Source organism: Ascaphus truei (genome assembly GCF_040206685.1).
Source record: "Ascaphus truei isolate aAscTru1 chromosome 2 unlocalized genomic scaffold, aAscTru1.hap1 SUPER_2_unloc_5, whole genome shotgun sequence".
In the NCBI taxonomy this organism is placed as follows: domain Eukaryota; kingdom Metazoa; phylum Chordata; class Amphibia; order Anura; family Ascaphidae; genus Ascaphus; species Ascaphus truei.
In genome coordinates, this window is record NW_027453819.1 from 15745 (window position 1) to 159923 (window position 144179).

A 144179-nucleotide genomic window follows, 5' to 3' on the forward strand; every position below is an offset into this window, starting at 1 on the left:
TGTGAAACCTGTCTGTGTGAACGTGAGAAAGCAGAGTGGTTGTTGGGCTCTCAGTAGATTCTTTATATCCTTTGCCAGCTGCAAATGATGAGGTGATGAGGAAGGAGTATGTGGGAGTGTGGGGCGGTAGAGAAAAGTCCAGACAATAATGAGAAACCTTGGTAGAATTAGCTAGAGTCTGAGATAAGCAGTTTCTCACATTGTAACTCTGAAACAAAGTATCAATAATAATGTGGAGGAAAGGTTACTGAAGCTGATGTAATCCTTTTTGCTGATTTACATATATTCATTTTGTTTCTTTATTATACATGTAGCCATGTCTAAGATTGGTGTACATATCTCTTTCTCATGCTAGCAGTAAACCTGGTAAGTGTGCAGGATTGCCAGCAACAATCATGAGGTTTGCCCTCACACCCTGGTGAGGTGTCATATGTCCCCAAAGGAAGTGACAGCATGCAGTGTGTTCCCACTTAGTGGTACAGAGCATGTTTGTTCTCCGGGGGTGATATAAGACACAGCACTGCCTAAAGTTAGGAGTTCAGTTTCCTGTTGTTGTGCTGCCTCTGTTCAGTGAGAGGCACGTGCAGGTCTGCAACAGTGTTGCAGTGTCTCATGCTAGCTGTGAGTCAGTGAGCATAGGCAGCAGAGATAGGCCCAGGCCATAGAGCACTCAGGCGTGCTGAGCCGCGCTGAACAGATGCAGAACGCCCCTGCATCTGCTATCAGCGCGGCTATAGTTTCTCCCTGCTCATGCGCGCTGAGGAGGAGAAACTCTTCCCCGAGCGCCAAACTGATATTTGGTGCTCGGGAAGGCGGAGGAGCGGTCACGTGACCGCTCCCATCCAATGGGGCTGCAGCCGGTTCCCTACAGATCAGCCATTACCACAGAAGGCATTGAGGCATTGTGTGTGTTTGTGTATATGTGTGTGTGTGGTGATGCCCCGATCGCTGTCTCCCTTCTGCTCCGGTCGCTGCCCCCCTTCTGCTCCGGTCCCTGCCCCCCTTCTGCTCCGGTCCCTGCCCCCCTTCTGCTCCGGTCCCTGCCCCCCTTCTGCTCCGGTTCCTGCCCCCCTTCTGCTCCAGTTCCTGACCCCCTTCTGCTCCGGTCCCTGCCTCCTGTGTGTGTGTTGTGTGTGTCTGTGTGTGCATTGTGTGCCTTGTGTGTGTGTGTTTGCATTGTGTGTGTGTATGTGTATGCATGTGTGCATGTGTGTGTGTCTGTGTGTGCATATGTGTGTGTGTGCATTGTGTGCATTGTGTGCCTTGTGTGTGTGTGTGTGTGTGTGTGTGTGTTTGCATTGTGTGCATTGTGTGTGTGTGTGTGTGTGTATGTGTGCATCTGTGTGTGCATTGTGTATGTGTATGCATGTGTGTATGTGTGTGTGTGTGTGTATGTGTGTGTGTGTGTGTGTGTATATATATATAATGTGTGTATGCATGTGTGTGTTTGCGTGCGTGCGTGAATATATTTATCAAAGTTGCACAATGTTAATAAATAATTTATTCTCACGTCTTTTTTTTTTTTACATTTTTAAAATATTATATAATACACACACACACACACACACACACACACACACACACACACACACGTTCCCCAGTGACACACAAACACACACACACACACGTTCCCCAGTGACACACAAACACACAGAACACCTCAAAGTGACACACAAACACACACACACACACACACACACACACACACACTGACAGCTACCAAGTGACATATACACACACACAGATCAGATTTAAGGGGCCTAGAAAACATTAAAGCACAGACACAGAACAGACTCTAAACCATCTACGTCTACTGCTTTAATGTTTTCTAGGCCCCTTAAATCTGATCCTAAAACTGTATCAAATAATGGTTCAAAAAACTCAAAACCACACGAAGATCAAAGAGAAAACGGGGAAATAAGAGGCAGAACGAAAAGGAAGAAATACACTTAAATGAGTCCATAGATAATGTGATTAACCTCTCAGGTATTGAATTAACCATTGATCAGCTATCCTTACTTAATCGTGGGTTAGGTTTTGCCCCTACTGGTAACTTTCAGGTCTTTGAAACAGTGATAGATTTACAAAAGTTCACACGGAAATTATCCCTCAAAAAATTCTTTGCATCACAAGCTAAATGTCTATCACCTAATGTTAATATGAGTGTTCAGGAAAATGAATCCCTTTCCAATGATAATGCTGTTAGATTGGATTTTAGAGATCAGTGTCTTATATCTGATATGGAAGAGATGTTAGTGCAACAAGGTGAAGAACCTAATTTGCACACTCAATCATTTTTTGGCAACCATGACTCTGGTTTAAGGAAAAAGTCCATTTTTTGTCCCAGTTCTCAAAGAGGCCCGTATATCACGGCCTTTGAGAAACTGGTTGAACGAGACATTCGTTGCTTAATAAAGGTTTTTCTTTTTCTAATGTGATGAATAATAATCTTACTATTTCAGAAATTAAACAACTGCAAATTCTAAAACAAGATGACAGATTAATTTTTAAGAAAGCCGATAAGGGAGGTGCCCTTGTAGTTTTATCATCAGACTACTATAAGAGAGAGGCTTATAGACAACTCAGTGATTTATCTCTTTATCAACCGTTAAGATTGAATCCTATTGAGGATTATCAGAAAGAATATATGGAACTTTTGGAAATGGGTAGGATTCTAGAAGTCATTAATCATAAAGAAATGGGGTTCTTGGCCTGTCCACATCCCGTGACACCCATATTCCATCATCTCCCAAAGATCCATAAGTCGCTGGTCGACCCTCCTGGACGACCCATTGTGGCGAGTATTGGATCTTTGGGAGATGGGTTGTCACGGTATGTGGACGGTTTCTTCCAACCTCTAGTGTATCAATTACCTTCATTCATTAAGGACACGTCGGATTTGATTGGGTCCATCAAGGGACTTCAGTGGCAACGTGGGTACAGGTGGGTCACCTTAGACGTGACCTCCCTGTATTCCATTATCACACACAAACATGGCCTTCAGGCTCTTCAGCACTTTTTGAATTTATCTGATTTATCACTCACTTTAAGCACTTTTTTATTGGAATCAGTCACTTTTTTACTTACACACAATTATTTTATGTTTGATTCACGTTATTTTCTTCAAAAATTAGGCACTGCTATGGGTTCTTCTTTTGCGCCATCTTATGCGAATCTTTTTATGGGTTTTTGGGAGGCACAACACATTTTTCACGAATCTAATTTATTTCGACATCACATTATATTTTATCGGCGCTTTATAGATGATCTTATTTTGGTGTGGGATGGGGATTTAGACTCACTTTGCACTTTTATTAACACACTTAATAATAATGATTACAATTTACACTTTACATATACACAGAATATTCACCATATAGACTATTTGGATATGACACTTTCAATAGACATTGATAAGAACATTCAGACGGACATTTTCCGTAAACCCCATTCCAAAAATGCACTTTTATGTGCGACAAGTTGTCATCCACCAGCACTCATTAAAAGTATACCAAAGGCACAGTTTATTCGTTTAAAAAGGATATGTTCTACGAATGACATGTTTTTGAGCTGGTCACGTGAAATGACAGATAACTTTAAAGAAAGAGGTTATAAAGAGGAGGACATTATTAAAGCATTTAAATATGCAGATTCCTTAGATAGGGAAGAGCTTATAAGATCCAAAAAAGGTTATAATAAAAAACGAAATATTTATGAGGATAATTCAGTTTGCCCATCCTTTATTTCTGTATACAATAAACAATCAAAAGCAATTAAAAAGATTTTTCAACAACATTGGAAAGTACTTACAGTACCTTAGACCATGATATTGCCTCTCTTGTACAGGGAGGGCCCAGATTCATTTACAAAAAAACAAAAACTTTAGGCAATCATTTGTCTCCAAGTTTATTTAATGCACAGTCTAATAGACAATCACTAGGTAATATTCCCAAAGGTTTTTTTCCCTGTGGGCGGTGTTCCACCTGTAAATATGCCAGATCCATTAAAAACATCACTACATGTGAGGGAAAACATTATATTAATAGCTTTATGAATTGCCATACAAGTCATGTGATTTATTACCTACAATGTGGGTGTAAGATGTCTTACATTGGACGAACAATTAGGCCTGTAAGAATAAGGATACAGGAACATATTAGACATATTCTGAAAAAAGATATGCTGCACCCTGTGTCAAGGCATTTTTCCATGTGTAGTCTTGGCGATATCTCTAACTTCTCTTTTTCTGCCTTAGAACATGTTAAAATCCACCCTAGAGGTGGAGATAGATTAAATAAGCTCAATACCAGGGAAATGTATTGGATTCATGTTATGAACACTTTACATCCCACTGGGATTAATATCGAGTGGGATCTTAAACACTTTTTAGTTTGATTTTGTATTGAAGATGGTTATATTTTCATTCAGTATTATTTATATTTATATTATATTATTTATTCACTGTTAATATTTATTTATGTAGTATTGCTTAGTACTATATTATATTATATATATATATACAATGTCATCATTGATTATATTTAAGTATTAAAAGTTTATATAATTTTTGATCACAGGTGTACATGAATCCAATTACATTTTCATAATGGGTCCTCTCATCACTACAATTCATTACTATTGATTTAGATTTTGATTAAGATGTGTTAATATATACCATGTATTCTATATTCTATTAATTTTTTATAGAATTTTTAGTGAGCCTTTAAATAGTTTTCTTTGTATAGATATGTTGCTGTTTATGTTGCTACACAGTTACTGGTACTTGTTTTACATATTACATGTTTGTTTTATTAGACCAGTATTGCTTTTAATGTGTTTTGTGTCTCTTAGTGTCTAGATAATACATCCTTTGTCTTTGATGATGCTCTGTATGTGTAATCCATTAACTAGTAAGGGGCTTGTGTTCCCTGGCCATTGATTAAGTGGTTATGCAATCACCTGTGTGTGCCATTGCCTACTTATTAAGTTCAACCAATAGTATGTGTGGACTCACTATATATGCATCATCATGTGCTGTACCAGATACTCTTTGACAAAGTCCCAGGCTGGGACGAAACGCGTCAGAGTTCGCTCTGTAGCACATCTTTTCTAGTGTATATGCACAAATAAACTACAACCTTTTTATTGTATTCTATTGCGTGTGGATCTTCTATCTTCCAATACCTGACAACAGCAGTGCACCGCCTCTTTGTTCTATTTTTTATTTTACAGCAGACAGAGAAGCTGGGGAATCTCTCTGAGAGGATAGGTGGAAAGCAGCTCTATTAGGGTAAGGGACCTTCCTAATGGAGTGCTGCAAAGAGATGAGCGGCTGAGCTGTTATCTGTGAGGGGCAGCTGGCCCATACCAACCATCAATAAAAATGTCCTGTTTGAATATACCTCCACTGTGTGAGTGTGAAGTTACTCAGCAGTGGATGGAACCACCAAGAAGGAGTTCCTCACCAGGACCATCTCCCTGCGGAAGCACAGATCCTGATGAGGTGGAGGCGCTGCACTGGATATAGGTACGACTCGCACACACTACCTCAGCTGCCTGTCTGGATGACATCCCCTAATACCATCAAGCGGGAGACTCAGGAGCCCTGTTGTCTACAGGTGCACCACCAGAGATGAACACGTAATGGGGACTGGTTAGACCACACGGGCCAATGTGAGATTGGGTGGCTCAGACAGGAGGGAATACCCGTTACAATTGGAGGCGCTGCTGAGATACCTGTCAACAGGACAGGCTTTTGCTAGGCACACTAGGAAACAGGAAGAGTGTATGCTGCCACTTTGTGCTATGTTGGGATGGGACCGCAGGGACAACCTGGGAACCTGAGAGGAGTTAGTGGGTCTGGAGAGGGGCTATAGCTGTCCTAGTCACCTTGAGGTAGCGCTAGGGGTAGGATGCCTGAAGGGATAGCCTGTTAACGTGGTCAGGAATTCTGGAGAGGATCTGCACTAGGCTAGCCAACAGTAGGTAGACGCCCAAGTACTGCATGGAAGAGTACTCTAGTCCATTCCAGATCACTTACCGAAGGGAGCACAGACTGGGAGGAAGGAGATACAGCAGACACGGCAAGAGTGAGCCTAGCCTGAGGTAGTGCAAACACGAGTCAGATCTACATTAGGTAAACAAGGTGGTGCACAAGGCATGTTTGTTGTATCGGTATGGCAGCTGCCCCGCAGAGAGGAGCTCCATATACAAATCAGAACAAACACCGCAACCAAAATGGCGACGGCGTTGGAGTCAGTAGTAATGCTCAATCAGTCCGTTGCGTGTGAAGAAGACAAGGATGAGTTGATGGTCAATTTCAAAGCCCTTCAGAAAAAGAAAGGGGAGGATTCGTCCGAGTTCGCTGTCAGGGTTCAACTGTCGTTAGAACAACTCCTGGTCAAAAAGATTTTGGCAGTGGCGGGAGTGGATCGACATCGGTATAAGCAACTACTGAAAGGTTCCTGCTTCCCTGGGAGACCGCGTGGGCCAGTTGCAGAAAATGCTGCAAATGCTAAGATTGCAGAAAGTTGGCCGGGATTGGCGCCAAAAGAAAAACTCCACCCTGTGGGGAGGTATGGCGCGAAAGCTGTGGCCGCGCTCTCAGGGACTGTGACGGACTCAGAGCCCCTCCCCGGTGATGTGAGTGACTCAGCGCAGAGCCAGAACCACTCCCTTGTAGAGCGTGCCCCTCCTTTAAATTCCACCAGGGGGAGTAAGTACAGTGAACAGCAATCAGCAACCGCTGTTCACACTAAAGACGGTGTGGGGAAGGATTCAGGGAGATTGGCCTCCTTTATGCCCAAAAAGGAGCGCTCCATTCACCATGTAGTGGACCGTGGGAAAGGTCCTGGCCTCCTGGCCTGCCGCTTCCATGCCGTGGATGGCCGGGTAAAGGCTGGATTAAGAGACATTGTACTCTTCCGTCCACCAGGGGGAGGAATGAGTACGGAACCAGTAGATCCTGGAGAAGGGCGATCGCTCCTAATGATTGCAATGGAGCCTCAAGAGAAAGGGGTCGGCAACCGCGGTGAGAACCCGGAACCTCACTGTCGATCCCCTGCAGGAGTGCCACTCCCCGAGTTGGAGTTCGGCCCCTCGGCCGAGGAGCAAGCGACCCCAACGACGGTGGTGATGCGCCTACCGGCGGACCACTACAGCGGTGCTGCAAAAGAACCGGCACTTACCTGTGTAGTGGCAGAGCGGAGTCTCGTGTCGCCGGTGCACGAAACAACCTGAGAGGTGGAGTCCCACGGCCGTGGTGACTGACGGAACAGACGGTGGAGAGGAACCCACCCCGTGCCGACGGAGCGGTGAGATACATCCGTACCCTCCACAGGCGCCGGTGGTGGCAACGGCGGAGACGGGCCTAGTCCAGGCCCGAACGGAGCGGAGAGCAGAACCATCACTTCCGGTGGCGGATGTCGTTCTGGAGGAAGAGGTTCCGGTTGGGAACCCAACACAAGATGGCGGCGAGTCCAGCGAGATGGTCGTGTCCTCTCGGCCAAGCAGCTGTACCAGGTTGCCTGGGTCCGAGAAGAGCCAGCAGGCCCTGCGGAAGCCTGGGAACAATGACACGGATGAACCGGAGTGCCAGTCCGATGGTACTGGGCAAGGTAGCGAGAAGTTGCGGGACGTAGCCCCGCGTATGCCGGTAGCGTTTCCCTATGCCCAACCCCCGGCCATAGTTAAAACCCCTGCCCCTGTCACTTTCTCATCTGGGTCCCAGTCTTGCCAAGGGTTCTCTGGGGAGTCCCGAGCCACTTCTGAAGAATGGACTGGGGGAAATCTGGACTGGGGTGACTGTTTTACCTCTGATGAGGGATCGGGGAGGAAAATGGCTATGCAAAGAATGTTATACTGCACTGATGATGACAATCGTACTGTTATGGTGGGGTGTGAATCTAAGAGCATTGGGTCAAATTTTGGGTCTCCAGGAACATTGGGAGTTTCATCTGGGGATTTGGGTAATGTTGCTCATATTATGCCTATTGCCCGGGGAGCCCCCTATGTGCCCCCACTGTCAGAAAGAGTTATTAGGGATCGCCAAAATTGGGTACGTAATTTTCACCATCCCTGGGAGGGCGAACTTACGTCCGAAATGGGTTCCTTTGATGTTTAAAATTGGGAACCTGGCGGGTTAGACGAGAAGTGGTGTAGTCAAGAGGGGATAGTCTACATCTCCAGGCGATGCCTTAGGGAAGTGTATGGGCATGATCCTCTCAGTCCATTAGCATCCCTGCCAGAATTATGGGCTGATTGTGGGTGTCCAGTATGTCACCCAGTGTTACCGCATTGATGCTCTAAGCCCAGTGGACCATGCTGTGCGCAAGTCACCTTAAGAGGGTATGGGGGTACCAGTAATGGATACTACAGCAGGGGGTAATTCTGGTTGTTACACATCTAAAGTTAGGATGTATCTGTTATTGTGTTATGAAAAGATATGTACTGTAATAATGTGTTGTTATGTTTTGCAGTGCTACCTGAAGGAAGGTTCCGCAAATTTAGCTCCCAGCCGGGTCGTTGGGATTCAACCAGGGGGAGAATGTAGCCTGTCTAAGATTGGTGTACATATCTCTTTCTCATGCTGGCAGTAAACCTGGTAAGTGTGCAGGATTGCCAGCAACAATCATGAGGTTTGCCCTCACACCCTGGTGAGGTGTCATATGTCCCCAAAGGAAGTGACAGCATGCAGTGTGTTCCCACTTAGTGGTACAGAGCATGTTTGTTCTCCGGGGGTGATATAAGACACAGCACTGCCTAAAGTTGTGAGTTCAGTTTCCTGTTGTTGTGCTGCCTCTGTTCAGTGAGGCACGTGAAGGTCTGCAACAGTGTTGCAGTGTCTCATGCTAGCTGTGAGTCAGTGAGCATAGGCAGCAGAGTTAGGGGAGCTGACAGAGACAGAGCAGCTCAAGAGAGAGATGCAGAAGTAGTTAGAGGAGCTTACAGCAGACAGAGAAGCTGGGGAATCTCTCTGAGAGGATAGGTGGAAAGCAGCTCTATTAGGGTAAGGTACGTTCCTAATGGAGTGCTGCAAAGAGATGAGCGGCTGAGCTGTTATCTGTGAGGGGCAGCTGGCCCATACCAACCATCAATAAAGATGCCCTGTTTGAATATACCTCCACTGTGTGAGTGTGAAGTTACTCAGCAGTGGATGGCACCACCAAGAAGGAGTTCCTCACCAGGACCATCTCCCTGCGGAAGCACAGATCCTGATGAGGTGGAGGCGCTGCACTGGATATAGGTAGGACTCTCACACACTACCTCAGCTGCCTGTCTGGATGACATCCCCTAATACCATCAAGCGGGAGACTCAGGAGCCCTGTTGCCTACAGGTGCACCACCAGACACGAACACGTAATGGGGACTGGTTAGACCACACGGGCCAATGTGAGATTGGGTGGGTCAGACAGGAGGGAATACCCGTTACATACAATTACGTTAATTTTATGACGTACAAGCGACCTCATAATGGGGCGTATGTTTTAGTTTTTAGGGTATAAATATATGTCACACCATATTAACTGTTAGAGAGCTTTTCTATAGACGCTTTCTCCTGTGTACACTGAATAAACTCATTTCATAACTACATTATTTGTTGTAACATTTTTACAGCTTTAACACGAGTCTCCAGTAGGTTGTTCCAGTTTTGGGGTGCACGGTAAGAACGTTTATAATTACCCCCTCGACCCCCCTTCTCCTGTACACATTAATAGGGCATGTGGAGGCGAGGGTTAATGGGGAAGGAGGGGGTCAAGAGGCACGGGTGAGAGCCGAGAGAAATACGGGGAGAGAAAGGGGTTGAGTCATGGTGGAAGGGAAGGGGTAAGAGGCATGGCAGAGGGGAAGTGGTTAATATGGAAGGGTGAGATTACCAGCAGGAGGATTCCTTATAGCTGCAGCATGTGAAAGTCAAGGAGCTCCCAGACTCGCTCCCACTCCACTGTCTCTACCAGATCCACTCAGTCCTCTCTCTGACACAGTCCCCACCCCCACGCCTCTCTGCCAGACCCACCCCCACGCCTCCCTGCCAGACCCACCCCCACGCCTCCCTGCCAGACCCACCCCCACGCCTCCCTGCCAGACCCACCCCCACGCCTCCCTGCCAGACCCACCCCCACGCCTCTCTGCCAGACCCACCCCCACGCCTCTCTGCCAGACCCACCCCCACGCCTCCCTGCCAGACCCACACCCCTCTCTGCAGCTGCTGATAGGAATGCCATGGTAAGAAGTAATGGCAAGTATTGCGTTACCGTCCATTTTTATTACTGTAGTATTATATTACTATGCTACTGGTATATTGCCCAACCCTACTTTGAACAATCACATATTTTATCTCATGCATGAATCCTCATGTGTGTAATGAGGCTGATCCTCTGTGAAAAGCTTTCCCCCCACTATGTACATGGAAATGGTTTCTCCCGTGTACGAATCCTGTGGTGGGTGAGGAGGTGGCTCATTTGAGAAAAGCTTTGCCCACACTATGTACATGTGAATGTTTTCTCCCCTGTATGTATCCTCTGGTGTAAGAGGAGGTTGTTTTTAACCCTGTGCGGTCCAATTAATTTTCACTAAGTGCACCAGGAAGTCTAATTTATTTTCCAGAAAAAAACCACATACAGCTTTTTTTTTCCCTGCGCGCGCACTCACTTTGCTCGCACTTACTGCGCGCGCGCTCTCACTGAGCACTCTTACTGCTCTAAAGCTCTTATATTTGCGCACGCATCCGCAATCTTTGCGGGCACAATCTTTCTGCATCCCTCCGATATCAGCTGCTTTGTCTGCTGGGGTTGGGTGCAGGGCTGGGGGGTGGAGGAGGGATCAGTGCAGCTGCTGGGAGAAGGGGAATGCAGGGGACTCACAGCACACACACAGCCCCCCCTACACCCTACGTCAGCTGCTTTGTCTGCCTGTGCGGTTCGGTGCAGGGTTGGGGGGGGGGGGGGGGAGAGGAATCTGTGCGGCTGCTGGGAGAAGGGGACTCCCAGCACACACACAGCCAGCCTCCTCCCCCCACCTCTGATGTCAGCTGCTTTGTCTGCCTGTGGGGATCGGTGCAGGGCTGGGGGGGGTGATTGGTGCAGGGCTGGGGGCGGGGGAGAAGGGATCAGTGCGGCTGCTGAGAGAAGGGGAATGCAGGGGACTTGTGCTGCAGCCGGCACCTCGCTCCACATCTTCCTCCCTCCTCCTCCCGATCCGACATTGGACTGCAAGTGGCAAAATATTTTGTCGGATATATTCCGACATTGAACCGGAAAGGGTTAATACAGAATGGTTTCCCCACACTGTGTAGATGTGAATCATTTCTCTCCTGTATGAATCCTCTCGTGTCTGAGGAGTTTTCTCTTAGTACTGAATTGTTTCCCACACTCTGTACATGTAAATGGTTTCTCCCCTGTATGAATCCGCTCATGGATGAGGAGCCCCGCCTTTTTAGAAAAGCTTTTACTACACTCTGTACATGAGAATGGTTTCTCTCCTGTATGAGTCATCTGGTGTCTGAGGAGGCTCCTCTTAATACTAAATTGTTTCCCACACTCTGTACATGTGAATGGTTTCTCCCCTGTATGAGTCATCTGGTGTCTGAGGAGACTGCTCTTAATACTGAATTGTTTCCCACACTCTGTACATGTGAATGGTTTCTCCCCTGTATGAATCCGCTCATGGTTGCAGAGATCTGTCTTCTGAGAAAAGCTTTTACTACACTCTGCACATGTGAATGGTTTCTCTCCTGTATGAATCCTCTGGTGTCTGAGGAGATGGCTCTTAATTGTGAATTGTTTCCCACACTCTGTACATGTAAATAGTTTCTCCCCTGTATGAATCCGCTCATGGATGATGAGCCCCGCCTTTGTAGAAAAGCTTTTACTACACTCTGTACATGTGAATGATTTCTCCCCTGTATGGGTCATCTGGTGTCTGAGGAGGGTTTTCTTAATACTGAATTGTTTCCCACACTCTGTACATGTGAATGGTCTCTCCCCTGTATGAGTCATCTGGTGACTGAGGAGGTTTTTCTTAATACTGAATTGTTTCCCACACTCTGCACATGTGAATGGTTTCTCTCCTGTATGAATCCTCTGGTGTCTGAGGAGATGGCTCTTAATTGTGAATTGTTTCCCACACTCTGTACATGTAAATAGTTTCTCCCCTGTATGAATCCGCTCATGGATGAGGAGCCCCGCCTTTGTAGAAAAGCTTTTACTACACTCTGTACATGTGAATGATTTCTCCCCTGTATGGGTCATCTGGTGTCTGAGGAGGGTTTTCTTAATACTGAATTGTTTCCCACACTCTGTACATGTGAATGGTCTCTCCCCTGTATGAGTCATCTGGTGACTGAGGAGGTTTTTCTTAATACTGAATTGTTTCCCACACTCTGTACATGTGAATGGTTTTTCTCCTTTATGAGTCATCTGGTGTCTGAGGAGATGGCTCTTAAATATGAATTGTTTCCCACACTCTGTACATGTAAATGGTTTCTCCCCTGTATGAATCCACTCATGGATGAGGAGCCCCCACTTTGTAGAAAAGCTTTTACTACACTCTGCACATGTGAATGGTTTCTCTCCAGTATGAGTCATCTGGTGTCTGAGGAGGCTGCTGTTAATACTAAATTGTTTCCCACACTCTGTACATGAGAATGGTTTCTCTCCAGTATGATTCATCTGGTGTCTGAGGAGGCTGCTGTTAATACTAAATTGTTTCCCACACTCTGTACATGAGAATGGTTTCTCTCCAGTATGAGTCATCTGGTGTCTGAGGAGGCTGCTGTTAATACTAAATTGTTTCCCACACTCTGTACATGAGAATGGTTTCTCCCCTGTATGGGTCATCTGGTGACTGAGGAGGTTTGTCTTAATACTGAATTGTTTCCCACACTCTGTACATGTGAATGGTTTCTCCCCTGTATGAATCCGCTCATGGTTGAGGAGATCTGCCTTCTGAGAAAAGCTTTTACTACACTCTGCACATGTGAATGGTTTCTCTCCTGTATGAACCCTCTGATGATTGAGGAGGGTCCACTTAGTACTTAACTGTTTCCCACACACTGTACAAGAAAAAGGAGTCACTGATGTCTGAATCATCTGGTGTGAAAGAAGTTTCCCCTTCAGTGAGAAACTGCTCCCCCCATCTGTACATGTAAAGGTTTGCTCCATAGCGGGGACACAAAGGTGTGTGAGCAGGTCCCTGTCCAGTGAGAAGCTTTTGCCACACTGACAACAGAGAAAAGGCTGAGCACCGCGGCTTCTTCTTGCATCTCTCGCATACCTTTTGCTGGACCCATATTTAGAGTCCGTCTCCGCTGTGTGCTGTACAAGGTCTGTAAATTCACCATCATGTGGCACTGGTTCCTTGCACGTGCCTAAAATGTGGCAGGAATCATTGTTTTTTGGCACTTCTGGGCGGCGAGGAGTCAGCCAGCTTCTGGATGTATCAGAGCTCAAGTTCTGTTCCTCATTCAGGCCGTTCTCTAACAGAAGTAAACAAAAAAAGACAGAACAAATGTTTTAATCTGTAAATCAAATTACTGAACGCAAATTACAAATCCAAAACACTGAAGAATTTATTTCACCAATACTTAATTAACAAAATATTCTCTTCACCCAGGGCTTTAAAATTGTGGCACATTTTGGCACATGGACATACAGTGACCCCTAATGACTGTGGTGGTTCCTGGAGGCCTGAAATGTATTTGTAGCAGCTCTCACAGTGAAATCATTGATACATAAATTCAAGTTATATATTACTGTATGCATTATTTAAGGGAAAGCAGAAGAAGCAGGCACACGGTCTTACTCAAAAGGAGGTTTAATATACCATAAAGTCCAACGTTTCGGCAGTCAAATACTGCCTTTCTGAAAGGCAGTATTTGACTGCCGAAACGTTGGACTTTATGGCATATTAAACCTCCTTTTGAGTAAGACCATGTGCCTGCTTCTTCTGCTTTGTACTGGAATATTTGGGACTACAGGAGCTCCCCAGGACCAGCGCACCGGCAGCTAAGTACCCCACCTCTATTACCATTGATATTGAGTGCGTGTCTCATCCTCTGTCTATGCATTATTTAAGGGTACATATACATCCTCCAAATAATTAACATTAAAATGCCCATGAGAAGTAAAGTTAAGGAACTCCTGGTCTATCATATTAGTGCGTTAATAATATCAACTAAACCAGACAGCAACCTATAGTGTAAAGATACTGTAGATGCCCATGGATGTATGTCTTTATTTATATAAGGCCCGCAGTGTACTCAGCGCTTTACAGCAGAAACAATACAGTACAGGGAATTATAATACAATAAGTGCAACAAACACAATCAGACAATAGGAACGGAAATCCCTGCCCTGGAGAGCTTACAATCTAAGTGATGCAGCGACTACACTGCCCATGTAATCTTCTGCTAAAAAAGACCCACAAACTAAACTGCTCCATTTTGGGTCATATTTTGTAGGTCACAAATACTATTCATATAATTTCCCAAGCACGCGGCCTTGGTGTAATATTTGACTACTCTCTTTCCTTCTTCTCCCACATTCAAAACAAAGAAAAAAAGGAGCACTGCAGAAAAGAAGAACTGGAGGCAAAAGTAGAAAAAATAAAAGAGTTATTGAGGCACACAGCCTAAGTTACAAGAGAAACCTCCAACGCGTTTCTCGCCATGGGCGCTTTATCAAAGAGTGGTTTCCTGAGTCTAGAGAGTGTCACGTTATAGGCACTCCCCGCCGGAAACACTGCCTACCTGTATCCCAGGTAAAAACATCCCATGTGAATAAAACAGTCTGGGGAAAATGTAACCACGGAAAGAAGGCAGTATAACTGTGGGGGAGAAATCCAGCAAAAGGACACAATAAAGAATACAATAACAATAAACTTAAATAGATTCATAAGGACAATAAAAATTAAATGAAAAAGCATCAAATTTAAAAATGGATAGGATGTGGAGAGAATAAAATTATTTAATTTAACTGCAACACCAAATAATATAATCATGTAATAATATACATATAATAAATGTAAATTCAACTACCAAGGCAAAGAACAATTTGAATCTTGATAAAGGGAATATACAGTTAGGTCCGGAAATAATTGGACACTGATACAAGTTTTATTATTTCGGCTGTGTACGAAAATAAATTCAAGTTACAGTTAAATAATGAATAAGGGCTTAAAGTGCAGTATATGAGCTTTAATTTGAAGGTATTCACATCCAAATTGGAGGAAGGCTTTAGTGTAGAGGGAGAAAGGGGGTGGCCCGGTATTAAAGGGATTGCACTCCATTTGGCCATCCCCTGACCTCACCAGGGAGACAAGGGAGACAAGGGGTTAACTGGACTGAGGTCCAGAAATGTAATTTAACCCTTGTTATAACATGCAAATGTATAATCCCCGGTTCCCATGCTTTATTGTTATATCAGTGTCTGCATCACACACACACTAGGATCCATCCAGGAGTGCAAGGGTTAATAGTTCTTTAGTGATTATAGCCCTTTGTGTAAATTTCCCGCCTTTTCAGGCACCATTTTGCAGGGTCTCATAGGCCGTCATTGAAGCTCAATACATTTCAATGGCGAATCTTGCTGTTTTCGTCTTGCTTCCTGTGAAGACCAGCAGGTGGCGTCCGAGAGGAGGAGTGGCGGTTTCCCATTGTAAGTCAATGGGCCCATTGACTTCAATGGAGGTTCCTCAACGGCGCTTTCCAGGAACGAGTTGGCTGCCGTCAAAACCGCAAAGCGGGTACATTATCTAAAAGAGAGCTTTGATCACTGTTAGTCAAGTTCAACGTTAAGTGACGTGGGAATCTACAGTTCTAGAGCACCTAGAAATAAAATTATTTTTGCCCTTAGTTCCTAGGCCTCCCCCCACTCGACCACAACCGGGTCACCGAATCCTAGACACCCGAGAAGGGTCGTGCCGAGAGAGCGGGTCGCGCCATAGGTTCCAATGGCGGCGGCAGAAACAGCTCAGAAAATCGATTAAGTGAAAAAAGCTAAAAACCATGAATCCATATCTCCGGTTCCGGAGGGTCCAGAGGGCCAGGGTTTGGGGAACCTGTAGTCACTGCTCCGACATGACTGCAGAACCATCCTTGACCCTCTTGGACCAACCCGACGGAGTATGGACCCCCTTGAAAGTTCGGGACTTCTCCCATAGACTCCAATGGCGGCCAATTTCCATTGACCGGCTATGGCGGAAAAACCCCATAGACTTCAACGGCGGCGCTGCCCCATTGAAAGTCTGCGGCGGATTCCCATAGCCGCCAACGGCGACGGTTTGCCATTGAAAGTCTATGGCGGCGGAGCCCGTTGTTTTCAATGGGGATTTAGTGAAAAACCGTGATTTAATTTACAGCAGAGATTTTTGTATTAAAATGAGAAACGGTTTAAAGTGTATTTGTGTAACTCCGGTTCCGAAGGTCGTAGCGGGTCGCAAATTGGACCATATGGTGTCCCAGTTCCGGCATTGAGAACTGGGAAGTTTGGACTCGCTAAGCCCAACAGAACCGGACCTTCTAGCATGTTTGTGTTTTATCTTTAATACTGTGTCCCAAGGCAGGGACAGAAACCAGAGTAAATTCCTTTGGGCAAAAGGAAGCATATGGTCAGAGAGGCAACCCAATGTCTAGGACTTAAGTGTTGTTCAAAGGATTTTGTCACCCTCACTGTTTACCTGAGGGCAGAGACGACTCAAACCAGAGCAGTCTGTAAGTGTCACATTTAACACCCTACAACAAAGAGTATCCTGCCAGAAATTCCATTTAGTAGACTGGCTGGCATTCCTGATGCAAATGTGGGGCTACAGAAATGAGACCCCAGAGGCTAAATGCGCATGAGCCAACTAGCTGGGGGCTTGTATCAAAATCTGTTCCCACGTTAAAGATTGGCTACAGGTAATTGTGATCCAATCACCTGTACTTAATGTTAAGGATAGGGTTACAAAAGATATATAAACTGTTGTCCACCCTATATCCTTTGTCTTCTATACCATCTTGATTGTACCTGATTGCTGGAGAATTGCTATTCAACATACTTCTCATCCCCCATCCCCCAAGTAAGTGTTACCTCTTGCCTGTTACTGTACTATATTGTGTGTTCACCTATCTAAAGGAATAAATATACTTTATTATTTCTAAGCCTCGTTCAGTTCAACCCAGTTATTTGGTGTATTATTATAGCCTGTCATAAGTGACCGTGACATTTAGGAATTACATCTCTTTAATATGTAAGCCCCTCTTTTTCAAGGGAACAAAAGTAATTGGACAATTGACTCAAGCTGTTTCATGGACAGGTGTGGGCTATTCCTTCGTTATTTCATCATCAATTAAGCAGGTAAAAGGTCTGGAGTTGATTCCAGGTGTGGCATTCGCATTTGGAAGCTGTTGCTGTGAACCCACAACATGCGGTCAAAAGAGCTCTCAATGCAAGTGAAAAAGGGCATCCTTAGGCTGCAAAAAAAAATCCATCAGAGAGATAGCAGGAATATTAAGAGTGGCCAAATCAACAGTTTGATACATTCTGAGAAAAAAAGAACACACTGGTGTTCATGGAAGACAACAGTGGTGGATGATCGTAGGATCCTTTCCATGGTAAAGAAAAACCCCTTCACAACATCCAGCCATGTGAAGAACACTCTCCAGGAGCTAGGCATATCATTATCCAAGTCTACCATAAAGAGAAGACTTCACAAGATCAAATACAGGGGGTTCACCACAAGGTGCAAACCATTCATAAGCCTCAAGAATAGAAAGGCCAGATTAGACTTTGCCAAAAAATATCTCAAAAAGCCAGCCCAGTTCTGGAACAGCATTCTTTGGACAGATTAAACTAAGATCAACCTGTACCAGAATGATGGGAAGAAAAAAGTATGGAGAAGGCTTGGAATGGCTCATGATCCGAAGCATACCACATCATCTGTAAAACACGGTGGGGGCAGTGTGATGGCATGGGCATGCATGGCTTACAATGGCACTGGGTCACTAGTGTTTATTGATGATGTGACAGAAGAAAAGCAGCCAGATGAATTCTGAAGTGTATAGGGATATATTGTCTGCTCAGATTCAGCCAAATTCAGCGAAGTTGATTGGACAGATGGACAATGACCCAAAACATACTGCGAAAGCAACCCAGGAGTTTTTTTTAAGGCAAAGAAGTGGAATATTCTGCAATGGCCGAGTCAATCACCTGATCTCAACCCGATCGAGCATGCATTTCACTTGCTGAAGACAAAACGTAAGGCAGAAGGACCCACGAACAAACAACAACTGAAGACAGCTGCAGTAAAGGCCTGGCAAAGCATCACAAAGGAGGAAACCCAGCACTTGGTGATATCCATGCGTTCCAGACTTCAAGCAGTCAATGCCTGCAAAGGATTCTCGACAAGGTATTAAAAATGAACATTTTATTTATGATTGTGTTAATTTGTCCAATTACATTTGAGCCCCTGAAATAAGGGGACCGTGTATGAAAATGGTTGCAAATCCTAAACGTTTCATACAATATTTTTGTTCAACCCCTTGAATTAAAGCTGAAAGTCTGCACTTCTATTGCATCTCAGTTGTTTCATTTTAAAATCCATTGTGGTGGCGTACAGAGCCAAAATTATGAAAATTGTGTCAGTGTCCAATTATTTCCGGACCTAACTGTACATAATGAATAAGATGTAAATAAATAAACCACACTGAGAAAATTGCCACAGTAAGGATACAATACTACTCATCAAATGTGACTAGAGAGAGACACATATGTATCTCAATGATAGAAACAAATGTATATGAAAAACACACAGTATTATATAACCTGAGAATGGGCAAAGGAATTTTAGGTCCCATTCTGTATTAATCCCAAAAGGGGATAGAGTATTAAGTGAGTGGGTCCAAAACACCTCACGCTGATTAAGCTGTTTAATTCTATCACCCCCTCGTGCAGTGAAAGGTATAGATTCAATCCCCTCGTGTAGGGACAGGTATAAATTCAATCCCCTTGTGTAGTGACAGGTATAGATTCAACCCCCTCCTGTAGGAACAGGTATAGATTCAATCCCCTCGTGTAGGGACAGGTATAAATTCAATCCCCTCGTGTAGGAACAGGTATAAATTCAATCCCCTCGTGTAGGGACAGGTATAGATTCAATCGCTGAAAAATGAAAGGTGGACAAGTTTCCAAATGTACAATGTGTAAAATGTTTGGAAACTGGGAGAATCTGATCTAGTTTTTTAATAGAACGAATGTGCTCCATAATTCTGACCTTCACTGGTCTGATTGTCCGCCCAACGAATCCTCGACCACAACCGCAGGTTAAGTAATAAATCACAAAATTACAATTACAATAAATAAAAACTGGCAGTGTGTGTGTTTTCTTACTGTGTACAATATCAATAGATTTGATAGGATTGGCATAGCAACAAATACCCATTTATCATATTTGAAAAAAAAAAAAAAAACGTGTATTAAATTTGATTCATGAACACGGTCTGACCTGGAGGTAAATAAACTAGGCGAAAGATAGTTTGCCAAGGATTTAGCCTTTCTAAATGCAATTTTTGGTCCTGGTTCAATTGGCTCTAAGGTCTTCCTCCATGGTGAGCACTTCCAATGTTTCTGGATGATTGAGCGGATTGGAACTATGCCGTGTAACAGCGGATTGGACCCTTCGGGAGTGCCCTGGTCTCTCCTTCATTTAAACCCCCTGCCTAGAACCAGTCAAACCATAAGACAGTAACTCAGCATGAGTACAGAGTTTGGCATTCATGTAAGCCTCCTCTGTATCCCTGTTCTGCAGCCCCTGACAGAAAATCTGTTTGCCAATTCGGTGGCCTGTTGATCAAAAGAATCCTCGTTAGAGCAAAGCCGCCTTAGGCGGAGGAATTGCCCCTTGGGTATACACCGGATGAGTGACCTGGGGTGATTGCTATCCGCTTTAAGAAAGGTATTCCTGGAATTTTGTTTCCTATAAATGTCAGTCTGTATTTCTCCTGTAATGCCAATAAATAAAGTGATATCTAAATAATGTGATGAATATGGTGCTCATAAGTAAAGTTAAGATTCAACATATTGGAATTAAGTGGATTAATGAAAGTGTCCAGTGAATGTGAATCCCCTTCCCAAATCCTAATCAGGTTATCAATAGAACGCTTGTAAAATAATAATATGATGCCGAAAAGGATTAGAATCACCAAAAATAAATGTGGATTCCCAGAGACCCATAAAAAGATTAGCACACGACGGGGCAAAGGAGGTACCCATAGCCGTACCCCGTGTCTGCAAGTAAAACTGGGACTCAAATAAAAAATAATTGTGAGTCAATGAAAATGTGATGGAATCTAAAAGAAAAGTGCGAAGTGAAATAGATAATGAGGAGCCGAAGAGTAAGGGGTTAAATACTCCCCTAGCAATGCTCACAGGGAATGTCCACGAGTTAAACATACACTTTGTATCCTTTAGAATCTTGTTTTCCTTCCCAAAGAAGCCTAGACCTCCATTATCCACATCAGCCAAAATCAATAATGTCACATATCATGTCCTTTCATAACCCCTCTTGATAGACTTCCACTAGCCTTAATAGGTAAATCTTATGTGGTTGTCAGTGGTTTAGGGTACTGTAGATATATAGTATACATCATCACTTTCACTGTCCGGAAGAATTGCCTGGACTCTTGGGACACTGTCCCCCATCTATTAGTTAAGCTATGTCTAAAGACTGGATATTATTGTGTATCTAGTGACCCTTAATGAGAGGGTATTGTTTAAGCTGGGGAACCAGGTTAGTTAGGGATGGGTCCCTTGAATTTGTTTTCCCAAATGCGTTTTATCGTATCTATTGATGGTCAAATGCCCATAACTCTGCATTTCCAACCTTTATACGTGTTTGAGAGCCATATTGCACTTCTAACTCTGCTGCATGTGGCTTGTCCCAGAACACCCAGCAGGCCTGGGGACTTCCTATGAGAGGCAATTAACCATGAATATTCACTAAATGTGACCATGCTCCTTGTAACAAGATAACATCCCTTTGTGCAGACAAAGGGGAAAAGGTACTCACCAGAGACAGGAAATGGAACAGTTTCACTCTTTATTGGGGTCATATGTTCCTCAGTGTCGGGCTCTTCTTTCTTCGATTTAATCTCTAAACTCTCCGGTACAATCACTGGGAAACCTGGCAATAAGAAAAGGGAAACCCATCATGTAAAGCTGGGAGTGGGGGCGCTTCTTGTGATATCAGTATACAGAAATACTCTATACTGATTCCTATGGGGGAGGGGTGAAGGGATTGATTTTACTTTATTAACCCTTTGAGAGCTGAAGAAGTTTTTACCCCCCGAGTGCTGAAAACATTTTGGAGCTACCAATGTTCAAACCTCAATAACAATAATATCCTCAATATAACCTTAGATAAATCATTTTTTTCATTAGGACAGGTATCTTATAATTGTATGCACGCTTTAATATTATTTCCCAAAATATTGTACACATTTCAGTCCATTTTTAAACATACTGAATACAGATAAGTGAGGATGTAAGGGTACTTACCAGAGACAGGAAATGCATCTATTTCTTCCTTTATTGGGGTCAGATGTTCCTCTGTGTCTGTCTCTTCTTTCTCTGACTTAATCTCCAAACTCTCCGGTACAACCACTGGGAAACCTGGCAATAAGAAAAGGGAAATCCATCATGTAAAGCTGGGAGTGGGGGCGCTTCTTGTGATATCAGTATACAGAAATACTCCATACTGATTCCTATGGGGGAGGGGTGAAGTGATTGATGTTACTTTGTTAGTAACCCTTTGAGTGCTGAAGAAGTTTTTACCCCCAAGTGCTGAAATCATTTTGGAGCTACCAATGTTCAAACCTCAATAACAATAATATTCCCAATATAACCTTAGATAAATCATTTTTTTCATTAGGACAGGTATCTTATAATTGTATGCACGCTTTAATATTATTTCCCAAAATATTGTACACATTTCAGTCCATTTTTAAACATACTGAATAAAGACAAGTGAGGGTGTAAGGGTACTTACCACAAACAGGAAATACATCTATTTCTTCCTTTATTGGGGTCAGATGTTCCTCTGTGTTCGGTTCTTCTTTCTCTGACTTAATCTCTAACCTCTCCGGTACAACCACTGGGAAACCTGGCAATAAGTAAAGTAAAGGAAAACCCATCATGTAAAGCTGGGAGTGGGGGAGCTTCTGATATTGGTATAATATAATACCTCTTGTAAAAAAATGTATTACTAGCCCTTCTGGCAGAACATAACAGAGGTGAAGATATATTATCTTCTTACCTGCTGATGGTTCTATAAGAAAATAAGATTAGTTTGGGTGTTTGACTCGCATAACTGCCAAATAATCAGAGATTCCCCCCTTGCAGATTCCAAAGGCACTAAATGATCTCCTCTACTCACGTGGATCCATGCTGGTAGTGGGCAGTACTGCTCTGGAGGTGCTGGCAGTGGGCAGTGCTGCTCTGGAGGTGCTGGCAGTGGGCAGTACTGCTCTGGAGGTGCTGGCAGTGGGCAGTGCTGCTCTGGAGGTGCTGGCAGTGGGCAGTACTGCTCTGGAGGTGCTGGCAGTGGGCAGTACTGCTCTGGGAGATGCTGGCAGTGGACAGTGCTGCTCTGGGAGGTGCTGGCAGTGGGCAGTGCTGCTCTGGAGGTGCTGACCGGAGGTTACTTAATCTATATGTGTTGGGTTTTAGAATGTGCCTGTATATAAAACAGAATTGTAATGATCAGTTTTTTTTGGACAAATATACAGCATTTAGTATCAGCTCTTTCACACCTAAATCATTAACCCCAAAGGAGTCGGAGAAGACAGGGGCACCAAAAAACACATATGGTCCATTCGCAAACAGGAACTTCATTTCAAACACTGCAAAACTTTTATGACTCAGGATTGTGTCACAACATAACCATCTAGAAAATTATAAAGAGAGTCGGAGATTAGCAGCCAAAAGACCAGTAAAGTTCTCATAGTGTAACATAGTAACATACTGTACAGTTCCACAGTATGAAGATGTAGCCAGGTCCCCCTCTGCTTGTCGCCCCCCCCCTCACCTTGCTGGCGATCGCGGGTGCCGCCGAGCCCCATGGCGGACCCGTCGGCGGGCCGCAGGTGTGGGTGGTTGCTGGGGGAGCTGTGCGGCGGTTGCTGTGTGCGGTGATCGTGAGTCAGGTACTCCCGGCGGCTCCCGGAGCAGGGTGCCGCCATCTTAGATTGCGCATGCATGCACAGTAAAGATTTCAGTGCGGTGGCCAGCCGGGAAGTACGCGCATGCGATTTGTAGAGGCCCTAGACATAATGAAGGCAGAGTTCCTAAACGTAATGAGGTATGCGTTCATGCAAATAGAGCCAGCGCCAGGAAGAGATGGAGGCTCCAAGAGCAGAATTGCGAGATGTACGCAAGGAACAGGATTCTCTCACAAGTGGACTAAACGTATTGAAAATACTGTACAGTTCCATAGTATGAATAAAAAGCAGATACAGTACATGAGTGAGACTTTGATAAATGCTCCCGATACTCTCTCAGGTCCATCAGTTCTGCTCCATACTGACACAGTCTCACTTTCCTATTTCATACGGTGAGAAGTGGGTAATGCAGAGGAACCAGTGCAGTAACTTCCCTCACCTTACCCTACCACAATAAATAGGGGGGTTTGATCCCTCACTGCCTCATTAATTTGTTCCTCGATCACCTCCAGTTTCTCACATTCAGCTCATTTGTACCTGGCAGGACATTCTTATATAAAGGAGTGCCTGGGGAAACACTCAGTAACTTCCCCTCACCTGTTCCCACTTCTCACTATATTAAATAGGGGGGTTTGATCCCTCACACTCATTAATTTGTTCCTCAATCAACTACAGTTTCTCACCTGCTCAGACCCTTATAAGCCCGTCCTATTATGATGGGATCACTGCTTCCCGACCCAGATAATTTCCAGCGGAATAGTTATATTCTGATACTGAATCAAAAGCACTATTCTCTGTGTTATATCTGTGGAACGTATCTATCTAGATAGATATATATATATATATCTATATATATATATATATATAAACAAATCACATTCAGTTGGCACACTGTAAACAATATATATATGGAAAAAATGCTGATACTTGTCCCATATGCACATGTAAATAAATAGGTTTTACCAGATTGGAGTCCGGAAAAAACGAGACAGCACACAGTCCAGTAAGTCCAATAGAACTATATTCAGTGTAACATGGCACCACATCCAACGTTTCGATCAACCAAGCGTGACCTTCCTCAGGGACGCACGAAAATTCCGTTTCCTAGTCTTCCAATTGAAAAATCTTCCCTTTGGGACAATTACCAGGCCTTCTGGCCCTGCAGACTGGTCCTTCGCTACCTCTTTATCTTGTGCCGGCCTGAGTCTAGGGTTGAAGCTCCGCCTTTGTTGTGTCCCTTTTTTCAAATGTTCCCGAGCATCCTGCTGTCTATCAGCTATCTCTGCCTTCTTCCTCTTGTGCTCAGTCTCCATTACCCTGTAGAAGAGCCTTGACCTCAGTTGGCTCATGGCATTCACTCGCCAGTGCCTGTTTGGCCTTTTCTCGCGAAGACAGCAACTCCGCTTCAGCGGTGATGGCTTTTGGACCTTTTCCCATCAGCATACCTTTAGTGTTGGGTTTCACATCATTTATCTTCAGAACTTCAATTTGGGTGGGGGTCTTAATGATGCCTCTCTATTACAGTCGGCAGACTCGTAGGCTTGGGCCTGTCTTTCTTGTCCCCATAACTTACTCCGTTGGGAGTGTTGCTGGAAAAACTGTGAGGTCTTTCTCATCTTACGAACATGGACACACTTTAGTCCCATTCTCGACTGTCTCTTCACAGCGGCTGCCTTCCTTGCAATGAATCCACTATGGGTTCCATAGTACAACTGGCTTCTTACTGTGCTACTACATCGCACCTTGGTCTTCCCATTCCGTTCCTTGTGGAAAGTAGACTGTAGCAGTGCAACGGTATTGCAGTCACGCTTCCTGGTGCGCCTCACTTGCTTTATCTCTACCGCCTTCTTTTCCATGGACTGCTTCTGTAACCCAAGTGTCTGTCTTATGGTGGTAACCGCTTATTCCAACTTCAGCTGATGAACCTCCTGCTGGGCAGCCTTAGAGTCCAACGTAGCGTCCTGCTCAATCTTCAGAGCCTCGAGCTCCTCCCTCAGGTCACGCTTTTGCTTCTCTGTCATCTTGCGGCCAGCACACTCAGACTCCAGGTCCTCCCTTAAGTTTTGAAGCAGTCCTTCCGTATGTCTTTTCCCACTCAGTGCGGCTGCTAGTTCAGCTTCTTTGAAGTTTAGTCGTGATTCCAGATCTGTCAGCTGATTCAGAGCCAGGTTTAACTCTGTTACCTTTTCTCTATTCTTGACCTGTAGCTGCTGGTGCTCCTCCCGGACCTTATCCAGCTCCAGCTGCAGCCGGGCCCCCTCATTGGCCGTGTGGTCCAGCCGCTTGTATATATCGGCCATCTCCGTTTCATAGCGTAATGTCAGGCACCTCATCTGACGGACGGACACCTTCCACCTCTCGACGAGCTGTATCTTGCACTCAGCAACCTGCGTTTGCAGCTCTTCAATTTGATCCTGCAAGTCTCATCTCAGGGCCTTCACTTCTTCCCGGTGCTTGCTCTGAGTTTGTGTCAGTGCAGCCTTCATCTTTTGGAGCTCTGCAGTGTTTGTCGCCAGGATCGCCGCTGCTTCTGTTTTCCAGGCTTCTTTCTCCTTGGCATACTGACTCATGGAGATGGAGTTGCCTCTCTGCTTCTCCAGCTCTTGCTCCAGTCTCTGGACCTTCTCGCGCTACCTCTCATACATAGTCACCTGGCTTCTAAGCTCCACCCCCAGCGATGCTCGAGGCACACAGCGTGGCCCTCAGCTCCTCATGCTGCTCTATGGGGACACACTGGGTACTCAGCCGTTTCTTTAGCACTTGTTGCTTCTCCTTGGCCGCTTGTAGACTTGCACATAGCTCTTGCAGCTGGCTCTGCCATGGGTGCGCTGCTTGTGTGTGCTGCTCCAGGGAGACAAGTTGCATCCTCTCTGCATTCTAACTTTTCCTGGATCAATTGCTTCTCCACCTTTCCTGCTTGGTGAAGCTTCTCATCACCTTTACTGATTTGATCTGTCAAGACTGAATTTTTCTGTGTCAGACTTACATTCTCTTTCTTTATGAGAAGGAGTGGCTCAGTGAGTAAAGACACTGACTGACACTGAGATTGCTGCAGGGGAGCCTAGTTCAATTCCCAGTGTCGGCTCCTTGTGACCTTGGGCAAGTCACTATATCTCCCTGTGCCTCAGGCACCAAACACATAGATTGTAAGCTCTACGGGGCAGGGACCTGTGTCTGCAAAATGTCTCTGTAAAGCACTGCGTACAATTAGCAGCGCTATACAAGAACATGCTATTATTATTATTATTTACAGTCTCTAAATCCCTCAGGGCATTCTCATGGGTTTCCTTCAACAAACCCAGCTCTGTGTTTAGACTGTGGCCCTCTTTGTGTGAGTGTTCCTCCTCTGTGCTGAGAGCGTGAACCTCTTGTAGAGCCTTCCCGTATTTCTGTTTGAGGTTAGCCATCACTTTGTTCAATTTGTTCTGCTTTTCCTCCATGGTAGCAATTGAGGCGTTGGCATTTTCCAGACCAGTCGTCACCTCCTCCAACTCACTCCGTAAGAGACACTCTGTTTCCTTCAAAGCCGCATACCCTTGTAAAGCTGAGAGTATACACCTCTGTAACTCATCGTTCGCTTCTCGCTCCTTCATCAATCCCGGCCACAGGACTTCATAATCATGGCGGGCAGCTTGGAGTGCAGAAATTAAAGCCTCTTTATCCTGGATCAAGGATTCAGCATCCCTTTGCTCCTCCTTTTCCTTTGCCACCGTTCCCATGACAATTCTGCCCATCACTCCGGTCTGCAGCACATCTCGGCGCCTTTCTGACGCATGTCCTGACAGCGCCGGTTCAAGTGGCTCGGTCACTGCTTCTGTGACTTGAGGAACAATTTTCTTTTTTTTCTTCTTTCTTTTTGATTTATTAGCTCCAGAGACATCAGTATTACTGGGCACACACTAACGGATATCAGCTTCCAGATCTTGCTTGTACTCACAGGGCCTTGTTTGCTTTTGCAGCTGTTTGTGTTTGAAAATTTGGGGACACACATCTTCCATGTGACCTACCCCACGACAGGCCCAGCATACTAAATTTATCTGGTATGAGTCATCGTCGTCATCATCATCGTAGGGCCTGAAGGGACACTGTGTTGTATGATTACGTACATTGCAAAACAAACATTTCACGTCGGCCATTTTAAAACCCCAGCAGGGAAATTCAGACATTCAGCACTTTGCTTATGTGCGTTATCTTTATACACCGCACTTGCTAGCTGCAACTTCACTCACTTCAGCAAAAGGCATTAGCTTTACACAATAATCCTTTCATACCCCACGGGGTAAACTTTACACTCAGCACTTGCTAGCTGTAATTTCCACTTTCTTCAGAAAAATTTTGTTTTCTGCTTGAGTTCAGTACCTTTCAATCTTCTGACCTCTGGGTGCTATTGCATCCACACTACATACATTCTCTGTGCATGCTGGAGCATAACTGGTCATACATTTTGGGACAAACTTTGCTTGCTTTTCACTTCAGTTGGGTGGCCATTTTAAATCCCCGCATTTCGCTTCAACCCCACAGTTCCCGCTGCATGGTGCCTTAGGGACTGCCCGCATTAAACGCCACCATATGTGACAACCACATCACGTTGAGGTCCCTTTGATCCCAAATAAGGCCGGAAACAGAGTACTTCGATTTACTTTGGGTTTATTTATAGGGGTTTAAGTAACGTATTCCCAGGTCCACCGTCCCTTTAAGAAAACCAAATTAAAATAAAACATAAATAAACGCCTATACCCGTCAGGGAGCTTACTGACTTCTTCAGTCCCTTACTATCAGGGCCGCCAGCTAAGCTGGTTGTCAGACCAAAACATGCCCTGGCATGGGCAATACAGTAACAGCAAAGTCTTTGTAAATAATAGAAAGGGTTTTGCTTATCTTAGACCATCTGCAATTTCCCTGCTTCAGAATGGCTCTTTCAGCAGCTTCTCTCACACTGCTTCAGCATGGCTCTCTCAGCAGCTTCTCTTACACTGCTTCAGCACGGCTCTCTCAGCAGCTTCTCTCACACTGCTTCAGCACGGTTCTCTCAGTAGCTCCTTTCACAATCTGCCAACTTCTATAACCAGCCTTTGGTAGCTGCGGAGCCCCTTCTGCCTCCCTCCTTCTCTGAGGGAAAACCGGTCAGTCTCTCTCACTGCCTCTCTGGCTTCCTGGGTCTGGCTCTGTGTCTCACAGCTTCCTGTATCTTTTAACCTGCAGTCTTTCAGGAATCCTGCCTTAATTAGGCTGCAGGTGCTGGAAGGTTAACTGGCTGAGTGCTGGAAGGTACACATATCCTCCATTCCAGCCTACTGAGACAGTGACTATGTATGTATGTATGTATGTATATATATCAGTGTTCGACAAATCACCCGCCCCCAACAAAAAGTCCCACCCCCAACCCTAGTCCCGCCCCCAACCCACTTTAAAATAAAATATAGAAATAAAATACATTTAATAAATTCCTAGTTAGAACAACATTCTGTTTTTGACATAAATGTATTTATTGTATTACATTATACTACAATTAGTCCTTGTTACGTGTGTGTGTGTATGTAAATGTCGGATCTAGAAATAAAAGCCAGGTGTGAATGACTAGTTTCCTGAAACCCTTAACCAGTGTCTGGACGTCCCTGCTTCACAATATCTAAAGCAGTAATCCCGCCTGGGATCTTACCTGATCCGCAGTCCCTCAATGTCCAGGTACCCTCATTCCTGCAATGTTATACATTGGAGGGGAGGTGTTCCCTACCTCTCTTCTGGGTTAGGGGGGGTTCCGATGTCTTCCGTGTGAAGCTTGAGTCAGATCTGGAAGAAAGTAGTATAGGTTATTTCGGTGTAGTATAGGGCAAGTAAGATATATAGGGTAAATAAGAGATCTAGAGTGTGGGGGGGGGAGAGAGAGAGCGGGGAGAGAGAGCGAGAGAGAGAGTGTGGGGGGGAGAGAGAGCGGGAGAGAGAGCGAGAGAGAGAGTGTGGGGGGGAAGAGAGAGCGAGAGAGAGTGTGGGGGGGAGAGAGAGCAAGAGAGAGAGTGTGGGGGGAGAGAAAGTGAGAGAGAGTGTGGGGGGGGAGAGAGCGCGAGAGAGAGTGTGGGGGGGAGAGAGAGTGAGAGAGAGTGTGGGGGGGGAGAGAGAGTGTGGTGGAGAGTGTGGGGGGGGAGAGAGAGAGTGTGGGGGGAGAGAGAGAGTGTGGGGGGAGAGAGTGTGGGGGAGAGAGAGAGAGAGTGTGGGGAGAGAGAGAGTGTGGGGGAGAGAGAGTGTGGGGGGGAGAGAGGAGCAAGAGAGAGAGTGTGGCGGGGAGAGAGAGAGAGAGAGTGTGGGAGGAAGAGAGAGCGAGAGAGGAGAGTGTGGGGGAGGAGAGAGAGTGTGTGGGCGAGAGAGAGAGAGTGTGTGGGGGAGGGAGAGAGTGTGTGTGGGGGGGAGAGAGAGAGTGTGGGGGGGAGAGAGAGCGAGAGAGTGTGGGGGGAGAGAGAGCAAGAGAGAGAGTGTGGGGGGGAGAGAGAGCGAGAGAGAGAGTGTGGGGGGGGGGGGAGAGAGAGCGAGAGAGAGTGTGTGGGGGAGAGAGAGAGTGAGAGAGAGAGTGTGGGGGGGAGAGAGGAGTGTGGGGGGGAGGAGAGAGCGAGAGAGAGAGTGTGGGGGGGGAGAGAGAGCGAGAGAGAGAGTGTGGGGGGGGAGAGAGAGCGAGAGAGAGATTGTGGGGGGGAGAGCGAGAGAGAGAGTGTGGGGGGGAGAGAGAGCGAGAGAGTGTGGGGGGGAGAGAGAGCGAGAGAGAGTGTGTGGGGGAGAGAGAGATAGAGTGTGTGGGGGAGAGAGAGTGTGTGGGGGAGAGTGTGTGGGGGAGAGAGAGAGAGAGTGTGTGTGGGGGGAGACAGAGAGTGTGTGGGGGAGAGAGAGTGTGTGTGGGAGAGAGAGAGAGAGTGTGTGTGGGAGAGAGAGAGAGAGTGTGTGTGGGAGAGAGAGAGAGTGTGGGAGAGAGAGAGAGTGTGGGAGAGAGAGAGAGTGTGGGAGAGAGAGAGAGAGAGAGGAGAGAGAGAGAGAGAGAGAGAGAGAGAGAGAGAGAGAGAGAGACCTGAACGCCAGAACAGGCAGAGAACAGGATTACATATCTTCAGATGGAAATAACTACATCTTTGGAAATGACACTTGTCATAGCTCTGTGACACGTCAAAGAACCAGCTACGACAGTGCAACAAACAAAAATGGTAAAGAGCTCCTAAACCTGTGTCGCGGTCTGGGACTGTACATTATCAATGGACGGACAAGAGGAGACTCTTTGGGTAGATACACATATAGCTCTGTGCTGGGGCAGCAGCGTAGTGGACTACGCAATAACTGACATAGACCCCACAAGCCATCAGTGCTTTCATAGTTACACCAGCATCACCCCTATCAGACCACAATCAAACCCTGCTCTTTATTAAGAGACCAGACCAACCAAGCACAACACAAAAACCCCCTCTCCAACCTTCATAGCCTGAAAGCCACCTACAAATGGGACAAAACAGAGCCTCGCGACATACACAGAAACAATCAACAGCTCAGAAGTTGGAAACCTACTCCAAAGCTTCCAGGACACAAACTACGAGCAGAACAAACACGGTGTAAACCTGGCAGTAAGAAACCTCAAATAATATTCCATCTAATAGCAAAGAAATCAAACCTGAAAAAAACTAGCCCTAAATGACCATCAACAAATGACAAAATCAAAGAAAAATGGTTTGATAAGGAATGCAACACCCTTAGAAAAAGCCTGCGAACAATATCAAAACAAAAACACAGAGACCCAAACAATACAGAACTACGAATGAGGTACCACCAACACCTAAAGCACTACAGGCACACCCTAAGGAAGAAAAAACAAAACCACATTGCCAAAAAACTAGAAAGACTTGAAGAAGCATTAGATGAAAATACTTTCTGGCAAACCTGGAAACATCTGGATACAAAGCAGAATAACAGACACCTGGCCATTCAAATGGCAACATCTGGGAAAAACTACTTCGAGGACCTTTACCAAGAAATCCCAGAAGAAAACCTGACGCAAGAACAAAAACAAATCCTCACCAAACAAACATCACTGGAGAACACTATAAAAGATAACCAAAACCCCTGGACATACCAATCACAATCCAGGAAATAAAAGAAAAAAGAAAAATAATAAAAACCAAGAAAGCCAGCGGACCAGATGGCATTCTACAAGAGATGCTGAAGTATAGCAATCTATTATATATTTCTGAAAGCACTGTATGTCTGCATGGCCTGTGTCCCTCAGGCCAATGAGATTGCTCCCTTGGCCCACCCGCCCCTGCAAACCTCTCATTGGCCGGTCCCACCGCCCCTGAACACCTCTCATTGGCCGGTGTGGTCTAACAGTATATACACACACATATGTCTCACCCCTCCGGATTGCTGCCCCCCCCCCCCCCATGGCTCTCATTGGCCGGTGCGCTCTAACCCCTGGCCACACTACTACTACTACTACTACTACTACTACTACTACTGCTACTACTGCTACTACTACTACTACTACTACTGCTTCTACTTACTACTGCTACCTGAGGTGAGGAATTGGTACTGCTGGATGGGGGGGGTTTGACCCTCCGTTTTTTGACCCTCCACAGCTCCGTTTTTGACCCCTCCCCCAGCTCCGTTTTTGACCCCCTCCCCCAGCTCTGTTTTTGACCCCCTGCCCCCCAGCTCCGTTTTTGACTCCTCCCCCAGCTCCGTTTTTGACCCCCCCCCAGCTCCGTTTTTGACCCCTCCCCCAGCTCCGTTTTTGACCCCTCCCCCAGCTCCGTTTTTGACCCCTCCCCCAGCTCCGTTTTTGATCACCCCCCTGACCCACCCACCAACCCCCCGTCATACCGAGTGACAGACACACTGACACACACAGGGGACAGACACAGTGACTCACACAGGGACAGACACAGTGACACACACAGTGACACACACAGTGACTCACACAGGGACACACACAGGGACAGACACACTGACACACACATGGACAGACACAGGGACAGACACAGTGACACACACAGGGACAGACACAGTGACACACACATGGACAGACACCAGTGACACACACAGGGAAGACACACTGACACACACAGGGACAGACACACTGACACACAGGGACAGACACAGTGACACACACAGTGACACACACAGTGACACACACAGGGACAGACACAGTGACACACACAGGGACAGACACAGGGACAGACACAGTGACACACACAGGGACAGACACAGTGACACACACAGGACAGACACAGGGACAGACACACTGACACACACAGGGACAGACACAGTGACACACACAGGGACAGACACAGTGACACACACAGGGACAGACACAGTGACACACACAGGGACAGACACAGTGACACACACAGGGACAGACACAGTGACACACACAGGGACAGACACACTGACACACACAGGGACAGGCACACTGACACACACAGGGACAGGCACACTGACACACACAGGGACAGGCACACTGACACACACAGGGACAGGCACACTGACACACACAGGGACAGGCACACTGACACACACAGGGACAGACACACTGACACACACAGGGACAGACACACTGACACACACAGGGACAGACACACTGACACACACAGGGACAGACACTGACACAGTGACACACACAGGGACAGACACAGTGACACACACAGGGACAGACACACTGACACACACAGGGACAGACACAGTGACACACACAGGGACAGACACAGTGACACACACAGGGACAGACACTGACACACACAGGGACAGACACACTGACACACACAGGGACAGACACACTGACACACACAGGGACAGGCACACTGACACACACACACAGGGATAGGCACACTGACACACACAGGGACAGACACACTGATACACACAGGGACAGACACACTGACACACACAGGGACAGACACACTGACACACACAGGGACAGACACACTGACACACACAGGGACAGACACACAGTGACACTCCCGCCCCTGCCTTCCCCCTTCTCTCCTGCCACCCCTCCCCCTCTCCTGCCACCCCCCGCCGCACTCCTGCCTCTGCCTTTCACCCACTCGCCGCCCACACGCCCGCCGCCCTCACGCCTTTCACCCACCCGCTGCCCACACTACCGCCGCCTCCCGCCTCTGCCTTTCAGCCACCCGCCGCCTCACACCCCTGCACCCCACAGCCGCCCGCCCTCACTCAACAGACACCTGCCGCCTCTCACCCACCTGCCACACTCGACACACACCCGCCGCCTCCCGCCCCTACGCACCGACATCACTGACTAGCCGCCGCACCCACTCACCACCCACCCGGCACCTCCCGCCTCACACCCACCCGCCACACTCACACCCCTACGCACCCACATCACTGACCAACCGCGGCACGCTCTCACCAGACACCCGCCGCCTCACACCCGCTTACACCCTAGCGGGACTCCCGCCCACAGCCAGCACTCCACTACCCACCCGCCACCCGTACTGAACACCCACCCGATGCCTCACACCCACTCACACCCTAGCGGAACACACACCTCACATTTTTACATCACTTATGTCACCAAAATATACATTGTACTGTGGTGTGTTTACAATAAACCATTTTTAAACACCAATATCGTATTACATTTTCTTCCATGTTTCTTTTCAACTATTTATAAATAATAATACCTATTACGGATTTACATCCCGGGCAACGCCGGGTATATCAGCTAGTCCATCTATACAAGAAGCAATACTGAAAATGTTCAACCTGGTCCTCACTACTGGCTACTTCCCTGATCTGTGGAAGGAAGGACTGATAACCCCTATCCACAAGAAAGGAGACAGGATGGACCCATCCAATTACAGAGGAATCTGTGTCAGCAGCACCTTGGGGAAACTGTTCAACAGCATCTTGAACAGCAGAGTCCTCACCTTCCTGACAGAGCAGAGTGTACTGAGTAAGATCCAGACAGGCTTCCTGCCAAACCCCTGCACCACGGATCACATCTATACCCTACACAGCCTGATTAATAAGCACGTCCACAACACCAACAAGGGCAACATCTTAGCTTGCTTTGAGGACTTCAAAAAAGCCTTCGACTCCATCTGGCATCCAGGCCTACTGCTGAAAATACTAGAGAGCGGAATAGGGGGGAGAACATATGACACGATCAAAAGTATGTACTCTGAAAACAAAGGCTGCGTGAAAGTTAATAACTAAAGGACAGACTTCTTCCATCAAGGCCGTGGAGTTAGACAGGGCTGCAGCCTGAGTCCCACACTGTTTAACATCTACATCAATGAGCTCGCAGCAGCCCTAGAATCCTCCTCAGCACCTGGGCTCAACCTGGCTGGAACTGAGATTAAGTCTCTACTATACGCAGACGACCTGCTCCTGCTGTCTCCAACAGAACAAGGCCTCCAACAGGACAGGGCCTCCAACAGGACAGGGCCTCCAACAGGACAGGGCCTCCAACAGAAACTGGCAATACTAGAAAAATTCAGCCAGACCTGGGCACTCTCTGTGAACCTAGAAAAAAACAGAATAATGGTATTCCAGAAAAAATCTATAACACATCCAACCATATCGCAATTCACACTGGATGACAATGCACTGGAACAGACAACGAGCTACACATACCTTGGTCTAACAATCAGCTCATCAGGGAAATTCAACCTGGCCATAAATACACTGAAGGAGAAGGCCCGCAGAGCATTTTATGCAATAAGGAAACAGATGTACCACCTCAAACCACCAATAAGAATCTGGGAGAAAATATTCAACAGCATCATCACATCCATCTTTCTGTATGGCAGCGAGGTGTGGGGCCCTGTAACATACCCAGACTCCACACACCCATCCTTCTGTATGGCAGCGAGGTGTGGGGCCCTGTAACATACCCAGACTCCACACACCCATCCTTCTGTATGGCAGCGAGGTGTGGGGCCCTGTAACATACCCAGACTCCACACACCCATCCTTCTGTATGGCAGCGAGGTGTGGGGTCCTGTGACATACCCAGACTCCACAAAATGGGATACCAGCCCAACAGAAATACTGCATCTGGAATTCTGCAAACACACTCTCCAAGTACACAGGAGTACATCAAACAATGGATGCCGGGCTGAGCTGGGCCGCTTTCCTCTACTGCTCACGGTACAGAAGAGAGCACTGACATTCTGGGCTCACCTAAACACCAGCCACCCACAGTCTTACTGCTACAGAGCAATGCAAAGTCAGGACCTCCTCACTAAACCCTGTGCCATCAAACAGCTTGTCCTCTCACTCCAAAGACAAAACCCCACACAGATTAACAACCTGCCGAAAAAAGAAATCAACTCAATCGACAACGAAATGAAGAAGCAGTATGTGACAAGATGGGAAAATGATATCCAACGCTCAAAGAAGCTGGAGACCTACCACAGCCTACAGAGAGAATACACTCTGGCACCCTACCTACTGAAGGTAAAAGACCCAAAACAGAGACAGACCCTGAGCCAGTACAGAATAAGTGCCCACAGCCTAGAAATAGAAACAGGCAGACACAGACAGAACTGGAAGCCCCGGGAGATGAGACTGTGCCAAAGATGTGAGCTAGGAGAGGTAGAAGATGAAACTCACTTCCTGTTGCGTTGCACACAATACTCTGAAGTGAGGAGTGCCCACCTAGAGAAACTCACTGCTGTTATCCAGAACTTTAATAATACAGAAGAGAACCAAAAAATAGCGATCCTCCTGGGAGAAGATGAAACCCCCGCAGAACTGGCTGCACACTATATCAGCACCTGCCACAAGCTGAGAGACGTCCACTAACCCAGGGGGGCGCAAACTTTTTTCCCTGCGCCCCCCTGCCGGCTGTCCCCTCATTCCCGCCCCCCCCCAACCCCAACTTACCCGCGCTCCGGCGTAATGACGTCACGGTGCCATAGCAACGTGACGTCACATGACCTCGTTGCCATGGCGACGCAGGGAGGAAGCCGCCGAAGCCACGGTAATTTAAGTGCCTTCGGGAAGCGCGCGGGGCCTCTGTAAACCCTGCGCCCCCCGTCGGCAGTGTCGCGGCCCCCTGGGGGTCGCGCCCCACAGTTTGCGCACCGCTGCACTAACCCCCACACCCCTGTGTGAAACTGTTACCCATATACCCTGCAATCATTATACCCTATCCCTAGTATTCGTGTAATTATTGTCCCCCACCCCCTATTATTCACGCTTTGGCAATACTGAAATGTTCTTTCGTCATGCCAATAAAGCTGATTTGATTTGAGAGAGTGTGTGGGAGAGAGAGAGAGAGAGAGAGTGTGGGAGAGAGAGAGAGGGAGATAGTGTGTGGGAGAGAGAGAGAGAGTGTGTGGGGGAGAGAGAGAGAGTGTGTGTGGGAGAGAGAGAGAGTGTGTGTGGGAGAGAGAGAGAGTGTGTGGGAGAGAGAGAAAGAGAGAGTGTGTGTGGGAGAGAGAGAGAGTGTGGGAGAGAGAGAGAGAGAGTGTGTGGTTGAGAGAGAGAGTGTGTGGGAGAGAGAGAGAGTGTGTGGGAGAGAGAGAGAGTGTGTGGAAGAGAGAGAGAGTGTGGGAGAGAGAGAGTGTGTGTGGGAGAAAGAGAGAGAGAGGGAGAGAGAGAGTGGGAGAGAGTGTTTGGGAGAGAGAGAGAGTGTGTGGGAGAGAGAGAGAGAGAGTGTGTGGGAGAGAGAGAGAGAGAGAGTGTGTGGGAGAGAGAGAGAGTGTGTGTGTGTGGGAGAGAGAGAGTGTGTGTGTGGGAGAGAGAGAGAGAGTGTGTGTGGGAGAGAGAGAGAGAGAGAGTGTGTGTGTGGGAGAGAGAGAGAGTGTGTGGGAGAGAGAGAGAGAGAGTGGGAGAGAATGTGTGGGAGAGAGAGAGTGTGTGGGAGAGAGAGTGTGTGTGGGAGAGAGAGAGAGAGAGAGTGTGGGAGAGAGAGAGTGAGAGTGGGAGAGAGAGTGTGTGGGAGAGAGAGAGAGTGTGTGGGAGAGAGAGAGAGTGTGTGGGAAAGAGCGAGAGTGTGTGGGAGAGAGAGAGAGTGTGTGGGAGAGAGAGAGAGTGTGTGGGAGAGAGAGAGAGTGTGTGGGAGAGAGAGAGAGTGTGTGGGAGAGAGAGAGATTGTGTGGGAGAGAGAGATTGTGTGGGAGAGAGTGTGTGTGGGAGAGAGAGAGTGTGTGGGAGAGAGTGTGTGGGAGAGAGAGTGTGTGGGAGAGAGAGTGTGTGGGAGAGAGAGTGTGTGGGAGAGAGAGAGAGTGTGTGGGAGAGAGAGAGAGTGTGTGGGGGAGAGAGAGTGTGTGGGGCAGAGAGAGTGTGTGGGAGAGAGAGAGGGGGGTGACTGACTGGGGGGGGGGTGACTGACTGGTGTGACTGACTGAGGGGGGGGTGACTGACTGGGGGGGGTGACTGACTGGGAGGGGGTGACTGACTGGGGGGGTGGTGACTGACTGGGGGGGTGGTGACTGACTGGGGGGTGGTGACTGAAGCTTGTGGGGGGGGGGGGGAGAGGGGCAGGCCGACATCCCCCCCGCCCCACCTCATGCGGTGGCTGCGCCATCATGAAGCTAGCTGGCGCATGGGAGGCACGTGGTGAGGGCCGAGGCCCCCCCCCGATCGGTGGATCGAGGGGAAGGGGACAGGAGCAGGGGACAGGAGGAGGGGAAGGGGACAGGAGGAGGGGAAGGGGACAGGAGGAGGGGAAGGGGACAGGAGGAGGGGAAGGGGACAGGAGCAGGGGACAGGAGGAAGGGAAGGGGACAGGAGCAGGGGACAGGAGGAGGGGACAGGAGGAAGGGAAGGGGACAGGAGGAGGGGAAGGGGACAGGAGGAGGGGAAGGGGACAGGAGGAGGGGACGGGAGGAAGGGAAGGGGACAGGAGGAGGGGACAGGAGGAAGGGAAGGGGACAGGAGGAGGGGAAGGGGACAGGAGGAGGGGAAGGGGACAGGAGGAGGGGACAGGAGGAAGGGAAGGGGACAGGAGGAGGGGAAGGGGACAGGAGCAGGGGACAGGATGAGGGGAAGGGGACAGGAGCAGGGGACAGGAGGAGGAGAAGGGGACAGGAGGAGGGGACGGGAGCAGGGGACAGGAGCAGGGGACAGGAGGAAGGGAAGGGGACAGGAGAGCTAACGCAAAGGCGGAGGCGCAGAGGGCCGCAGGGAGCCATGTGGGGACCAGGGGGATCGCAGGGAAGGAGCAGCGGGGCCGCAGCATGGAGAGATTGGAGTGTACTTACTCTCCAACAGATGTCCGGGCAGAACGAATGGCCGCTCATTGGGGGCGGGCTCATATAGAGCCTGGCCGCGCGCCCACAAAGCCTGGGAGCGCGCGCCAATCAGCTGTCAGGTAGGGGGAGTTTTTTTTTTTTTCAGCGCGAGCAGGGAAATTTTGAAAAAAACACGCGTGCTGCTTGGGCCAATATTTACTCGCCCGGAGGTTAAATCCACTCGCCCCGGGCGTGTAAATGTATAGAATTGTCGAACACTAATACATATATACACACACACACATATATATATATATATATATATATGTTATGGTGGGTAAAAAAAGTGACAAAAACCCTCCACAGTAAAGCATAAAGCAACTGTAAATATTACTGTATGTTCATTTGCATGTCTTAGACAGGTGTACATATATATATATATACACATATATACATATATATATACACACACACACACACGTTTCAACCGTGTGGGTCCCATCAGTGTGAGGTTGGTTGTTGGTTATATATTAGTTTCTCAGTTAGAAACAGTCTGTCTGTGAGTGGGTTTGTTGGCTTTGCATCTCATCCCAGGCTATGTTTAAAAGCTGTGTTTAAAGCAGCAAGCATTGGCTTAAGGGTTTTCCATGTAATCATGGACTTGAGACAAAAGGTGGCACTATTCTGGAACCACTGAGTCACATGTAGGATATGAATGAGGCCAGATAGCTCAACTCGTCCCCATTTGAAAGCACACCATGTTCTGTAATATTTCTTAACTTTATTGAGAAAGCATCAGACATATAAAAGGCACTTGTAGATGGTGCTGTGTGGTAAGAGAGTGCTTCTCTAGGTGAAGGTGCTTTGGCATGGGGGGGGGGGAAGGTAAAAACGAATAGCCTTGCCAGGGAGTAGATGGCAGAAGTACTCACTCAGCCTGCTAGGATGGAAAAGGAAGTGAGGGATTCCTGGGAAACAGGAATAGTCTGAGGACCAAACTAACTTGTCAGCAGAGACAGGGGAGGTGGGAAGACCCATTCTCAGCTAGGAGAATTGGGAGGTTGCTAGGGCAGCCAGCACTGCTGAGTGGAGAGGGGAATGTGTAACAATAATGTATCAGTTACACAGGCACTGTGTGTTTTCAGAGCAGAGAAGCATGCAACTGAAATAAGGAGCTGGCAGTCAGAAAAGTGTGTGTGTGTGTGGTGTGGTGTGGTGTGTGTGTCCTTAGTTAAGTTATGGTGGGTAAAAAAAAGTGACAAAATCCCTCCACAGCAAAGCATATAGCAAATGGAAATATTCCTGTATGCTCATCTGCATGTCTTAGACAGGTCTGCAACCCCGCCTTTCACCATTATCACCCAGCACACAGCACACAGCACACAGCACTTCCACTGCAGCAAGGGATTCTGGGAAATGACATGCAAATGTGCACACAGTGTCACCTTTTGCTTCAAAACCATTTTTAACATGGTTCCCTATAAGCTTAAGTTTGCTGCATGGTCACAGCTTTAAACACAGCTAGGGTTAAGATGGATAGCCAGAAAACCCACCCACAGACAGCCGTTTCCACCTCAATTGGTCTCATCAGTGTGGGGTTGGTTAACTGGCTATGCAATATATATATATATATATATATATATATATATATATATATATATATATATATCAAAAACCAGCAGCCAGCACTCCAAGCAACAAATGTAAAGTCAAGGTGCATGCTCCATAGAAATCAATATAGAAACCCTGTCTTCCCATAAGAGAAGGCACAAAAGCAGCAACACTCAGATATAGCAAAAAGACATGTATTAGCAGTGACAAAACAGCACACTATAAACCCATGGGTTTAACATTCCAAGAGACACTGTTTTTAAGTATACCTTTTGCTTGCTTCATTCATTGTAACATCGCCGGAAGAAGAGATCAGTGTATCTCGAAAGCTCGCACAAATAAAAGCATTTCGTTAGCCACAGAACGGTATCATCTATTTATTTTTTGATTATTGAAGCTCGGCTAACACGGTACTGATACCTCTACATGTATATATATATATATATATATATATATATATATATATATATAAAACTAGCTGAGAGACCCGGCGTTGCCCGGGATGTAATTTTGGGGAGTGGGTGAAAGTGGGTGACTGGGTGAAAGTGACTGGGTGGGTGTGTGGGTGACTGGGTGGGTGTGTGGGTGAGTGTGTGGGTGACAGTGCGTGGGTGGGAGACGGTGGGTGACTTACCTTGACCCCGTGGCATCTGGCTGGGGCAGAAGGTGAGTTCGGGAAGCCTATAAGAGTGGCAGGAGACCCGCGCCGCGCTTCCCCTCCGTCCGGGAGCCGGCGCACGTGATGGGGAGGCCCGCGCCGCGCTTCCCCTCCGTCCGGGAGCCGGCGCACGTGATGGGGAGGCCCGCGCCGCGCTTCCCCTCCGTCCGGGAGCCGGCGCACGTGATGGGGAGGCCCGCGCCGCGCTTCCCCTCCGTCCGGGAGCCGGCGCACGTGATGGGGAGGCCCGCGCCGCGCTTCCCCTCTGTCCGGGAGCCGGCGCACGTGATGGGGAGGCCCGCGCCGCGCTTCCCCTCCGTCCGGGAGCCGGCGCACGTGAGGGGGAGTCCCGCGCCGCGCTTCCCCTCCGTCCGGGAGCCGGCGCACGTGAGGGGGAGTGCAGGAGGCCCGGGCCGCGCCGCGAGGGGGGAGGAGCCTGGAGTTTTCTTTTGAGAAGGAGGGCCTCGCTTCCTCCGCGGCGCACGGTGAGGGTGAGTGGGGATTTGGTTGAGGTGGGGAGGGGGGAGAGAGTGAGGGGCACCGGGAGAGAAGGGGCACCGGGAGAGGAGGGCGGGGGGGGGGGTGTGTGTGTGGAAGGTGAGCTGCGGTCCAACTGACGGGGGAGAGTGTGTGTGTGAGGGTGTGTGTGTGTCCCTGTGTGTCCTTTGGGCCGTCACTCCGCCTCAGGCCAATGAGAGGTGTGCGGGGGCGGACCAAGGGACCAATGAGATTTCCCCTAGGGACACCGGACATCCAGGCAGGCAGGCAGGCAGGCATGCATGCAGGCAGGCAGGCATACAGTGCTTTCAATTATATAGTATATAAGATATAAGATAAGATAAGATGAGTTATTCAGTATTAGGTGATACCTTTATTTGGACTAACAGTTTAGTTGGCTTTTGAGAGTTCTCCCCTCTTCCTCAGGTCGGCAATACCGATTAACAAAGGAATCTATGGCTAAAACAGTGTTTGGGAGAGCAGGGGGAAAACAAAACAAAACACAACAGATCTGTACTGTAGATAAGGTAGGGTGTTAAAGTGTCTGACGCCATGGAAGGGTGACAAGGAATAGTATGCTGGGAGAGGGGGATGGTATGGATAAGAATAAAGGCTTACAATAGGGGAGCCCCTGCTACTGCGTCTAACAAGTGAGAAGGGAACGGTGCTTTGGGTATATGCACAGAAGAGGGTGGGGTAGAGATAGAACCCAAATACAGCACTCAGGTTCACACTGTGTGATGAATGGTTTAAAACACAACTTTATTAACTGTACCAAATAAATAAAATGATGGGTGTTAAAAACAGACGACCTGAAGGGATTCTGACCGTCAATACTGGAACCGTATAGGTTCAGGGTCTAGGGTATTGGTGTGTTCTGTGAAATTCAGATATCACATTAAACAGCTGTCCTTGTAAGGATCTGAAGTAAGATACCAATCTATACAGGGCAGCTCCTGGGTAAGTACTAATAGCTGCAAATCACTAATGGCAAAACTAATTGAACCGCATAATAATATATGTACTCGTATTGGGTCTTTATAATGGCTGGTATATGGAAGTTAAAGATGCCAGAGTTATTCCAGCATGCAGCAAGTCTCTGTAACATCATTCCATGGTAAGTGTGGTACTGAGTAGGGTTGGCCTGAGGTAACCTGCTTCTGTGTGCAGTACTAGGGAGGGTATACCCTCTAATTACCTCTGTGGCAGTAACGAGAGGTTACTTGCACAGTATGCAGACTGACACAGAATAAACTCGTTCTCGCGTATAGCGGAGACTGTCTGGGCCACATGATGAATGTACATGTAAATGAGGATAGTAGAGCTGTTACACACAATATATAGGGGCCAAAAGTGATTGCTGCATACAGTGAGCTGTCAGCCCATTCTTACCGTGATTATGTAGTATATAGTATATTATAATGGGTCGTGTTAACCTTTATAGACCTCATAAGGTTTACAATGACAGATGCCCAGATGTAGAGCACAGTTTAGATTGGTGTCATGTACTAACACACTGTTGTGATAGTCTTACTCAGGGGCATCATGACACATGGGTAATTCACAGATCAGTAGACTGAGTGCAGTAGGATATATAGTGAAGTGAAGAATCCCCTTGGACTGCTGTCAGGGAATCCCTGTAACAGCAATGTCCAACGCTGCTTCAGAGGTTGCAGTACAGCAGGGGAACCAAACTAAACTAAGTACTATTGCCAAATATAGAGCAACAATTGCCTGTATTAGATCGGGTTAGCGAGGCTCAAAATGTCCATCGGGGCCCTCTGAGAGCGTGTGTAAACCACACGGGCAGGGAGCCGCATCAACTCGCGGTTAGAGACGGTGAATGCGGTAATAGTCAGACCCCTGCGCGTGCACGTATGGAGACAGAGCCGCCGACACGCGCGTTTCGTGAGAGGCTTTCTCAAGGCGAAAATGTAAGTAATCTTGTCGTCTGACCCATTCTATTGCGCTAGAACTTTTCTGATATTTTTAACCGCAGATCGTCCCTTGACAAAGCACGATTCATCAGGATGTATCAAGGACGGGAGAATGTTTGCTAACCTATCTGCCATGATTTTGGTAAATATTTTGGCGTCCTGGTTAATCAGGGAGATTGGTCTGTATGATTCTGGCCTCAGGGGATCTTTCCCCTGTTTGTGGATTATCATAATGTGGCCATTTCGCTTGTTTGCATGAACGTAGCATCTTTTGAGTGCCGTGTGATATATTTGTTGTAATGGTTCTATCAGATCCTCTTTCAGAATGTTATAGTATTCCCCTGACATCCCGTCCGGGCCGGGGCCTGGCAGTTTGTAAGGTTGTGCCCTTTATCTCTTTTTGGGTAATTGGAGAGTTTAGTCTGTCGATATCTTCCTGACTTATTTTAGGTATCTTAATGTTTTTAAAGAAAGTTCCCCTTGCTTCTAGGTTTACCTCACCTTCTCTATACAGTGTGCTATAGTATTCTTTGAACACCTCATTTATTTTTTTTGCCTCTGTGGTTATTTCTGTCCTATCCTATATTATAGTAATGGGTTTAGCTGACCTATAGTTTCTCATAAGATTTCCCAGGAGCCTTCCCGTCTTGTTCACGTGTCTGAAAAATTTGGCTTCTTTTATTGATTTTTCCCCAGTTCTTTTTTCTCTCGCCACACCTCACATATAGATTTTTTCTGGTTATATCTTTTTTTATTTTGAGATGTTGGGTCTGTTTTGAATTCTCTAAATGCCTTGCTAAGTTCTTTACTTGCTTTGCAGAACTCCTGGGTTGCCTGTTTCTTCCTTCTAGAGACATATGCCATGATATCGCTCCTAATTACTGCTTTTGATGTTTCCCCAAAAAGTATGGGGTTCGTCTTATGTTCCTGGTTTGTATTCTCGAATATCTCCCATGCTCCCTTTAGGCAATTTACAAAATCTTCGCTGTCTCTCATGTAGTTTGGAAATCTCCAGGTGTTCGGGCTTGCTCTACCTAATCCCATGTCTAGATCTAGGCGTACCATTAGCACTTATTCCCATGATCTGTTATTTCTACTATTTGTTATTTATACGATTGTCACGTGTATTACTAATGTGAAGCGCTATGTATATTAATGGCGCTACATAAATAAAGACATACATACATAGGAGAGAAAGAGGTGCGCAAATATATCTAACAAACAGTATTAATATGTATCTGTGGATTCTGCCACAATGTAAAGGAAACACACAGTTCCAATATATATATATATATATATATATATATATATATATATATATATATATATATAATCTATCAAGGGGAGAGGAAAAACAAAAAGGCGCAAACCACTGACCACAATGCTTAAGTTACTAAACACTAATAAGATTGTAATGCAATGAAAGTCCAATCTGTAGAATCCTGGATTGAGTGGGATCTATAAATGAGAAGATAGCCAGATATGGGGAAGTATTTCTGTATTATTGACACACAACGTAAGCCTTTTTCCTCTCCCCTTGATACATAACAGGATATTTGGGACATCAGAACATACTGTCAGACCAGGACTGTCCCCGGGCAAACGTGTCAGCCTCACACAGAGAAGCTATAGCCCATAACACACACAGGATGCTGGCCCCTGTGGTAATGAAGGAGTTAAACTCCAACCAATACTCCCTCAATCTAATTACTTTCTAACTCTATTTAATAACTTTCCCAATCTAATCCTCACTGATCCCTAATGTTAATTCCCAATGTAAAATAACCCCCATTATCTCCCAGTCCCTGTGATACAGGAGGAGTAACCCCCCCAGTGCCAGAGGCTCCCCCTCACTATCAGAGGCTCAGCCTCTCAGGCTCCTGTGTGTAAGGAAGCTCAGAGCAGCACTGGGATAATGTGCACAGGTCACACAAGGGAGGGGAAGGGAGGAGGAGGAAAGCACTTACCCAATAACACAGGCTGAAGATCTCTGTGCAGCAGGGGGTGGGCAATGTGAGGGGGGCACAGGAAAAGGGACTTAGAGGCTGCAGAGCCTATTCCTCAGTGTGTCCCCCCCTCAGTGCCTGAGATGTGCACTTTATCCCCCCCTCACTGTGTGTGTACTTCCTATGGAGGGTGGGGGGAGCCCCTGTGATCTCTCAGTCCTTCCCTGTGGGAGTGACCTGGATTCCCCCCTCAGGATGTGGGACAGTCTGTGCTCAGGGTCAGTGTTTCCTGCCGGAATCAAACCTCACACACCAGGACATCCGGCTGCAGCAGAGGGACCATAGAGAGGGAAGAGGGGAGGCCAGAGCGCCTCTATTCAGCTCCTCCTGAGCTCATATGGAACAGTGACCCCTGGTGGGCTCCCAAGCAAGGTGCGGTGAGCGCCCCCTGGTGAGAGCTGCACGTGGTGCTGGCTGTGGGCTGGTATGGAGAGGTGACAGGGACCTGTGTGAGAGGCCTGTATGGAGTGGTGACAGGGGCCTGTGTGAGAGGCCTGTATGGAGAGGTGACAGGGAACTGTGTGAGAGGCCTGTATGGGGAGGTGACAGGGGCCTGTGTGAGAGGCCTGTGTGGAATGGTGACAGGGGCCTGTGTGAGAGGCCTGTATGGAGAGGTGACAGGGACCTGGGTAAGAGCCCTGTATGGAGAGGTGACAGTGCCCTGTGTGAGAGGCCTGTATGGAGAGGTGACAGTGCCCTGTGTGAGAGGCCTGTATGGGGAGGTGACAGGGGCCTGTGTGAGAGGTTTGTATGGAGAGGTGACAGTGCCGTGTGTGAGAGGCCTGTATGGGGAGGTGACAGGGGCCTGTGTGAGAGGCCTGTATGGAGAGGTGACAAGGACCTGTGTGAGAGGACTGTATGGAGAGGTGACAGGGAACTGTGTGAGAGGCCTGTATGGGGAGGTGTCAGGGACCTGTGTGAGAGGACTGTATGGAGAGGTGACAGGGGCCTGTGTGAGAGGCCTGTATGGAGAGGTGACAGTGCCCTGTGTGAGAGGCCTGTATGGAGAGGTGACGGACCTGTGTGAGAGGCCTGTATGGAGAGGTGACAGGGGCCTGTGTGAGAGGCCTGTATGGAGAGGTGACAGGGACCTGTGTGAGAGGCCTCTATGGAGTGGTGACAGGGGCCTGTGTGAGAGCCCTGTATGTGGAGGTGACAGGGGCCTGTGTGAGAGCCCTGTATGGAGAGGTGACAGGGACCTGTGTGAGAGGCCTGTATGGAGAGGTGACAGGGACCTGTGTGAGAGGCCTGTATGGAGAGGTGACAGGGGCCTGTGTGAGAGCCCTGTATGTGGAGGTGACAGGGGCCTGTGTGAGAGCCCTGTATGGAGAGGTGACAGTGCCCTGTGTGAGAGGCCTGTATGGAGAGGTGACGGACCTGTGTGAGAGGCCTGTATGGAGAGGTGACAGGGACCTGTGTGAGAGCCCTGTATGGAGAGGTGACAGGGACCTGCGTGAGAGCCCTGTATGGAGAGGTGACAGGAGCCTGTGTGAGAGGCCTGTATGGAGAGGTGACACGGGCCTGTATGAGAGCCTTGTATGGAGAGGTGACAGGGACCTGTGTGAGAGGCCTGTATGGAGAGGTGACAGGGACCTGTGTGAGAGGCCTGTATGGAGATCCAAGACACATCTCTTGATTGAGTTCCTTGGAGAGATTGGTGGATTGAGGCCAATTTCCCACAGGCCTGTGGCTGTTGGGCTGTTATGAACCTTGGGCTGAGTGGACAGGAGGCCCACAGCCGTGTCCGAGTACTTTGTCCCATGGAACTGCTGGGAAGTTACCCAAATACCCGGGGTGGTTTGTTCGGATTGTTAAGGCTCCATTTGTGCCACTCACAGAGGACTAAAAGAGTCCAGATCCCTTTGCTGATGCAATATCCTGGGGGGATTGTGATCGATGCGGATTTGATGTATCTTTGCCCCTTTTATATTTCTTTTCTGGATTGTTGGATTTATGTACAGCAGGGCCCCGCTTCTCGGCACTCCGCTTTCCGGCGATCCGCCGATACGGTGGTGCCAAGAAGGGGGCCGCCATGTCCGCGCATGCGCAGAACGGGCCGGCCCGGGGTCACGCATGCGCGGAATGGAGGGGATTCCTTCTGTTGCGCATGCGCCGAACGGCGCATTGCCGGTCTGCGCTTACGCACCTAATGAAAATCGGCAGTTCCACTTTCCGGCAATTTTCGCTTTACGGCTGGTCCTCAGAACGGAACCCGCCATATTAGTTGGGCCCTCCCGTATTACCAATGTTATATTTCAAACCCAAAGTTTATTTGGTCCCCTGTAGTCGGGCTGCGCCTCGTGCAGCCCCCGGGGGCTTGTATAGGGCTGAGCCTACTCTCAAGGGCTCTGGTGGCAGCGGATACCATAGGGATGTGGCCACAGATCGGGGACCTCTTTGGGTGAGGTAAACCCTGTTCCATGAGAAACACCTTACTGCACATTGACTGGAATGAGATCTGCCTTATATCAGAGGACTGCTTAGTAAATAAGGCCCAGTACGTTTTACTGAAAACACATTGTGCATCTCATGTCCTTGTATGTGCACCATTAAATATTCAGGAGATATATATTTAGTCACAAATGCAGGTATAACATAAGGCAGAGTGAAATATTTTATTATTCTGAGTGTTCAGAAAGACAATTCTATAGAAAACCGATATGAAAAGGAATATTTGCAGCTTTATTAAATGCAGAGCGGGATCAAAGCTTTTTGTAGGGTAAATGTCCTGCTAACGCCTCCCCTCTTTAGGACAATGCATGTTTAGCAGGACTGTCAGTCATCGCTGAGAAGAACAAAGTCGCACCCAGAATGCATAGCCTGCCGAGACCGGAGACTGCGTGTCGTTGCTATCTTCCCAGCACAGGATTAAGTGGGAACAGGAGGCAGTTGAGAACCAAAAGTTAAAGGAGATAGAAGTAAATGAGACGTCGCTACAGGTTGGTGCAATAGCTCTAATCTCCCTAGGAGGAGTATACTGTAGATAGAGAGGCCGCCTCAAGTTGAAGGTATTTGCTGCAGGGTTTAGCTGTGGGTGGGTTGGGCTGTTGCTGCTGTTGTACTATTATAGCTTAAAAATGTATACATTATTTACTTAATAATATCGCGCAGCTGAACCATTAATCTGTGATTGAGTGAAGTGCCAGTTATGTGAGTGCTGGGGCTCTGGGCCTCCAGTCCAAGACATGTTTCTATATGACTTGTCTATAGCATCCGCCACCTATTGCTATTACTCTGAAATAATCACAGCAATAATAATTATTAATATTCCAGACAGTTTCCTACTGTCCATTATTTATAGGGTAAAATACCTGGTCCTCCACATTGAGTTTCTATCATTCTCTGACTAGCATCACAAACCCATCATTATTTACCTACTAAAAGTTATAGATAAACCATTAAGAACCAGGCATTCCCCTGTGCCTGACTGGAGTGCATAATAAGGGTAGTGTTACTATAGTCAGTACTGTATAGTACCTCGTCAGGGTGGAGTGGGGTCTGGCCAAGTCTTGGTCCTGGATATGTTTCGGGTTGTTGTACATTAACTTGTTCCTATCAGCCAGTTATTGATATTACTCTGATTTTTAACGGCGGATTAATCCACCAGATTCACCCGTCGTACCTTTTTCTTACATTTTTCTTATATTACTATAGCGGATTACAAATAAACACGGTCCGTGGGATCGATTTTATGTTAAACCCGATGTCGGATTATTTAAACTCCGAGAACCTGAGCCTCATGGAGGAATTATAAATAATCTGCACGGATTAAAGTTGGAAGAAAGCCAAGGTGGATTGAACTCACGGATCGGATTTTGGGTGAAAAACCTTGTGAAAACTCTGGAAAGGGATTTGGACTTGTGTTCCTTGTTGCTCTTTTGGCTTTTCCCTTTACTGATATGTGGAAAATCTGTATCCAAAATCTGTTGACTTCCGGAGGAGATCTTTGTTCCTATAGCAAGGGAAGTATGGGGTGGAGCACTCGCCTGGGCCTTGTCCCGGCTCATTGTTTTCAGGATATGCATTAGGAGTTCCATTATATTTGGTTATCCATAACTCAAAGATCCTGCAACGGAAAGGCAAAGATAACAGATATGTCTTGTTATATGTGTCAAATAAAGTCAATGTTCTCTACTGACCCACTCTCCCCTAACCCACTGACCACAAGTCTGTTCTCCACTAACCTATCCATCACTATTCGTTTCCTTACACTCTACAAACTCTCCCTCCAATGCCCCTCTCTCCACCAGCCTGTTCTCCACTAACCTATATTCCACTCTCCATCTACCTACTCTCGACAAACTCACCCTCCAATGGCCCACTCTACCAGCTCGCTCTCCACTTCCCATCTCTACCAACCTGCTCTCCAACCAACACTCTATATTTTAACCAATCACAAGTCCTGTCCAACACTATTAATTTACCTAATGTACACTCTCTAAACTTCAAATAACCGGCTGTCCACTCTAACTTTCTTTTTTCTCTACTCTCATCTAAACCTCTATTTGCAATCTACTATCTTCCTGTCTTTCATCCTCAATTTGCTCCTAATCCTGACCTACACCCTCTTAGAAACATAGACGTTGACCTTAGAAAAGAACCATGCGACCCACCTAATTTGCCATTTTCCTGTCTGGTATAAAACTTCAGACCTCCGTCCCTTGTCTTCCTTTCATATTTAGAATAACCTTATGTCTATCCCAATGCATTTTTAATTCCCTGACTGAATTATTTTCAACCACCTCTGTTTAAAGGTTATTCCACAAATCCATCACCCTTTCTGTATCTCCTCACATTTCCCCTAACTCTGTCACCCTCCCGCTTCCGCACAGTGACCTCTTGTTCTAGCACTTCTCTTTATGAAACATGCTTTCCTCTCTAATATTTACCCATTTCCTCTTCCTGTCCTCACGGCATCAACTGTACCTCCCACAGGCAAATCCGGCTGAGGAACATTTCTATACGTGCAGTTACAGCCGAGGAAGTATCTACAAAGGGTTTAAACAGCTGAGTTGATTTGTGCTGAAACTTACTTGTCAATGTAGGAATGGTGCAGGACAAATATTGGGTCATTGCTGGATATTGAGACTTGGCTCATGGTCCCTCCCATGTACACGTGGACTAGATTATGCATGTTTCTTTCTAAGGTCGTCCCATCGGATCCCCGCAGGAACCCTGAGGAAAGAGAGAACACAGACACATCAAGAGCCAGTTTGTATCATGTCCCAAACTTACTGATCCCATCCCCGTCACTGGATCCCAGCTCTCCCTATTTCTGTAGTAGGTTTATAAAGGAAGGTAATATAGGGACAGGAATACAACAGATAAACTGATTGATCAATATACAGTACGAGCTGGTAGAAATATTACATAGAAGTAAAAATCCATGACACATTCAGACATTTTTAACATTTATTGGAATTGGTTTCCACATATTCCAAAATGTTCAAGGGAAAATATCTGCATAGTTTATATAAAAATAGTCCAGTCCAAACACATAAATACCAACAGATTCAAAATGAGTATTTCACCTTCTAGGGCATTACGGAAGCTTCGTGTTGCTGTGCTGTCATATGGGGGTCTGTCAAAGTCTCTCCACTTGAGTGTGTCCTCCACATCTTTGAATGAGGGCAGTCTGTTAGCTACAGGGTTTGTACCAGGTTTCCTGTGCAGCATTTCCATCTGAGGGTCATTATCAGCCACCGGACAGTAAGCATCATCGTAGTTATACCCGCTGCAGATGGACTGAGGAATAGGAGAAGACACAGAGATGGTTATTCTCCTGTTGCTTATCTGCTGTTGATATAATCCTGAATACTGCAGACCATGACACGTCCATGTTAATGCCCTCACAGGGCCAGTATACTGTAGGAAGAAGTTACAGGAACATATAAGGGTACAGAATCCATCTGGTACCTGACCTTTGAGGTTGAAGTTGATGTAACTGACTGAGTGCACCTCAGCGTCAGAGAACAAATTAGGTAGTTTGTCAACATGAGACCAACTAAGATGTTACTGGACTCTCCATCTAAACCCTGAAAGGGGCCTCTTTTCTAATCCTTTCCGTATTCATGTACTTGGGATTGATTTTATTTTCCATTGCAATCCATTTCTTTATTTCTATATTTTGCCGTTCTGATGGCCCTTTGGCCATTTTTTGGGGGAGTTATAAATTAGAAATAAAACATCACTCACCCTCCAGGAACCAAAGTAGGAATATGGGGCAAGGATCCCCTGCACATCGTTATCTCCCAGGAAGTCGTTAGTACAGATTGAGCAGTTCTTCTCTCCGCGCCAATCATAATATGGAAGAGCAAAGTCTTCATCACTGGTCAAGAGCTGGATTTGTCTCTCTAAAAAGAGGAGACCAAGACGGTGCCAACCAGGAAAAGCAGGGCCTTGATGGGCATAGGTATGTGATTCATCAAAGGAGCTGTTCATCATGATTGGCTTCGTAGAATAGTAATGAATCCAGGAGAAGACATTATAGATTGTAGCATCCACAAAGCGATACGTGTCTCGGTGATGTCTGTCTCCAGTGGTCATGACAACAAAGTCTTTGCTCTTTGTGGTCTTTGCTAGTGCCAAATAACTAAAGACTCTTTTCCTCTCCAGTAACGACAGCTCCCGGATCTCTCTCCGAACCACAGTCTTTTTCCGATCACATTTCTCTCCATGGAAGCCGTATCTGCAGTCACCGCAGTTAAAACCGCTGTAGTTTCCGAAGCATTCACATGTTTTGCTATAATAGTGTAAGGGCCAGCCCAGGCGGTCATCATCATACTGGGGGACTTGACCAGCTGCAAATGGGACAAATACCACCCAGTTCCGACATTTACCCCTCCCTGAGCGGGAACCACAGGGGCTTCCATCCTCCCAGGCCGGGCAGCAGCTCTTGCTCCTTATAGCTTCATCTGTGGTGCAGGCTCTTGGGAACTGGCTGTGCACTGCGCTGAAGCAGAAGGTGAGGAAGATACAGAGGAGAAGCATGGCTTCCTACAGCTACAAGCGATCCTGTGTATGGAGAGAGAGAGAGTGTGTTATATAGAGGCCTCCCTGAGACCTCTCCTGCCCCAGGAGACAGAGGACTTGTCTGAAGCCAGTGGCATAGTGTCCTTTGGTAGGAACACTCATGGTGCCATGGTATACGTGCCCACGGGTGCATGACCAATGAAATCCAGGAGGATTAGTATCTAGCATAAATCACAAAAGTGTAGGAACTCACAGGTCTTGTCTATATATATGAGTGAAAAAATGTTTGTCTGTCTGCACCCTCACCTCATTGGCCTGCGGGGTGGGCTGTACATGCACACACCCCACACACATCCACACTAATACATGCACACACCCCACACACATCCACACTAATACATACACACACATCCACACTAATACATACGCACACACATCCACACTAATACATACACACAAACACACACAAACACACACACACATCCACACTAATACATGCACACACCCCACACACATCCACACTAATACATACACACACATCCACACTAATACATACGCACACACATCCACACTAATACATACACACAAACACACAAACACACATCCACACTAATACATGCACACACCCCACACACATCCACACTAATACATACACACACATCCACACTAATACATACACACACATCCACACTAATACATGCACACACCCCACACACATCCACACTAATACATACACACACATCCACACTAATACATACACACACCCCACAGACATCCACACTAATACATACACACACACATCCACACACACACATACACCCCCACACATATATACAGCCGCGGCAGCTTTTATTTGAACACTTCTCGGTTATTTTGCGGTTGCATTTTCAGAATTCCACGCGCTTCACCGCGTTCATGCCACATTCATGCCGTATTAATGCCGCATTCATGCCGGCCGTCACCCGCGGTTGATCTGTTTAATGATAATGGTTCGGATTTAATTGGGTGCAATTCTTCGCGTATCCGCCAGGTGGCAGATATTCATAAATTGTAATGAATTCTAATGTGTACACTACAGTACATGTGCTTCAGTAATGTGTTGACTTGCAGGTGTTTAAAAAATACCACAGTGGTCCATTGTGAATTGACCTTGGTACTGAAGAAGTTACAATACTGTATCTATTTAGGCGTTTCATATTAAAAACTCAATGCACAGTGTCTGGTGTTCTATTGTTCAGAGAGTTTCGAGATGAGTACACCGCCGCAGTACGTGTTCAAAAAGCCCGACATAACGCTTATTTAATATGGTCCGCAATTAATGCAGCAATAAGGAAAAGGTTATGTATCGATCCGTGTTTTTTTTCGTATTGATCCCGCACCCGGAGTTAGAGGAGGGTATTGGTGTGTTGCGCCAGATTTTTCCAGTATCTTTGATCATGGAGACTTCAAAAGGCGAAAGGTCATGGTAAAACCAACTAAGAATCGTCTGTCTCAGGCCAGCAATAGAACAGCGCACGCGCCAGTACCGACTTACAATTACGGTCCGACCGTCAGTGAAAATCTGGTGACCAGCAACAATTGCTATCTGTCCCCGCCTGGATACCTGCAGCCAGATCAAGATTTCACGTACAGATATCAGCAAGCTTGCATGTACCAAAAAGATTTCCAGCTTCATCAGCTGTCAACTACAGGTGTAGCAGGCCCGCTGTCACCTGTCAACTACGTGTATAATCAAGACTACGGGACTGGCAGTGGCTCGGCGCCAACCGATTGGCAAAGTCTATGGTGGGTACAGCTGCCGTATTTTATTATTTTTTTAAATATCAATATCAATGCACAGTCAAGCGATTCTCCTGTCATCAATCGCTTTATTTATGGTTATTTAGTTCTATTATTTTAGTTACAATTCGCGAAAATGTAGTCCAGCAATATCATTGGCTGAGCAGCTTCTACAGTAGATACTGAACAATTGGTGGACAGCTAGGCACATGCACCTACAGTATGTCTCATTGGAACTTAGTTGAAAAGCATATGTGTGTCATCACATTAAGGCGCATGTGTGTATGTGAACAAGAGACGACCCCCGAGAAAATTATTGTGGGGACTGACTGAGGGGACTGTGGGGACTGACTGTGGGAACTTCTTTAGGGGACTGACTAATCGCATTTTATTTACTCATTAGTGTACATTGAATACACATGAATGTACAGCTGGTAATCTGTAATTATTATGTACAATACCACTGCAGATGCTTGAAATCATCTTGTAGGGAAAGTCATCGTTTGTTGGTGTCAAATGACACTGGCTCCAACTTCCGCACAGCACCAATGTGCTCAGTGTTCTCAAGGGAACTTGAGATAGTCAGCTGAAGCTGACGAAACGCCATCGGGTGACATCATCACGCACACGTGACCACATGAACACGCTGCCACGAGGTGCTGTGTGCACTGAGGGACTCTTTGCTTGTGCTCCTGTAATTAGCTGTTTTAGAGCTATTGATTTAACACAGAGGCTGGAGGAAAGCTGAGCACATTGAGCTGTGTGGAAGTTGGAGCCGGTGTCATTTGACACCAGCAAACACTGACTTTTCCTACAAACAGAGTGCCAGATGATTTCAAGCCTCAGCAGTGGTATTGTACCTCTTAAAAGCAAAGAAACCCTTATGTGATTTTTACCTCTTGTTTTCTTGTAAGTGCGCATTACCATTTTATACCTTATAATAAATTCCTATTTTTGGTAATTATCATGCGAGAGGGGGTTTGGCCCGGTATTAAAGAGGTTACACCCCATTTGGCCACCCCCTGCTCTCACGTGGGAAGCAAGGGGTTAACTGGACTGCGGTCCAGTATAGTGTTTTACCCTGCTTCAGCACCCATATGTGTATTCCCCTGTAAATATGTATTGTTCCCTTTCCAGTGTCTGCACCAACACTCACACTGGAATCTATGCGGGAGGGAAAGGGTTAATGTTAATTCAGTGATTATAGCCCTTTGTTCCATTTTCCCGCCTTTGCAGGCTCCATTTTGCAGCTCCACATAGGTCGCCGTTGCAGCTCCATACGATCCTATCGCGAATCCGGCGATTTGGACCCATTTTCAGAGAAGACCTGCAGGTGGCACCCGAGAGGAGGAGCAGCGGTTCCCCATTGTAAGTCAATGAAGCCATTCATTTCAATGGGGATTCCTCGACGCCGACCTCCAGGAACGGGTTGGCAGCCATCCAAACCGCAGACCGCAGAAGCGGATACATTGTCTAAAAAAGAGCATTGATCACTCCCCGGTCAAGTTCAATCACAATTGGCGTGGGAAACTTAGGTTCTAGGGCACCCACAAATAAAATTATTTTTGCCCCTAGACCCTAGGAACCCCCACACTCGACCATCACCGGGTCCGAGAATTAAGGACCCCCATAAAGGGTCGCGCTCGCCACGAGAGTCGCGTCATTGACTCTAATGGGAGCGGAGGTCCCATTGAATCCTATGGCAGCGCCGGCCCATGCATTTCCTATGGAGGCGCTGGCCATATTGATTCTAATGGAGGAAAGCCGCGTGGCTTTAAAAAGGCTAAGTCCGAAAGTGTAAAAAGTGTAAGCTCATATCTCCGGTTCTGTGAGTATCAGAGGGCTGGGATTTGGGTCGCATGTAGTCACTATTCCGACATGACTGCATGGACATTTCCAGCCCTCTCCGATCAACCAGATGGAGTATGGGCAAATGTGTAAATTATGGTTTTCCCATTGATTTCAATGGCGGAGTTGCTCCACTGAAAGCCTATAGCGGCGGAGCCCATTGATTTCAATGGGAGAGTGAAAAGCAGAGATTTCTTTTAGCTATAGCGGAGAATTCTGCATTAAAGTTAATAGGGGATTTTTTTTTTTATTTCAAACATTTTTATTGTTTTCTGACAGGGGTACATTCACATCACATGGTTGTTTATAGACATTAAACTTAATTAACATATACATTTAAAAGTGAACAACCCGAAGCATCTCAAAGTTGATTGATCAAGAAGAGTCGATCTGCTCCTAGTATTTTGTAACCTCCTATGCATTTAGATTCTATTATGTAGATCCCCGTCCGGGAGAATTAACAGTTATAGGAGGATCTTAGATCAAACCCCTTATATTAGTACTGTAAAGGATAGACAGAGAGAAAGAGGGGGAAAAGAGAGAAAAACAGAAGAAGAGGGGAGAGAGGGGATAGGAACGGGGAAACCATATCTCATTTTTAATCTCTTTAATTATAAGGCCACTGTGCCCAAACGTTCTCATATTGTACTATATTCTGTTTCAGGAGCGCCGATAGGTATTCCATAAGCTTGACCTCGCTTACCTTGCGAAGGACCATTTGCTTCGAAGGGGGTTTAATCTTTTTCCAATTAGCTGCTATTGAGCAGCGAGCCGCAGTCAGGATGAACGAAGCCAATTTTTTAAGAGGGACAGAGATATCTTCGATGGGTTTCGCGAGTAGGCATATCAGCGGGTCCATCCGGATCTCAACTCCTACCGTCTCCTCAACCAATGAGCATATCATATTCCAGAAAGTCTGGATCTTTGGGCATGTCCACCATATATGCACCATATCTCCTCTCTGGCCGCACCCCCTCCAACAGAGGTCAGACAGGCCAGGGAAGATCCGGCTCAGCCTACTCGGGATTAAGTACCATTGATATAGAATTTTATATATATTTTCCTTAGTAGTAGTGCAAATAGAAGTTTTGGCTGCTGCTTCCCAAATAGGGGATTTTAACTTTATTTTTTGGTATCTCCGGTTCTGGGGGTCGTGGAAGGCTGATATTTTGCCACTATGGCAAGGGTCCTCCGACATGAGGACCTGGCAAATTTCAGCCCGCTCAGACCCACAGAACGGATTATTTTAATATGTGAAGATATTAAAGAATGAACTGTATTTTGGGTCTGGTATAAAAACCCAGAGCCCATATGGTATGTTAATGCTCAGGGGGGAGACATGTGGTCTACAATAAACCCCCTGATCAAAGGCTCCCCCACCCTGCTTGTGTATGCTAGCACAAAGGAAAGCAGGATGTGGGTACTTTATGATAAGTGTTGTGTTTCACACCTTGGGACAAAGGGTTTCCTGGCCCAAGCAGACTTTCAGACGCCAGTTTTGTGGGAGGGGGGCTAGGGAAATAAGCCCCTGATTAGAATAATATCCACCCAGTGGGCTGGTATTTCTGTGCCTCTCATGTGAGGTGGCAATGAGGGATTGGGTGCAGATAATTGTCCTCCAATGACTTGCACTCAATGCCAGGGTATAGGAGTGAAACTCCAAATAAACGAGTGTAAGCTCTATACTCAGTGTCTTCGTGTCTTTCCATGATGTCTTCACCTGAACCTGTATTGCTGAATGAATTGCCAATCCTGTACCTGATTGCTTCATTGTCCAACCCTTAAGTAAGTTTCTATTTCTTGTCTGTTATTTGTATCATCTTGTGTGTTCAACTTCTTTAAGGAATAAACTATATTTATTATATCTAAGTCGTGTTCAATTCAACCCAGATATTTTGGTGTATATTATACCCTGTCACAAGCTACAGTGACAGTAATGCACTAGGGTTGTGCGCTGTTGTCTTTTTTCTTGCAGATTTCCTTTGGGGAGTGATTCTCCCAGATACAGCTGTCTCCCTTTTGCTTTTTGCAATCATCTGATTCCCTACATTTGGATTCATCATATACTCTGTGCATTCAGGATTGGACTTGTAACTATACATATTCTATGTACAGCCTTCAATATATGTTTTATTATAAGTATTAATATTTCAGTTTGCGCTGCACTATTTTTCATTAGTGCTGTTTGTTTTTTCTAATATATATATATATATATATATATATTTTTATTTATTTATATATATATATATATATATATATATATATAACACACACACAAACAGAATACTGCATCAGAACAACCGTTATAAATGAATATTGTCTAAACCAAATCAGACGGTCCTTATTAATAATAAATGACCTCTGCTGGCATTGCTGGAGGGATAAATGATATATGAAAACACAAAAAGAGAAAAGAGCCCTCACATAAAGCACTCAGACATATAATACAAAACACGAGAAAAATGTATTAGATCAATTTAAAAAACTCAACACAAAATGATGAACATATAAATGACATACATGAAAACTGACTAAAAAAAAAACCTGCCTGCTGGTCTCTAAATATAAAGGGCAAATGAGAAGGGACTAGCAAAATACACAGAAAAAAGGGAGGAAGAATACTGAGCAAACTGGCTCTATAAAACCACAATAGGGACAAAATTACCCAGAGTGATTTATAACCATTCGGTCATACAGAACGAGGTAGTCAAGAACACTGAACTAAATTGCTGTGTAAAATAAGAGTACCCACAAGGTACAAACATACATAGAGGAAAATAATCTTATCTCTAAACAATAGCACATGAATGAGAACATATCAATGGCTGGTATAAGCTGCTAGAGCACAGACAATGACCAAAATCATGGGTATACTCAGCTCATAGAAATGCCTGGTGGGAAATGGATGGAGTGTCCCGAACGGGGTCACCCCAAACGAAGTGCATCAACAAATATCAGCAAAGTCCCGAAAAATGTAACCGCAGTCCAAGAAAGACCAGCAGTACAGCATCAGATGGACACCACAACGCGTTTCGCCCCCACGGGCTTCTTCCCAAGGTCAAATGTTTGCAGCCTTGAGTTATGTAGGGGGTCTGATTAGTTCTCATTCATGTGCTATTGGATATGTTTAGAGATAAGATTACTTTCATCTACTGTATGAATGTTTGTTGATGTCCTTGTGGGTACTCTTATTTTACACAGCAATTGCCATCAGAGGGCAGCACTGACACCATCACCTAGCACCTCACTGACAGCTGTGTGCTACTCTAGTTATTGCCATCAGAGGGCAGCACGGACACCATCACCTAGCACCTCACTGACAGCTGTGTGTTATTCTAGTTATTGCCATCAGAGGGCAGCACTGACAGCCTCACCTAGCTCCTCACTGACAGCTGTGTGTTATTCTAGTTATTGCCATCAGAGGGCAGCACTGACAGCCTCACGTAGCACCTGACTGACAGCTGTGTGTTATTCCAGTTATTGCCATCAGATGGCAGCACTGACACCATCACCTAGCACCTCACTGACAGCTGTGTGTTATTCCAGTTATTCCCATCGGAGGGCAGCACTGACAGCCTCACCTAGCACCTCACTGACAGCTGTGTGTTATTCCAGTTATTGCCATCGGATGGAAGCACTGACAGCCTCACCTAGCACCTCACTGACAGCTGTGTGTTATTCCAGTTATTGCCATCAGAGGGCAGCACTGACAGCCTCACCTAGCACCTCACTGACAGCTGTGCGTTATTCCAGTTATTGCCATCAGAGAGCAGCACTGACACCATCACCTAGCACCTCACTGACAGCTGTGTGTTACTCCAGTTATTGCCATCAAAGGGCAGCACTGACACCATCACCTAGCACCTCACTGACAGCTGTGTGTTACTCCAGTTATTGCCATCAGAGGGCAGCACTGACACCATCACCTAGCACCTCACTGACAGCTGTGTGTTACTCCAGTTATTGCCATCAGAGGGCAGCACTGACAGCCTCACCTAGCACCTCACTGACAGCTGTGTGTTACTCCAGTTATTGCCATCAGAGAGCAGCACTGACACCATCACCTAGCACCTCACTGACAGCTGTGTGTTACTCCAGTTATTGCCATCAAAGGGCAGCACTGACACCATCACCTAGCACCTCACTGACAGCTGTGTGTTACTCCAGTTATTGCCATCAGAGGGCAGCACTGACACCATCACCTAGCACCTCACTGACAGCTGTGTTTTATTCCAGTTATTGCCATCAGAGGGCAGCACTGACACCATCACCTAGCACCTCACTGACAGCTGTGTGTTATTCCAGTTATTGCCATCAGAGGGCAGCACTGACACCATCACCTAGCACCTCACTGACAGCTGTGTGCTATTCCAGTTATTGCCATCGGATGGCAGCACTGACACCATCACCTAGCACCTCACTGACAGCTGTGTGCTATTCCAGTTATTGCCATCGGAGGGCAGCACTGACACCATCACCTAGCACCTCACTGACAGCTGTGTGTTATTCCAGTTATTGCCATCAGAGGGCAGCACTGACACCATCACCTAGCACCTCACTGACAGCTGTGTGCTATTCCAGTTATTGCCATCGGAGGGCAGCACTGACACCATCACCTAGCACCTCACTGACAGCTGTGTGCTATTCCAGTTATTGCCATCGGAGGGCAGCACTGACACCATCACCTAGCACCTCACTGACAGATGTGTGCTATTCCAGTTATTGCCATTGGAGGGCAGCACTGACACCATCACCTAGCACCTCACTGACAGATGTTTGTTATTCTAGTTATTGCCATCGGAGGGCAGCGCTGACAGCCTCACCTAGCACCTCACTGACAGCTGTGTGTTATTCCAGTTATTGCCATCAGAGGGCAGCACTGACACCATCACCTAGCACCTCACTGACAGCTGTGTGTTATTCCAGTTATTGCCATCGGAGGGCAGCACTGACACCATCACCTAGCACCTCACTGACAGCTGTGTGTTATTCCAGTTATTGCCATCGGAGGGCAGCACTGACACCATCACCTAGCACCTCACTGACAGCTGTGTGTTATTCCAGTTATTGCCATCAGAGGGCAGCACTGACAGCCTCACCTAGCACCTCACTGACAGCTGTGTGTTATTCCAGTTATTGCCATCAGAGGGCAGCACTGACAGCCTCACCTAGCACCTCACTGACAGCTGTGTGTTATTCCAGTTATTGCCATCAGAGGGCAGCACTGACACCATCACCTAGCACCTCACTGACAGCTGTGTGCTATTCCAGTTATTGCCATCAGAGGGCAGCACTGACACCATCACCTAGCACCTCACTGACAGCTGTGTGTTATTCCAGTTATTGCCATCAGAGGGCAGCACTGACAGCCTCACCTAGCACCTCACTGACAGCTGTGTGTTCCAGTTATTGCCATCAGAGGGCAGCACTGACAGCCTCACCTAGCACTTCACTGACAGCTGTGTGTTATTCCAGTTATTGCCATCAGAGGGCAGCACTGACAGCCTCACCTAGCACCTCACTGACAGCTGTGTGTTACTCCAGTTATTGCCATCAGAGAGCAGCACTGACAGCCTCACCTAGCACCTCACTGACAGCTGTGTGTTACTCCAGTTATTGCCATCAAAGGGCAGCACTGACACCATCACCTAGCACCTCACTGACAGCTGTGTGTTACTCCAGTTATTGCCATCAAAGGGCAGCACTGACACCATCACCTAGCACCTCAGTGACAGCTGTGTGTTATTCCAGTTATTGCCATCGGATGGCAGCACTGACACCATCACCTAGCACCTCGCTGACAGCTGTGTGCTATTCTAGTTATTGCCATCGGAGGGCAGCACTGACACCATCACCTAGCACCTCGCTGACAGATGTTTGTTATTCTAGTTATTGCCATCGGAGGGCAGCACTGACAGCCTCACCTAGCACCTCACTGACAGCTGTGTGTTATTCTAGTTATTGCCATCGGAGGGCATCACTGACACCATCACCTAGCACCTCACTGACAGCTGTGTGTTATTCCAGTTATTGCCATCGGAGGGCAGCACTGACACCATCACCTAGCACCTCACTGACAGCTGTGTGTTATTCCAGTTATTGCCATCGGAGGGCAGCACTGACACCATCACCTAGCACCTCACTGACAGCTGTGTGTTATTCCAGTTATTGCCATCAGAGGGCAGCACTGACAGCCTCACCTAGCACCTCACTGACAGCTGTGTGTTATTCCAGTTATTGCCATCAGAGGGCAGCACTGACAGCCTCACCTAGCACCTCACTGACAGCTGTGTGTTATTCCAGTTATTGCCATCAGAGGGCAGCACTGACACCATCACCTAGCACCTCACTGACAGCTGTGTGCTATTCCAGTTATTGCCATCAGAGGGCAGCACTGACACCATCACCTAGCACCTCACTGACAGCTGTGTGTTATTCCAGTTATTGCCATCAGAGGGCAGCACTGACAGCCTCACCTAGCACCTCACTGACAGCTGTGTGTTCCAGTTATTGCCATCAGAGGGCAGCACTGACAGCCTCACCTAGCACCTCACTGACAGCTGTGTGTTATTCCAGTTATTGCCATCAGAGGGCAGCACTGACAGCCTCACCTAGCACCTCACTGACAGCTGTGTGTTACTCCAGTTATTGCCATCAGAGAGCAGCACTGACAGCCTCACCTAGCACCTCACTGACAGCTGTGTGTTACTCCAGTTATTGCCATCAAAGGGCAGCACTGACACCATCACCTAGCACCTCACTGACAGCTGTGTGTTACTCCAGTTATTGCCATCAAAGGGCAGCACTGACACCATCACCTAGCACCTCACTGACAGCTGTGTGTTATTCCAGTTATTGCCATCAGAGGGCAGCACTGACACCATCACCTAGTACCTCACTGACAGCTGTGTTTTATTCCAGTTATTGCCATCGGAGGGCAGCACTGACACCATCACCTAGCACCTCACTGACAGCTGTGTGTTATTCCAGTTATTGCCATCGGAGGGCAGCACTGACACCATCACCTAGCACCTCACTGACAGCTGTGTGTTATTCCAGTTAATGCCATCGGAGGGCAGCACTGACACCATCACCTAGCACCTCAGTGACAGCGGTGTGTTATTCCAGTTATTCCCATCGGAGGGCAGCACTGACAGCCTCACGTAGCACCTCACTGACAGCTGTGTGTTATTCCAGTTATTGCCATCGGATGGCAGGACTGACACCATCACCTAGCACCTCAGTGACAGCTGTGTGTTATTCCAGTTATTGCCATCGGATGGCAGCACTGACACCATCACCTAGCACCTCAGTGACAGCTGTGTGTTATTCCAGTTATTGCCATCGGATGGCAGCACTGACACCATCACCTAGCACCTCACTGACAGCTGTGTGCTATTCCAGTTATTGCCATCGGAGGGCAGCACTGACACCATCACCTAGCACCTCACTGACAGCTGTGTGCTATTCCAGTTATTGCCATCGGAGGGCAGCACTGACACCATCACCTAGCACCTCACTGACAGATGTGTGCTATTCCAGTTATTGCCATCGGAGGGCAGCACTGACACCATCACCTAGCACCTCACTGACAGATGTTTGTTATTCTAGTTATTGCCATCGGAGGGCAGCGCTGACAGCCTCACCTAGCACCTCACTGACAGCTGTGTGTTATTCCAGTTATTGCCATCAGAGGGCAGCACTGACACCATCACCTAGCACCTCACTGACAGCTGTGTGTTATTCCAGTTATTGCCATCGGAGGGCAGCACTGACACCATCACCTCACTGACAGCTGTGTGCTATTCCAGTTATTGCCATCAGAGGGCAGCACTGACACCATCACCTAGCACCTCACTGACAGCTGTGTGTTATTCCAGTTATTGCCATCAGAGGGCAGCACTGACAGCCTCACCTAGCACCTCACTGACAGCTGTGCGTTATTCCAGTTATTGCCATCAGATGGCAGCACAATGAAACGTACCTGGAGGTACAGTATTGCACTACAGTGTGATAGTGCCAATTGGGCAATGTCGCATGTAGGGGCTGATTCAACTAACTTCGATAAGTGCATTATTGCACTATAAGTGCCATTTTTGTGTGATATTGCATGTGTAGCTAGTCACAAAACTTCGAAAACAGGGCTATATCGTTGGTGGTACAGGGGTGGGTGAAGGTGGTAGTTACCCCAGGATGGTGTCTAGGCGTGGTGGGAGGGTAGCATGAGATATAGCAGTTGTAACCGCTAATGTAATGAAGTGGTTGATTTTTACTGCCACCCTCCCGCAAGGCCCACACACCATCCCTGGGGCAACTACTGTCCCACCTTCACCCACCCCCTGTACCAACAACAAAGCAGTGCCTGCTATTTAACCCCTTCATTACCTAAGTGGTTAGCCGCTAAGGTAATGAAACTGGCTGTAATTTAATTTTTATTACATACGAATAAATCCGGGGGTCTCCGGTGCTGAAATTAATATGCGGGTCAGCTCCGGAGACCCCCGGGGACCCCCGTTATTAATCCTATGCAGAAAAAATCCCAATTCTGATCTCGCCCCCCGTGGGGTAATTATTACAGTACGATTTGCACATCGGAGTTTACTGAATAGAAATTACTGGCAAAAAATGCGCGTTTGGGCATTTCTCCAGCTATCGCACGCATTGTTATATTCAGAGTATTATAGCTCGGTAAAAAGCCATTTAAGTGCGATATTGACCTGTTACCGAAGCTTTGTGAATAGCTACACATACAATATCGCACTAAAAGGCCATTTATTGTGCATTAATGCACTTAGCGACGTTTAGTGAATGAGCCCCATAGTATCTATAGGATACAGTATAGTTGTCTAAATTCAGCATAGCTGAACTTGATGGACGTACTGTATGTCTTTTTCAACCTCATCTACTATGTAACTATGTAAGTCTCCCCCATACCCTATGTAACTATGTAAGTCCCCCATACCCAATGTAACTATGTAAGTCCCCCCATACCCTATGTAACTATGTAAGTCCCCCCATACCCTATGTAACTATGTAAGTCCCCCCATACCCTATGTAACTACGTAAGTCCCCCCATACCCTATGTAACTATGTAAGTTCCCCCCATACCCTATGTAACTATGTAAGTCTACCCATACCCTATGTAACTATGTAAGTCCCCCCATACCCTATGTAACTATGCAATTACTGTATGTAAGTCCCCCTCATACCTTATGTAACTATGTACATCTCCCCCATACCCTATGTAACTATGTAAGTACCCCTCATACCCTCTGTAACTATGTAAGTCCCTCTATACCCTCTGTAACTATGTAACTACGTAAGTCCCCCCCCATACCCTATGTAACTATGTAAGTCCCACCCATGCCCTATGTAACTATGTAAGTCCCCCCCATACCCTTTGTAACTATGTAAGTTCCCCCATACCCTATGTAACTATGTAAGTCCCCCCATACCCTATGTAACTATGTGAGTTCCCCCCATACCCTATGTAACTATGTAAGTCTACCCATACCCTATGTAACTATGTATGTCTCCCCCATACCCTATGTAACTATGTAAGCCCCCCCATACCCAATGTAACTATGTAAATCCCCCCATACCCTATGTAACTATGTAAGTCCCCCCATACCCTATGTAACTATGTAAGACCCCCATACCCTATGTAACTACGTAAGCCCCCCCATACCCTATGTAACTATGTAAGTCTACCCATACCCTATGTAACTATGTAAGTCCCACCATACCCTATGTAACTATGCAATTACTGTATGTAAGTCCCCCTCATACCTTATGTAACTATGTACATCTCCCCCATACCCTATGTAACTATGTAAGTCCCCCTCATACCCTATGTAACTATGTAAGTCCCTCTATACCCTCTGTAACTATGTAAGTCCCTCTATACCCTCTGTAACTATGTAACTACGTAAGTCCCCCCCATACCCTATGTAACTATGTAAGTCCCACCCATACCCTACCTGTATGTAACGATGTAACTATGTATGTCCCCCCCATACCCTAGGTAACTATGTAAGTCTCCCCATGCCCTATGTAACTATGTAAGTCCCCCCATACCCTTTGTAACTATGTAAGTTCCCCCATACCCTATGTAACTATGTAAGTCCCCCCATACCCTATGTAACTATGTGAGTTCCCCCCATACCCTATGTAACTATGTAAGTCTACCCATACCCTATGTAACTATGTAAGTCCCCCCATACCCTATGTAACTATGCAATTACTGTACGTAAGTCCCCCTCATACCTTATGTAACTATGTACATCTCCCCATACCCTATGTAACTATGTAAGTCCCCCTCATACCCTTGTAACTATGTAAGTCCCTCTATACCCTCTGTAACTATGTAACTACATAAGTCCCCCCCATACCCTATGTAACTATGTATGTCCCCCCCATGCCCTACCTGTATGTAACGATGTAACTATGTATGTCCCCCCATACCCTATGTAACTATGTAAGTCCCCCCCATACCCTTTGTAACTATGTAAGTCCCCCCATATCCTATGTAACTATGTAAGTCCCCCCCATACCCTTTGTAACTATGTAAGTCCCCCCATACCCTATGTAACTATGTAAGTCCCCCCATGCCCTATGTAACTATGTAAGTCCCACCCATACCCTTTGTAACTATGTAAGCCCCCCATACCCTATGTAACTATGCAAATACTGTATGTAAGTCCCCCCCATACCCTTTGTAACTATGTAAGTCCCCCCATACCCTATGTAACTATGTAAGTCCCCCTATGTAACTATGTAAGTCCCACCCATACCCTTTGTAACTATGTAAGCCCCCCATACCCTATGTAACTATGCAAATACTGTATGTAAGTCCCCCTCATACCCTATGTAACTATGTAAGTCCCCCCATACCCTATGTAACTATGTAACTATGTAACTATGTAAGTCCCCCCATACCCTATGTAACTACGTAACTATGTAAGTCCCCCCATACCCTATGTAACTATGTAACTATATAAGTCCCCACATACCCTATGTAACTGTGTAACTATGTAAGTCCCCTCATACCCTATGTAACTATGTAAGTCCCCCCATACCCTATTTAACTATGTAAGTCCCACCCATACCCTTTGTAACTATGTAAGCCCCCCATACCCTATGTAACTATGCAAATACTGTATGTAAGTCCCCCTCATACCCTATGTAACTATGTAAGTCCCCCCATACCCTATGTAACTATGTAACTATGTAAGTCCCCCCATACCCTATGTAACTACGTAACTATGTAAGTCCCCCCCATACCCTATGTAACTATGTAACTATATAAGTCCCCACATACCCTATGTAACTGTGTAACTATGTAAGTCCCCTCATACCCTATGTAACTATGTAAGTCCCCCCATACCCTATTTAACTATGTAAGTCCCCCCCATACCCTATGTAACTATGTAAGTCCCTCCATGCCCTATGTAACTATGTTGCTATGTAAGTCCCCCCCATACCCTATGTAACTATGCAAGTCCCCCCATGCCCTATGTAACTATGTAAGTCCCCCCATACCCTATGTAACTATGTAACTATGTAAGTCCCCCCATACCCTATGTAACTATGTAACTATGTAAGTCCCCACATAGCCTATGTAACTATGTAAGTCCCCCCCATACCCTATGTCAGGGGAGCGCAATCTGTTTTCCCTGCAACCCCCTGCCGGCTCTTCCCCTCTCTTCGTGCCCCCTCCCTGTTACCTTGGCTCTGGCGTCGGCATCATGACATCACGTTGCCATGGTGATGCGTCTCCAGGAGCGAGGTAAGTGCAGGTTACAGAGTCCTTCGCCAGGTACCCGGCACTTCATTTAAGTGCCTACGGGATGCGCGCGGGGCCTCTGTAAACCCTGCGCCCCCCGCAGACAATCTCGCGCCGCCCAGTTCGCGCCCCGCTGCCCTATGTAACTATGTAAGTCCCCCCCAATACCCTATGTAACTATAGTGACTTGAATAGGCGTGCCTGATTTGATCTATTGTACTTTAATACACCTGTAAATAACCCCCAATAACTCACAGACCTGGCTTCCCCCCTGTGGGTACTAACCAGGTACATCCCCTTGGGTATAAGTATTAAGGGCATTGAGCTTTAATTTACAGGATGAATGACACCATTAACACAATGGGGCCTATTCTAGCAGGTTTGATACCCAACTCATCGAGGTTTTTGAGCAGTTCTCGCACAAATTGGCATGGTTGCTATTCAGAAAGCCTCGATGAGTTGCCAACCTCGTACGGGGAGTGTATTTTCCTGAGCTTTCTCACGCCTGGCCAAACTCACCACGCAGGAGCTGCCAAACAGCAAAATAGCACCGTTTTGATAAAATCACGCTATTCTAGTAGCCACGAATATCTCATCAGGGCCCTGAAATAGCGTGTTTATCAAAGATCTCATCTCGCCACCCCAAGGATGGCGAGATGAGATTTGAGAGTGGGACTAAGAAAAAAAATTAATTTTTCCTGCATTGGATTGAAGCCGGGAGTTTGTGGAGCTGATATATAAAAAAAAAAATATTGTTGTGTATTTTTTCTATTTTTTTAGGTCACCCTTTGACTGCCATAGTGGTTAATCATGCCCATATTATATGGGCATGATGTACAACTGTGCCAATCAATGGGTAAAGGGTGGGGGTAGTTGCCTCAAGGAGGTTGGTTAGGCCTCCCGGGTGGGTAGCGGGTGGGGGGTTAACCCCATAATTACTAGAGCGGTTACTAACCGCTAAGGTGATTAAGGGGTTAGGGGTCATTAGCTTGTATTTTGATTGTACTGCTGCTGCCCACGGAGGACATGGACGAGGAGGACGGTGATTAGGACAGCCTTCATTCATCCTGGCAGGGGTAAGTAGACATTTTATTTACTTAATGGTGGCTGGATAATATTTCATTTTGAATGGGAAAATTAGCTATTATCCATATCTGGATAATAGTAATTTTGCCCATTACTTTACTGTATGTGTTGGGGGGGGGGGGGGGGAGTTTTTGAGGGTAGAGGAGGTGGGTAGTAGGGTTGTTGTATTTTGGGTTTGTTGGGGGTAGTTGCCCCAAAGGTGGGTGGTCAGGCCTCTTGGGTGGGTAGCAGGTGTGTTTATCCCCTTCGTTACCATAGCGGTTCCCACCGCTATGGTAGTGAAGGGGTTAACTCCTCCTGCAACCTTCCCGGCAGGCCTAACCACCCACCCTGGGGCATCTACCCCTTTCATCCACCCCCTGTACCCCCAACAAACCGGGTACTCATGTTTAACCTCTTCATTGGTAATGAAGATGTTTGTATTTGAATACTAATGCAGGGGGTCTCCAGAGCAGTCAATTAGTGATATGCGCTCCAACATATAAGTCCAATCCTGATATAAATCTTTTGAGTGATAATGTAGAAAATAGGTACTGGGGCTAGTGAGGTATGTATTCATAATGTAGCATATACCATTTTCACTCCTTGATAAAGGGCGATTGCCGAAACGCGTAGGAGTGTACCTACCTCCGTTTTTTTAAAACTATGGAACAATAAAGTACTTGATATATTTTTATTAGTTTTTGGTGTGGGACCCACTTTGTTCAGGGCTGTGCGTTGGAGTATTTTCCCTTGGGTCTCCGGAGCAGAACTGCATTGATTTCAGGTCCGGGGAACCCCTGCTTCCCATGTTACAGGCCCCGGTATGGGGTGCCAGTATCCCCATGCAATGTATAAATCCCCCGCGTCACATGACAGGCACTCCTTCTCCCTGCCGAAGCGCTGGAAGATGCGTGAAACGCGTTGCAGTATTCGTTTTTTTTCTCTCCGTCCATGTTGTCACATTTTTCAATAAATCAAGTTTAAACTAGTTTGTTATTGCAGCCCTTATAATCACACTGCAGATGTGCTCCGCTTGTTATCTACACGGATTTCCTACTCTATAAAACTGCAGCGGGAATCTAATATCTAATGTTCCACCACATTATACAGGGAAAAGTGACAGGAGCTGTGATGGACTTAGAGAAGTGTAGATACAGTATGTTGTAGGTTGTGATATCCTTTAATAGACCATCAAGGTTTGGGAAGCTCTGTATAAGTGAAGAAGAGACCTGTGAGATTTGGAAAGCTGTGTACATGTGAAGAAGAGACCTGTGAGATTTGGAAAGCTCTGTACACGTGAAGAGGAGACCTGTGAGGTTTAGGAAGCTATGTACATGTGCAGAAGAGATCCGTGAGGTTTTCAGTGCTCGGTACATGTGAAGAAAAGACCTGTGAGGTTTGGAAAGCTCTGTACATGTGAAGAAGAGACCTGTGAGGTTTGGAAGCTCTGTACATGTGAAGAAGAGACCTGTGAGATTTGGGAAGCTCTGTACATGTGAAGAAGAGATCTATGTGATACGGAATGCTATTGTAGCCATGTGTAAAATTGGTGTACAGATCTCTCTCATGCTGGCAGTAATCCTGGTAAGTATGCAGGGTTGCCAGTAACAATCATGGAGGTTTGCCCTCAAACCCCGGTGAAGTGTCATATGTAGCAAAGTAAGTGACAACATGCTTTGTGTCCACTGTTAGTGACACAGAGGTGGGTCTGTTTCTGGAGTCTATATAAGACACAGAACTGCCTAAAGTTAGTGTTAACTGTTAAGTGTTAGGTGCGTTAGGTTAATGTTCCTGAGGGAAGTGTCTGCAGCAGTTCAAGTCTGCCTGTCAGATACTTCAGTGCAAGCTGACTACACACTGTGTCCAGGGACCTGGCACAGCTGGTGGATCTCCCTTAGGGGAGAGGTGGAGAACAACTCAATTAAGAGAGGAGGAACCTTCTGCATGGAGTACTCCAACAGAATGAGCGGCTAAGTGACGACCGCGATGAGGGGCAGTCTGCCTATGGAGATGACATTAAAGATGCCCTGGTTCAAATGATCCCTCCTGTGTGAGTGTGGAGTTATTCCCCAGGAGGATGCACCAAGAAGGAGTTCCCCATCAGATACGTCCCCCTGCTGCTGCAGAGATCCTGATGGGGTGGAGGCGCTGTACCAGATGTGAGTAGGACTCAGAGCACACTACCTCAGACGCCTGTCATGGTGATATTCCCCATAACATCCAGCGGGAGTCTCAGGAGTCCTGTAAGCCAGCAGGTGCACCACATCACACAGACATGTAATGGGGGCGATTAGACCACAGGGGCCAATATGAGATTGGGTGGGGGCCCTATAACCGTTACACTATGTACATGTGAAGAAGAGACCTCTGAGGTTTGGAAGCTCTGTACATGTGAAGAAGAGACCTGTGAGGTTTTCAATGCTTTGTACATGTGAAGAAGAGACCTGTGAGGTTTGATAAGCTCTGTACATGTGAAGAAGAGACCTATGAGGTTTGGTAAGCTCTGTACATGTGAAGAAGAGACCTGTGAGGTTTGGGAAGCTCTGTACATGTGAAGAAGAGATCTGTGTGGTTCGGACTGCTATGTACATGTGAAGAAGAGACCTGTGAGGTTTGGAAAGCTTTGCACATCTGAAAAAAGTGACCTGTGAGTTTGGAAAGTTCTGTACACATGAAGAAGAGACCTGTGTGGGTTTGAAGCTCTGTACATGTGAAGAAGAGACCTGTGAGGTTTGGAATGCTATGTACATGTGAAGAAAAGACCTGTGAGGTTTGGGAAGCTGTGCATGTGAAGAAGAGACCTGTGAGGTTTGGAATGTTCTGTACACGTGAAGAAGAGACCTGTGAGGTCTACAAATCGCTGTATGTAGAGGCGTGCTGTGTATCTAGTGGCGCTGTGTGTGTATTGGCGGTGGGCGATGTATGTAGATGCGCTGTGTGTGTGTATAGGCGGTGAGCGATGTATGTAGAGGTGCTGTGTGTGTTTAGGCGGTGGGTGATGTATGTAGAGGTGCTGTGTGTATAGGCGGTGGGCGATGTATGTAGCGGCGCTGTGTGTGTATAGGCGGTGGGTGATGTATGTAGATGCGCTGTGTGTGTGTGTATAGGCGGTGGGCGATGTATGTAGAGGTGCCGTGTGTGTATAGGCGGTGGGCGATGTATGTAGAGGTGCTGTGTGTGTATAGGCAGTGGGTGATGTATGTAGAGGCGCTGTGTGTGTATAGGCGGTGGGCGATGTATGTAGAGGTGCTGTGTATGTATAGGCGGGGGGCGATGTATGTAGAGGTGCTGTGTATTTATAGGAGGTGGGCGATGTATGTAGAGGTGCTGTGTGTGTATAGGCGGTGGGTGATGTATGTAGAGGCACTGTGTGTGTATAGGCGGTGGGCGATGTATGTAGAGGTGCCGTGTGTGTATAGGCGGTGGGCGATGTATATAGAGGTGCTGTGTATGTATAGGCGGGGGGCGATGTATGTAGAGGTGCTGTGTATTTATAGGCGGTGGGCGATGTATGTAGAGGTGCTGTGTATTTATAGGCGGTGGGCGATGTATGTAGAGGTGCTGTGTGTGTATAGGCGGTGGGTGATGTATGTAGAGGCACTGTGTGTGTATAGGCAGTGGGCGATGTATGTAGAGGTGCTGTGTGTGTATAGGCGGTGGGCGATGTATGTAGAGTTGCTGGGTATGTATAGGCGGTGGGCGATGTATGTAGAGCTGCTGTGTGTGTGTATAGGCGCTGTGCGATGTATATAGAGGTGCTGTGTGTGTATAGGCCGTGGGCGATGTATGTAAAGGTGCTGTGTGTATGTATAGACGGTAGGCGATGTATGTAGAGCTGATGTGTGTGTATATGCGGTGGGTGATGTATGTAGAGGTGCTGTGTGTGTATAGGCGGTGGGTGATGTATGTAGAGGCGCTGTGTGTGTATAGGCGGTGGGCGATGTATGTAGAGGTGCTGTGTATGTAGATGCGGTGGGCGATGTATGTAGAGTTGCTGTGTGTGTATAGGCGGTGGGCGATGTATGTAGAGGTGCTGTGTGTATGTAGAAGCGGTGGGCGATGTATGTAGAGGCGCTGTGTGTGTATAGGCGGTGGGTGATGTATGTAGAGGTGCTGTGTGTGTATAGGCGGTGGGCGATGTTTGTAGAGCTGCTGTGTGTGTATAGGCGGTGGGCGATGTACTGTATGTAGAGGTGCTGTGTGTGTATGTAGAAGCGGTGGGTGATGTATGTAGAGGTGCTGTGTGTGTATAGGCGGTGGGCGATGTTTGTAGAGTTGCTGTGTGTGTACAGGCGGTGGGCGATGGATGTAGAGGTGCTGTGTGTGTATAGGCGGTGGGCGATGTATGTAGAGGTGCTGTGTGTGTATGTAGAAGCGGTGGGCGATGTATGTAGAGGCGGTGGGCGATGTATGTAGAGTTGCTGTGTGTGTATAGGTGCTGGGCGATGTATGTAGAGGTGCTGTGTGTGTATAGGCGGTGGACGATGTATGTAGAGTTGCTGTGTGTGTATGTAGAAGCGGTGGGCGATGTATGTAGAGTTGCTGGGTATGTATAGGCGGTGGGTGATGTATGTAGAGGTGCTGTGTGTGTATAGGCGGTGGGCGATATATGTAGAGGTGCTGTGTGTGTATAGGCGGTGGGCGTTGTATGTAGAGGTGCTGTGTGTGTATAGGCGGTGGGCGATGTATGTAGAGGTGCTGTGTGTGTATAGGCGGTGGGTGATGTATGTAGAGGTGCTGTGTGTGTATAGGCGGTGGGTGATATATGTAGAGGCGCTGTGTGTGTATAGGCGGTGGGCGATGTATGTAGAGGTGCTGTGTATGTAGATGCGGTGGGCGATGTATGTAGAGTTGCTGTGTGTGTATAGGCGGTGGGCGATGTATGTAGAGGTGCTGTGTGTGTATGTAGAAGCGGTGGGCGATGTATGTAGAGGTGCTGTGTGTGTATAGGCGGTGGGTGATGTATGTAGAGGTGCTGTGTGTGTATAGGCGGTGGGCGATGTTTGTAGAGCTGCTGTGTGTGTATAGGCGGTGGGCGATGTACTGTATGTAGAGGTGCTGTGTGTGTATGTAGAAGCGGTGGGTGATGTATGTAGAGGTGCTGTGTGTGTATAGGCGGTGGGCGATGTACTGTATGTAGAGGTGCTATGTGTGTATGTAGAAGCGGTGGGCGATGTATGTAGAGGCGGTGGGCGATGTATGTAGAGTTGCTGTGTGTGTATAGGTGCTGGGCGATGTATGTAGAGTTGCTGTGTGTGTATGTAGAAGCGGTGGGCGATGTATGTAGAGTTGCTGGGTATGTATAGGCGGTGGGCGATATATGTAGAGGTGCTGTGTGTGTATAGGCGGTGGGCGATGTATGTAGAGGTGCTGTGTGTGTATAGGCGGGGGGCGATGTATGTAGAGGTGCTGTGTATTTATAGGCGGTGGGCGATGTATGTAGAGGTGCTGTGTGTGTATAGGCGGTGGGTGATGTATGTAGAGGCACTGTGTGTGTATAGGCAGTGGGCGATGTATGTAGAGTTGCTGGGTATGTATAGGCGGTGGGCGATGTATGTAGAGCTGCTCTGTGTGTGTATAGGCGCTGTGCGATGTATATAGAGGTGCTGTGTGTGTATAGGCCGTGGGCGATGTATGTAGAGGTGATGTGTGTATATATAGACGGTAGGCGATGTATGTAGAGCTGATGTGTATGTATATGCGGTGGGTGATGTATGTAGAGGTGCTGTGTGTGTATAGGCGGTGGGTGATGTATGTAGAGGTGCTGTGTGTTGTGACAGAAACCAGGGGATGGTAATAAATTCCGTATATAGGGCTCCCAGGATACTAGACAGTTTCTATCCTGTTTGGCCTGGGAGTGCAGCCTTATAATACATACACTCCATCCCACAGTTTGGCAAGCGCTGGAACTGAGGGATGAGAGATCCAGACCAGAGTTTGTCTGCTGCCTGATTTCTGTCACCTGTCATGCTAATTAGGAATCAGGTATGAAAGACTGATTTCCTGTTTGCTCTGGTCTCTCCACAAGAGCCAGGAGGCTGGAAGGCTGCTGAACTACAGAGGGGAGAAGCCTCTTCCCCAAACAGGTTCAATCTTTCTGTTCATTTGTGTAAGACTGCAAAAGTACCTTGTTTTGTTGTTGGGAGTGGAAAAGCCACTTCCAACCCTGAGTCAGGGATATCTAAGTTAAGTTATCGCTCAGGTGAGCAGCTTTTGTTTTGATCTGTTTTCTGTTGTATGCACTGTGGCAGTCTCAGTGCCTGGGACTGAATAAACCAGGCATAGCCTGTTTAAAGGAACAGTACGTGACGCCTCATCATTTTAACCTACCCTAAAAGACCGTGTTCTAAACAGTCCCGGACAAACGACGGAGCCCCGGAGTAAGCCGTTTGTCAGTGTGTATAGGCGGTGGGCGATGTATGTAGAGGTGCTGTGTGTGTATAGGCGGTGGGCGATGTATGTAGAGGTGCTGTGTGTGTATAGGCGGTGGGCGTTGTATGTAGAGGTGCTGTGTGTGTATAGGCGGTGGGCGATGTATGTAGAGGTGCTGTGTGTGTATAGGCGGTGGGCGATGTATGTAGAGGTGCTGTGTATGTATAGGCGGGGGGCGATGTATGTAGAGGTGCTGTGTGTGTATAGGCGGTGGGCGTTGTATGTAGAGGTGCTGTGTGTGTATAGGCGGTGGGCGATGTATGTAGAGGTGCTGTGTGTGTATAGGCGGTGGGCGATGTATGTGGAGGTGCTGTGTATTTATAGGCGGTGGGCGATGTATGTAGAGGTGCTGTGTGTGTATAGGCGGTGGGTGATGTATGTAGAGGCACTGTGTGTGTATAGGCAGTGGGCGATGTATGTAGAGGTTCTGTGTGTGTATAGGCGGTGGGTGATATATGTAGAGGCGCTGTGTGTGTATAGGCGGTGGGTGATATATGTAGAGGTGCTGTGTATGTATAGGCGGTGGGCGATGTATGTAGAGGTGCTGTGTGTGTATTGGCGGTGGGTGATGTATGTAGAGGTGCTGTGTGTGTATAGGCGGTGGGTGATATATGTAGAGGCGCTGTGTGTGTATAGGCGGTGGGTGATATATGTAGAGGTGCTGTGTATGTATAGGCGGTGGGCGATGTATGTAGAGGTGCTGTGTGTGTATTGGCCGTGGGCGATGTATGTAGAGGTGATGTGTGTATGTATAGACGGTAGGCGATGTATGTAGAGCTGATGTGTATGTATATGCGGTGGGTGATGTATGTAGAGGTGCTGTGTGTGTATAGGCGGTGGGTGATGTATGTAGAGGTGCTGTGTGTTGTGACAGAAACCAGGGGATGGTAATAAATTCCGTATATAGGGCTCCCAGGATACTAGACAGTTTCTATCCTGTTTGGCCTGGGAGTGCAGCCTTATAATACATACACTCCATCCCACAGTTTGGCAAGCGCTGGAACTGAGGGATGAGAGATCCAGACCAGAGTTTGTCTGCTGCCTGATTTCTGTCACCTGTCATGCTAATTAGGAATCAGGTATGAAAGACTGATTTCCTGTTTGCTCTGGTCTCTCCACAAGAGCCAGGAGGCTGGAAGGCTGCTGAACTACAGAGGGGAGAAGCCTCTTCCCCAAACAGGTTCAATCTTTCTGTTCATTTGTGTAAGACTGCAAAAGTACCTTGTTTTGTTGTTGGGAGTGGAAAAGCCACTTCCAACCCTGAGTCAGGGATATCTAAGTTAAGTTATCGCTCAGGTGAGCAGCTTTTGTTTTGATCTGTTTTCTGTTGTATGCACTGTGGCAGTCTCAGTGCCTGGGACTGAATAAACCAGGCATAGCCTGTTTAAAGGAACAGTATGTGACGCCTCATCATTTTAACCTACCCTAAAAGACCGTGTTCTAAACAGTCCCGGACAAACGACGGAGCCCCGGAGTAAGCCGTTTGTCACAGTGTGTATAGGCGGTGGGCGATGTATGTAGAGGTGCTGTGTGTGTATAGGCAGTGGGTGATATATGTAGAGGCGCTGTGTGTGTATAGGCGGTGGGCGATGTATGTAGAGGTGCTGTGTGTGTATAGGCGGTGGGTGATATATGTAGAGGCGCTGTGTGTGTATAGGCGGTGGGCGATGTATGTAGAGGTGCTGTGTATGTAGATGCGGTGGGCGATGTATGTAGAGTTGCTGTGTGTGTATAGGCGGTGGGCGATGTATGTAGAGGTGCTGTGTGTGTATTGGCGGTGGGCGATGTATGTAGAGGTGCTGTGTGTGTATAGGCGGTGGGTTATGTATGTAGAGGTGCTGTGTGTGTATAGGCTGTGGGCGATGTTTGTAGAGCTGCTGTGTGTGTATAGGCGGTGGGCGATGTACTGTATGTAGAGGTGCTGTGTGTGTATGTAGAAGCGGTGGGTGATGTATGTAGAGGTGCTGTGTGTGTATAGGTGGTGGGCGATGTTTGTAGATTTGCTGTGTGTGTATAGGCGGTGGGCGATGTATGTAGAGGTGCTGTGTGTGTATGTAGAAGCGGTGGGCGATGTATGTAGTGGCGGTGGGCGATGTATGTAGAGTTGCTGGGTATGTATAGGCGGTGGGCGATGTATGTAGAGGTGCTGTGTGTATAGGCGGTGGGCGATGTATGTAGAGGTGCTGTGTGTGTATAGGCGGTGGGTGATATATGTAGAGGCGCTGTGTGTGTATAGGCGGTGGGTGATATATGTAGAGGTGCTGTGTGTATGTATAGGCGGTGGGCGATGTATGTAGAGGTGCTGTGTGTGTATTGGCGGTGGGCGATGTATGTAGAGGTGCTGTGTGTGTATAGGCGGTGGGTGATGTGTGTAGAGGTGCTGTGTGTGTATAGGCGGTGGGCGATGTATGTAGAGATGCTGTGTGTGTATAGGCGGTGGGCGATGTATGTAGAGGTGCTGTGTGTGTATAGGCGGGGGGCGATGTATGTAGAGGTTTTGTGTGTATGTATAGGTGGCGGGCGATGTATGTAGAGTTGCTGTGTGTGTATAGGCGGTGGGCGATGTATGTAGAGTTGCTGTGTGTGTATAGGCGGTGGGTGATGTATGTAGAGGTGCTGTGTGTGTATAGGCGGTGGGCGATGTATGTAGAGCTGCTGTATGTGTATAGGCGGGGGGCGATGTATGTAGAGGTTTTGTGTGTATGTATAGGCGGTGGGCGATGTATGTAGAGTTGCTGTGTGTGTATAGGCGGTGGGCGATGTATGTAGAGGTGCTGTGTGTGTATAGGCGGTGGGCGATGTATGTAGAGGTGCTGTGTGTGTATGGGCGGTGGGCGATGTATGTAGAGGTGCTGTGTGTATGTATAGGCGGTGGGCAATGTATGTAGAGCTGCTGTGTGTGTATAGGTGGTGGGTGATGTATGGAGAGGTGCTGTGTGTGTATAGGTGCTGGGCGATGTATGTAGAGTTGCTGTGTGTGTATAGGCAGTTGGCGATATATGTAGATGCACTGTGTGTGTATAGGTGCTGAGTAATGTATGTAGAGGCGCTGTGTGTATAGGCGGTGTGCGATGTATGTAGAGTTGCTGTATGTGTATAGGCGGTGGGCGATGTATGTAGAGGTGCTGTGTGTATAGGCGGTGGGCGATGTATGTAGAGTTGCTGTGTGTGTATGTAGAGGTGCTGTGTGTGTGTATAGGCGGTGGGCGATGTATGTAGAGGTGCTGTGTGTGTATAGGTGGTGGGCGATGTATGTATAGTTGCTGTGTGTGTATAGGCGGTGGGCGATGTATGTAGAGGTGCTGTGTGTATGTAGAAGCGGTGGGCGATGTATGTAGAGGTACTGTGTGTGTATAGGCAGTGGGTTATGTATGTAGAGGTGCTGTGTGTGTATAGGCTGTGGGCGATGTTTGTAGAGCTGCTGTGTGTGTATAGGCGGTGGGCAATGTACTGTATGTAGAGGTGCTGTGTGTGTATGTAGAAGCGGTGGGTGATGTATGTAGAGGTGCTGTGTGTGTATAGGCGGTGGGCGATGTTTGTAGAGTTGCTGTGTGTGTATAGGCGGTGGGCGATGTATGTAGAGGTGCTGTGTGTGTATGTAGAAGCGGTGGGCGATGTATGTAGAGGCGGTGGGCGATGTATGTAGAGTTGCTGGGTATGTATAGGCGGTGGGCGATGTATGTAGAGGTGCTGTGTGTATAGGCGGTGGGCGATGTATGTAGAGGTGCTGTGTGTGTATAGGCGGTGGACGATGTATGTAGAGTTGCTGTGTGTGTATGTAGAAGCGGTGGGCGATGTATGTAGAGGTGCTGTGTGTATAGGCAGTGGGTGATGTATGTAGAGGTGCTGTGTGTGTATAGGCAGTGGGTGATGTATGTAGAGGTGCTGTGTGTGTATAGGCGGTGGGTGATATATGTAGAGGCGCTGTGTGTGTATAGGCGGTGGGCGATGTATGTAGAGGTGCTGTGTATGTAGATGCGGTGGGCGATGTATGTAGAGTTGCTGTGTATGTATAGGCGGTGGGCGATGTATGTAGAGGTGCTGTGTGTGTATGTAGAAGCGGTGGGCGATGTATGTAGAGGTACTGTGTGTGTATAGGCAGTGGGTTATGTATGTAGAGGTGCTGTGTGTGTATAGGCTGTGGGCGATGTTTGTAGAGCTGCTGTGTGTGTATAGGCGGTGGGCGATGTACTGTATGTAGAGGTGCTGTGTGTGTATGTAGAAGCGGTGGGTGATGTATGTAGAGGTGCTGTGTGTGTATAGGTGGTGGGCGATGTTTGTAGAGTTGCTGTGTGTATAGGCGGTGGGCGATGTATGTAGAGTTGCTGTGTGTGTATGTAGAAGCGGTGGGCGATGTATGTAGAGTTGCTGGGTATGTATAGGCGGTGGGCGATGTATGTAGAGGTGCTGTGTGTATAGGCGGTGGGCGATGTATGTAGAGGTGCTGTGTGTGTATAGGCGGTGGGTGATATATGTAGAGGCGCGGTGGGTGATATATGTAGAGGTGCTGTGTATGTATAGGCGGTGGGCGATTTATGTAGAGGTGCTGTGTGTGTATTGGCGGTGGGCGATGTATGTAGAGGTGCTGTGTGTGTATAGGCGGTTGGTGATGTGTGTAGAGGTGCTGTGTGTGTATAGGCGGTGGGCGATGTATGTAGAGATGCTGTGTGTGTATAGGCGGTGGGCGATGTATGTAGAGGTGCTGTGTGTGTATAGGCGGGGGGCGATGTATGTAGAGGTTTTGTGTGTATGTATAGGTGGCGGGCGATGTATGTAGAGTTGCTGTGTGTGTATAGGCGGTGGGCGATGTATGTAGAGTTGCTGTGTGTGTATAGGCGGTGGGTGATGTATGTAGAGGTGCTGTGTGTGTATAGGCGGTGGGCGATGTATGTAGAGCTGCTGTGTGTGTATAGGCGGGGGGTGATGTATGTAGAGGTTTTGTGTGTATGTATAGGCGGTGATGTATGTAGAGTTGCTGTGTGTATAGGCGGTGGGCGATGTATGTAGAGGTGCTGTGTGTGTATAGGCGGTGGGCGATGTATGTAGAGGTGCTGTGTGTGTATGGGCGGTGGGCGATGTATGTAGAGGTGCTGTGTGTATGTATAGGCGGTGGGCGATGTATGTAGAGCTGCTGTGTGTGTATAGGTGGTGGGTGATGTATGGAGAGGTGCTGTGTGTGTATAGGTGCTGGGCGATGTATGTAGAGTTGCTGTGTGTGTATAGGCAGTTGGCGATATATGTAGATGCACTGTGTGTGTATAGGTGCTGAGTAATGTATGTAGAGGCGCTGTGTGTATAGGCGGTGTGCGATGTATGTAGAGTTGCTGTATGTGTATAGGCGGTGGGCGATGTATGTAGAGGTGCTGTGTGTATAGGCGGTGGGCGATGTATGTAGAGTTGCTGTGTGTGTATGTAGAGGTGCTGTGTGTGTGTATAGGCGGTGGGCGATGTTTGTAGAGTTGCTGTGTGTGTATAGGCGGTGGGCGATGTATGTAGAGGTGCTGTGTGTGTATGTAGAAGCGGTGGGCGATGTATGTAGAGGCGGTGGGCGATGTATGTAGAGTTGCTGGGTATGTATAGGCGGTGGGCGATGTATGTAGAGGTGCTGTGTGTATAGGCGGTGGGCGATGTATGTAGAGATGCTGTGTGTGTATAGGCGGTGGGCGTTGTATGTAGAGGTGCTGTGTGTGTATAGGCGGTGGGTGATATATGTAGAGGCGCTGTGTGTGTATAGGCGGTGGGTGATATATGTAGAGGCGCTGTGTGTATAGGCGGTGGGCGATGTATGTAGAGGTGCTGTGTATGTATAGGCGGTGGGCGATGTATGTAGAGGTGCTGTGTGTGTATTGGCGGTGGGCGATGTATGTAGAGGTGCTGTGTGTGTATAGGCGGTGGGTGATGTGTGTAGAGGTGCTGTGTGTGTATAGGCGGTGGGCGATGTATGTAGAGGTGCTGTGTTTGTATAGGCGGGGGGCGATATATGTAGAGGTTTTGTGTGTATGTATAGGTGGCGGGCGATGTATGTAGAGTTGCTGTGTGTGTATAGGCGGTGGGCGATGTATGTAGAGTTGCTGTGTGTGTATAGGCGGTGGGTGATGTATGTAGAGGTGCTGTGTGTGTATAGGCGGTGGGCGATGTATGTAGAGCTGCTGTGTGTGTATAGGCGGGGGGCGATGTATGTAGAGGTTTTGTGTGTATGTATAGGCGGTGGGCGATGTATGTAGAGTTGCTGTGTGTGTATAGGCGGTGGGCGATGTATGTAGAGGTGCTGTGTGTGTATAGGCGGTGGGCGATGTATGTAGAGGTGCTGTGTGTATGTATAGGCGGTGGGCGATGTATGTAGAGCTGCTGTGTGTGTATAGGTGGTGGGCGATGTATGGAGAGGTGCTGTGTGTGTATAGGCGGTGGGCGATGTATGTAGAGGTGCTGTGTGTGTATAGGTGCTGGGCGATGTATGTAGAGTTGCTGTGTGTGTATAGGCGGTGGGCGATATATGTAGATGCACTGTGTGTGTATAGGTACTGAGTAATGTATGTAGAGGCGCTGTGTGTATAGGCGGTGTGCGATGTATGTAGAGTTGCTGTATGTGTATAGGCGGTGGGCGATGTATGTAGAGTTGCTGTGTGTGTATGTAAAGGTGCTGTGTGTGTATAGGCAGTGGGCGATGTATGTAGAGGTGCTGTGTGTATGTATAGGCGGTGGGCCATGTATTTAGAGATGCTGTGTGTGTTTAGGCAGTGTGCGATGTATGTAGAGTTGCTGTGTGTGTATAGGCGGGGGCAATGTATGTAGAGGTGCTGTGTGTGTATAGGTGCTGGGCGATGTATGTAGAGGTGCTGTGTGTGTATAGGCGGTGGGCGATGGATGTAGAGGTGCTGTGTGTGTATAGGCGGTGGGTGATGTATGTAGAGGCGCTGTGTGTGTGTGTATAGGCGGTGGGCGATGTATGTAGAGGTGCTGTGTGTATGTAGAGGCGCTGTGTGTATAGGTGCTATGTATATGTACAGGTGCACTGTTACCTGTAAGCTTTGGGTGCCTGTCTCCTCTCTGCCGCTGTCTCAGGACTGGCTGATCTTGGCACTGTGGTCCCCATGTTTATAAACTCTCCGGGGAGCGGTGCCAGGCGTGAATCTCTCCGGGGAGCGGTGCCAGGCGTGTATCGCCCTCAGGAACACGGAAGTCTGGACACATTTAGATAAAAGCTGATTCCTCCCAAACAGCCCAGAGGCTTCTGGTGAGATTGACGGTTCATTATTATAGGTGTTGCAATTAGCAATAGTACTGTAATTATTTATAAGATGAACTAATTACTGTATGCACTCGCAGAATTAATTAATATGCAAGACATAATTCCGGATAACATAGAAACTCTCCTTCCCAGTGTTATCACAAACTGGCCCAGATCCACGATCCACAGGAGGTGCTCAGCTTTAGTCCAATTCAAAATTGTCTAAGACCGTCTATGGGGTCTGCCACCACTCCAACTCATTGCCGCCACTCCAACTCACCGCTGCCACTCCAACTCACCACCGCACTCCAACTCACTGCCACCACTCCAACTCACCGCCGCCACTCCAACTCACCGCTGCCACTCCAACTCACTGCCTCCACTCCAACTCACTGCCTCCACTCAAACTCACCACCACCACTCCAACTCGCCACCACCACTCCAACTTACCACCGCCACTCCAACTCACCACCGCCACTCCAACTCACCACCGCCACTCCAATTCACTGCCGCCACTCCAACTCATTGTCACCACTCCAAATCATTGCCGCCACTCCAAATCATTGCTGCCACTCCAACTCACCACCGCCACTCCAACTCACCGCCACCACTCCAACTCACTGCCGCCACTCCAACTCACCACCGCACTCCAACTCACTGCCACCACTCCAACTCACTGCCGCCACTCCAACTCACCGCCTCCACTCCAACTCACTGCCTCCACTCCAACTCACCAACAGTACTCCAACTCACCACCACCACTCCAACTCACCACCGCCACTCCAACTTACCACCGCCACTCCAACTCACCACCGCCACTCCAACTCACCACCACCACTCCAATTCACTGCCGCCACTCCAACTCATTGTCGCCACTCCAAATCATTGCCGCCACTCCAACTCACCACCGCCACTCCAACTCACCGCCACCACTCCAACTCACCGCCGCCACTCCAACTCACCACTGCCACTCCAACTCACTGCCTCCACTCCAACTCACCATCACCACTCCAACTCACCGCTGCCACTCCAACTCACTGCCTCCACTCCAACTCACTGCCTCCACTCCAACTCACCGCTGCCACTCCAACTCATTGCCTCCACTCCAACTCACTGTCTCCACTCCAACTCACCATCACCACTCCAACACACCAACAGCACTCCAACTCACCACCGCCACTCCAACTCACCGCCACCACTCCAACTCACCGCTGCCACTCCAACTCATTGCTGCCACTCTAACTCAACGCCGCCACTCCAACTCACCACTGCCACTCCAACTCATTGCCACCACTCCAACTCACCGCTGCCACTCCAAATCACCGCTGCCACTCCAACTCAGCGCCGCCACTCCAACTCACGCTGCCACCCCAACTCACTGCTGCCACTCCAACTCACTGCCTCAACTCCAAATCACCGCCGCCACTCCAAATCACCGCCGCCACTCCAACTCACCGCTGCCACTCAAACTCACTGCCGCCACTCCAACTCACGCCGCCACTCCAACTCACTGCTGCCACTCAAACTCACCGCCGCCACTCCAACTCACTGCCACCACTCCAACTCACCGCCACCACTCCAACTAACCGCCGCCACTCCAACTCACTGCCACCACTCCAACTCACAACCGGCACTCCAACTCACCGCCGGCACTCCAAGTCACCACTGCCACTCCAACTCACTGCCTCCACTCCAACTCACCATCACCACTCCAACACACCAACAGCAATCCAACGCACCGCCATCACTCCAACTCACTGCCGCCACTCCAACTCACTGCTGCCACTCCAACTCACCACTGCCACTCCAACTCACTGCCACCACTCCAACTCACTGCCGCTACTCCAACTCACTGCGACCACTCCAACTCACTGCCGCCACTCCAACTCACCGCCACCACTCCAACTCACTGCCTCCACTCCAAATCATTACCACCACTCCAACTCACCGCCACCACTCCAATTCACCGCCGCCACTCAAACTCACCACTGCCACTCCAACTCACTGCCTCCACTCCAACTCACTGCCTCCACTCCAACTCACTGCCACCACTCCAACACACCAACAGCACTCCAACTCACCACCGCCACTCCAACTCACTGCTGCCACTCCAACTCACTGCCTCCACTCCAACTCACCGCTGCCACGCCAACTCACTGCCGCCACTCCAACTCACTGCTGCCACTCCAACTCACTGCCGCCACTCCAACTATCTGTCGCCACTCAGAGCGGTGTGCGTGGAACTCAGAGCGGTGTGCGTGGAACTCAGAGCGGTGTGTGTGGGGCTCAGAGCGGTGTGTGTGGGACTCAGAGCGGTGTGTGTGGGACTCAGAGCGGTGTGTGTGGGGCTCAGAGCGGTGTGCGTGGGACTCAGAGAGGTGTGTGTGGGGCTCAGAGCGGTGTGCGTGGGGCTCAGAGCGGTGTGCGTGGGACTCAGAGCGGTGTGCGAGGGGCTCAGAGCGGTGTGTGTGGGACTCAGAGCGGTGTGCGTGGGACTCAGAGCGGTGGGCGTGGAACTCAGAGCGGTGTGCGTGGAACTCAGAGCGGTGTGCGTGGAACTCAGAGCGGTGTGTGTGGGACTCAGAGCGGTGCGTGTGGGACTCAGAGCGGTGTGCGTGGGGCTCAGAGAGGTGTGCGTGGAACTCTGAGCGGTGTGTGTGGAACTCTGAGCGGTGTGCGTGGAACTCAGAGCGGTGTGCGTGGAACTCTGAGCGGTGTGCGTGGAACTCTGAGCGGTGTGCGTGGGACTCAGCGGTGTGCGTGGGACTCTGAGCGGTGTTCGTGGAACTCAGCTGTGTGCGTGGAACTCAGCGGTGTGCATGGGACTCAGAGCGGTGTGCGTGGGGCTCAGAGCGGTGTGCGTGGGACTCAGAGCGGTGTGCGTGGAACTCTGAGCGGTGTGCGTGGGACTCAGCGGTGTGCGTGGGACTCTGAGCGGTGTTCGTGGAACTCAGCTGTGTGCGTGGAACTCAGCGGTGTGCATGGGACTCAGAGAGGTGGGCGTGGGACTCAGAGCGGTGTGCGTGGAACTCAGAGCGGTGTGCGTGGAACTCTGAGCGGTGTGCGTGGAACTCAGAGCGGTGTGCGTGGAACTCTGAGCGGTGTTCGTGGAACTCTGAGCGGTGTGCGTGGAACTCTGAGCGGTGTGCGTGGGACTCAGCGGTGTGCGTGGGACTCTGAGCGGTGTTCGTGGAACTCAGCTGTGTGCGTGGAACTCAGCGGTGTGCATGGGACTCAGAGAGGTGGGCGTGGGACTCAGAGCGGTGGGTGTGGAACTCTGAGCGGTGTGCGTGGTACTCAGAGCGGTGGGCATACAGGACATTGAGGAGGGTGTGCGGGGCTGTTTAAATATGTACGATAGTGTTATCATGTAGTGTTATTATTATTATTATTATTATTATTACATGTGTGGATATGATAGTGTTATCATGTAGTGTGTTATTATTATTACATGTGTGGATACGATAGTGTTATCATGTAGTGTGTTATTATTATTACATGTGTGGATACGATAGTGTTATCATGTAGCGTGCCTGGTATTATTACATGTGTGGATACGATAGTGTTATCATGTAGTGTGTTATTATTATTATTACATGTGTGGATACGATAGTGTTATCATGTAGTGTGTTATTATTATTACATGCGTGGACACGATAGTGTTATCATGTAGCGTGCCTGGTATTATTACATGTGTGGATACGATAGTGGTATCATGTAGCGTGCCTGGTATTATTACATGTGTGGATACGATAGTGTTATCATGTAGCGTGCCTGGTATTATTACATGTGTGGATACGATAGTGTTATCATGTAGCGTGCCTGGTATTATTACATGTGTGGATACGATAGTGTTATCATGTAGCACGCCTGGTATTATTACATGTGTGGATACGATAGTGTTATCATGTAGTGTGTTATTATTATTATTATTATTATTACATGTGTGGATACGATAGTGTTATCATGTAGCGTGCCTGGTATTATTACATGTGTGGATACGATAGTGTTATCATGTAGCGTGCCTGTTATTATTACATGTGTGGACACGATAGTGTTATCATGTAGCGTGCCTGGTATTATTACATGTGTGGATACGATAGTGTTATCATGTAGCGTGCCTGGTATTATTACATGTGTGGATACGATAGTGTTATCATGTAGCACGCCTGGTATTATTACATGTGTGGATACGATAGTGTTATCATGTAGCGTGCCTGGTATTATTACATGTGTGGATACGAAAGTGTTATCATGTAGCGTGCCTGGTATTATTACACGTGTGGATACGATAGTGTTATCATGTAGCGTGCCTGGTATTATTACACGTGTGTATACGATAGTGTTATCATGTAGCGTGCCTGGTATTATTACATGTGTGGATACGATAGTGTTATCATGTAGCGTGCCTGGTATTATTACATGTGTGGATATGATAGTGTTATCATGTAGTGTGTTATTATTATTATTATTATTATTATTATTATTATTATTATTACATGTGTGGATACGATAGTGTTATCATGTAGCGTGCCTGGTATTATTACATGTGTGGATACGATAGTGTTATCATCTAGTGTGTTATTACTATGATATGTGTGGATACGATAGTGTTATCATGTAGCACTGGTATTATTATATATGTGTGGATACGATAGTGGTATCATGTAGCGTGTCTGGTATTACATGTGTGGATACGATAGTGTTATCATGTAGCGTGCCTGGTATTATTACATGTGTGGATACGATAGTGTTATCATGTAGCGTGCCTGGTATTATTACATGTGTGGATACGATAGTGTTATCATGTAGTTTGTTATTATTATTACATGTGTGGATACGATAGTGTTATCATGTAGTGTGTTATTATTATTACATGTGTGGATACGATAGTGTTATCATGTAGCGTGCCTGGTATTATTACATGTGTGGATACGATAGTGGTATCATGTAGTGTGTTATTATTATTACATGTGTGGATACAATAGTGTTATCATGTAGCACGCCTGGTATTATTACATGTGTGGATACGATAGTGTTATCATGTAGCGTGCCTGGTATTATTACATGTGTGGATACGATAGTGGTATCATGTAGTGTGTTATTATTATTACATGTGTGGATACAATAGTGTTATCATGTAGCACGCCTGGTATTATTACATGTGTGGATACGATAGTGTTATCATGTAGCGTGCCTGGTATTATTACATGTGTGGATACGATAGTGTTATCATGTAGCGTGCCTGGTATTATTACATGTGTGGATACGATGGTGTTATCATGTAGCGTGCCTGATATTATTACATGCATGGATACGATAGTGTTATCATGTAGCGTGCCTGGTATTATTACATGTGTGGATACGACAGTGTTATCATGTAGCACGCCTGGTATTATTACATGTGTAGATATGATAGTGTTATCATGTAGCGTGCCTGGTATTATTACATGTGTGGATACGATGGTGTTATCATGTAGCGTGCCTGGTATTATTACATGTGTGGATACGATAGTGTTATCATGTAGCGTGCCTGGTATTATTACATGTGTGGATACGATAGTGTTATCATGTAGCACGCCTGGTATTATTACATGTGTGGATACGATAGTGTTATCATGTAGCGTGCCTGGTATTATTACATGTGTGGATACGATAGTGTTATCATGTAGCGTGCCTGGTATTATTATTACATGTGTGGATACGATAGTGTTATCATGTAGTGTGTTATTATTATTATATGTGTGGATACGATAGTGTTATCATGTAGCGTGCCTGGTATTATTATATGTGTGGATACGATAGTGTTATCATGTAGCGTGCCTGGTATTATTACATGTGTGGATACGACAGTGTTATCATGTAGCGTGCCTGGTATTATTACATGTGTAGATATGATAGTGTTATCATGTAGCGTGCCTGGTATTATTATTACATGTGTGGATACGATAGTGTTATCATGTAGTGTGTTATTATTATTATATGTGTGGATACGATAGTGTTATCATGTAGCGTGCCTGGTATTATTACATGTGTAGATATGATAGTGTTATCATGTAGCGTTCCTGGTATTATTACATGTGTGGATACGATAGTGTTATCATGTAGCGTGCCTGGTATTATTACATGTGTGGATACGATAGTGTTATCATGTAGCGTGCCTGGTATTACTACATGTGTGGATACGATAGTGTTATCATGTAGCACGCCTGGTATTATTACATGTGTGGATATGATAGTGTTATCATGTAGTGTGCCTGGTATTATTACATGTGTGGATACGATAGTGTTATCATGTAGCGTGCCTGGTATTATTACATGTGTGGATACGATAGTGTTATCATGTAGCGTGCCTGGTATTATTACATGTGTGGATACGATAGTGTTATCATGTAGCGTGCCTGGTATTATTACATGTGTGGATACGATAGTGTTATCATGTAGCGTGCCTGGTATTACTACATGTGTGGATACGATAGTGTTATCATGTAGCGTGCCTGGTATTATTACATGTGTGGATACGATAGTGTTATCATGTAGCACGCCTGGTATTATTACATGTGTGGATATGATAGTGTTATCATGTAGTGTGCCTGGTATTATTACATGTGTAGATATGATAGTGTTATCATGTAGCGTGCCTGGTATTATTACATGTGTAGATATGATAGTGTTATCATGTAGCGTGCCTGGTATTACTACATGTGTGGATACGATAGTGTTATCATGTAGCGTGCCTGGTATTACTACATGTGTGGATATGATAGTGTTATCATGTAGCGTGCCTGGTATTATTACATGTGTGGATACCATAGTGTTATCATGTAGCGTGCCTGGTATTATTACATGTGTGGATATGATAGTGTTATCATGTAGCGTGCCTGGTATTATTACATGTGTGGATACGATAGTGTTATCATGTAGCGTGCCTGGTATTATTACATGTGTAGATATGATAGTGTTATCATGTAGCGTTCCTGGTATTATTACATGTGTGGATACGATAGTGTTATCATGTAGCGTGTTATTATTATTACATGTGTGGATACAATAGTGTTATCATGTAGCGTGTCTGGTATTACATGTGTGGATACGATAGTGTTATCATGTAGCGTGCCTGGTATTATTACATGTGTAGATATGATAGTGTTATCATGTAGCGTGCCTGGTATTATTACATGTGTGGATACGATAGTGTTATCATGTAGTTTGTTATTATTATTACATGTGTGGATACGATAGTGTTATCATGTAGTGTGTTATTATTATTACATGTGTGGATACGATAGTGTTATCATGTAGCGTGTCTGGTATTACATGTGTGGATACGATAGTGTTATCATGTAGCGTGCCTGGTATTATTACATGTGTGGATACGATAGTGTTATCATGTAGCGTGCCTGGTATTATTACATGTGTGGATACGATAGTGTTATCATGTAGTTTGTTATTATTATTACATGTGTGGATACGATAGTGGTATCATGTAGTGTGTTATTATTATTACATGTGTGGATACAATAGTGTTATCATGTAGCACGCCTGGTATTATTACATGTGTGGATACGATAGTGTTATCATGTAGCGTGCCTGGTATTATTACATGTGTGGATACGATAGTGTTATCATGTAGCGTGCCTGGTATTATTACATGTGTGGATACGATAGTGTTATCATGTATCGTGCCTGATATTATTACATGCATGGATACGATAGTGTTATCATGTAGCGTGCCTGGTATTATTACATGTGTGGATACGACAGTGTTATCATGTAGCGTGCCTGGTATTATTACATGTGTAGATATGATAGTGTTATCATGTAGCGTGCCTGATATTATTACATGTGTGGATACGATGGTGTTATCATGTAGCGTGCCTGGTATTATTACATGTGTGGATACGATAGTGTTATCATGTAGCGTGCCTGGTATTATTACATGTGTGGATACGATAGTGTTATCATGTAGCACGCCTGGTATTATTACATGTGTGGATATGATAGGGTTATTATGTAGCGTGCCTGGTATTATTACATGTGTGGATACGACAGTGTTATCATGTAGCGTGCCTGGTATTATTACATGTGTAGATATGATAGTGTTATCATGTAGCGTGCCTGGTATTATTACATGTGTGGATACGATAGTGTTATCATGTAGCGTGCCTGGTATTATTATTACATGTGTGGATACGATAGTGTTATCATGTAGTGTGTTATTATTATTATATGTGTGGATACGATAGTGTTATCATGTAGCGTGCCTGGTATTATTACATGTGTAGATATGATAGTGTTATCATGTAGCGTTCCTGGTATTATTACATGTGTGGATACGATAGTGTTATCATGTAGCGTGCCTGGTATTATTACATGTGTGGATACGATAGTGTTATCATGTAGCGTGCCTGGTATTACTACATGTGTGGATACGATAGTGTTATCATGTAGCACGCCTGGTATTATTACATGTGTGGATATGATAGTGTTATCATGTAGTGTGCCTGGTATTATTACATGTGTAGATATGATAGTGTTATCATGTAGCGTGCCTGGTATTATTACATGTGTAGATATGATAGTGTTATCATGTAGCGTGCCTGGTATTATTACATGTGTGGATACGATAGTGTTATCATGTAGCGTGCCTGGTATTATTATTACATGTGTGGATACGATAGTGTTATCATGTAGTGTGTTATTATTATTATATGTGTGGATACGATAGTGTTATCATGTAGCGTGCCTGGTATTATTACATGTGTAGATATGATAGTGTTATCATGTAGCGTTCCTGGTATTATTACATGTGTGGATACGATAGTGTTATCATGTAGCGTGCCTGGTATTATTACATGTGTGGATATGATAGGGTTATCATGTAGCGTGCCTGGTATTATTACATGTGTGAATACGACAGTGTTATCATGTAGCGTGCCTGGTATTATTACATGTGTGGATATGATAGGGTTATCATGTAGTGTGTTATTATTATTATATGTGTGGATACGATAGTGTTATCATGTAGCGTGCCTGGTATTATTACATGTGTGGATACGATAGTGTTATCATGTAGCACGCCTGGTATTATTACATGTGTGGATACGATAGTGTTATCATGTAGCGTGTCTGGTATTACATGTGTGGATACGATAGTGTTATCATGTAGCGTGCCTGGTATTATTACATGTGTGGATACGATAGTGTTATCATGTAGCGTGCCTGGTATTATTACATGTGTGGATACGATAGTGTTATCATGTAGTTTGTTATTATTATTACATGTGTGGATACGATAGTGGTATCATGTAGTGTGTTATTATTATTACATGTGTGGATACAATAGTGTTATCATGTAGCACGCCTGGTATTATTACATGTGTGGATACGATAGTGTTATCATGTAGCGTGCCTGGTATTATTACATGTGTGGATACGATAGTGTTATCATGTAGCGTGCCTGGTATTATTACATGTGTGGATACGATAGTGTTATCATGTATCGTGCCTGATATTATTACATGCATGGATACGATAGTGTTATCATGTAGCGTGCCTGGTATTATTACATGTGTAGATATGATAGTGTTATCATGTAGCGTGCCTGGTATTATTACATGTGTGGATACGATGGTGTTATCATGTAGCGTGCCTGGTATTATTACATGTGTGGATACGATAGTGTTATCATGTAGCGTGCCTGGTATTATTACATGTGTGGATACGATAGTGTTATCATGTAGCACGCCTGGTATTATTACATGTGTGGATATGATAGTGTTATTATGTAGTGTGCCTGGTATTATTACATGTGTGGATACGATAGTGTTATCATGTAGCGTGCCTGGTATTATTACATGTGTGGATACGACAGTGTTATCATGTAGCGTGCCTGGTATTATTACATGTGTAGATATGATAGTGTTATCATGTAGCGTGCCTGGTATTATTACATGTGTGGATACGATAGTGTTATCATGTAGCGTGCCTGGTATTATTATTACATGTGTGGATACGATAGTGTTATCATGTAGTGTGTTATTATTATTATATGTGTGGATACGATAGTGTTATCATGTAGCGTGCCTGGTATTATTACATGTGTAGATATGATAGTGTTATCATGTAGCGTTCCTGGTATTATTACATGTGTGGATACGATAGTGTTATCATGTAGCGTGCCTGGTATTATTACATGTGTGGATACGATAGTGTTATCATGTAGCGTGCCTGGTATTACTACATGTGTGGATACGATAGTGTTATCATGTAGCACGCCTGGTATTATTACATGTGTGGATATGATAGTGTTATCATGTAGTGTGCCTGGTATTATTACATGTGTAGATATGATAGTGTTATCATGTAGCGTGCCTGGTATTATTACATGTGTAGATATGATAGTGTTATCATGTAGCGTGCCTGGTATTATTACATGTGTGGATACGATAGTGTTATCATGTAGCGTGCCTGGTATTATTACATGTGTGGATATGATAGGGTTATCATGTAGCGTGCCTGGTATTATTACATGTGTGAATACGACAGTGTTATCATGTAGCGTGCCTGGTATTATTACATGTGTGGATATGATAGGGTTATCATGTAGTGTGTTATTATTATTATATGTGTGGATACGATAGTGTTATCATGTAGCGTGCCTGGTATTATTACATGTGTGGATACGATAGTGTTATCATGTAGCACGCCTGGTATTATTACATGTGTGGATACGATAGTGTTATCATGTAGCACGCCTGGTATTATTACATGTGTGGATACGATAGTGTTATCATGTATCGTGCCTGGTATTATTACATGTGTGGATACGATAGTGTTATCATGTAGCGTGCCTGGCATTATTACATGTGTGGATACGATAGTGTTATCATGTAGCACGCCTGGTATTATTACATGTGTGGATACGATAGTGTTATCATGTATCGTGCCTGGTATTATTACATGTGTGGATACGATAGTGTTATCATGTAGCGTGCCTGGTATTATTACATGTGTGGATATGATAGTGTTATCATGTAGCGTGCCTGGTATTATTACATGTGTGGATATGATAGTGTTATCATGTAGTGTGCCTGGTATTATTACATGTGTGGATACGATAGTGTTATCATGTAGCACGCCTGGTATTATTACATGTGTGGATACGATAGTGTTATCATGTAGCGTGCCTGGTATTATTACATGTGTGGATACGATAGTGTTATCATGTATCGTGCCTGGTATTATTACATGTGTGGATACGATAGTGTTATCATGTAGCGTGCCTGGTATTATTACATGTGTGGATACGATAGTGTTATCATGTAGCGTGCCTGGTATTATTACATGTGTGGATACGATAGTGTTATCATGTAGCGCGCCTGGTATTATTACATGTGTGGATACCATAGTGTTATCATGTAGCACGCCTGGTATTATTACATGTGTGGATACGATAGTGTTATCATGTAGCGCGCCTGGTATTATTACATGTGTGGATACCATAGTGTTATCATGTAGCACGCCTGGTATTATTACATGTGTGGATACGATAGTGGTATCATGTAGCGTGCCTGGTATTATTACATGTGTGGATACGATAGTGTTATCATGTAGCGTGCCTGGTATTATTACATGTGTGGATACGATAGTGTTATCATGTAGCGTGCCTGGTATTATTACATGTGTGGATACGATAGTGTTATCATGTATCGTGCCTGGCATTATTACATGTGTGGATACGATAGTGTTATCATGTAGCGTGCCTGGTATTATTACATGTGTGGATACGATAGTGTTATCATGTAGCGTGCCTGGTATTATTACATGTGTGGATACGATAGTGTTATCATGTATCGTGCCTGGCATTATTACATGTGTGGATACGATAGTGTTATCATGTAGCACGCCTGGTATTATTACATGTGTGGATACGATAGTGTTATCATGTAGCGTGCCTGGTATTATTACATGTGTGGATACGATAGTGTTATCATGTAGCGTGCCTGGTATTATTACATGTGTGGATACGATAGTGTTATCATGTAGCGTGCCTGGTATTATTACATGTGTGGATACGATAGTGTTATCATGTAGCGTGCCTGGTATTATTACATGTGTGGATACGATAGTGTTATCATGTAGCGTGCCTGGTATTATTACATGTGTGGATACGATGGTGTTATCATGTAGTGTGCCTGGTATTATTACATGTGTGGATACGATAGTGTTATCATGTAGCACGCCTTGTATTATTACATGTGTGGATACGATAGTGTTATCATGTAGCGTGCCTGGTATTATTACATGTTTGGATACGATAGTGTTATCATGTAGCGTGCCTGGTATTATTACATGTGTGGATACGATAGTGTTATCATGTATCGTGCCTGGCATTATTACATGTGTGGATACGATAGTGTTATCATGTAGCACGCCTGGTATTATTACATGTGTGGATACGATAATGTTATCATGTAGCGTGCCTGGTATTATTACATGTGTGGATACGATAGTGTTATCATGTAGCGTGCCTGGTATTATTACATGTGTGGATACGATAGTGTTATCATGTAGCGTGCCTGGTATTATTACATGTGTGGATACGATAGTGTTATCATGTAGCGTGCCTGGTATTATTACATGTGTAGATACGATAGTGTTATCATGTAGCGTGCCTGGTATTATTACATGTGTGGATACGATGGTGTTATCATGTAGTGTGCCTGGTATTATTACATGTGTGGATACGATAGTGTTATCATGTAGCACGCCTTGTATTATTACATGTGTGGATACGATAGTGTTATCATGTAGCGTGCCTGGTATTATTACATGTTTGGATACGATAGTGTTATCATGTAGCGTGCCTGGTATTATTACATGTGTGGATACGATAGTGTTATCATGTAGCACGCCTTGTATTATTACATGTGTGGATACGATAGTGTTATCATGTAGCGTGCCTGGTATTATTACATGTGTGGATATGATAGTGTTATCATGTAGCGTGCCTGGTATTATTACATGTGTGGATATGATAGTGTTATCATGTAGCGTGCCTGGTATTATTACATGTGTGGATACGATAGTGTTATCATGTAGCGTGCCTCGTATTATTACATGTGTGGATACGATACGGTTATTGTTGCAAGGTACAAGCAACAACACCCGCGGGTTCTCTTGATAATGCTTATTTATTGAGCCTTAAAAACATACAGCACACAAATACAAAATAGCTTCTCTTCAGCAGACAAAAACAAAATAGCTTCTCTTCAATATAGTAAACCAGGCTGCTTCTCTTCAGCATGCAGGACACAGACAGTTCATCACACATGTACTTTGAAAAACAGACCTTATAGCAGTAATCTCTTCAGTATTTCAGTCCGGTCTCCTGACCAGCTAGCCTGCATGTGTGTAGAGCCTGGGGGTTTTAAAACACCTTGATTATGCAGCTGGGGTCAGACTAATTAGGCAGCCCTTCTCCACTGAAACTTAACCTCGTCACTGCTGCACTCCAAGCCTAAAAAATAGGTTTGCCAGGTATATCTTCCAGGTAGGGGGAGCGCTCAGATTCTCAATATACAGGGAAAGAAAAAAGTGGAAAAAATAATAGTGCAGATCGTATAAAATATACGTGCAAACAACAGTCTCTAATAGGTCTCACTCACAATAAGTAAAATTATAACAGACGTGTTAGAGATCCATCTCTCTCTGACAGGAGCCCTTTTATAATGGAAGCCCTCTGATATTAGAGCTGTACATCTGGTGGGCTAGATCTGTCCATAAATGCTGGGTGTACCTCCCGAGGATTTTGGAAAAGAAAGAGAGCACACAATAGTGTAGTACATAGGGGTATAATGTGGCACAAAAAACACACATAGGTAATGCACTCACATTTGTACAGAGATATTGGTACGTTGGAGAGGACCGTTGGTGGGGACTCGTGGGGAGACGCCGGTGATTCAGTCACTGCTCTAATATTACAATCATCAGAGGGCTTCCATTATAAAAGGGCTCCTGTCAGAGAGAGATGGATCTCTGACACGTCTGTTGCAATTTTACTTATTGTGAGTGAGACCTATTAGAGACTATTGTTTGCACATATATTTTATACGATCTGCACTATTATTTTTTTCCATTTTTTCTTTCCCTGTATATTATCTTGAGAATCTGAGCGCTCCCCCCACCAGGAAGACAACACAAGATTTCTGGACCTGTACAGTCCTTTAAGGGTGTAGAGCTGCTGTTTATTCATTTATTTGTATTTTACTATTCACTTTTATGTTTCACGTTTTTTTGGTGAAAGATATTTTATTCACTATATATATATATATATATATATATATATATATATATATATATATATATATATATATATATATATATATATATATATATAATATATATATATTTGATATTCACAGTTATTATATATATTTTTTATCACTTAATTTAGAAGCACCCGGTATAATTTTTCTTTGTTGCCAGGTATATGGCTGATGACGTTCATTCACCCTGTCACATTCCTTCCCTATTAGTGTGTGGCTGGGGCTACGCACAGCTGAAGCCCGACCATCCACCCCTTTTCTAGAAAGGAAGTCAGCATTTGCATTCTCTTTTCCAGGCCTGTGCTGAATCTCAAATGAGAAGGGTTGGAGGGCCATATACCACCTGGTCAATCTAGCATTGGAGTCCTTCATACTATTTAACCACTTCAATGGAGCATGGTCCGTCACCAGAGTAAAATGGACTCCTGCCAGGTAATGCCTCAAAGCCTCGATTGCCCACTTTACTGCGAGGCACTCCTTCTCAATCACTGAGTAGTTTTTTTCCCTCGGGAACAATTTCCTTCTCAGAAAAAGGATCGGATGTTCCACTCCCTCAAACTGTTGTGACAACACTGCCCCTAGCCCTAACTCTGATGCATCAGTTTGCACTACAAAGGCCTGTTGAAGTCTGGGCTTCTAAGGACGGGACCCTCTGATAGACACCTTTTTATGTCCTCAAAGGCTCTCTGACACTCCCTTGACCATACCACTTGTGTAGGGGTAAACTTTTTTGTGAGGTCCGTTAATGGGGCTGCAACTTCCGAGTAATTGGGGATGAACCGCCGATAGTACCCTGCTAAACCCAGCAGAGAGCGTACCTGCGTTTTTGTTTGGGGGGTCAGAACTTCTTTCAGGGCAGCTACCTTGTCGGCAAGTGGCCTTACTTTTCCACCTCCCACTGCATACCCTAAGTATTTGGTTTCCGCCTTACCTAAGGCACATTTCTTAGAGTTGGCTGTGAGCCCTGCCTCTCTTAGAGACCTGAGGACCGCTTTCAGCCTATCTAGATGGGCCCGCCAGTGTTTACTATAAATGACAATGTCATCTAGGTAGGCTGCAGCATAAGCCCTATGGGGTCTCAGCACTTTATCCATGAGTCTTTGAAATGTGGCTGGGGCTCCATGCAGTCCAAATGGCATTGTCACAAACTGGTATAAACCCATGGGAGTGGCAAAGGCTGTTTTGCACTTGGACTTTTCCTCTAAAGGTATTTGCCAATATCCTTTTAAGTCCAGCGTGGATATATATTCCGCGTTACCTAGGGCGTCAATTAACTCATCCACCCTTGGCATCGGATATGCATCAAACTTGGATACAGCATTTACCTTTCGGAGGTCCACACAAAATCTTACCTTCCCATCGGGTTTAGGGACCATAACTAGTGTACTACACCACTCACTGCATGATTCCTCAATAACTCCTAAGTATAACATTTCTTGTACAGTGGCGACACACTTTATTCTAACTCGGCTAGCTCCGCGAATTTCAGAATATCCCGGTGATGTGCGGTTTTGTGTCGTTTTCGCCCGGGATGTATTGCGTTATTTTCGCGGCTGTGATTTAAACATTTTATTCCCGCTGTCTGCAATACTGCAATGCCGTGTAAAAACTCATGGGGTCGTTTGCGAGCTGTTGTCTTTGAAGCCGAGAAGCCGTCCCCTGAAATTCATGAATTGTAATGCAGTATATATATATTTGCAGAACTGCAAATGTTTGTGCAGAGAGAGCAGCGGATCTCTCTCTGCTACAAACACATCTCGCCAGGGGACGGCCTATAGTATCATTGATGTGCATATACAGTACTGTATGTGTACAGTACTGTACTGTATGTTAGGGGTTATAGGGGTTGTTGTTATACAGTATATATATATATATATATATATATATATATATATATATATATATATATACAGCTAAACCCCGTTATAACGCGCCTCGTTATACCGCGATTCGGTTATAACGCGGTTTTCCCGTGGCTCTCGTTTTTTTTTTTTTTTGCACACTGCACACACACTGCTCATTGCTCACACTGCACACACTGACACACTGCACACACACTGCTCATTGCTCACACTGCACACACTGACACACTGCACACACACTGCACACTGCACACACACTGCTCATTGCTCACACTGCACACACTGACACACTGCACACACACTGCTCATTGCTCACACTGCACACACTGACACACTGCACACACACTGACACACTGCACACACACTGCACACACACTGCTCATTGCTCACACTGCACACACTGACACACTGCACACACACTGCACACTGCACACACACACTCACGCACACTCACGCACACTTACGCACACTCACGCACACTCACACACTCACACACTCACACACTCTCATGCACTCTCATGCACACTCACGCACACTCACAGACACTCACAGACACTCACAGACACTCACGCACACTCACACACACTCACACACACTCACACACACTCACACACACTCACACACACTCACACACACACTCACACACTCACACACTCACACACTCACACACTCACACACTCACGCACACTCACGCACACTCACGCACACTCACAGACACTCAGACACTCACGCACACTCACACACACTCACACACACTCACACACACTCATGCACACTCACGCACACTCACACACACTCACACTCATGCACACTCACACACACTTACGCACACTTACGCACACTTACGCACACTCACGCACACTCACGCACACTCACGCACACTCACAGACACTCAGACACTTACACACACTTAGACACTCACAGAAACTCACACACACTCACACACACTCACACACACTCACACACACTTTACGCTCACACACACTTTACGCTCACACACACAGGCACACTCACGCACACTTACACACACTTACACACACTCACAGCCACTCACACACACTCAGACACACTTACACACACTCACACACACACACTCACGCACACTTACACACACTCACACACACTTACACACACTTAGACACTCACACACACTTACACACACTCACAGACACTTACACACACTTACACACACACTCAGACACTTACACACACTCACAGACACTTACACACACTCACACCCACATACACACACCCATATACACACACACACTTTCTCTCCCATATATACATACACCCACACACTCTCTCACTCTACACAGACGGGGGTGGGGTCGGAGCAGAGGAAAGGCCGCGACCAGCACCACCACCCGCTCCCCCCCCTCCTCCCGTGCAGGCAGCGGGAGCACCGGGGACAGCGGTGGGGAGAAGAAACCCCCCGCTACCACCTCCATGCAGGCAGCGGGATCTGAGGTAAGCGCCGACCTGAGGGACATCCCCGCTCCCATCTCCTGCCCCGCGGCCTGTCCCGCGGTGACAGGGGGAAGCGGGGACAGGAGGGACATCCCCGCTCCCATCTCCTGCCCCGCGGCCTGTCCCGCGGTGACAGGGGGAAGCGGGGACAGGAGGGACATCCCCGCTCCCATCTCCTGCCCCACGGCCTGTCCCGCGGTGACAGGGGGAAGCGGGGACAGGAGGGACATCCCCGCTCCCATCTCCTGCCCCGCGGGCTGTCCCGCGGTGACAGGGGGAAGCGGGGAGCGGAGTGACATGCCCGCTCCCATCTCCTGTCCCGCGGGATGAATATGCGCTAAAGCGGCGGCCATTTTTTTTTCCGCGACCCCGTTAGTAACGCGGTGGTCTTGGGGTGGACCCCGAGACCCGCGTTATAACGGGGTTTAGCTGTATATATATATATATATATTCTGCATTACAATTCATGAATTTATGCCATCTGGCGGACACGCGAAGCATTGCAGCCTATTAAATCCTGAACCATTATCAATTAACACATCAACCGCGCGTCAGCCGGGCATGAACCCTGGCTGGGAACGCGGCATGCTCCGGGTGACATTCCAGGAACCAGCCAGGGACAAACCGGTGATTTGTTAGAATAAAAGCTGCCGCAGCAGTACCTAACAAACGCCTTGGGAACCAATATCTGTCTGGTGACCTCCCCTGTTTGTGTCTGCCTATTCACCCTATACAGGATATCATTTGATAATTCAAAATGGGGGAATACTATCACCCCCTGTGCATTCAATATCTGATCATCAATTTTTACCCCTGTATCATACTGTCCAGCAAAGACTGGGTCTTCCGTTTGCCTCTGGCGAAAACCAGGGAGGTATAGGTCTGGTAAATCTCCAGGGGCCATATCCCCCTCCCTCTGGCCATACCCAGCCATCACTTGTGACTTCTGGCTACTAGAATGGTCACCTTGAGAACCAGATTTCTGCAACCAGTCCTGTTTGTCAGAGCGTCTTTGCTTCCGAGTCTTTTGAACCCGGTGTCTACTGGGAAAAAGGTCTGCCGAGAAGGGGAACAGTTTACCAGGGTTCTCCTGAGCCATAGAATAAGGCTCCTCGGGAGAGATTGGAGCCATTAGGTCCGAAAAGAAAGGCCAGTCCCGGCCTAGCACAACGGGGGCAGGGAGCCAAGGAGTGACTCCTACTTCGAGGTACAGTAGGTCTCCTGACCTTTTACCTGTAGCCGGATTTTGGCCGTCGGATACCGTTTTACATCGCCGTGTATACATTCTATGCTCCATGGGGAGTCAAAAGAACACACGTTCCTGGAAGACCAGAGTTTTCCCAGAGCTCGAATCTATAAGGGCCTGGACGGTTTTACCCCCAACCTGGGCTCGAAATAGCCAGGGCTTGTAATTTTCTCCAGTGAAGGCCGAGGCGACTGTCCTGCTGAAGGAACAATCCATCTGAGGACAGTCCACATGCTGGTTTCCTAGGACCGCCCACAATGCGTTATGACATCACGCGCTCATCGGACACACACCCCCAGCCGCTGCAAGGCCAAACTGAGTAGTAGCACTCACTCCCCCCACATTACCATGCTCAAAAATACTGCAGTGGTCATCACGCATTGTGGGCGGTCGTACGTCGTCATTTTGGCGCGAAAAAGGGGCATTTGTATGTGTATATAAGTAAGCACTACTGGTACAATTTATACTCCTTGATAAAGGGTTTTTTGTAAACACGAAACGCGTAGGAGGGTTAGTGCCTCCACTTTTATAGATGGATCAATAAAGTATTATTTTTATTTTCCACTGTTTGGGACCCACTCTTTGGTTGCTGCGCCAGAATCATCTTGCTCTTTATGTTTACCTCTTCACTTCAGGCTGCACGCCTTCCAGGACACCAGGATTGAGAGATCTACAGTGAGTACTTTTCAATTCATGATTGCTTTATGTGAGTCCAGGGACCATCCCAATGAGGGTTTAGAGTACAGAGAAATGAATCTCCTGATGGGTGCTACAAAAATTCTGAATAGATGGGTGCAATATAGCAGCTGGGTGTGACATCAATTATAAGCAAACCCCCAATAACTGTGTATTTGAGGAAGACATGGCTCACTATATAACCTAATAAAATAGACCTGTGTGGGATAGAGGGGTATCTAGCTCAGAAATACGGAAGCGAGACTACATATGGTAAACCAACCCCATAGATCAGGCTAAAGGAACCCCCAGGTCTATAGGTATGGAGCTCTATGAAAGCCTCAAAACAAACACAGTAACATAATGTATAGGGGAAGGAGAATGAGTAAACTCACATAAAATCTCCTTGGAGGTCCACAGTACCCAGGAATAGCGTGCGTCGATCCAGCAAACAATGCAGCAACAAATGGGAGAAAAAAGATAGCGCACTGCGAAATAATGAGGGACTGGAGGCAAAAAGTAGAAAAATATAAAAATGCTTTAATAAAGATGCATGATAGCCTAAGCTAAGGAGAACAAAAAAGAAAAAGGTATCCCTAACCCAATGAGGGTTTGATGGGGGTTTCTTAGCCCTGCACCTTACCCTTCAGGGTACCTTGGCCCAACTGGGGACTTTACTACCTTCAAGCAGTTTCATATCCCTATCCTAGTCCTGTGCCATTAATATATGAATACATTCTATGGATGCAATATTGAAGAGCCTTTGTCACTTGGAAATGGGACTGTCTCCTGACCAGCTAGCCTGCATGTGTGTACAGCCTGGGGGTTTTAAAACACCTTGATTATGCTGCTTGGGGTCAGACTAATTTAGCAGCCCTTCTCCACTGAAACTTAACCTCGTCACTGCTGCACTGCAAACCTAAACATAGGGTTGCCAGATATATGGCTGGTGACGTTCATTCACCCTGTCACAGTTATCATGTAGCGTGCCTGGTATTATTACATGTGTGGATACGATGTTGTTATCATGTAGCACGCCTGGTATTATTACATGTGTGGATACGATAGTGTTATCATGTAGCGTGCCTGGTATTATTACATGTGTGGATACGATAGTGTTATCATGTAGCGTGCCTGGTATTATTACATGTGTGGATACGATAGTGTTATCATGTAGCACGCCTGGTATTATTACATGTATGGATATGATAGTGTTATCATGTAGCGTGCCTGGTATTATTACATGTGTGGATACGATAGTGTTATCATGTAGCGTGCCTGGTATTATTACATGTGTGGATACGATGTTGTTATCATGTAGCGTGCCTGGTATTATTACATGTGTGGATACGATGTTGTTATCATGTAGCGTGCCTGGTATTATTACATGTGTGGATATGATAGTGTTATCATGTAGCGTGTCTGGTATTATTACATGTGTGGATACGATGTTGTTATCATGTAGCGTGCCTGGTATTATTACATGTGTGGATACGATAGTGTTATCATGTAGCGTGCCTGGTATTATTACATGTGTGGATACGATAGTGTTATCATGTAGCGTGCCTGGTATTATTACATGTGTGGATACGATAGTGTTATCATGTAGCGTGCCTGGTATTATTACATGTGTGGATACGATAGTGTTATCATGTAGCGTGCATGGTATTACTACATGTGTGGATACGATAGTGTTATCATGTAGCGTGCCTGGTATTATTACATGTGTGGATACGATAGTGTTATCATGTAGCACGCCTGGTATTATTACATGTGTGGATATGATAGTGTTATCATGTAGCGTGCCTGGTATTACTACATGTGTGGATACGATAGTGTTATCATGTAGCGTGCCTGGTATTATTACATGTGTGGATACGATAGTGTTATCATGTAGCGTGCCTGGTATTATTACATGTGTGGATACGATAGTGTTATCATGTAGCGTGCCTGGTATTATTACATGTGTGGATATGATAGTGTTATCATGTAGCGTGCCTGGTATTATTACATGTGTGGATACGATAGTGTTATCATGTAGCGTGCCTGGTATTATTACATGTGTGGATACGATGGTGTTATCATGTAGCGTACCTGGTATTATTACATGTGTGGATACAATGTTGTTATCATGTAGCGTGCCTGGTATTATTACATGTGTGGATACGATGGTGTTATCATGTAGCGTGCCTGGTATTATTACATGTGTGGATACGATGGTGTTATCATGTAGCGTACCTGGTATTATTACATGTGTGGATACGATGTTGTTATCATGTAGCGTACCTGGTATTATTACATGTGTGGATACGATGTTGTTATCATGTAGCGTACCTGGTATTATTACATGTGTGGATACGACAGTGTTATCATGTAGCGTGCCTGGTATTATTACATGTGTGGATACGATGGTGTTATCATGTAGTGTGCCTGGTATTATTACATGTGTGGATACGATAGTGTTATCATGTAGCGTGCCTGGTATTATTACATGTGTGGATACGATGGTGTTATCATGTAGTGTGCCTGGTATATATATTTATAAAATATTTTACCAGGAAGTAATACATTGAGAGTTACCTCTCGTTTTCAAGTATGTCCTGGGCACAGAGTAAAACAAAATAATACATGGTTACAAATACAGTTACATAAATGAACAAGGTATACATTATATACAAGACATTGCATGCACAGTTAAAGAAAATATATATTATGAGCGTATGAAACAGTTACAGACCAGATTAAAGTGTGAGACAGCCTTAGATTTGAAAGAACGTAAGCTGGTGGTGGATATGAGAGTCTCTGGTAGGTTGTTCCAGTTTTGGGGTGCACGGAAGGAGAAGGAGGAACGTCCGGATACTTTGTTGAGTCTTGGGACCATGAATAGTCTTTTGGAGTCTGATCTCAGGTGATAGGTACTGCATGTGGTAGGGGTGAGGAGCTTGTTCAGGTAGCTGGGTAGCTTGCCCAGAAAGTATTTGAGGGTGAGACAGGAAAGGTGAACTTTGCGCCTAGACTCTAGTGATGACCAATCTAGTTCTTTGAGCATTTCACAGTGATGTGTGTTGTAGTTGCATTGGAGAACAAAACGACAAATTGAATTGTAGAGGGTGTCAAGTTTGCTAAGGTGGGTTTGAGGAGCCGAGCCATATACTATGTCTCCATAGTCAATAATTGGCATTAGCATCTGCTGTGCAATACGCTTTCTGACCAGGAGACTTAGGGAGGATTTGTTCCTATAAAGTACCCCTAGTTTGGCATAGGTCTTGGTTGTCAGGGTATCAATGTGCATCACGAATGTTAAGTGGGAGTCAAACCATAAGCCCAGGTATTTAAAACTAGTGACAGGTGTTAGGGTGGTTTTAGCGTTGGTTCTAATCAGGAGCTCAGTCACTGGAAGCTTTACAAATTTAGTCTTGGTCCCAAATACCATTGTTACCGTCTTGTCAGTGTTTAAAAACAGTTTGTTTTGGGAAATCCAGTTTTAGAGTCTCAAAAAGTCAGACTGAAGTATGTGTTGAAGGTCAGAGAGGCTATGGCTGTGTGCATACAGGATTGTGTCATCTGCATACATGTGTATTGAGGCTTCCTTACAAGCTGTGGGAAGATCATTAATGAACACTGAGAAGAGTAGGGGCCCCAGAACAGAGCCTTGCGGGACACCACAGGTGATATCCAGGGGGTTGGAGTTAGAGCCTGAGATGGACACATGTTGGGATCTTCCTGATAGGTAGGACTGAAACCAGTTTAAAGCATGTTTCCCTATTCCAGAGCTCTGGAGTTTGTTAAGCAGGATAACATGATCAACTGTATCAAAAGCCTTTGCAAAATCTAGGAATACTGCACCAGTGAGTTGTCCCCGTATTATTACATGTGTGGATACGATAGTATCATGTAGCACGCCTGGTATTATTACATGTGTGGATACGATAGTGTTATCATGTAGCGTGCCTGGTATTATTACATGTGTGGATACGATACTGTTATCATGTAGCGTGCCTGGTATTATTACATGTGTGGATACGACAGTGTTATCATGTAGCGTGCCTGGTATTATTACATGCGTGGATACGATAGTGTTATCATGTAGCGTGCCTGGTATTATTACATGTGTGGATACGACGGTGTTATCATGTAGCGTGACTGGTATTATTACATGTGTGGATACGACGGTGTTATCATGTAGCGTGCCTGGTTTTATTACATGTTTGGATACGATAGTGTTATCATGTAGCGTGCCTGGTATTATTACATGTGTGGATACGATAGTGTTATCATGTAGCGTGCCTGGTATTATTACATGTGTGGATACGATGGTGTTATCATGTAGCGTGCCTGGTATTATTACATGTGTGGATACGATAGTGTTATCATGTAGCGTGCCTGGTATTATTACATGCGTGGATACGATAGTGTTATCATGTAGCGTGCCTGGTATTATTACATGTGTGGATATGATAGTGTTATCATGTAGCGTGCCTGGTATTATTACATGTGTGGATATGATAGTGTTATCATGTAGCGTGCCTGGTATTATTACATGTGTGGATACGATAGTGTTATCATGTAGCGTGCCTGGTATTATTACATGTGTGGATACGATAGTGTTATCATGTAGCGTGCCTGGTATTATTACATGTGTGGATACGATAGTGTTATCATGTAGCGTGCCTGGTATTACTACATGTGTGGATTCGATAGTGTTATCATGTAGCGTGCCTGGTATTACTACATGTGTGGATACGATAGTGTTATCATGTAGCGTGCCTGGTATTATTACATGTGTGGATATGATAGTGTTATCATGTAGCGTGCCTGGTATTATTACATGTGTGGATATGATAGTGTTATCATGTAGCGTGCCTGGTATTATTACATGTGTGGATACGATAGTGTTATCATGTAGCGTGCCTGGTATTACTACATGTGTGGATTCGATAGTGTTATCATGTAGCGTGCCTGGTATTACTACATGTGTGGATACGATAGTGTTATCATGTAGCGTGCCTGGTATTATTACATGTGTGGATACGATAGTGTTATCATGTAGCGTGCCTGGTATTATTACATGTGTGGATACGATAGTGTTATCATGTAGCGTGCCTGGTATTACTACATGTGTGGATACGATAGTGTTATCATGTAGCGTGCCTGGTATTACTACATGTGTGGATACGATAGTGTTATCATGTAGCGTGCCTGGTATTATTACGTGTGGATACGATAGTGTTATCATGTAGCGTGCCTGGTATTACTACATGTGTGGATACGATAGTGTTATCATGTAGCGTGCCTGGTATTATTACATGTGTGGATACGATAGTGTTATCATGTAGCGTGCCTGGTATTACTACATGTGTGGATACGATAGTGTTATCATGTAGCGTGCCTGGTATTATTACATGTGTGGATACGATGGTGTTATCATGTAGCGTGCCTGGTATTATTACATGTGTGGATACGATGGTGTTATCATGTAGCGTGCCTGGTATTATTACATGTGTGGATACGATAGTGTTATCATGTAGCGTGCCTGGTATTATTACATGTGTGGATACGATAGTGTTATCATGTAGCGTGCCTGGTATTACTACATGTGTGGATACGATAGTGTTATCATGTAGCGTGACTGGTATTATTACATGTGTGGATACGATAGTGTTATCATGTAGCGTGCCTGGTATTATTACATGTGTGGATACGATAGTGTTATCATGTAGCGTGCCTGGTATTATTACATGTGTAGATACGATAGTGTTATCATGTAGCGTGCCTGGTATTATTACATGCGTGGATACGATAGTGTTATCATGTAGCGTGCCTGGTATTATTACATGTGTGGATACGATAGTGTTATCATGTAGCGTGCCTGGTATTATTACATGCGTGGATACGATAGTGTTATCATGTAGCGTACCTGGTATTATTACATGTGTGGATACGATAGTGTTATCATGTAGCGTGCCTGGTATTATTACATGTGTGGATACGATAGTGTTATCATGTAGCGTGCCTGGTATTATTACATGTGTGGATATGATAGTGTCATCATGTAGCGTGCCTGGTATTATTACATGTGTGGATATGATAGTGTTATCATGTAGCGTGCCTGGTATTATTACATGTGTGGATACGATAGTGTTATCATGTAGCGTGCCTGGTATTATTACATGTGTGGATACGATAGTGTTATCATGTAGCGTGCCTGGTATTATTACATGTGTGGATATGATAGTGTTATCATGTAGCACGCCTGGTATTATTACATGTGTGGATACGATAGTGTTATCATGTAGCGTGCCTGGTATTATTACATGCGTGGATACGATAGTGTTATCATGTAGCGTGCCTGGTATTATTACATGTGTGGATACGATAGTGTTATCATGTAGTGTGTTATTATTACATGTGTGGATACGATAGTGTTATCATGTAGCGTGCCTGGTATTATTACATGTGTGGATACGATAGGGTTATCATGTAGTGTGTTATTATTACATGTGTGGATACGATAGTGTTATCATGTAGCGTGCCTGGTATTACTACATGTGTGGATACGATAGTGTTATCATGTAGCGTGCCTGGTATTACTACATGTGTGGATACGATAGTGTTATCATGTAGCGTGCCTGGTATTATTACATGTGTGGATACGATAGTGTTATCATGTAGCGTGCCTGGTATTATTACATGTGTGGATACGATACTGTTATCATGTAGCGTGCCTGGTATTACTACATGTGTGGATACGATAGTGTTATCATGTAGCGTGCCTGGTATTATTACATGTGTGGATACGACAGTGTTATCATGTAGCGTGCCTGGTATTATTACATGTGTGGATACGACGGTGTTATCATGTAGCGTGACTGGTATTATTACATGTGTGGATACGACGGTGTTATCATGTAGCGTGCCTGGTTTTATTACATGTTTGGATACGATAGTGTTATCATGTAGCGTGCCTGGTATTATTACATGTGTGGATACGATAGTGTTATCATGTAGCGTGCCTGGTATTATTACATGTGTGGATACGATAGTGTTATCATGTAGCGTGCCTGGTATTATTACAAGTGTGGATACGATAGTGTTATCATGTAGCGTGCCTGGTATTATTACATGCGTGGATACGATAGTGTTATCATGTAGCGTGCCTGGTATTATTACATGTGTGGATACGATAGTGTTATCATGTAGCGTGCCTGGTATTATTACATGTGTGGATATGATAGTGTTATCATGTAGCGTGCCTGGTATTATTACATGTGTGGATATGATAGTGTTATCATGTAGCGTGCCTGGTATTATTACATGTGTGGATACGATAGTGTTATCATGTAGCGTGCCTGGTATTACTACATGTGTGGATACGATAGTGTTATCATGTAGCGTGCCTGGTATTATTACATGTGTGGATACGATAGTGTTATCATGTAGCGTGCCTGGTATTATTACATGTGTGGATACGATAGTGTTATCATGTAGCGTGCCTGGTATTATTACATGTGTGGATATGATAGTGTTATCATGTAGCGTGCCTGGTATTATTACATGTGTGGATACGATAGTGTTATCATGTAGCGTGCCTGGTATTACTACATGTGTGGATACGATAGTGTTATCATGTAGCGTGCCTGGTATTATTACATGTGTGGATACGATAGTGTTATCATGTAGCGTGCCTGGTATTATTACATGTGTGGATACGATAGTGTTATCATGTAGCGTGCCTGGTATTATTACATGTGTGGATACGATAGTGTTATCATGTAGCGTGCCTGGTATTATTACATGCGTGGATACGATAGTGTTATCATGTAGCGTGCCTGGCATTATTACATGTGTGGATACGATAGTGTTATCATGTAGCGTGCCTGGTATTATTACATGTGTGGATATGATAGTGTTATCATGTAGCGTGCCTGGTATTATTACATGTGTGGATACGATAGTGTTATCATGTAGCGTGCCTGGCATTATTACATGTGTGGATACGATAGTGTTATCATGTAGCGTGCCTGATATTATTACATGTGTGGATATGATAGTGTTATCATGTAGCGTGCCTGGTATTATTACATGTGTGGATATGATAGTGTTATCATGTAGCGCGCCTGGTATTATTACATGTGTGGATACGATAGTGTTATCATGTAGCGTGCCTGGTATTATTACATGTGTGGATACGATAGTGTTATCATGTAGCGTGCCTGGTATTATTACATGTGTGGATATGATAGTGTTATCATGTAGCACGCCTGGTATTATTACATGTGTGGATACGATAGTGTTATCATGTAGCGTGCCTGGTATTATTACATGTGTGGATACGATAGTGTTATCATGTAGCGTGCCTGGTATTATTACATGTGTGGATATGATAGTGTTATCATGTAGCGTGCCTGGTATTATTACATGTGTGGATACGATAGTGTTATCATGTAGCGTGCCTGGTATTATTACATGTGTGGATACGATAGTGTTATCATGTAGCGTGCCTGGTATTATTATATGTGTGGATACGATAGTGGTATCATGTAGCGTGCCTGGTATTATTACATGTGTGGATACGATAGTGTTATCATGTAGCGTGCCTGGTATTATTACATGTGTGGATACGATAGTGTTATCATGTAGCGTGCCTGGTATTATTACATGTGTGGATACGATAGTGTTATCATGTAGCGTGCCTGGCATTATTACATGCGTGGATACGATAGTGTTATCATGTAGCGTGCCTGGTATTATTACATGTGTGGATACGATAGTATCATGTAGCGTGCCTGGTATTATTACATGTGTGGATACGATAGTATCATGTAGCGTGCCTGGTATTATTACATGTGTGGATATGATAGTGTTATCATGTAGCGTGCCTGGTATTATTACATGTGTGGATACGATAGTGTTATCATGTAGCGTGCCTGGTATTATTACATGTGTGGATACGATAGTGTTATCATGTAGCGTGCCTGGTATTATTACATGTGTGGATACGATAGTGTTATCATGTAGCGTGCCTGGTATTACTACATGTGTGGATACGATAGTGTTATCATGTAGCGTGCCTGGTATTACTACATGTGTGGATACGATAGTGTTATCATGTAGCGTGCCTGGTATTATTACATGCGTGGATACGATAGTGTTATCATGTAGCGTGCCTGGTATTATTACATGTGTGGATACGATAGTGTTATCATGTAGCATAAAACACAGAGCAAATAGCGCACAGCCAGGGAGCCAGGTGTGGGTTAAAAAATGAATTCCATTTATTTCAGTGCATGACTGATGACAGCATCACCCCAAAGGGGACAAAAAACACACACCTCCTACGCGTTTCGGACCGGTAGGTCCTTTATCAAGGAGTCTGGCATATGGAGCAAATGGGTGTCTTAAATACCCTAAACATAATCATGATAATTCAACACATGCGTGTGCAAACGAATTGCCCCTCGGCGCGCATGTGCGTGACGTCACGCGAGGCGCCGCCACATCAGGCACAGAAGCCTGCGGGTGGAAACGCCCCCCGCGCGCTCACTCGTGCATGCTCACTCCAGAGCCCAAACACATACACTGAGCTACAAGCCTGTCACCCGGCAAACCATTCCGCCCCATGTGACATGATACTAGGCCGCCGATTGGCTCGAGTGCGCCGCCACTCCACCAATGGCGAGCCATGCTGCAATGGCAACACGCCCACCCCTCGGTCCCCCTGTATAATGCCATGAATGAGCATGGATAATAGTACAATGTAAAATGACACACTTAAAGAAACAGGTAAAATAAACAAAAGCGCAATATCCCCTTGATGGTTTAATAAACAAACAGGGTGCCCATTGAGTAGGTATCCGGTCACCCTTGCTCCATATCCCACAATTATACAATTTTATTGTACCAAGTAAAACAATAAAAACAAACCCCTGTCACTATATTAACACCTAAGTGACAACGGAGTTATAATGACTATCTAACAACACACAAATAATATCCTAAATAATTTCTAACAGTCCATCTTTACATTATAAACATAATAACATTTTGCTAAATGTCAAAGTGTATTCATCCTTAAGGGAGCATGAAAAAATAAATCCACAGTATAGATTACTGGCAAATACAATGATTCATCAAATGCCCATAATGTCCAAAATTACATATTCACAATTGTTAATAAATGGGCATTGATGCTAATCCCAGATATTTCCACGTAAATGATATGTAAACTGGATATAGATTCATAACAGAAAACAGTACGTAAAGTCTGGAGAAATTCCTTAGATATAAGGATAAAGGAAGATCCACACTATTTAGCGATTTAGGAAATGGCTTAAATTCCACTCTATGTTTAGACCGCAGGGAGTTTTGGTCTGGAGTATAAAGAAGAGGTGTAGGTCATCGGGAAGCGCAAACCATGTAAAACAGAAAAATAATCTGATAGTGCAGTATACGTGATAAATAGTAAATTAATGTAAATGCAGGAATCTGTGTGCAAAATACTCACAAACATATAGTGAGTGATAATCACATAAAGGTATTTTTGAATCACAGCCCACCAAGGATGGTAATCACAAGGAGCTTCTGGAGACCTTAATCACAAAAGAAACGGACATAGTGCAGACTGGATTGACAATTTATAAAAAGTAAGTGGTAAGGGATACACTCACATGGTAATGGAATTAAAAAAGCATATAGATCCTGCGAACTGGATCTCGGCAAGTGAAGCGTGTGTTCTCTGCCTCCCCTGTGTCTCGGCATGCGTGTCACTGGTGCGTCTCACCGAACCCGGAAACCGGAACTGACGTCATCCGCTCGTAGGGGCTCCAATCGCTTAGGGATCTCACTGGTCAGCGTCACTCTACGCGTTTCTCCGCATTCGGTTTCTTCAAAAGTGTATAAATTTATTAATACGTACAAAATTGGTTGGAAAATTATATAAAGTATAAAATATTTAAAATACTCAATAGAAATATTTTAAATATTTTATACTTTATATAATTTTCCAACCAATTTTGTACGTATTAATAAATTTATACACTTTTGGAGTCGCACATATGTCTTGATGTGGGACTAATAATTTACAATTATATGTATTAGATCTTAACTGTTGTAATATCATCATGGCCAACACCCGATTAAATAATCAATAGTAACCAATGGGTATGTAGCACTGTGTATATAAGACACTTAGAATCAGTCAGCAAATCACTCCTGAAGAAACCGAATGCGGAGAAACGCGTAGAGTGACGCTGACCAGTGAGATCCCTAAGCGTTTGGAGCCCCTGCGAGCGGATGACGTCAGTTCCGGTTTCCGGGTTCGGTGAGACGCACCAGTGACACGCATGCCGAGACACAGGGGAGGCAGAGAACACACGCTTCACTTGCCGAGATCCAGTTCGCAGGATCTATATGCTTTTTAAATTCCATTACCATGTGAGTGTATCCCTTACCACTTACTTTTTATAAATTGTCAATCCAGTCTGCACTATGTCCGTTTCTTTTGTGATTAAGGTCTCCAGAAGCTCCTTGTGATTACCATCCTTGGTGGGCTGTGATTCAAAGATACCTTTATGTGATTATCACTCACTGTGGGCCTCATGCAGAGAGCAGCGCAAAAAGGAATCTCGCCATTTTCCGGTGAAAATGGAGCTTTAAACCGCCGGAAAAGGCAAGTTTAAAAAAAAGCGCCATTTTTTTTTTTCCCCTTGAAATTCGCCGCGCGGCTGGCTGAGTTTCTAATCTCTCCAGTTTTTTTTTCTGCCGTATGCAGAGAGCCGCGATCGCCATCTAGTGGCTGTTCGCGCAAAAAAAATGGCGCGATTTTCAACATTTTCCCTCTCCACCAAGCAGCTGGCGCTCCGCAGCCGGTGGAGGGGAAAAAAAAAAACGCGATTTTTTTCCCCAGTAGTTTCAACAGCGCTCATAGCGCTCATAGCGCTGGTTGAAACTCTCCATATGCAGAAAGGCTTGTAAGTGCAGTTTTCTGCCCTTTCTGCATATGGAGAAAAAAACTCTCCAAAAAAGCTAAAAAATTTCCCCCTCTCCAATTCTAAATAGCGCTGCTCTCTGCATGAGGCCCTATATGTTTGTGAGTATTTTGCACACAGATTCCTGCATTTACATTAATTTACTATTTATCACGTATACTGCACTATCAGATTATTTTTCTGTTTTACATGGTTTGCGCTTCCCGATGACCTACACCTCTTCACTCTGCATGGGACCGTGAGAAGGATCCTCCACTGGTTTATAGCGGCATCCATACCTGTTTGTATTGGTATCACTTTTTACTACACACAGTAAGATTGGGCTTTAGGGAGGTTGTATTTTATTTGGTTATCCTAGAGCGCCATTATTGATAAGTTTGTTTGTTTCACTGGAGCATAAAGATCCAATATGCCTCCCTGCGGTCCAACATATTGAGTAAGTCACCCCCTCTTTCGTTGGCAAACACTTTTTCAATTCCTCTCACCTTCAGTCCTTTAACCCCCCCTTTCTCACATTGTGAAAAGTGCTTTGAGACCGGATGTGAACAGTCTCGATTTTTAATCAGTCTAACATGTTCAAGTATTCTGATTTTTAGGGATCTCGTAGTCCTCCCTACATAGTTAATTTCACACCCGCATGTCAACAGATATGTAACATACTGTGTTTCACAATTTATAAAAGATTTAATTGGGAAAGGATACTTAGTGGAAGAGCTCACAAAATGACTGGATGGTACCATAATCTGGCACATTTTACATCCTCCACACCTAAAGGATCCTTTCGTAATAAATTTCTTAATGGAAGGGGACGAAGTAACATAGCTCGGGGATACATATGTGGCAATTGTTTTGGCCTTACAGTACACAAACCGCCGGCCTTTCATAACACAATCTTTATGGCTCCCGTCTAACAACAAGATATTCCAATGTTTCCGAATGATTTTTGGACTTGCTGGCTACATTTATTAAACTGCGTAATTATAAGAGGTACGTCCTCATTTGTGCGGTGCACATAACGTTTTTTATCCTTATCATAGTATTTCTTAGAATAAAGGACTCTTTTTTCTGTCACTCCATCTGCCCTGGGATCACCCTGTTGTTATAATAAATGTTGTTATAATAAATCATCCCTATTGATGGTAGATACCTCCTGCAGGGTACAGGCCAAATCTTTAGTATTATAACCTCTCTGCTGGAATCGCTGGCTCAATTCCCCAGACTATCGGACGAAACCCTCATTGGTAGAGCAATTCCTCTTTAGCCTGAGAAATTGGCATTTGGGGATACCCTTTATGACTGCAGGTGGGTGGCAACTGTCTGCTCTTAACAACATATTCCTGGAGTTAGGCTTTCTAGATACTTCCGTTTGAATTTGGCTCTCAATGTCAATAAATAATCGAAGGTCCAGATAGTCAATGTGGTGTACATGAAAATTATGAGTGAATATTAAATTATTATTATTACAATTCATGTAATCAAAGAAAGCGTGTAATGTGTCTAAATCCCCTTCCCAAATCATAATGAGGTCATCAATAAACCTCTTATAAAAAGTGATATATTGTCTAAATGGAGCAATTGGGTATTAACCCGTTAAGTACCGAGTCTTCTAAACCACAGACACTGTTGAATCTGCAATCATCCCATAGATCTTGGAGCTGACACCACTTATGTATAAGCCATACAGTTTTCTTGTGAGGAAAAACAGTTATAGTATAGGCAGTGGGCTGGTTAATCCGTTAGAAATACAGCGGAATCTCTTCAAAGAAGACACCCCAAGGTAAGTCACAGTCCGGTGCCAAATAGCCTCACCTCTGCCTGATAAACATATCTTCATGTAACCGTTATGTACTCACGACACCCGTTCTGCAATCCTGCTATCAGAGCGCTCCGGTGGCCATCACTGCTCCTCGTGGTGTCTGCGTGCTCCTATCCGGATATGACGTGTGAGGAGGAGGAAATGGTAACCGTGGTCACAGCACTCCACACAACCAACGCTTGGAAAAAACATAAAAAACTTTATTTAAACTCCACAGTGAGCATACAAAGCACCACTCTGACGCGTTTCGTCTATAGATAGAACCAAGCGTTGGTTGTGTGGAGTGCTGTGACCACGGTTACCATTTCCTCCTCCTATTGTCTAAATGGATTCGTGCTGGTGAAAATAAACAGTGATTCCCACCACCCCATAAATAAATTAGCATACACCGGTGCAAAACTCGTGCCCATAGCTGTGCCCTGTTGTTGTAAATAAAATTTGTGATCAAATAAGAAAAAATTGTGCATGAGTAAAAAATTTATGGAATCTAAAATAAATGCTGTGTGAAATTGATTGCTATCTGGACCTCCGATAAAATGATTGACAGCCGCCACCCCCTGGTCATGTTTGATGACTGAATACAATGACGTAACGTCCATGGTCACCCATATAGAATGAGCGCCCCATTTAACAGAACTCAATTTTTTAATTAGGTCCCCGGAGTCCAAAAGAAAAGAGGGTAAACCCTTCACAAATGGTTGCAAATATCGATCGATGTATTTGGATAAACCATCTCCCAAAGATCCAATAGACGACACGATTGGTTTCCCTGGAGGGTCGACCAATGTCTCATGGACCTTTGGGAGATGGTAAAAAACAGGAATGGTAGGGTATGGATTCCACAAATAAGCACTCTCCGTTTTACTCAAAACTTGGGTAATTTCCCCCACTTCCAATAATTCTCTAAAGGTTCCCATAAACCCCTCTCTGGGGTCACTTGGTAGTGCAGAGTAAGTAGTGGCATCCCCAAGTTGCCGATAGGCTTCCTTGAGGTAGCCAGACCTACTCTGCACCACCACTGCTCCCCCTTGTCAGCATTCTTGATGACGATTGTAGAATTTTTCTGTAAAGATAACAATGCCTGTTTTTCTCCTTGATTCAAGTTATGCATAGCCACATTCGAAAATGAAAACCCCTCTGCCAAAACCCGCAAATCCCTTATCACCAGATTCTCAAAAGTCGTCAAAAACGGACTCTTGGTAAACTGGGGATAAAACAATGAGCCCCTTTTAAGGTTAGACCCCCATGTGCTGAATTCTGGGATACAAGTTCCAAGTATGTTTTCATTATTATCTCCCAATAATTCCTCAAGATCCTTCAGATCCTGGAGGTCACATGCCTCTCTAAAGGCTGATACTGATATTTCTGACGTACCCCGTTCTACACAACTCCCTTGAGGATAACTATTAGTCATAACTGTAGGTGTTGAGGGGCTCTCTACAATGTCCATTGTCGCCCCTTCCTCTTGTTCAGAGGTCTGTACACGTTTCTGAAAAAAAGATTTTAATGTTAGTTTTCACACAAATTTGTGAACATCTACAGCGGTGTTAAATAAATCGAAGTCCATTGTCGGAGCATACTTAAGGCCCTTCCTCAGTAGAGACAGTTCAGCGGCAGTTAATTCCTGACCTGAGATATTAATTACATCCATATCCTGGTTCGTACTCATTTCTTCCTCTTGACAGGCCATCTGCTTCCCTCTCTTCTTCATTCCTCTTCTGGTTCTCTTTGGTTTTTCAGGAAGAGAGGGAATTTTTTTTGCTGCCGTTGTGATTTAGTAGAATTCTGCTGCTCCTGTGCACTATCATGATATGATCTCTCATGATCTGCTGCCGATGACCTGGGTTCGGAAGATTCTGCCGCTCCATTGGAGTGATGACCCTCTCTCGCTCTCTGTAGGAAGGAAACTGAATGGGAAAGATTTTCAACATCTGAAAGCGGAGGAAGCTATAATGGCTTAAAAACAGTCTAAATACGATAGGGACCGTATAGACTATGAGAAGAAACACATATATAACTGGCAGCGAGTTATCCCACTTCGGAGCGTGGCACGCAGGGTCCCCAAAAGAATTATCAACAAAGTCACAAAATGATGAGATCTACTCCACGGAAATATACAAAAATAGATCAAAATAACAACCGCTCCAAAAAATGAAAAAAATAGGGAACTCACCAGCCGGAGAAAATTGAAAACGATTTATTAAGACTACATAAGAAAACACATGAATAAACAGTGAGTGGACTCTCCTCCCACGCCCCCCTGTGGCGCGTTTTCAAGGAGTAACAAAATGGGGGAAGTGAAGGATCCTTTATACCTCACACCAAAGTGAAAGACAGCTGACGTCAATTAATTATCCTGTGGACAAAATGTACAAAAAGAAAAAGGAGAAAGAAAGGGGAAAAAAAGAAGGGGAGAAGAGAGGGAGTGGGATGATTGGGTAAAAAAAAGAAAGAAGAAAGAAACAACATTGCATGACACAAAAACAGACATGCAAAGAAAACCATACTGAAAACCATACTGAAAACCATCCATATTGCTACAGTATAAAGTTAAGTATAATGTAACAAACTTTATATGTTGTATAAATACACTAAACGTGTTGTCACACTTGTTGGTTGTATGTCCTGGATCATTGATTAAATCAATCATATACAGAATTAATCCTTATACACATACATAATTGGACGTTATTATATCATATATCAGCAATAATGGTTTTGATAGCAAAACAATGAGAACCCTCATCTGAGCATAGTACAAAGTATGGTATGCATTTAGTACAAAATAGTAAATGGAGTTATGTTCGAATAGTATGGAGAGGAGAGAGAACAATAACTACAAACAATGTTAAGGATATCAAAACATGACAGGATTTAATGGGAAGGAATGGGAATAAAGTTGTAATTAAAGGAATATTATCCAAATCATGCTTTGATTAATTATAAAAAAAACATTTAAGGTCCCTTTCAGTGTTTAACCCATTTGGTGCCAGAGTATCAAGTGAAAAAATCCAATAAGCTTCTCGTTTGAAAAGCAAGTTAGTTTTTCTCCTCCCCGAAAGTGTGGCTCTACGTGTTCCAATGCCACACATTGAAAGTTACACAAACTTCCTTTTTGACAGATACTAAAATGTTTGGATACTGGCTGCAGCCGGTCTTTTTTGCTAATTAATCTCATATGCTCTAGCACTCGTTGTTTTAATGGCCTTAAACATAACGTTTGTCGCACCCACAGATGAGCAGACACATTACATGATCGGTAGTGCATATTATGCAGGACAAAATGTTATGTGCATTGGTCCCATCTTTTTTTGCAAAATGTTTTAGTTTATAAAAGATATTTACACACCTTGCACTTACAACAGTGATAACAACCACTAAGATTGGGAAATAATTCCCTCTGTGTTTTTAATGTAGATTTGGGCACACTGGGTGATATTAGGTTGCCCAATGTTTCTGATCTTTGGAATACAATTTTTGGATCATTCAAAAGAGGATCTGTAGCCAGAATTCCCCAGTGGTCCTTTATTATGGATTGTATGGCATTTGCCTGGTTGCTGTACCTGCTAATAACAAGAGGAAGCTGCTGGTTGTTGTTTCTTTTACCATCATTCCCATGCATGGATTTTCCCCTTTAGAACATGTGTTGCCGGATTTAATCAGACTTCCCCTTGGTTCCTGGTTTGCACTTTGGTATGCCTCATTAATTATTTGAGGGTCATATCCTCTGGCCTTAAATCTTTGAAACAATTCGGTAGATCTTCGTTCATAATCTTCAATAGTTTAGCCATGTCTACGAAGACGTAGAAATGGACCTCGAGATATACCTCTAAATAAACTCCTGTCATGACAACGTGTACCATGCAATAATGTATTGTGAGCGTTGGGCTTCCTATATATAACACAGTATGCCCCCACCACCCCCCAATCACAGATTGGGACCATGTGTGGGAATAAACCTGCGTTACCGTGTGTGGTGCGTTACCTGATAGGCTCACAGAAGGCCTGAACCTCCGCCGCTGGGAGCCTGGGGTTACCTGATTCTTCGGATTCTAAGGGATCCCAACAGGGTGGGATGGTCCTCTTACAGGAACAATAATAATAGTAATGCACGCACACAATATATGCTAGCAACCTTTTTACTATAAGTAATAACCTTGGTACTCTGTACCACACAGTAATATGCATATAACCATACGTTAGAATTTCACCCCACCGCATACCAACATTGCTGTCCCCAAAGTACCTGGGTGCTGGGAACCAATTCCCTGATGTCCCTTATGTCCAGGCCCACCAAAAGTGTTGGAGATAGCGCTATCCCTGTAATGTTAGTGCACTACAATAGGTACCTGCCCGGGGCTCCTGCACCCGGGTACAGCAGGATAACAGCAGGATAACAGAATGGGATCCGCCTGATCCGACATGCCGTCTGCCTATGCATGGGGTAAATTCCGACGTGGTGAATATCACCGTACCGTCTATACCTTGGGGCTGGTCCGTCCCCAGTCCGCAGGCCGCAGTCACTGCATGGCGTGGTCCTCCATGGAGATAGTCTCTATCTAGAGGGTGTCTAGTGATCTGGCTGCGCAAAGATGAGATGTTCCTTGGTCTAAACAAATAGCTAAAGGGGAAGATTCCTTACTTAAAGCCTGTCCCTGGAGTAACCACAAGCTGGGGGAAGGATGGTAGTTATCTGGGGCCTATGGGGGTGAGTAGCCTAGTGCAGGGGCTACTGCTCCCTGCACCCTCACTCACCCAGCTCTCAGCTCCAACTAACGTCTCTCCAGTGCGTGAAGAGTATCCATTCCCTGCTGCAGGGAATCCTCGAACCCCATTTGCTGCTCTGGTGCACCTGGTGCATGCCTCCCTAGGCCTCATGGGAATTGTAGTCCCCGCAGAGGCTACTGACCATTGGGGCAGCATGCGCTACATCACGCGCATGCGCAATCCCCAGTAATGGCCACCGCAACTCCCGATCGCTAACCGTGCATGCGTGACCACGGCACATGCGCGCATGACAAAATGGTGACCCCCGCTATTTGGGTGCGCCGCAAGCTACAGGCGACCAGCTCGCCTCGTAGTCGCCCCCGCAGCCCCCTCCCACATCCCGCAACCATAGCGGAGGTAAGGGGGAAAGTCTCTGAACCAACAGGGGTACCGGGGCTACATATATATATATCAGAATATACCTTCATGTCCATGTCAACATATAGACAGAGGTCCGAAAAGTGAATGTGGGGATGATGATAGTGGTGGGTGAATGAACGATTAAATGGATTAGTGTTGAGAAAGTGAATGAAGGCATGCAACTGAGTGATGGTGCCTTTCCAAATCAAAAGAAGATCATCTATGTAGCGGTGATAAGAGACTATAAGTTGTCTGAAGGGATTTCTATCCTCAAACACGTGGCACTGTTCCCACCAACACATAACATGATAGTGTTATCATGTAGTGTCTTATTATTATTAAATGTGTGGATACGATAGGGTTATCATGTAGCGCGCCTGGTATTATTACATGTGTGGATACGATAGGGTTATCATGTAGCGCGCCTGGTATTATTACATAACTACACAGATACCCAACAAGCTATTTATTCATAAGTATTCATATTTTTTAATTGATTTTTTTGGGGCACAGAATTGGTACTGCAGGCAAGCGGGGACCCCTGGGCACCTGAGGGGAACACCCGAGGGCCACCACCGGCCTATAGTTTCATTGCTGTGAATCCTCAAAATTACATATATGTACTGTATGTTAGGGGGGTATAGGGGTTGTTGGGGGCACAGTGGTTGGTGATGATTATATATATATATATATATATATATATATATATATATATATATATAAATATATATAAAACAAAAGGAGAAAGCGCACAACCCATAGCGTAAAAACGTAAAGATATTTAATATAAAAGTAGAGGCGAGGGAACCAAGCTCACTCACAAACAATCAAATACAACAGGCATGTATATATAATGTATATATATCACCACCACGGGAACTGCACGGCTAAGCCACCACAGCAAAGATGTAGAAACCGCTGACAGCCGCTTCTCTCCCACATCAGACCTCGTGGATGATGGTATTGGTGTATACACTGAACACAGAAGTCCTTCGTTGTGAGTCCTTCCAATCCGGATAGGTTCTCATCTGAACAAACACTGAGGCTCTGTGCAGCAAGGATGGAGGTTCGCCAATCCTTCCGTCCTCCAATGATGACGTAGTGTTTATCAATTAATATCAATAAAAAAAAAAAAAAGATTATCAAACTAGTGAACGCAGCCAGGCCACCACAGAAGATGTTTTAGCCAAGTGGGTGGCAGTTCCTGAAAACACAAACTTGTTGACAGATCCTGATGACGTTGTTAATATGGACTACGTTTGTACAGAGGCAACTAGGTCTTCAAAACGCAAAGGCCTGGTAATGGCCCCAAAAGGGAAATCAAAGATTGAAAAGAAAAAGCAACAAAGGTCAACACGGCGCCTGAATAGTTCCAGATCTCGCCACTCTGGACCACACTGTGGAGCCAAGGAGAATCCGGACCGAGGGTCTCGTCAGTGGCTGAAGAAACAGTCCAGTCATTTGCAGGCTGCAGCGGGTGTTGAAATAAACTCAGAGGGTGTAATGGACTGGAAGTCAAGAAAAAAAAAAAAAAAAAAGGAAAAATGTTTGGGAACTGACCGATTTTTATGTTATACGAGTGGACTATGTCACTACTACAGTATATGCTATACTATGCCTTTAGAAAAGCATTTTTGTAAATATTGCAATGTTGTATTTTTTTTTCTCTTCATTGAAAATGTAGGTAAAACTACAAATTAATATACAGGGTTGATGGCCCTTAAGATTACAAGGCTGTAGTATATAAAAAAAAAAAAAAAAAATTGTGGTAGCTTACAATGTAGAAAAAAAAAATGCCCTTTTCGGTTGGTAAATATATAATGAATTTCATATTCGTGTCATGTGAATACTTAATATTGTACTGAGGAGTTAGCTCAAGTATTTCAGGTAGGACGCTCACCCCAGTGAGGTCCATGGCCGCTCACCCCAGTAGGTGTGAGCTGGGGAGGGGGATATGTGACATAGTCCAAAGATGTTAGGCAGCTTTCTGCCCCATTTTAGGTCAGAAAGTGCAGGAATAGTTCAAAATGATCCGTTCCACAGCTTCCCATTAACTCAGGCAGCTGGATGGAAAATCCAGACCACAGATTACAATGGCTCTAGTTCTCCCTCACCTGCTCTTCTAATCACATGCACAGGTATTTAGAGCAGAGAGGTTTTGCATTTCACTCTCTCTCCTTAGAGCCTGGAGGCTGGGGGTATCGCTGCTCCCCTGTTTCCAGTGTCGGGGTTGACGGGCCCTCCACGTATCACAGTACCAGAGGATTTGCCTGGACACCACAAGCAGATAAGACAAAACAAATGGTTACTGCTGTTGCTAAAAGACTGTGCTGTATCTTGTGACCCTAGATGAGAGAGCATTGTTTTAAGCTGGGGAACCAGTTTAGTTGGCCAGCAGCTGTTAGAGAGACTGATTCTGATGTGTAGTTAGATCCCTGAAAGGGATAGGATTTGCTTATATGATTTTGGTTTTATTTCTTGAAATAACAGTGGGGGAAATATTGTAACACTGAAATATGTGAACTGCTGAATGAAAGTATCTGAGTACCTCTAACCTACACATGTTAAAGCTGCAGTACCTTACTTGGATGAAAATAAAGCAGGCAGAAGCCTGAGTTAAGCAGCATAATACTTTGCATGATCCTGTTTGTTGTATAATTAACCCTAGAAGACTGTGTCGGGAAGAACCCAGACAGACGTCAGCACTACAAAAGAGGGGCGTTTGTCACAATATATATATATATATATATATATATATATATATATATATATATATATATATATATTATCATGTGAAAAAGAAAGTACACCCTCTTTGAATTCGATGGTTTTACATATCAGGACATAATAACAATCATCTTGGTTTAAGACCTTAGCAGGTCTTAAAATTAGGTAAATACAACCTCGTGGATAAAAAAGAAGAAAAAAGGGCGCAAGACCCATAGTGCAAAATGTGATATTTAATGTTATAAAAACACAGTTAAAAACACTTACAAGACGTAACTTGGTAATAGGCACATCAAGGAAGGTTACTCCGAAGTTTCAGCCAGCTGGGAGAGCCTCAGTGTCCGTCTTCTTGTGTGTAGAGAGCCTCAGCTCCAGACACCCTCCTCCCGGGTTTTGCGCTGCTCCACTCCTGCTTCCGCGTCACGTGCGCTCGTGACATCACCGCACTCGTGTTCTCGCGACGTTACACCAGGGGGCCGGGCTAGGGGCCGATGCGCATCTCCCACAAGAAGTCGGACACTGAGGCTCTCCCAGCTGGCTGAAACTTCGGAGTGACCTTCCTAGATGTGCCCGTAACCTACTTACGTCTTGTAAGTGTTTTTAACTGTGTTTTTATAACATTAAATATTACATTTTGCACTATGTGTCTTGCGCCCTTTTTTTTCTTCTTTTTTATCCTTATAGTTTCTTGGACCTGAGGGTTGGATCCAACAAGAAGGAGCTGCATTTCCTATTTGTGAATGGACTGGACATTGAACCATATTGTATGGTATATTCATTACTTTTCTTTATGTGTATTTTTTTATGTATTTCTATTGGAGTCAGTAAGTTTTACTGATACTAAGGGCATGAGCGCTAGCTGATCCTATGTATTGCACATGATTCATTTGATTATAGCACTTTAGATCAGCCACTGTGTTGTATTACTTCGTAAATACAACCTCAGATGACATATTACACCGTGTCATGATTTATTTAACAAAAATAAAGCCAATAAGGAGAAGCTATGTGTGAAAAACTAAGTACTGCTTCAATGGGAACTAAAATGCTAAGTAGCAGAAAGGTGCTGCTAATCAAATGCCCTTGATTAATTGATCAGCAAGTGTGACCACCTCTATAAAAGCCGAGGTTTTAGCAGTTTGCTGGTCTGGAGCATTCAGGTGTGTGTTAACACAATGCCAAGGAGGAAATACATCAGCAATGATCCTAGAGAAGCAATTGTTGCTGCACATCAATGTGGGAAGGGTTATAAGGCCATTTCCAAACAATTTAAAGTCCATCATTCTACAGTGAGAACGATTATTCAAAAGTGGAAAACATTCAAGACAGTTGCCCATCTTCCCAGGAGTGGACGTCCCAGCAAATTCACCCCAAGGTCAGACCGTGCAATGCTCAGAGAAATTGCAAAATACCCAAGAGTTACATCTCAGACTGTACAGGCCTCAGTTAGCATGTTAAATGTTAAAGTTTATGATAGTACAATTAGAAAAAGACTGAACTGAACCAGTATGGTTTGTTTGGAAGGGTTGCCAGGAGAAAGCCTCTTCTCTCTAAAAAGAACATGGCAGCACGGCTTAGGTTTACAAAGTTGCATCTGAACAAACCACAAGACTTCTGGAACAATGTCCTTTGGACAGACGAGACCAAAGTGGAGATGTTTGGCCATAATGCACAGTGCCACGTTGGTTGAAAACCAAACACAGCATATCAGCACAAACACCTCAAACACCTTGTTGCAGGGTACATGCAACTACACACGTGGGTTTCTTGCCAAGGCTTATTTATTTAGCCTTAACAGATATACAACACACAAAACAAAAATAGCTTTTCTTCAGCAAAAACAAAACAGTTTCTCTATAGCAGACAGTGTGTAACTCAGGCAGCAATCCCTTTTCTAAACAGGAGAAAGACAGTTTATAATTCAGTTACTTTGTTTATCAGACCTTGTTTTCAGGAATCACTTTAGCAGCAGCTTACTCCTCTCTCATCAACAGCCTCCCTCTGTCTACAGCCTGGGTTTTAACACACCTTGATTAGGCAGCTGGGATCGAACTAATTATCCTGAGGTTCCCAGCTGAAGTTAACCTAGTCAGTGCTGCACTGCAGACTAGACATAGGTTTTCCAGGCATATAACTGGTGGCTTTTGTTTACCCTGTCACATTCCTCCCCTGTTAGTGTGTGGCTGGGGCTACGCACGGCTGAAGCCCGACCATCCACCCCTTCTCTAGAAAAGAAGTCAGCATTTGCGTTCTCTTTTCCCGGCCTATGCTGAATCTCAAATGAGAAGGGTTGGAGGGCCATATACCACCTAGTCAATTTAGCATTGGAATCCTTCATGCTATTTAACCACTTCAGTGGAGCATGATCCGTCACCAAAGTAAAATGGACTCCTGCCAGGTAATGCCTCAAAGCCTTGATTGCCCACTTTACTGCGAGGCACTCTTTCTCAATCACTGAGTAATTTTTTTCCCTTGGGAACAATTTCCTACTCAGGAAAAGGATAGGATGTTCAACTCCCTCAAACTGTTGTGACAATACTGCCCCTAGCCCTATCTCTGATGCATCTGTTTGCACTATAAAAGGGCTGTTGAAGTCTGGGCTTCTAAGGATGGGACCCTCTGATAGACACCTTTTTTATGTCCTCAAAGGCTCTCTGACAATCCCTTGACCACACCACTTGTGTAGGGGCACACTTTTTTGTGAAGTCCGTTAAAGGGGCTGCCACTTCCGAATAGTTGGGGATGAACTGCCGGTAGTACCCTGCTAAACCCAGCAGAGAGCGTACCTGCGTTTTTGTTTGGGGGGTCGGAACTTCTTTCAGGGCAGCTACCTTGTCGGCTAGTGGCCTTACTTTTCCACCTCCCACTGCATACTCTAAGTATTTGGTTTCCGCTTTACCCAAGGCACATTTCTTAGGGTTGGCTGTGAGTCCTGCCTCTCTTAGAGATTTGAGGACCGCTTTCAGCCTATTTAGATGGGCCCGCCAGTGTTTACTATAAATGACAATGTCATCTAGGTAGGCTGCGGCATAAGTCCTATGGGGCCTCAGTATCTTATCCATGAGTCTCTGAAATGTGGCTGGGGCTCCATGCAGTCCAAATGGCATTGTCACAAACTGGTATAAACCCATGGGAGTGGCAAAGGCTGTTTTGCATTTGGACTTTTCCTCTAAAGGTATTTGCCAGTATCCTTTTGTCAAGTCCAACGTGGATATATATTCCGCGTTACCAAGGGCGTCAATTAATTCGTCCACCCTTGGCATCGGATATGCGTCAAACTTGGATACCGCATTGAGCTTTCGGAGGTCCACACAAAATCTTACCTTCCCATCGGGTTTAGGGACCATAATTAGTGGACTACACCACTCACTGCATGATTCCTCAATCACTCCTAAGTGTAACATTTCTTGTACCTCCTTCTCTACCAGAGCCCTACGACTTTCAGGCAACCTATAAGGACGGGAACGTACTTTTACCCCAGGTGCTGTCTTAATTGCATGGGAAATTAAGTTCGTTTGTCCTGGTAAGTCAGAAAAAACATCCTGGAATTGAGTAATTATTGCTAACAAGTCCCCTTTTTGTTCAGAGGACAACTGTTTACCCATTGGGATTTTATCGTCACTCACGATGTTCTCCCGTGGAGGCTGAGGACCCAAGTCCGTTTCCTCCTCCACCGGGTGGATGAATAGAGACCGCTGCATCTTCCAGGGTTTCAGCAAGTTCACATGGTAAATTTGTTTACCCTTCCTGGACCCTGGTTGAGCGATCTCGTAATCCACATCACCCGTACGGCGGAGTACTTCGAATGGGTTGTTTACTCTCACAACTGGGTAACAATAACATCACCTGGTCTCCTGGGTGAAACACTCTCATGCGAGCATTCTGATTGTAATGTCTCTCCTGACTGTCCTGGGCTGATCTAAGATTCTCCCTGGCAAAATGGCCGACCACATCTAGGCGCTTACTAAGGTCTAGTACATATTCCAGGGTATTCTTAGAAGGGGACTGCTGTTCCTCCCAGGACTCCTTTAGGAGGTCTAGGATACCCCGGGGTTGGCGGCCATAGAGCAATTCAAATGAAGAGAATCCCGTGGAGGCCTGGGGAACTTCCCGCACTGCAAACAGCAGAAAAGGGAGAAGTTCATCCCAGGCTCTCTTCTCTGAATCTACAAATTTCCTCAGCATCCCCTTTAGAGTTTGGTTAAATCTTTCCACCAATCCGTCAGTCTGTGGATGGTAGACCGATGTCCGAACAGACTTGACCTCTAGTAACTTTAAGACATCCTGCATCAGTTTAGCCATGAAATTTGCACCTTGGTCTGTCAACATAACCTGGGGAAGTCCAACCCGTGAGATCAGTTCCAACAACTTGTTGGCTACTTGCTTCGCCGTTGCTGTTCTCAGGGGGAACGCCTCAGGATATCTTGTCGCATAATCAACTATTACAAGGATAAACCTGTGTCCTTTCGCAGAAGGTTCTAGAGGTCCTACCAAGTCTACCCCAATCCTCTCAAAATGAACTGACACCAAGGGTAGAGGAACCAACGGGGCTGGTTTTTGTCCTTTTGGACTAGTTAGCTGGCACTCCGGACATGCTGCACATAGCTTAGCAATATCACTATGCATCCCTGGCCAATAGAATCGGGATGAAATACGGTCCAATGTTTTATCCCTGCCCAGGTGACCACCCCAAGGGACAGTATGGGCTAGAGTGAACACAGATTTAACAAACGCCTTGGGAACCAATATCTGTCTGGTGACCTCCCCTGTTTGTGTCTGCCTATTCACCCTATATAGGATATCATTTGATAGCTCAAAATGGGGGAATACTATCACCCCCTGTGCATCTAAAATCTGTTCATCAATTTTCACCACCTTGTCATACTGTCTAGCAAGGACTGGGTCTTCCCTTTGCTTCTGGCGAAAGTCAGGGAAATACAGGTCTGGTAAATCTCCAGGGCCCATATCCCCCTCCCTTTGGCCATCCCCAGCTATCTGACTACTAGAATGGTCACCTTGAGACCCAGATTTCTGCAACCAGTCCTGTTTATCCAAGCGTCTTTGCTTCCGAGTCTTTTGAACCCGGTGTCTACTGGGAAAAAGGTCTGCCGAAAAGGGGAACAGTTTGCTAGGGTTCTCCTGAGCCCTAGAAGGAGGCTCCTCGTGAAAGACTGGGGCCATTAGGTCCGAAAAGAAAGGCCAGTCCCGACCGAGCACAACGGGGGCAGGGAGCCAAGGAGCGACTCCTACTTCGAGGTAAGCCTCCTGACCTTTTACCTGTAGCCGGATTTTGGCCGTCGGATAGCGTTTTACATCGCCGTGTATACATTCTATGGTCCATGGGGAGTCAAAAGAACACACGTTGGGCGGTAACAGTTCCTGGAGGACCAGAGTTTTTCCAGAGCCCGAATCTACAAGGGCCTGGAAGGTTTTTCCCCCAATCAGGGCTGGAAGTAGCCAGGGCTTGTAATTTTCCCCAGTAAAAGCCGAGGCGACGGTTCTGCTGAATGAACAATCCATCAGTTGGCAGTCCACATACCGGTGGCCTTGTTCTCCGCAGGCGGAACATGGGGAGGGTTCCCTCGCAGGAGGGGGCTGTGGATAGCGCTCCGCTGGACCGGTTAATGGAGACAAGGCATCTGGTGGGTCCTGTGGGTGACGTCCTCGGAAGTTCCTCTCACTTTGCGACGAGCCGACATCCGGAAGGAGATGAGGGTCTCTGCGGGGACCAGCATTTGGACTCCGTCCTTGCTGGAACGACTGCTCCTTCCGTTGGACTTGGCGGTTCCGTGACGGGCCGTAGGTTCCCCATTGATCCGACCTCCCTCTTTGGGCGTCCGCTAGTGCCGGTGGAGTCTGGTCCAGGACACTCGCCTGCTGCTCAGCCCCAAGGAAGTTCTCCATGAGTCGGACCGCCAAAGCTAGGGTTTCAGCAGCGTGGCATTTTACCCACGAGCGTGCGGAAGGGGGTATTATTTGTAGAAATTGTTCCAAAACCACCTGCTCAAGAATTGCCTCCTTAGTGCACTCCTCGGGTTGTATCCAGCGTGTACACAAGTCCAATAATTGCTGAGCGAGGACCCGGGGTCTCATCTTAGCGGTGTACTTCAGGTTCTGGAACTGCTGCCGGTAGGTCTCTGGGGTCAGACCTAAGCGATCCAGTATGGCGGCTTTTACTTGGCAGTAGTCCATTGCCTGATCTGCTGGGAGACCCTGATATGAGCCCTGGGCTTCTCCTATGAGGAGCGGGGCCAAAGCAGTTGCCCAGCGATCTGTAGCCCAGCCCTGAGCTTTGGCGACTCTTTCAAAAGTCAGTAAAAAAGCCTCTGGATCCTCGTTCGGTGCCATTTTCCTCAGGAGTATCGGGGGTCTGTTTGCAAGTTCTGGACTGGCAGACCCCTGGAATTGGGTTAGCAGCTTGGCCATTCGCTCCTCCTGTGCTGCCGGCTGCTGGGTTAGGAGCTGGGTTTGCTGCTGCAAAAGTCTTTCATCTCTCTCTGCTTGCAACCGGGCCTGCTCCTGCATTAACTGTCCCTGCTGTTTGGTCTGCTCGCACAAAAACTCTTAAAAAAATTCTTCCATTTTTTTCATTCTTGTGTGTATGTATGGCCCTTTAACTGCAGGGGCCTTTCAAAATCCTTCCCAATTCTTGACACCATATGTTGCAGGGTACATGCAACTACACACGTGGGTTTCTTGCCAAGGCTTATTTATTTAGCCTTAACAGATATACAACACACAAAACAAAAATAGCTTTTCTTCAGCAAAAACAAAACGAAACAGTTTCTCTTTAGCAGACAGTGTGTAACTCAGGCAGCAATCCCTTTTCTAAGCAGGAGACAGACAGTTTATAATTCAGTTACTTGTTTATCAGACCTTGTTTTCAGGAATCACTTTAGCAGCAGCTTACTCCTCTCTCATCAACAGCCTCCCTCTGTCTACAGCCTGGGTTTTAACACACCTTGATTAGGCAGCTGGGATCCAACTAATTATCCTGAGGTTCCCAGCTGAAGTTAACCTAGTCAGTGCTGCACTGCAGACTAGACATAGGTTTTCCAGGCATATAACTGGTGGCTTTTGTTTACCCTGTCACACACCTCATACCAACTGTCAAGCACAGTGGTTGTTTTTGCAGCCACAGGACCTGGGAACCTTGCAGTCATTGAGTCGACCATGAACTCCTCTGTATGCCAAAGTATTCTAGAGTCAAATGTGAGGCCATCTGTCCGACAGCTAAAGCTTGGCCGAAATTGGGTCATGCAACAGGACAATGATCCCAAGCACACCAGCAAATCTACAACAGAATGGCAGAAAAAGAAAAGAATCAAGGTGTTGCAATGGCCCAATCAAAGTCCAAACCTCAACCCGTTCTAAATGCTGTGACTGGACCTTAAGAGTGCTGTGCATAAACAAATGCCCGCAAACCTCAATGAACTGAAGCAACGTTGTAAAAAAGAGTAGGCCAAAATTCCTTTACAACAATGTGAGAGACTGATAAAGTCATACAGGAAATGATTACTTCAAGAAACTGCTGCTAAAGGTGGTTCTACAAGCTATTGAATCATAAGGTGTACTTAGTTTTTCACACATGGCTTCTGGGGTGGGTGAAGGGGGTATTAGCTCCAACTGTGGGTGTTTAGGCCTTGCGGGTGGGTAGCGGGAGGGGTTAACCCCTTCATTACCATAGCGGTATTAACCGCTAAGGTAATGAAGGGATTATATCCACCCGCAAGCCCCCCACAAAGCCTAAACACCCACTAAGGGCCAAATACCCCCTTAATCCACCCCCGCTACACACAATAAGCCTGGCATGGGTAGTTAACCCCTTCATTGCCTTAGCGGTTAGCTGCTAAATAATGAAGTGGGCTGTAAATGCATTTTTCCTGCCTCGGATGCATGCCGGGGGGCTCCGGTGCTGGTATTAATGGCTATCAGCTCCGGAGACCCCCGGCATCAATCCGAGGCAGGAAAAAGGCCTGTTTTTTTCTAATTGCCACCCTTGCCGATACTTCTCCCCTGCAACTTGCCAACTTGAGTTGCTGGGACAGATTGGCGTGAAAATCTCAATTCTAGAGTGGCGATCAGCTGTGAAAAGCTGATCGGGGCTACTAGAATTGAGCAGGTTTGAAAAAGTGGCGATGAGTGCCGAAAAGTGGCTTATCTTTTCGGCAAAAAAAATGACGAATTTTTCTGTTTTTGGCAGCTTATCGGCGCTTATTGAATCGCCTAGACATTTTTGGCGAAAAAATGTCGGTATACGGCTTTTCGGCACTTACTGCATGAGGCCCTAAGGCTGGGTGGCCAGTGTTAGCAACAGAATTTAGGGATGCGGTGAAAGCTGACCCCAGCTTGGAAGGTATGAGACTTTAGGCGTCCGAGTCTTTGGAAAGTGAGGGGTCAGACCACTTCTTGTGGCACTGTGCGTTTCTGTATAGATTCTGTGAGGCGAGCTGGTAGGTGTTCAGGCCTGAATAAAGGTGTTATACCCGGCTGGTCATCCTCCCCTCGCATTGGGAATGAAGGGGTTAAACTTGTTTGCCATGCATTACTGTGTTTGCCCTGTCCCAGCCGTTTTTACCCCCCATTTGCAGGCCATTCCCTGCCTGCTGTGTTAAAAGACAAAATGCATTGACTGTTATACCCTTTCACAGACACAAGAGGGAGTAGCGCCCACCGCTAACGCTGATTGAAGACGCGTGGCAAAAGTTTAAAGGGCTGTCTGTGAGATGGGTATCCATTACTATCGGTTTGACCCGTAACCACAAGCCAATTGAATAAGTGGTTGCGGTTAGATTCTCAAGTGTTTTACTGATAAAATGTATCCGTCTCTCGTTAACTTTGTAACTTGAAAAGCGGAAAGTCAATTGACGTGAGAACTGTGTCAATTGACTTGAGAATGGGGTGAACTTGCGCTCCCGAAGCCGGCATTTGAATTATAAAGGCTAACTCGGGGACGGAAGCACCAAGCAACCTGATTTTTGGGGTGCAAGTACAGTTAAACACTACATGCATAAATTATAGTTGTAACACATGTATAATATGATGTTGTAATAAAGTGTGAAAAAACTGCAGATTTAAAATGTAAGGCAGGATGTATTCTGTAAGCCCGGGAAATAATTCCTCGGACATACAGATGTGATATGGGTGAACGGGCTGGGGGTATTTTTATGCCTGTGCTTCAAAAGGGTTTCGCCGAGTTGGCGACACCCAGTCTAAAGAAGTGTCAGGGATGAAAAGACCCAGAGACCCATAATGTATACATGGCCGGCATTCTGATGTATAACAGATGCCGAGCCATTGACACCTCTGAACCAAATCTCAGACTCAGAGGTGCCAAGGTATGGGTGTATCCCAGGTATGCTAAGTGGCATGGGTGTCATCCTGACCCATGCGCTTTGCACACCGGAAAGCCTTTTTTCCCGGTCTTATGAACTGTGGGCAACACGGCTATTGGTGGGTTAAATTGTTCCCACGAGGGGATTGGGTCCACATGTTAAAGATAGCCTTGACCAGTCTATAACTGTGGCTCCCGAGGTATCCCCGGTGTGACTCGTGATTTTCGATCCATGATGTAAAGATGCAAGACTTTGTTCCAGCACAGTGGCAACCGGTCCCGGAGAGAAGGGGTTAATAACAACGTAACTAAGGATTTGCCCCAATCTTCGGAATTCGTTAGCCCTGGTAACTCTTGAACGAATTGGCCCATCCCCAAGACAAAGAAGCAGTTTATGGCTTTCCTAGGCACCGCTGGCTACTATAGGAAGTTTGTGCCACAGTACAGCGCCGTGGCTAAACCCCTGACTGATGACGCAGAATAGACTCCCATTTCTTGTTGTCTGGTCTCCAGCCTGTTAAAATGCATTTCAGGTTCTGAAGACCGCACTGGCCAGTGCCCCTCTTTTAGCTGCACCCAATTATGACAAAAAGTTTTGGTGCAGACCGATGCCTCTGACTTTGGCATCGGTGCTGTGCTCAGCCAAGTGGGGGAGGAGGGAGGAGAACATCCTGTGGTATTGCCCAGGGAACTGTCTTTTGCCACTATTGCAAAAGAATGTTTGGCGATTGTATGGGCACTACGCAAGCTGCAGCCCAATCTATACGGTCGCCCCTTTACAGTGATTACCGATCACAACCCATTGAGTTGGTTACAACAGGTGTCCGGGGAAAATGCCAAGTTGCTGCGCTGAAGTCTTGCCCTGCAAGAATTTGAATTTGATTTTACGGTGCAGCATAAGAAAGGCAGCGAGAACAGAAATGCGGACGGACTATCCCGCCAGGACAGCCTCGTGGACTCAGAAACCTCAAAGACTGTGTGGTTTGCCAAACCGCCGGCTGGGGCAGTTGTGTCAGTCCCTACACTTTGAGGTGGGGAGGTGTGACGGTGAAGGGGTACCCCAGCCATGAAATAAAGGTATTATACCCGGCTGGGTGCCCATGAGTCAATTACAGTAATTGTAAATTGTCAGTTCTGCAGCCCAGGGTAATGTGAATTAAATGGTTTAAAATGTGCCTGCTAGGTAATACGGGGCTTTTACCACTGTTCAGTGGGTTAATTGAATACACTGGCGACACACTTTATTCGAGCTCGGCTAATCCCACGAATTCGGGTATACCCGGGTGTATTGAGGTTTGTGACTGTTTTCTGCCCGAGTGCATTGAGGTATTTTCCAGGCAGGGATTGAAGCATTTTATTCCCGCTGGCTGCAATACTGCACAGTATATATATATATACTGCATTACAATTCATGAATTTATGCCATCTGGTAGACATGCGAAGCATTGCAGCCTATTAAATCCTAATCATTATCATTTAACAGATCAGCCGCCCGTCAGCCAGGCATGAACCATGGCTGGGAAGGCAAACGCAACGGGGCTTGTCTGAGGTGAGGAGCGGCGCATTCCAGGTATCTGCCAGGTACATACTGGGTATTTGCTCGAATAAAGTGTGTCGCAGCAGTAAGTATGCTTGTGGTTATGTGGTGAGTCCCGACATTGCAACATTGACTCACTGTCTAACCACAAGACAAGCAAGGGAAAGCCGAAACCACAAGCTTAATTGAATAAGTGGTTTGCGGTCAGGTAATACTTCAAGAGTGCTACAATGTATGATGTGGTTGTCTTAGCCTATAAAGGTCAAGTAGGGAAGTACTTCTGCGGTTATTGGTTGGGGCCAGGGATAGCAACATTGATTCCGAGCGCAAACCGCAGACCGGGTGTGGCAGGATGGCCTGTAGGCGAGGTCAGACAATAGTCCACACATGTAGTTTCAAGTTGAAGCAAATATTAAGTGGTTTTATTTCTTCACCGCAAACTTAAACACTTGGGCACACCATCCCTTTAAGGCAACACAAAACATAGGAAAATAACATCTACTCCACATTGGGAGAACTTACTAACAATTCCAGCCCTATTTATCAGGCTGGCTGATTATGTCCAGTTACCAAACCTTTAACATACACCACAACAGTCATGAAATAATATTAACAGTTCTTACTGTGGGTTAGAGAGTTTGTGAATCCATCTGCATAGCAATTTGTCTAGGATAGCTCTGTAGAATGAGACAGCCACCTGCTTACAAGCAATGGCTTCCTTATATCTCATGCTGGTTGTCAGTTGTGCCTGCTTACTTCCTGATTGCCCAGCTATTCTTCCTGGGTTAACCTTCTGAGTGCTGGATGAAGGACTCCGATATATGTTTCCCAGGCATAACTAGCAGTACCTGACTTCACCCTGTCACACCGGGGAATAGAGGTAACCCACAAACTACATCACATCACACACTCAATTAACTAGCTAACTTTGGCTAGGAACCTCGTGGCAATCCCATTTTTGGTGTGTAGGGCGCTAAGAGGGATTCATATAGACCAGGATGGTTGTTATATTTTTAACTTAAACGTAAAGGTATAAATAAGAATAGCCCTGATTTTAGTGTATCAAAGTCATAGGGACCAGGTAATTTACACTTCAACCAGGCAGGTCAGCGGATACACTAAAGATGCACTGTGTTAATTCATGATTAGCCATTCCAGGGATTAGTCATGCATAGTGCAGGTCCGGATTTCTGAGCCACCCTGTGGAGATACCTCCAGGATGTCTCGGAAGCCCCAAGCTTAAAAGGGCCACAACATGGTGAAGGTGCTAAATGCCGGGAAATAGATATTGACAGTTTGCCTAGCAAATGTCCGGGGATTCGGGAGGAAGGTAGACATTCTGTCCCTGGGCAAGGGGGCTTGGTCAGGTATGCTAAGCAGGTTAGGTGTGAGGTTAGCGCATGAAGCTCTTTGCATACCGTGAAGCCCTTTGCCCGGTTACAGGAACTACTGGCAAACTTGCCATAGGGTGGGAATTTGCATCCCACGCCTTGATTGGCTGGGTATGACCCAGATAGGCTTGGGGGTTTTTTTAAAAGCCTACTCAAGCTATCGGGTCGGAGTTCTACATCTGTGTTCTACAGCGTTCATCTGTGTGTCATCGGAAAGGACAGCGTGCGGAACAAAGTCATTTCATCGCAACCAAGGATTGTACCCCGCTGTAAAAGTTCGTTAGAACTAAGGACTTGTAAACGAATTCTGCAAGGGCAGAACAAAGATACTTCTTTCAGCGAAGATACAGGGGCTGCAAGTGGCGCCCGTAGCCCAAAGACTGTTACGCGTCTCCTGCTTGCGTATCAGCCCCGCTCCTGGGAATTGATACCTGGAGACTATATTTAGTGGACTTTCGTTCTGGAAATATTTTCTTTCGTTTTGCCCCGTTCTCGTAAGTGTTTTTTCGTGTTATCTTGTAAATTAAACTGTGTGTGTTTCGCGTGTGAATAAATACAATTCATTTTATCTCATGCTTTGTTCAATCAAAGGATCCAGGTATTAAGGTGTTAATAAGCTTGGTCTCCCGTGACATACACACACTCCTCTTGCATGCTGGATGGTCTGGCGATGTGATGTTAGACACACCTCTTGCATGCTGGATGGTGTGGTGATGCGATGTTACACACTCCTCTTGCATGCTGGATGATGGGGCGATGTGATGTTACACACACCTCTTGCATGCTGGATGGTGGGGCGATGTGATGTTACACACACCTCTTGCATGCTGGATGTTGGGGTGATGCGATGTTACACACTCCTCTTGCATGCTGGATGGTGTGGTGATGCGATGTTACACACTCCCCTTGCATGCTGGATGGTGTGGTGATGCGATGTTACACACTCCCCTTGCATGCTGGATGATGGGGTGATGTGATGTTACACACACCTCTTGCATGCTGGATGGTGTGGTGATGCGATGTTACACACACCTCTTGCATGCTGGATGATGGGGTGATGCGATGTTACACACACCCCTTGCATGCTGGATGGTGGGGCGATGTGATGTTACACACACCCCTTGCATGCTGGATGATGGGGTGATGTGATGTTACACACACCTCTTGCATGCTGGATGGTGTGGTGATGCGATGTTACACACTCCTCTTGCATGCTGGATGATGGGGTGATGTGATGTTACACACACCTCTTGCATGCTGGATGGTGGGGCGATGTGATGTTACACACACCTCTTGCATGCTGGATGTTGGGGTGATGCAATGTTACACACTCCTCTTGCATGCTGGATGGTGTGGTGATGCGATGTTACACACTCCCCTTGCATGCTGGATGGTGGGGCGATGTGATGTTACACACACCTCTTGCATGCTGGATGATGGGGTGATGCGATGTTACACACACCCCTTGAATGCTGGATGATGGGGTGATGCGATGTTACACACTCCCCTTGCATGCTGGATGATGGGGTGATGTGATGTTACACACTCCTCTTGCATGCTGGATGATGGGGTGATGCGATGTTACACACTCCTCTTGCATGCTGGATGATGGGGTGATGCGATGTTACACACTCCTCTTGCATGCTGGATGGTGGGGTGATGCGATGTTACACACACCTCTTGCATGCTGGATGATGGGGTGATGCGATGTTACACACTCCTCTTGTATGCTGGATGATGGGGTGATGCGATGTTACACACACCCCTTGCATGCTGGATGGTGGGGTGATGTGATGTTACACACACCTCTTGCATGCTGGATGATGGGGTGATGCGATGTTACACACACCCCTTGCATGCTGGATGGTGGGTCGAAGTGATGTTACACACACCCCTTGCATGCTGGATGGTTCGGGTGATGTGATGTTACACACACCCCTTGCATGCTGGATGGTGGGGCGATGTGATGTTACACACACCTCTTGCATGCTGGATGTTGGGGTGATGCGATGTTACACACTCCTCTTGCATGCTGGATGTTGGGTTGATGCGATGTTACACACACCCCTTGCATGCTGGATGGTGGGGTGATGCGATGTTACACACTCCTCTTGCATGCTGGATGTTGGGTTGATGCGATGTTACACACACCCCTTGCATGCTGGATGGTGGGGTGATGCGATGTTACACACTCCTCTTGCATGCTGGATGTTGGGTTGATGCGATGTTACACACTCCTCTTGCATGCTGGGTGATGGGGTGATGCGATGTTACACACTCCTCTTGCATGCTGGATGGTGGGGTGATGCGATGTTACACACTCCTCTTGTATGCTGGATGATGGGGTGATGCGATGTTACACACACACCCCTTGCATGCTGGATGGTGGGGTGATGTGATGTTACACACACCTCTTGCATGCTGGATGGTGGGTCGAAGTGATGTTACACACACCCCTTGCATGCTGGATGGTTCGGGTGATGTGATGTTACACACACCCCTTGCATGCTGGATGGTGGGGCGATGTGATGTTACACACACCTCTTGCATGCTGGATGTTGGGGTGATGCGATGTTACACACTCCTCTTGCATGCTGGATGTTGGGTTGATGCGATGTTACACACACCCCTTGCATGCTGGATGGTGGGGTGATGCGATGTTACACACTCCTCTTGCATGCTGGATGTTGGGTTGATGCGATGTTACACACACCCCTTGCATGCTGGATGGTGGGGTGATGTGATGTTACACACACCCCTTGCTTGCTGGATGATGGAGTGATGCGATGTTACACACACCCCTTGAATGCTGGATGGTGGGGCGATGTGATGTTACACACACCTCTTGCATGCTGGATGTTGGGGTGATGCGATGTTACACACTCCTCTTGCATGCTGGATGGTGGGGTGATGTGATGTTACACACACCCCTTGCATGCTGGATGATGGAGTGATGCGATGTTACACACACCCCTTGAATGCTGGATGGTGGGGCGATGTGATGTTACACACACCTCTTGCATGCTGGATGGTGGGGTGATGTGATGTTACACACACCCCTTGCATGCTGGATGGTGGGGCGATGTGATGTTACACACACCTCTTGCATGCTGGATGTTGGGGTGATGCGATGTTACACACACCCCTTGCATGCTGGATGGTGGGGTGATGTGATGTTACACACACCCCTAGCATGCTGGATGGTGGGGCGATGTGATGTTACACACACCCCTTGCATGCTGGATGGTGGGGTGATGAGTTGCAGAGCAGCAGAAAAGATGATCGTTGGATCTTTTCTACATCACCTTCCTACATACTAAGTACTCACAGGTTACATTGTAGCTACAGGACTCCTTTTTTCCTCCTGAAAGGAAGCACCACTCATATGTGGGAATGGGCCAGGAAGGGTTAAGTGCCCGAGACGTAGCCCCCCTTGATTTTTGGATTGTGTTTTTCTTTTATGTGTTGTTGCCTTTTTGGCAGTGTTTTGCACTTTAGTGTGAAATTTGTAGTGTGTAGATCAGTGTGTTGTTTGTCCTCCTTGTTTCCCTTTCTCCGGGGTTTACCCCTCTCTGGGGGAGTATTTGTCTGTGCAGCTGCATCCTGACAGTGCCCCGTGCACTATGCTCTGTTTAAGAGATGTCTTTGCTCTCTTTGCATGAAACTGCTTTGTGTTTGGCCTCTATCAGTGTTTGAGCGGTTTGAGTGCTGCAGGTACGCTCTTATCTTTGTATCTGCCTGGGATTTAGGGAGACCCTTTCACCTGCATGCACCACGCTTGTTGCTCATATACATGTGTATGTAGTTATAGCAGTGCTGATTGACTCTAGATTCTTTGTATTCAATGCTCCCTGAGGATATAAATCCAGTTCTCACACTCCCCGCATTTCTGGGACATTGAGCATCATCGTGTAAGTGAAAATGTTTGTACCTGGAACACGGGTTTTATACTGTGTTGAAAGGCTATTTACTGGTGATGAAACTGCATGCTGATGCTGTGCTGAACATGAAATAGTCGGCAGTTGCGTTTGATGAGAAGGTGCAAAGGATTAAAAGGCTGGATGCTTGTAAATGTCATCTCAGAGAGATGCGATTCCCCTCAGTCAGCTCTCTGTAGCAAGCTCCTTAATTACTAGCTGAGCTTTGCCTTTAAAAATTAGAATTTGCCAACCCATTCTGTAAGATGTGAAATCGCAATGCTGGCCTGCACTTTACCCTGCTTCAGCTCAGGATTAATCAGGCTGTTCTCCCCAAATCTGGTTTGTATGCAGCTTTTGCCTGATTGTGTTGCCTTATGCTTCCTACTGACCCAGTGTGTCACTTCAACACCATTGTGTTCATCTTCTTTATTTATTTATAACATGTATATAGCGTCCTTATCCAGGGAGCTGAACATTTGTTAGTACAGACACAATCTATGATTTTGGTGTCTGAGGCACAGGGAGATAAAGTGACTTGCCCAAGGTCACAAGGAGCCGACACTGGGAATTGAACCATGTTCTCCTGATTCAAACTCTGTGTCATTGTTTTTAGGAGTCAGTGGGCCTCATTCTAGTAGCTTCGATAACCAACTCATCGAGGATTTTGAGCAGTTGTCGCAACATTTGCTATAAGGTTGCAATTCAGAAAGCCTTGATGAGTTGGCCAAATCGTACGGGGAAGGCCTTTATTTTCACGATTTCTCGCTCCTGCTCAACCTCATCCAGCGGGAGCTGCAAAAATCCAAATAGCGCCATTTCGATACAATTCGGCTATTCTAGTAGCTCCGATGAGGTTATCGGAAGCTCTGGAATTGCGAGTTTAGCAAAGATCTCAAATACCACCTTCACCCACCCCCGCATTCCACAATAAACATTAACACACAATCCTAGCCAATACACCCATTCATTGCCAGTGTGGTTACTTATGCCCTCAATTGGGGCAAAGATAACCCTAATGGGAATGAATGGGCAACCCCTCTACCCCCAACAACCATAACATTACAGTACAGTAATGGGCGTAATGGGAAAAATGACTATTAACCAGATCTGGATAATAGTGCATTTGCCCATTCAAAATAAAACATTATCCAGCCAGCATAAAGTACATAAAACTTACACTTACCCCTGCCAGGATGAAGGCCGTCCTCGTCTTCCTCCTCATCCTTGTCCTCCGTTGGCAGGAACACAACAATAAAAAAACACAATCTAACGGCACCTAACCCCTTAATCACCTTACTGGTGAGTAACCGCTAAAGTAATTAATGTAACGCAGTGCTCACCACAGACAAGGCGGGACGGCGAGGCCGAGGTGGGGGATAGATATTAACGCCACCCACAGCCACGAGGGCGCGTCTGGAAAGTAGGATTGTCACGTTAGCCGGGTCAGGATTGGAGAGGTAAGGAAAGTCGTGATACTTGCCAAGGTCGGGGAAAGAGAGTAGCGGAACATTGCAGGTACTATAAGCCATGGTCTGGATTGGAGAGTAGAGAGTAGTCGTGGTATGTTGCCGAGGTCGGGGTTGAAGAGGTGCAAATCGTCAAGGGTAGCCGGGGTCAGGAGTGGAGAAGAGCGGAGTCCAATAGAAATCCGGGGTCAGGAACTGAGAGCTAGGAACAACAAGAGCAAGACAAGACTTCGGAGGCAAGCAGCAGTGAACACTCTGAAACATAGGTTTATGCTCAGCCAATGTGCCAGTGGCACAGCTGAGCATATAAAGGAGAGGACGACCAATGAGATGGGAGGTAGTGTGGAGGTATTAGGAATGGTGACCATCATTGGCTGCTCTATTGAGTGTGGGAGGGCGCCAAGGAGGATTACAGCTGGTACGTCTCCTGTGCGTGCTGCTCACGCGCTGCGCAGCCGTTGCGTCTCACATGCGGAGTGGTGTGGGCGGAGTCCAGAGGCGGGACAGAGAGGGAGGCATAAAGTTCCGAGCGTGCGCCCCGCATGGCGGGCAGTCCCCGGAGCAGGGAGAGCAGGACCGGCGGTGGGAGCGAAGGAACCGGAACCCCCAGCAGCGGGAGAAGGTAAGCGGGGAGTGCGCCGAGGGCGGCGTGACTCCCTGATCCTTACAATTAAGGGTTTTACATCCCTCCCCCACTACACACCCGGGCAACCAAACCACCCACCCCAGGGCAACTAAACCAACCCTCTACCCATTAACTGGCACAGTGGTATATCATGCCGATATAATATGGGCATGATTAGTCACTATAGCAGTCAATGGGCAACCTAAAAAAACAGCACCTAAAACACAACAATTTACTAGTAATCCATTGTAATCCATCAACACATGTTGTATCATTGTCTTCTTAAGATCAAATGAGACGGGACAGGACTAAAATGGCTACCATCACATTGGGGACAATCCGATTGGCTGTAGTACCATTTGATATTTTCCATTTTTTTAAAAGGATATGACATCATCAGCAGCGTGGAGGTGCGTCAGCAGCGAGGGCTGTGATTGGGGACTCCGGTGCAGGGAACAAGTGAGATGAGGATGCCTGATGAGGTCTGATTAGGCGGACCCTGTGCGCACCGTACACGCGCTGCGTGGGTGCGCCACCGACGTCAGCGCGAGGACACAAGCCGGTGGCGGGGCCGGAAGTTTCTGCATTTATCCCCGCGCGGGATGCACGTGCACCTAATGGGGCGGCTGGAGGTGGCTGGTGCACGTGACGTGCTGCGGGGAGCAGAGTGCCCTGTCGCGGGTCTGGGTAAGGGAAGAGTGCGCCGAGGAGGGCGCGAATCCCGGCTCCTTCCAATCTGAATGCGAAGATGGAAAAAATAAACTACTATAATTCACAAGAACATCCAGAACCTGAAGAGTAACGGAAGACAAATCAAACTAGTTCTTACAAATGGCTTCAGCTTGCTAGAAATGCCTGGGAACACATTGCTCATTTACATAATGTAATAATGTAATGATTAAACACAGCTCAGAAAATCCCTTTAATTGGTGGCACATGAGCTGTTTGCCCTGAGGCTTTATCACGGGGCACAGACTTGCCCTTAATGATGCAATGAGATGTTATTATTATACAGGAGCTTATTCTCACAGTACAGAATGTAAAACAATTACAGCGTCACGCTAACAACACGCTAACAACACGGAGACAGAAGCCACGTTTAACCGATTATTTAGGTCACAGAACCAGGGACGATATCTGACCCCCAAACGTGGGACATTCATTCCTCATCAATACCCTTCCTTATTCCTTAATTCCACATACAGCAGAACTTTCCCCGGAATAACAAATATGTGCAAATGAGGGAAGTTTAGGGTCATTTATGTTAGTTTTATGTCTGCTAAAAAAAGCACCAGCTTTAGAAAATAAAAATGTTTTATTCTTCTCAATAAATTTACTTTTTGCTAAATCTGATGCTGTTTTTTTGTTAAATCTGATGCTGTTTTTTGCTAAATCTGATGCTATTTTTTGCTAAATCTGATGCTGTTTTTTGCTAAATCTGATGCTGTTTTTTGCATTCTTGCTTCAGTTCGGTAGTTGGGAAACCTACCGTAATATCTCACTATACGGTCTGATTTGCCAAAAGAGAAACTTATATTAAAGAAAAAAGTATAATAAAAAGTTATAATATTCTGTTAATACGACAGCTACATTGTATAGGTAGGTACATGGTAATAATGATGCAATTTCATCACTTTGGGCATCTTTTCAGTGATTTTTTTTAATGCTGTTTGGTCACTGTGACATTATGAAATAATATATATATATATATACTGTATTTGTTACAATGCAGTACAAGGTGAGGCAAAAGAGAATGTGACAAGCACACGACTCAAGGTTTATGCTCAGCCAACTTCCTGGAGGAAGAGGATAAGCCTGAGTAGCAGGACTGGCGAATCAGGCGCAGGATTGCTCCACAGAGAGGAGAGAAACTGAAACCAATCACGCAACTGGAGCTTGAAAGGGGCAGAGCCTGTGCCTGATCCTCACACTTGAGGGGTATAGTTGATAGATCACCGCTGGCTCATATTTCTAGGCAGCATCCAATCACCGAGACTACCCACAAGCAACTGTGGAACTCTGCGACGGCCATACACTTATAGTTTTTTTCCCCTCCCGTTCGAATGCATGGAAGAATGGAGTTCAGCCAATCAGAGCATGGCGGGAAAGATGAATGGACCAATCATAAGCGACGTGGCGTGGCTACAGGTTTGGCCGTTTGCTGATCATGACTTCAGGTCCAGCAGGAGATGCAGATCGATCAATCAAAAGAGCGCCTATGGCTGCCATTGTCAGCCAAGGTCATCCAACTCAACGTTCTTCGAGGGCAGATGAGATGGCGCTGAATTGGCGGTCCCCAAAAAAGCTTATTTTTTTGTACATGCAAAAACACCACGTGCCCTTTGGACCCAACCTTCCCTTGACACTGGCCTTTGTTCGTGAGCCTCACGAGTCATAGAAAAACACTCAGACATGGCGGCCAAACTGTGTACTGATATACTATTTACACAATAACATTGTTTCAATACTCCCTCTAGTGT

At 46.0% G+C, this 144179-nt stretch overlaps 2 protein-coding genes across 2 annotated transcripts; both read right to left on the bottom strand.

Moving 5' to 3' along the window:
• Positions 1 to 10181: 10181 nt before the first annotated feature.
• LOC142473286 (uncharacterized) lies at positions 10182 to 45332 on the bottom strand. Its single transcript, XM_075580489.1, has 6 exons — positions 45036 to 45332; positions 22408 to 22707; positions 22021 to 22134; positions 21531 to 21644; positions 21043 to 21156; positions 10182 to 13474 (listed from the first exon to the last, which is right to left on the bottom strand). The coding sequence occupies exons 2-6, from the start codon at positions 22415 to 22417 to the stop codon at positions 11301 to 11303; spliced, it is 2526 nt and encodes an 841-aa protein (XP_075436604.1). The 5' UTR covers positions 22418 to 22707; positions 45036 to 45332; the 3' UTR covers positions 10182 to 11300.
• Positions 45333 to 47670: 2338 nt separating this feature from the next.
• Positions 47671 to 82111, bottom strand: LOC142473287 (tyrosinase-like). The gene is made up of 5 exons (XM_075580490.1): positions 81978 to 82111; positions 51270 to 52088; positions 50606 to 50819; positions 50108 to 50249; positions 47671 to 49140 (listed from the first exon to the last, which is right to left on the bottom strand). Exons 2-5 carry the CDS (start codon positions 52062 to 52064, stop codon positions 48966 to 48968), a joined length of 1326 nt encoding a protein of 441 aa, XP_075436605.1. The 5' UTR covers positions 52065 to 52088; positions 81978 to 82111; the 3' UTR covers positions 47671 to 48965.
• Between the last annotated feature and the right edge of the window lie 62068 nt (positions 82112 to 144179).

Excerpts from the sequence above, each read along its gene's own strand:
- LOC142473286 (XM_075580489.1), bottom strand. Across the intron at positions 21,645-22,020 it reads AGATGTATTTCCTGTTTGTG|GTTTCCCAGTGGTTGTACCG; the intron begins GTAAGTACCCTT and ends TCTTATTGCCAG. Across the intron at positions 21,157-21,530 it reads AGATGCATTTCCTGTCTCTG|GTTTCCCAGTGATTGTACCG; the intron begins GTAAGTACCCTT and ends TCTTATTGCCAG.
- LOC142473287 (XM_075580490.1), bottom strand. The coding sequence starts at position 52,064 with ATGCTTCTCCTCTGTATCTTCCTCACCTTCTGCTTCAGCGCAGTGCAC. Across the intron at positions 50,250-50,605 it reads CTTCCGTAATGCCCTAGAAG|GGTTCCTGCGGGGATCCGAT; the intron begins GTGAAATACTCA and ends CTCTTTCCTCAG. Across the intron at positions 49,141-50,107 it reads CACCATTCCTACATTGACAA|GATCTTTGAGTTATGGATAA; the intron begins GTAAGTTTCAGC and ends TTTCCGTTGCAG.